We start from the raw sequence: 144,179 nt of genomic DNA on the forward strand, positions 1-144,179 counted from the left end.
AAATCGTCTCCTTCTTCTGAACAGCGGGCAATCCTTGGCTAGGTGCCCATGCTCATGACAGCGATGGCACCTAAAGGGCAAGTGCTCATAATCTAAGAGTTGCTCGAACACATATTCTTTGTACTGCAAATTAATCTTTTGGGCGAGACCACTGCTTGGATTAAGGCTCACCAGGATACAGGCCATTGCTCTGTTCTTCGTCTCCAAAAAAGACATGTCAGCCTCCAGGAAGGATCCCAGTCTGTTACCAATTGCTTTAAACACGGCTTCTGTCCATAAAAACGAGGGGAGGCTCGGTGCCCTCACCCATACCGGAAATTCATCAGTTTTCTCCTTGAGAGCATCAAAGAGGGGACTCCATTTTTTCATCAAAACCGGTATATTCCCTATGATCCAATTTCGTTCCAATACCCACTCTGCCGCCTCCTTACCCTCGAAACGGAACATGAACCAACCTTTGGCTAAGCATTGAGCCTCGAACCGAAGAGGTCTGTTAGAAACGAAACGTTGTTCTCCCCAAGCTTGAAGGAATTCTGACGAGAATTTCTTTCCTCTGGCCCTTCCGACAAGGGTGCATTCTGCAACTTCTAAAGTTTCTTCTATAGAAACTTCCATGCCTAGGACTAAATTCCCTTCAATCTCTTGAGATCCAATCGGCCTTTGGGGTTTTCGTTTCTCACCTTTCTTCCTTAAATCTTCAGCAGAAGCCCTAGTTTCCCCAAGACCACCAGTCCATTCTGGTTCCTCCTGGTTCGAGTCCGCGGGGGGATCTACCTCTGGCTATGTCTGAACAGGGGCGTAGAAGACGTGGGCGGGGCTCCCTGTAGAATGAAGACCAATAGACGCGCCATCGAAACCTCCCGACTCTCCCGTTGGGTTTACAAAATGACCTTCGATGCCTTCAGCTGGGGTTTCTTTAGAGAAAGGGGGGACCTTTGGCAACGAAACCCTGGAGAGCGGAAGAGATCCGCCAGAAACCCTAGCTTTACCAAGGCCAGAGGAAAGCCCCAAATTTGCAGTATCTTCAAAACCCTTTAAGGGAAAGTTCCGGGTTGACCCTAAATTACCCTTGTTCTCAGAGAAAAATGCGCCTATTGACGCCCCATCTGCCACAACCTCCCTGTCCGCCGACTTGAATGAAACCTGGTTTCGAAATCTGTTGGTTTCTTTGCCTGAATCACTACTCTAAAGTAAAAACGAGGGCTTTACCTCCTGAGAAAAAGCCTCCTGCCTCGACAGCTCGTATGCTCCAAAATACTACTCCACGTTTTGGACTGTGGGATCCTTTCCCCACATTGAAAGGATATCCTCCAGTTCCGGGTCCAAATCCACCAACTCATATGGGTTAACCATGGTTTAGAGGGTCGTTCCGAGGAAAGTGACAGCAAACATACAAGAATTCAAGCGCCCTTACCCTAGATTCTTGTAAACGGAAAAACGGAAAACTGCAGCTCCAACGATGATATTATCTCCTAACAATACCGCTAAGGCAGAGCGACACCAACCTCTAGCTACCAGTCAACCGGGAGGTGCCTTCCTGCGCCTGCACCTGTACGCAGATACCTGCCTACAGTTCCTTAGCCGTGGCCTGAACAAGGTTCCGCCCGAAACCCTCCAGCATTAGACACAGTTTCATATACACGCGAGTTCAATTAACTGAAGTAGCGTATATGTATCTAAGTATGGAAATGAAAATTTTTTATTGATCTGATAATACGGATTCACCCCCACCCTCTTAGTATTATTTCCAACAAAAAAAATCAGGTCCATTAAATATTAATAGGCCAAATGGAAGGGTTTCGAGGCTGGAGTTGAGTTTCATTTAACTGTGAGTCCAGCATAGTACTGGAGAATATAAATGTAGTTGATTGAAAACCATAAGTTAAATCAAATGCACGTGTAAACGATTTCGCCATAATCATGAATCCAATATATAGATATACATTAAAGTTGTGAATGTTATTTCATTTAAAGTTTTAATAATAGACCTTGTCATTATTTACATAATGTTAATCTTAGAATATGATAATAATTTTCAAGAGACAGTACTTTGGCAACATGGTAATGATTTTTTTTATATATGCTATTATTAATATATGGATGTGTTACATTTGTCCCAATGATGAAACATTGTAAGTCAACCATAGCAAGTGGCTCAAAAACTACTTTGTGATTTCTCAAGAAGATATTTTGTATATATTTTTTTTGTTTGATTTTTTTTTTGTCATTTTTTATCTTTTTTATGTTTTGATATATTTTTTTCTTTATTAGTTTTTTTTTAATTTGTTCTTGTGTTTTTGTTTTTGTTTTACTTTTTTTTTGTCAATCTTTTAATGTTTGTTGTGTTTCGTATTTTTCATTTTTATTTATTCATTATATTGTTTTATTTTTTATTTCTTTTGCAGGGTCTGTGTTCATACTCAACTAGAAACCTGACCCCATTATGTGTCGATTTGAGAGTTGATTTTAAAATTTTCGTTATAATGGATCAAGTCTTCCTCCACAGTGTGTCAATTTCATGGTTGATTTTTAAGATTTCATTGCAATAGGTTGAGTTCGCTTGCATTGTGTGTCAATTTGATGGTTCATTTTTAAATTTTTGTTGCAACGTGTCAAGTTTTCTTAGGCTAAGATTTTAAAATATATTTTTAAAATAATCCTCCACAGTAAAATACTTACTTGGGACAATCTTTGGAGAATAGGTTTCCTGGGACCTTCCAGATGTTATATGTGTGGAACTCAGGAAGAGTCCATTAATCACCTTTTGAATACCTATGATTATACTTCGAAGCTCTTAGAATTGGGGGGAGAAAAATTTAGGATAACTATCAGAACGGGGGGAAGAAATATTTAAGATAAATTTGAACATGCTAAAGTTTTTCCTTGTTCACTTTGGTCTTACTGATTCCACAGTTAGCCTCATCCAGAAATTTTCACTCTCGGACAACTTGACCTCACTCATCCTTCCTGAACTTTGCATTGTGCAGTCTTAACCCTCAAGCCCTAATCTTGCCTCTTTGAACTACTCATTTGTAAGATCCTTTGTTAAAAATCCATGTAAATATAAAAATATAAGACCACGGTCATGGGACACATATTCCAAACTGAATGGTGGGAAAAACATCCTAGTGGGGTGCCACTTCAGTTTATTATGGCTAAGGAAATTGGCAAAGGCTTTGGAAAGGCATGAGACATTTTTGGCACATTTATTTATGAAAATAATGGAAATTAGGGGAAAAGGAAGGTGAAAGATCACAGGTTGCATGTGAGGAGGAAATTGAAGGAAAATAATGGAAAATGAAAAAAATAGAGGCCTCATTGATAAAAAAGCTTTTGAGGATCAGTTGGTAAGCTTGGGACAAGTTTTTGGTGGAGCTCTCTTCAATTCTCTCTCTCTTTCTCTCATTGTTATTTACTTAGAGTTTCTTGGAAAATTCTTGGAGGAGTGTGTCATACTTGGGATTTGGAGCAATAAGGAAAATGGAAGAAAATATTAACCAAAGAAGAGCATGATCAATGACTACAACTAGATTTCTTTGCAGATATGGAGTTACATGTATGGTTTCGTAGTTATTTTTGGCATGCATGGCACATGCATGTGGTTTCTTGGTTTTGAGTTGTCATTGGCATGGAGGATTTCCTGGATTGACAATGGTTTTGCCTAGCCTTTCCATTTCCTAGAGAGTCGTGGTGTTGTGGGTTCATTTCTTTGTTTTTTTCTAGTTGGTTTTCATGTTTCCTTTAGCTTGGGTTGAGCTACTAATTCCTGGAAGCCCTAAATGGACAAACGCTCTAGAAGCCCTGTAAAAACATGGGTTGAGTTACTAGTCCTAGAAGCCTTGGTGGGTTGCATTACTAGTCCTAGAAGCCCTGGTTGGACAAATGCTCCAGAAGCCCAGAGAAAGTTGTGGGTTGAGTTACTACTCCTAGAATCCTTGGTGGGTTGTGTTACTAGTCCTGGAAGCCCTAGTTGGACAAACACTCTAGAAGCTGGAGAAAGTTGTGGGTTGAGTTACTAGTCCTGAAAGCCTGGGTTGGAATAAATGCTCTTGATCCCTAGAAGGCTTGGGTAGAGACCAATCTAGTGATGGTTTGTGATGTCTGGCCATGAGGTGGAATCATTGTTTGATGGGTTGAGGTGGTTTGGCCTCTGGAAACCCTCGATGATTTTGATTGATGTGTTTTATGAGATCCCACATTCATGCTTGGAATATGGCACAGGGGTGATTGGTCAAAGAAAGATTTGGCTCAACCATGTCTACGGTCAGCTAGAACGCGGTAGTACCATACCGGGTTGGATTTTGCATCATTAATATGGGGATATTTCTCCCTGTTAATTCATGAGTATTATATTGGTTTATATGTGTATTATATGGTTTTTGTTCCTTGGTATTTCTATTGTTATTATGTTGGTTATGCACATGTATTACGAAAGTGGATATGTATGGCTCTCATCATGTTTTTACTTGTGAATGAATGAATAATGTATCTTTAGCTTGATAGATGGTAATGCAACTAATGATATAAGGAAACAATGCTTCTTATCAATTCTAATATAAGTATGAGACCCCTATGCTAAGATCTGTTGTTTATAATTGTAGATTACATATTTGTGACATATTTGATGAAATGCATGTCATGGCTAGTAGGGATTCAGTCTAGACCTTGTCCTTGTTTTTGCAAATGCATCATTGTTATGTTGTGTAAATTCATTTTCGAAAGTGTCATTGAGTTGTAGGTAGCGACCTGGGCTTTGGGACTGAAACATGGCCCAAATTCTAGAGACACAAGCACAACACTGGGCAAAAAAGTCACTGGATACATGCATACCCATGTTGTGGGAGTTTCTAGAGCCTCCTGGATGCATGCATGCCCATATCAAGGGAGCATCCAAGGGTTAAATGGTCTAAAGCTTCAATTCATCTCAGGGTCTGGTTACTTGAGTGGTTGGGTTGGCTCCAAGGAGTTATGTTGCTTATGTGGAAGGTATGTATGGTGTGTTTCTATCGGTTCCACTTCCTTAACTAAAAAATAGGGAGTTGAATCATATAATAGTAACTTCTCATCACATGTTTACCCTAGTTGGCTAGTTACTTGGGTAGATGTGGGAGGAGGGTGTTACAAAGTGGTATCAGAACATGGTTCACCCCTTGGACTAGATGGGTGGTGTGTTGGTCATGCATTCATGTCGATTGCATATGTGTTCCTTATGTTTGTAGTCCATGTGCTTGTTGCATTTGCATGGTGTTGATCATGGTTGTAGTGATGTCGCCATGTGAAGGTTGATGATGTTGTTGTTGGGATGCTTTAGTCATGAATGCATGTCAGTTGTATATGTATTTTTTATGCATGTATTGTCATGGTTATGGTTATGCATGTATGATAGATCAGACATGAATTGTGAGGTCATTGTATGCATTTTAGGTCATCATGATGTTGTTGGTTGTTATGATGCTAATGTGTTGGCTGAGATAGAGTAGGAGCTGTAGATCACCAGAGCGAGATTGCAACACTAAAATTTGGGGTAAGAGTAGATCACCATACATGTTTATATGATGGAAATGCAGCTGTGTAGATTAAGTATTGTTATATGCATTATGGTTATGTGTATGCATTGCATTCTATTGATGTTATGGTTACATACATGATAGATGCTAGTTGATTAGTGTAGTCATATGCACATGTGTCAGATAGTCATGAATGATAGTAACTTGTTGTTATCTGCATTGTTGTTGTTGTTTTATGTTAGTTAACTTGATGATTATGTTATATGTCGTTGATGAATATGTTATATGTTAATTTGTAGTTAGCTCGATGATTATGTGATATGTTGTTGATCAGCATGTTATATGTTAACTTATTGTTGTTATATGTTATCTAGCTTGATGATTAGGGTTATAACATTAATATATTGATGTTATATGTATCATTCTAAATTGGATTGGCCTATGCAGATGGTTAGGGTTACGACATTTAGATATGAGTCAACTTATTTGTGACACTGTGTTGTACTAATATAGACTGATTGTGCAAATGTGATTATTATGTATGAATGATAATTGTTTAGGAGTTTATGATGTGAACATGTAGCTAGTGACTGTTATGGATATCACAACCTTATTTATGTTTGAGTTGATATGTTGTGAAGTTATATCGTTCTAATCTAGATTTTTTGTGCAGACAAGATAGCCTCCCCTAATATACATTAAGATATGAGTTTTCCTATGTCGTTTATTTGGTGTTTGAGTGTTTGGTGTCTATTATGTCTATTATGTTGTCTATATATTGTCTGAATGTTTGATTACATGAATGATATGAGTATGTGTCTAGAAGATTTATTTCCAAAATGATCTTGTTTTAAGACGGTTGTACTAATACATATGCGTTGACACGACTGATATATAATTGAGTGTAAGTAGGTGATAGTTGTAGCATTATGTATTATGACTGGTGAATGTGAGTTTATTGTTGAGTATGACATGCTTGTTAGACTTGGTAAAGGTTGATTTCAAATTAATATATATGATGTCTTGATCTTTGGAATGTGAGATTGACATGTGTGAGAAGTTGCAAGACAACATTCTTGGTATTAGATTTACAAGGTAATAGTTGAATTGTTCATATAACTAATAGCAGGGTGATGTGATAGTACATAGTAAGACTTGATTGCAACAAGGTAAAAAGGTAAAGAAGGGAATTGGGTGAGGATTCCTTTGGCTATGTTTGGAAACCACAAATCCAAACGAATGAATGCTTTGAATACAAGAACTCTTATTAACCTAAATTTTGTTTGATATTATGTGGATATATGTTATATTCCTAAACATGTATTTGACATATATATTAGCTAGTTTCTAGCTACAGTTGGGTTCGTCGAGAGAATTGGAATCCCTTAAGGAATGATATGTGTAGGTGTACAATGTGGAAATGTTCTTGGCAAAAAAAGGTAAGACAAATAGTATATTGTGATGTTTACTTATGCACCGATATTTGTGTGTTATGGAAATCTAATGCAGGGAATTGCATGGAAAAAGAGGCTTCCATGAAATATTAAAGAAGGATTAGGTTGAATTTCCCTTGGAGGCATTAGGGACCCATGGGGTTGAGTCATGGTCTTTGTTGGGAGTTTTGTGCCTTCGGTATTTTGTGATTTCTTGAGCTTGATTTGTGGGTTTTGATTACATTTGGTGTCAGGCCTTTCCACTTTGTCTGTGATGTCGTATTGCTATTGGTTTTCATGGTTTTCTCTTGTTTTCTTCCTGTTCTTGCCTTTTATGTTTTTATTCATGGGAATTGGTTGGGAAAAGAGGAAAGATAATGGAGCTTAGGAAGAGTTGAATGAAACCCAACATGTAATAAAGCTATGTGGATGTATAAGGGCAACTTAAGGCAAGAGTATGACAGTTAGTTGGATTGGTTGGGTCCATTGGGGTAAATGGACAATGGAAGGGCAATCATGAGAAAGGTAACAGGAAAGGTGAAGTAAATGGATCTGAGGCATCATATGCCTTAGCTATGTTGGGAATGATTATTCTCAATGTTGTGCATGGTGTGCATAGATAATGGGAGTTATCTTAACTTTGACCTTATGTTATCTGGTAAATATGTTATGATAATGATTATGCTAATGTTTACATATGTATACATGTATGTATGTATGTATTTTGTGTCTGATAGGGTCATCATGGATTATGGTTGTTTATGTTAATGTTTATATATGTGTGTGTGTGTGTGTGTGTGTCATTGTCTGGAAAGGTCATGCTTTTTTTATGCTAATGTTTATGTATATGTATCTATGTATCTATGTCACTGTCTAACAGGGTTTTCAGGGATCATTCTTGTGGAGGAATGATTTCTTACACACGTGAATGACATGAAAGAGGTTCCTGGCCTTATGGGAAATGAAGTGGGAAGAGTTAACCTCAACAAATTTATGAGGTTAGTATCATGTGGATATGAATTGATATTATATGCTTGTACTATGCCTATGTTTATTTTATAGATAGGTATTGATGAGGGATACATAAATAGAATGAAAGAAATTTGATCGGCGACAAGCTAGGATAAGCATGGATGGCGGAGAGACACTAGAAGCAAGGTTTCCTAGTAGAGACAGTGTGGTTTTGGATGTGTAGTACTATTGTTGTGTATATGCTGCGCATGTTGTATATTCAGTGATTGTACCTATGGTGATGTGTACATGTAATATATGTAGTATTGTGTACATATGATGTTTTATGTGTGTTGTATGTATGATGTTGTGTGTACATTGCATATGTAGTACTGGGTATAAATGGTGTTATGTAAATCATGGATATGTGGTGTTGTGTGCATATGGTTTTGTGTGCATGTTGTACATGTGGTATTATGTACATATGTTGTTGTGTTCGTGATTGTACAAGTGATGTTGGGAGAATCTGATGTTGTGTACATGTTGTGCATATGGTGTTGTGTGCAAGTGGTATTATTTACATGTCATGCATGTGGTGTTGTGTACTTGTGGTGTCGTGTACATGTGCATGTGGTGTTGTATACATCTGGTATTGTGTAAAAGTTATACAAGTGGTACGATGTACATGTGGCATTGTGTACACCTTGTGTAGGTGGTGTCATGTATATGTGATGTTGTGCACACGTTGTGCATGTGGTGCTTTGTACAGGTAGTATTTTGTACATGTTATACATATGGTACTACTGTATATGTGCTATTGTGTGCATGTCATACATCTTGTGTTGCGGGCATGTGGTACTATATATGTGCATTGTGTAGTTGTGGTATCGTCACATATGTATTCATTTTGTTGTACTTTGTGTACATAATTATGTTGTGTTATACACTGGGTGTAGGTGTATGTATTGCGTTGTGGTGTACACTGGATGTAGGAGTATGTATTGTGTTGTGTTGTACACCAGATGTAGGAGTATGTATTGTGTTTTTTTTTACACTAGGTGTAGGTGTATGTGTGGTATGTCAGGTGTAGGTGCATGTATTGCATGGTGTTGTATGTCATGTGTGGTTGTATGTGTGTGATTCACACTATGTGTATGTGCACATGGTTGAGGAGAAGGCACTGGGTGTTTTTCGAGTGTGGAAACTAATCTGGTGTGTGTACAAAATAAGGAAAAAGGATTGATTAAAGGATAAGTATCAGTATTTTATTTATGTTTTTATTATGAATGTAATTTATGATTCTAGTCTATGATGTTTACATGTGATCTATGATTCTAGTTTATGATGGTCACATGTGATTAGTGATGTTGATCTATGATGGTTGTGTTTTGAGCTAACTTGATGTAATATGTTTATACATGATGATTTGGTCAAATATTCTAGTTTGACTTCTTGTGACAGGAAGCAAACAAAATTGGAAGTGTACCTTGTTGATGGGCCACCAATGAGGTATGATGAAAATTTATTTCAAATTATTTTAAATCTAATGGAAGTTATGTGCTTGGTAAAGGAAGCACGAAAATTCCTGGTTGGATGGTTGAAATTGACTATAAGAATTAGCAGCGTCAGTGAAAGGAATTGGAACATGCAACAATATGCTAGTAAAGCACTTCAGGAGCAAGGTCATTATGGGACACTAGCACCCAGTAGTGTCCATTGATTTACATGAGCATGCTATGGCTAGTATATTGGTTTTAAGTCAGGGATATGCCTTGGTTTTTGGACCTTTCGATGCGAGAAAACCTTGTCGATGGATAGACTGCCTGAGATGGGGGTGCCAGTGGAACTTGGAATGTATGTGACTGCACAAAAGGGGGTTACCAGATTGCCCGAGGGAGTGTGTAGAATAGAAGGGAAGGGCAAAGATATATTTTTTTGGTCATTAGCATTTCCAGATGGAATCAAATTCACATTGGGAGTGTGCCTTGGAACAATGAGTCAGTAATTGTTCATTGAGAGGACAAGTGGCGTAGGATTATAGCATTGGATATTGGATGCAACTTTGAATTTGCAATGGATTTTGGACTTCTTGGGAAGGATGTGAACCTTGGTATTACTTTGAGGTTGGAGGTGTAAGCCTTTCGATTCGCTTGTTGTGGATGCAGGCATCGTATCATTTTATTTGATAGATGAGAAAATGTGCATATGTGTATATCATTGTAAATATTGTATCGAGTTGGATTTATAAATCTCCATAGAGAGTATGGTTATTTTCTTGTTGAAGCAAATGTGTATAAGTATATGTGGTTGTTATTGTAAATACAGTAATGAGTTGTTTTATAAAGCTCCAGTAAATGGTGTGTTTGTCATGTTTTAGGAGATGATCATTGTAAATACTGCAACGAGTTGTGTTATAAATCTCCATAGGCAGTATGATTTGTTTTTAGTAGTTTGCTAGTTTGTAGGTGTCATTGAACACCGAGGATGGTGTTACCCTAAGGGTGTGTGGGGGGATTCTGTATCAACCCTAGTTAAAAATCCATGTAAATTTAAAAATATAAGACCATGGTCATGGGACATGTATTCCAAGCTGAATGGTGGGAAAAACATCCTAGTGGGGTGTCACTTCGTTTTATTATGGCTAAGAAAATTGGCAAAGGCTTTGGAATGGCATGAGGTATTTTTGGCACATTTTATTTATGAAAATAATGGAAATTAGGAGAAAAGGAAGGTGAAAGATCACAAGTTTCATGTGAGGAGGAAATTTAAGGAAAATAATGGAAAATGAAGAAAATATAGGCCTCATTGATAAAAATACTTCTAACGATCAGTTGGTAAGCTTGGGACATGTTTTTGGTGGAGCTCTCTTCAATTCTCTCTCTCTCTTACTCACTCTTGGTCACTTAGAGTTTCTTGGATCACCCTTGGAGGAGTGTGGCATACTTGGGATTTGGAGAAAGAAGGCAAAGGGAAGCAAGGAGCAAGCAAGGAAGAGTAGGATCAACAGCTACAACTGGATTTCTTTGCAAGTATCGAGTTGCATGTATGGTTTCCTTGCTAGTTTTGGAATGCATGGCACATGCATGTGGTTTCTTGGTTATGAGTTGTCATTGGCATGGAGGATTTCCTAGATTGACAATGGTTTTTCCTAGCCTTTCCATTTCCTAGATAGCATGGTGTTGTGGGTTCATTTCTTTATTTATTATGGTTGGTTGTCATGTTTCCTTTATCTTGGGTTGAATTACTAGTTCCTGGAAGCCCTAGTTGGATAAACGCTCTGGAAGCCTAGTAACAGCTTGGGTTGAGTTACTAGTCTAGGAAGCCTTAGTTGGACAAATGCTTTGGAATCCCTTGGTGGATTGAGTTACTAGTCCTGGAAACCCTAGTTGGACAAATTGTCTAGAAGCCCGAAGAAAGTTGTGGGTTGAATTACTAGTCCTGGAAGCCTTGGTTGGAACAAATGCCTTGGAGCCCTAGAAGGCTTGGGTAGAGACCAATAGCCCTAGATGTTTTGATTGATGTATTTTATGAGATCCCACATTCATGCTTGGAATATGGCACGAGGGTGATTGGTTGAAGAGAGATTTGGCTCAACCATGTCTACAATTGGGTGTAACGTGGTAGTCCCATACTAGGTTGACCTTTGCATCATTAGTATGAGGTTATTTCTCCTTGTTAATTCATGAGTATTATATTGGTTAATATGTGGATTGTATGGTTGTTGTTCCTTGGCATTTTTGTTTTCATTATGTTGATTATGCATATGTATTACGAAAGTGGCTATGTATGGCTCTCATCATATTTTTACTTGTGAATGAATGAATAATGTATCTATGGCGTAAGAAATGATAATGTAGCTAATGATATAAGGGAACAATGCTTCTTAGTGATTCTCAGATAAGTATGAGACCCCTATGCTCAAATTTGTTGTTTACACCTGTAGATTACATATTTATGACATGTTTGACGAAATGTTTGTCATGGCTAATAGGGGTCTAGTCTAGACCTTATCCTTTTTTTGCAAATGCATCATTGTTATGTTCTGTAAATTCATTTACGAAAGTCTCATTGAGTTTTTGGTAGTGATTTGGGTTCTGGGCCTGAAAAGTGGCTTTAATCTCGTAGACGCAGGCACAACACTAGGCAAAAAAGTCCTTGGACACATGCATACCCATGTTGTGGGAGCATCCCGATCCTCCTAGATGCACGCATTCCCATATCAAGGGATATTCTGGGGGTTAAATGGTCTAAAACTTCAGTTTGTCTTAGGGGTTGGTTACCTGAGTGATTGAGTTAGCTCCTAGGAGTTTTGTTGTTGGTATGGAAGGTATGTATGGTGTGTTTCCATCAGTTCCACTTCCTTAACTGAAACATAGGGAGTCAAATCATATCATAGTAACTTCTTGTCACATGTTTACACCGGTCGGAAGATTACTTGGGTAGATGTGGGAGGAGGGTGTTACATCATTACGCAGTCACAATGCCCAATTTTAACCCTTGAGCTCCATAACTGCCCAAATTTGGCCTCCAATTCAGCCTTAATAACGCATTGCGCAGTGTCAAGCCTCAATCTTCTAGCATGAGACCTTGATCTATGCAACTACACAATCCTTGAGAATCTTCTCCCCCCAGGACTATGTGTTTAGAAACTTCAAGCCTCAAGCCTCAATATTGAGCCCTTGAGCCCCTCAACTATGCAATCTCCCAGCTTTTTCTCTTCTCTTAACTGCACATTGGGTAACTTTAAGCCTCAAGCTTGACCTCCTAAGTTCCCCAATTGCACATTCATTTATCCCATGCCCTCAGAACTATGCATTGCACAGTCTCAAGCCTCATGTCTACATCTTGAGCTATTGAGTCCCTCATTTGCACAGTCCCTCTTAGCAGGCCTCTAGAACTATACATTGCATAGTCTCAAGGCTCAAACCTCTAGCCTTAGTCCTTAAGTCCCTCAACGAAGCAATCCTTTGACCTTATCCATCCTGAACTACGCATTACATAGTCTCAAACCTCGATCCCAGACCTTGGACTTTGGAATTGTGCAATCCCTAAATCAGTCACTCAATCAATCACCAGTTCTATCCCTAACAAGTGATTTCATGAAACATCTTAGGCTAGGGGTGTATCAGATTAATGTCATCTTGTCATGAGTGGATTGCAGTCATATGTATTCTATTATGTCATGATAGGATGATGATGAAGGAGATGGAGAAGGAGACCACATTGGGCCTAAGAGGCAGCGCTAGGGAGATTATGTTGGGTAGACTGGGAGCAGATCGGTAGATCTTGAGCCGAGAGAGGGTGACGCAGTTCTAGAGTAGTGCTTGGAGCATCTTTCTTTGTCCAGCATAAGGAAAAGACAGAGTCATTGTGGGGTTTGATCATTTGGTTGATGATTTGACAGAATATATGTCTCTAAATAGAGGTACTACTACCGAGGATATTCTCTGGTGGGTGATCTATTTCTAGCACCCTAGTTGTATTCATGAAATCTTCTTAATAATAAAAACCCTTTATATGTTGCATTGGTGTTCCCGAATTGGGTTTTTCTGGGGACGATTGTCCAAAAATAACAGTGTCCCTTGTGCTATTGTCTCATTTTATTTCAATGCATGATTTGTATATTTGTGAAGGTTGCAATAATGTTTATGTTGGGAATAGGTTCCCCCAAGAGTAGTTTTGGGGCTAAAAGCCCATGTTTTGGGACAATTTTGTAATAAAGTAAAGTCTCCACATTTTGTGGTCACAGAACGCGAAGGTGTCAAGAGTCATAAAGGGTTGTTTTCCCTTATTTGTAAAGTGTCAAGTCAGCTGTAAAGATATACCCATGGTCTGCGGACCATGGGATTGTATAAAAAGGAGCTAAGTAAGTAAGCTCTAAGTAGTTAGTAGCGAAGTAGAGTTGAGATGGTTTCTATAGAGTGATCTATCTTGGAGAAGTCTAAGTGTCTTCGGGTCTTAGCATTGGTAGAGGCTCTACAACTGAGTGCGCAGAGGCCTAGGGTAGAAGTCCGCAGCTGAGTGCACGGACCCCTACAGCTGTGTGCACAGGGTGGATAGAGTCTTTATTAAACTGGTGATATCAATAAAGAGAAGTATTCTGCAATTTCTGTGTACTTAGTCTCTGTTAATGCATCTGCTTATATTGTGTTACAATCTGGATTTATATTATAATGTTTATTTGATGTGCGAATGTATGTGATTATGTATGTTAACTGAACACAAGTAAGAATATCAGTTTACCCAACAATAACAGTAATTGATTGGTAGAATAAGTAAAACACTTGAGATAACTTGGGAACTTATATAATACATTGTCATAGGAACGTGAAAGTACCTGAACCACTGGTTAGGGTTACACTAAGGCCAATCGTACACCTTTGCGAAGGTACCGAAGGGTGGGATAGAGGGTAGATCCATAAGCCCTAAAGCTTAACTACCTGCATGAAGGCAGGAGCAGGGGGTATAAACTGACATCACGACCATATCAAGGTGCAAAAACTTGGTTCCAACATCCCCCAATATTTCTTCAGGCGAGAATTTGGTCCATGCTCTGTGGGTTGATGCCGAAAGGGCTAGTAGTGTAGGGATTTGTTTGGCTAACTAACGTTGAACCTGGGTCGGGGCCCACAAAGCTAAAAAGTGGTTCCGTTGCCGGGACCAGAATCTACATGAGAAATGTGTGATGCCGTATCACTGGAATCCAACAAAGAAAGAGATTAAAGGCTGGTTGGATAGGAAGATCCACGAATTCGTGACACAGGAGAACATAAATCTGTGGCTGACAAAGGAACAGTGGCTAGACAGGTACTTGTATACAAAAATCCACGAGATCTTTTTCTGTTCCTTTCTAGTTGAGTTATACGAGTGGATCTCGAAGGTAGCGGATAACCAAGGAAGGTGAAGGCTTGGCGGTCCTATTGTCTGGACCTTGAAGTTAGTATAGAGATTGGAAGCCTCTGAGGATAAGATCGTTCGTGCTATCGATCATTGGCTCAATCGTATCATAGGAGGGTTTGTGACTAAATCCGCGATCGATACCTTAGTCAGTTACAGTGAGGTGGAGCGGTGCTTTTTCAAAGGTCTACAAGGTAAGTACTTGACGTCTTTAAATACTTGGATTAAGATGTTAATGTGCAAAAAGTGGGTTATGCAACTACCCCGATGTTCGGAGCTATGCGAAGTGGAAACACTTACAGGAACAAAGGAAGAAAGGGTCCTGAATATAGCCCACTTATTTCACCTCCTTTGAGTGACGACGAGAGAGTAGCACAGGCTTCTCTGCGAAGTTAAATTCAGTTGATAAAACAAGGGTTCCCGCGAATACTACATCCACCTACACCACCTCCACCTTCACCACCATCACCTGCGACTTCGCCCACACCACCACCACCTCTACCACAGTTCAACATGGCGAATTCAGTGAAGCTAGCATTATTTAAGGGCTTGGGAAATGAGGACCTGAACTAGTTCCGATTCGTTGTAAAATCTATATGGGAAGCTTAGGGCATCACAGAGGATCACATGAAGAAGGCGACGTTGGTTAGTGCTTTATAGGATCGTGCACTAACTTGGTACATCAAGTACTCTAATGATAACCCAAATGTTGCATTGGCAAAGATCTAGACCACCCTGAATAAAGTGTTCAGTAGGCCTAAATTCGAGGTGCAGTTGATTGTGGGGTTGAAGGAAATTGCGATGAAACCAGGTGAGACACCTTGCGAGTTGGATCATGTTAGGTTGTATTATATTCTTTCCACAACTATCCCACGTAATTAACTGGGGGGTTAGAGGGGGTGGGGGGGGGGGAGCCCCCGCCGCCCTTCGTTGCGCTGATTGCGTAGTGGGGGGTACATAGGGGGTTTGAGGGCTACAGGTAACCGCCCTCTATGGGGTCCAGGGTAGTGCCGTGTAGGAATTTACAGGGTAAGTTCCTCATACAGAACACCAAAGGACACCGCTCACAAACAGATCACAGATCAATACACTAGTATTTTTGACGTGGTTAAAACCCTCAAATAGGGAAACAGTCCACGGCCTGAGCCAACGTGGCCACTTCAAGCAATATATTAATAAAGGAATGAAAATTTACATAAGCTTCTCTCATGAACGGTTACCCTACAAATGACCCTCCATGCTCTTTAAATAGAGATCATGGACCAATTGGGTGTTAAGCCACAGATCAAGTGTCGGTAATACCGAGGAGATAATGAACTGTCAGATCACTACATATCATGACCGTCAAATTGTAAGTTACAAAAAATACATAGAAAGAAACACACTTTACCTAACTCTATACTAGACCAAGTTATACTTAACTACTTCCTACGTGTCGGAATATCCTAACATCCCCCCTTAAGAACAACTTGGGATAGGATTGAAGGATGTACAAATATGACACAATAGGAGAAGGAAGGAGGCACTAGTGCCTATCCCCCCTTAGTGACAACTCCCTGAACTCCAACCATAAATCGAAGTTTAGTAAACTTCGCCTCTGTGAGAGCCTTTGTAAAGATGTCTGCAACTTGATCATCTGTTGAACAATATTGCACTTCAAGAACATGGTCGTGAATGAGCTTTCTAATGAATTGCATGTGCAGTTCAATGTGTTTGTTGTACTGATGTTGGACTGGATCTTTGCATAGTTGAATGGCAATTTGATTATCACACCAAAGTGTAGTCGGATGCTGCTACTGAAAGCCAAACTCTGACAGGATTTGACGAAGCCACAAGGCTTCCTTACTAGCTTCTATGGCACCATGATACTCTGCTTCTGCTGAAGAAAGAGAAATGGCACCTTGTTTCTTACAAGCCCATGTAATAGGTCCTGAACCAAGAGTGAACACATAACCTGCAGTAGACTTCTGATCATCAGGGTCACCAGCCCAATCAGAATCAGTGAAACCAACCAATAGAGGAGATGCTTCAGCACTATAATGAATCCCAAACTGAACTGTACCTCAAACATAACGAAGTATTCTTTTCGCTGATTTCCAATGACTTTCATGTGGGTTTTGCATAAACCGAGCAACAAGGCCAACAGCAAAGGATAGGTCAGGACGAGTATGGGTTAGATATAAAAGTTTTCCTACAAGTTGACAGTATAAGGTAGCATCAACTTCAGGGGAAGCACAAGTGATTGAAAGTTTGGCTCCAGTTTGAAAGGGAGAAGGGACTGGCTTATAGTCTTCCATGTGAAAATGGTGTAGAAGATCATAGGCATACTTGGACTGGGAAAGGGAAATACCTTCCTTGGATTGTGAGACTTGAAGACCAAGAAAATAATGCAAGTGTCCTAAGTCTGTCATTTCAAACTTATTTTTAAGGCTTGACTTCACATGGTTGATAAGGTTGGGATCACTACTAGTGACGATAAGATCATCAACATAAAGAACAAGAATGATAAGAGACTTGCCCACTTTCTTTGTGTAGATAGTATTGTCGAAATGACACCTAAAAAAGCCAGATTCTAAAAGAAAGCTATCCATTTTGGCATACCAAGCCCGAGGAGCTTGCTTGAGACCATAAAGGGATTTCTTAAGCCAACATACAAGGCTAGATTCTGTTTGTATAAAGCCAATAGGTTGTTCCATATAGATTTCTTCATGCAAGTCCCCATGCAAGAAGGCAAATTTAACATCCATCTGATGGACTTCCCATTTGAAACAAGCAGCAAGGGAAAGAACAAGGCGGATAGAGTTCATTTTGGCAATAGGGGAGAAGGTTTCAATATAGTCAATGCCTTCAACTTGTGAAAAACCCTTAGCAACAAGACGAGCTTTATGTTTATCAACGTTCCCATCTGGTTCATACTTGGTTCTGTAAACCCATTTGCATCTAACAAGTTTTCGTCCCTTTGGTATAGGAACAAGATCCCATGTATCATTTGCCAATAATGAACAATTATTCTTCATTCATAGCTGCGTCCCAATCTGGATGGCCTGAAGCTTCTGCAAAGGTGTCAACATCATAATTCGCTGAAGCTTGAGCTAGTAAAGAAGAGGCTCTATCGAACTAAGAACGTGTACGTTGCTGATCTGTAGGATCACCGGCAAGATCACCTGCTGCATCTCGAGTAGCACAGACCCATTTTGGAAGCTGAGGAGTTGAAGGAGGATCCTTAGAAGGTGGGGGAGGATTTTCATCCTTGCTTTCATCATCTGAATAAGAAATATTTTCAAAAGTAGAAGAGATAGGGAGAGGTGGCACATCCACCAAACTAGGCTCGTAGGCCAATATATTTTCAACAAAATTTACATCTCTTCTAATGATAACATTCTTGGACTTAAGTGGAATAAGTCTATATCCTTTGACATCTTCAGAATATCCAACAAAATTACATTTTTCACTCTTAGGTTCTAAATCTTTATGTTTCTCATCTGGAATATGGGCCCATGCTTCACTTCCAAAAACATGAAAGTGACTTACATCTGGTTTAATTGAGCTCCATACTTCTTCTGGAGTGATATTCTTTAAAACCTTAGTAGGAGTGCGATTTACTATGTAATTTTCACAGTTAATTGCTTCTACCCAAAAATTAAGACCAAGTCCTTTAGATTGAAGCATACAATTAGCCATTTCCTTTAAGGTGCGATTCTTCCTTTCAGCTACACCATTTTTTTGTGGAGTATATGGAACAATATGTTGCATTTGAATTCCATTCTCAGTGCAAAAGTTGATGAATTTGTTGTTAACATATTCTCTGCCATTATCAGATCTTAGCTTAAGAATTTAATGTCCATATTGTTTTTCAACAAAGGCCTTAAAGGCCAAGAACATGTTAAATACTTCACTCTTGAGTTTTAAGAAGTATACCCAAGTGCGTCTGGGGAAATCATCAATGAAAGTTAAAAAATACTTGTAGCCAGAGAATGAAACAACTGGAAGTGGACCACATAAATCACTATGCACAAGCTGTAAAGGGGCTAAGGCATGCCAAGAGGCACGTTTTTCAAAACTATCCCGATGACGTTTTCCGAGTACACACCCGGAACAAACACCATCTCTGTAAGATACCATTGGAAGACCTGTCACCATATTTTCTTTACATAGATTCTGAAGGGAGCGATAGTTTAAGTGACCAAATCGCTCATGCCAAAGTTTGCTCACTTCATCATTATGAGCAACAAATACCGAGGGAAGATTTGATGACCCAAAGTTGTGAAACTTATACAACCTTGTAGAATCATCAGCAATGCCAGTAGCAAAAAACTGTCTAGGATCTCTTAGGTCCTTAATTACAACATTATGAGGTGAAAATTTAATGATTTTACCTTCACCTGAATGAGTTATCTGATATACAGATAGAAGGTTGCAAGATAAGGTTGGAACACATAATACATCATTAAATTGACCATTGTCTATATGAACAGTTCCAACCCCTACAACACAAAGAGATCTATCATCACCAACATATATATTTTTAGTGTTACAATCATTTAAAGAAGAAAACATGGCTTTTTTTTGGCCATGTGATAAGAAGCTCTAGAATCAATGAGCCACTCATGAGAATGAGAAGAATAAGATACATTTAGTGCATAGCCAGACCGAGATGCTTGACAACCACATGTAGAAAGTGCTATTCCTGAAGATGAAGTTGAAGTTGAAGAGTGCTCCAAATGGATGTTATGCTTCTTCATTGCTGCTTCCAAGGCTTCCATCTTCTTAAATCATTTGGATTCTAAGTGGCCATCTTGATTACAAAAGTTGCAATGTCTATTAGTCTTCTTCCCTTTGTTTCTATTTGTCTTATCATTTTGTTGAAATGATTTTTCATTTTGAGGCTGAAATTGCTTAGGACCCTTGTTTGGTTTAGGACCATTCCTTTTAGGATACAACTTCTTAGGATTCTTTGAATTTGGTTGCTGCTGGGCGGCTAACACTTTCTTAGAAGAGTTTCCAAGATTAAGAAGACCAAGGTGTAAGAGTTTTTCTTGTTCTCTTATTAAAGAATCACAAAACGAACCAAAGGAAGGGGACTTGTAGGCATTTCCTTGATAAATGAAGGCTTCTCTTGTAGAATGGAAGGTCGAAACAAACATAGAGTAGGCTGGTCCCAACTTAGTAAGAATGGAATAGATAAGGTTACTATATTCTTTCTTAACTTTAACACCTTCCAAGAGAAGTCTAAGGGTCTTGAACTTGGACAAAAAATCTTCAATGCAAGAAAAATTATTGGGGTCCAATGTAAGCAACTCATTTTCGAGTTAATGGGCTTTAAGTTCATTTTTAATTCCAAAAACTTTAGTAATTTGTTTCATTGCTTCATCAGGAGTATCAAGTTCTGCAATATGGAATATAAGATCTAGACAAATAAACATCCCTATCAACCCTCGTGCTTGATCTTGCCTATTTTCCCATTTAGTTGCCTTATCTTCATCTTTCGGTTTGGTTTCTTGGCCTGGGGATATTCTGTAGAGACATTTACTTCGAAGTAAATCCACAATGTAGGACCACCATTGGAAGTAGTTGGTGTTGTCAAGAATAACTTGGCATGGACTTTCCATTTTAATAGAAACTAAAGCTATAGATGCTGAAACTAAGTGTTCCAATGGAAAGATCTCAAAAAATTAGGCTGTTTAAAAAAAAAACGGCTCTGAAAACGACTTCCATATGAAGAAGTTATGGCTTTTTGAAGAAACGTTGATGAAGATGCCAATGAAGTGCGGGAATGTGCGGAAATGAATGATAATGTTAAAAAAAAATCCACCCGCTTTCCAAACTTAATCTAATTAGCTCAAAAAAAGAATACTTGAACTAAAGACCTCTACTCTCCTAAAGTAGCTTTAGAGCAGTCCTCTCCGCCCGAAAGTAATCAGAAACAGTAGATCTAGGAAATGACAGTCGGATGCAGTTCTACCGGCTTCAGATTTGGATCACCAATGGACGCAGCCCTAAAATAGCTCTGATACCATGTAGGAATTTACAGGGTAAGTTCCTCGGATATAACACCAAATGACATCACTCACAAACAGATCACAGATCAATACACCAGTATTTTTGACGTGGTTAAAACCCTCAAAGAGGGAAACAGTCCACGGCTTGAGCCAACGTGGCCACTTCAGGCAATATATTAATAAAGGAATGAAATTTTACATAAGCTTCTCTCAAGAATGGTTACCCTACAAATGACCCTCCATGCTCTTTAAATAGAGATCATGGACCAATCGGGTGTTAAGCCACGGATCAAGTGTCGGTAATACCGAGGAGAGAATGAAGCGTCAGATCACTACATATCGTGATCGTCGAATTGTATGTTACAAAAAGTACATAGTAAAGAAACACACTTTACCTAACTCTATACTAGACCAAGTTATACTTAACTACTTCCTACGTGTCGAAATATCCTAACACCGAAAACTTTTGGTTTTGGACCCTATGTTAGGTTGGGCGGACCTACCTATGGATTTGTGCATGATTTTCGCACATGGTTTTGGACACGATGATTTTCAGTCCATGGTTTTGGACATGACGGTTTTTGGTCCATGGTATTGGATGCTTCGGCATGTATAAATATGTATTATAATATTGAAAGGAAAATAATGAAAATCAAGCTAGTAGTCCCAATTTTGGGATCTAGGGGAAAATCTCTGTGTATATGTGTTTTATGTGTTATTTTCTCGCATTGTTTATTTTCTGTGTTCTAAAATTCGTATGCAAGTAATTTCTGTACGGGGTTAAAACCTACATTTGGTATCAGAGATGTTTTAGCTTCAAGAGGACGCCTTTGTTGCTGAGGGGTTTTGCTCGGGCCTATGGTAGACCTTGTTCAATGGGAGATCTACAAGATCGATTCTAGTGGTGAAAGAAGATGGCAAGTAGTGGAAAGATAGAGATCGAGAAATTTAATGGTCAAAGTTTTAGGTTGTGGAAACTAAAGAGGGAGGATCCGTTGGTGGACTGGATCATAGTAGATCTAAGTACTAAACCAACGGGAGTGTCTGATGAAGAATGGAAGAAGTTGGATTGGAAGGCAAATAGCACAATACAATTGTGTGTCAGATTCAGTATTGTTGAATGTATTAGGGGAAGCTACGGCAAAGACTTTGTGGGACAAGTTAGGGACTTTGTACCAATCTAAGTCTATGGTGAATAAATTTTCCTATGGAAAAAGATGTATAACTTGAGGATGAAAGATGGAGACTCAGTGACAGAGCATCTAAACGCATTTAATATTGTGGTAAGTTAGTTATTATCTGTTGATATTAAAATTTCAGATGAAGATAAGTGCATCAGTTTGTTGTGTTCTCTACCAAATTCATGGGATAGTCTAGTTATCACAATAGGTAGCAATGTAACTGCCTTGCAATTTGATGAAATAGTCTCATCCTTGTTCACAGAGGATATGAGATGGAAAAAAATGGAGAGCCAAAATGGTGATTCCTTTTCTGTACGAGGATGGTCCCAGAACAAAAACAAAAATAAGTCATCAAGTGGGAGATCTAAATCTTCAGGAAAACCTGTAAAGGTGGTGTGCTAGAAATGCGGAAAGGAAGGGCACTACAAAAGGGACTGTAAATCTAAATCTCCTCATAAAGGAAAAAGATTTGATGATTCTTCTTCTGGAGAGGTGAAAACCACCTCAGATGAAGGTGGGGATCTGTACTTGGCTTCTTCAAGTACACATGTATATCATGAGGCATGGTTGATTGACTTAGGTGCATCCTTTCACTTCGCTCCCCATAGAGAGTGGTTTTGCGAGTATGAGAAATACGATGGTGGTGATGCCTTCTTAGGAGATGATAGGAAGGCTAGAATCATTGGTTGCGGAAAGGTAAAGTTGAATTTGCAAGGTGGAAGGGTTAGAACACTTCCGGGTGTTCTGCATATTCCTTCATTGGCCAGAAATCTGATTTCTGTAAGCAAGTTGGATGATGCAGGTGTAAAAATAGTGTTCGAGAAGGATACCTACAAGATGGTTTAGGGAGCACTGGTATTGATGCGGGGAGTTCAGACTGGAACTCTGTACAAGCTGCAAGGTAGCACTGTTGATGATGGGTGCAACAGTTCTGTGGTTCCTGAAAGTGGAGCTAAAAATCTAGTGGTCTCTGGAGAGAAGACCATGCTGTGACATCAAAGGCTTGGACATATTGGATAGAAGGGCCTTCAAATACTTCATGGTAAAGGTATGGTAGAAGGTATCAGTAATAGCTCTCTGGATTTTGATTTGTATGAAAATTGTGTATATGGGAAGCAGAATCGGGTGAGTTTCCCCTTTGGTGGTAAGAGGGCGAAACAGATATTAAAGCTTGTGCACAGTGATGTGTTTGGACCTAAAAGGATCCCATCACTAGGTAAGTCTATGTACTATGTATCATTTATAGATGGCTTCTCAAGGAATACATGGATATATTTCCTTAAGAAGAAATCTGAAGTCTTTGATAGGTTTAAAGAATTTAAGGATTTGGTGGAAAACTAGACAGAGAAGAAGATAAAGGTGTTGAGGTCAAATAATGGTGGAGAGTTTTGCAACATGGAATTCAAATAATTCTGTAAGAAGTGTGGTATAGCATGGTATAAGACTACTCCATACACACCTGAGCAAAACGGAGTTGCAGAAATAATGAAGACGTTGATGGAAAGGGCAAGAAGCATGCTCAGTGGTGCTAGGTTAGGACAAAAATTCTGGGTAGAGTAACATTGGAGACAACATGTTACCTGGTCAACAGATCACCTTCATCAGTGTTGGAGGATAAGAATCCACAAGAGGTATGGACTAGTAAGAAACCCTCTCTTCACATCTGAGGGTATTTGGATGTGATGCATATGTACGTGTTCCAAAGGAGAAAAGAACCAAGATGGATAGTAAATATAAAAAGTGCATCTTTATTGGGTATAAGGATGGTTTAAAGGGTTATAAGCTTTGGAACCTCGTAACAAGGAAGGTTATGTACAACCAAGATGTGGTGTTCAGGGAGGTGAAAGATGTTATTAAACATGAAGTCCAACCAAAGGAACCTGAGAAGATAGAGTTTGAGCTTAAGGAGGAAGAATCAGACTCTATAGCAGAGGAGGAATCAGAAGACGAAAAGCCACAAACTCCGGGTGTGAGAAGATCTATTCGAGAAAAGGCAACCAGAAAGGTATAGTCCATCTGCTTTCTGTTCAAATTTTGCTTTATCTGTTACTGATGATGATCCCAGAACTATAAAGGAAGCAGTATATTCATAAGATGGTAAACTCTTGAAAGAGGTTATGGTTGATGAAATGGCATCTTTGCAAAAAATAAGGCTTGGGATCTGGTGGATTTGCCGACTGGAAGGAAACCCATTGGTAGCAAATGGGCGTTCAAGAAGAAGACAAATGCAGAAGGAAAGGTGGAGAAATAAAAAGCTCGGTTGGTAGCAAAAGTTTATTCCCAGCTTCCAGGAATTGATTTTGGTGATATTTTTTTCTCATGTTTCCAAGGTAGCTTCTATTAGATTACTTTTATCTATTTTTGCTGCTTTTGACTTTAAGCTAGAACAGATGGATGTGAAGACAATATTTCTTCACAGGGATCTGGAAGAGGAAATCTACATGAAGCAACCTGAAGGCTTTGCGGTGAAGGGTAAGAAAGAAATGGTATGCAAGTTAAAGAAGTCTCTGTATGGGTTAAAACAATCACCAAGTATGTGGTATCATAAATTTGACACATTTATACGGGGACTTGGCTTCACCAGAAGCAAAGAAGATCACTGCATGTATTTTAAATTAATTGGTGAGCGTGTTATTTATCTGGTCTTGTATATGGATGATATGTTGCTGGTTGGAAATGACAAAGAAATTATCTAGGATTTGAAGACCCAATTGTCCTCCAAATTCGACATGAAAGATCTTGGTGCTGTAAAATATACTTTGGACATGGAAATTAAAAGAGGCCGGGAAAAGAGGAAGCTCTAGTTAAATTAGAGGAAGTATCTCGAGACAATACTGTAGAGGTTTAATATGTAGGATAGTAAAACGATGAAGGTTCCTATTCCTGTAGGTGTGAGGTTATCTGTTGAACAGTGTCCCAAGACACAAGAAGAGGAAGAGGACATGTCCCATGTTCCATATGCAAGTGCAATAGGTAGCCTGATGTATGCAATGGTCTGTACTAGGCCAGACATTGCACATGCAGTGGGAGTATTTTGCAGGTTTATGTCAAAACTAGGGAAGGAGCACTAGACAATAGTGAAGCGGGTTTTAAGGTATTTGCATGGCACTAGTGATTATGGTTTGTGCTACCAAGGAAGACTAGGATTGGACAAAGCGTTGGATATTCATGGTTTTGTTGATGCAGACTGGGCTAGAGATCTGGATTAGAGAAGATCTACAAGTGGGTATGTGTTTAACCTATTTGGAGGTGTAGTCAGTTTGATGAGTAAGAAACAATCTGTAGTAGCACTATCAACTACAGAAGCAGAATACATGGCAGCCACTCATGCAAGCAAGGAAGAAGTTTGGTTGCAGATATTGTGTTCAAGTATGGGGTTAGTACAGGGAGATATAAGGATAGACTATGATAGCCAAAGTGCAATTTTCTTGGCAAAGAACCCTGCATATCATTCAAAGACAAAGCACATTGATGTTTAGTATCACTTTGTGAGGGCTATGATAGAAGAAAAAAAGGTGTTGCTGGTAAAGGTGGACACTTTGAAGAATATTGCAGATGCATTGAAAAATTTGTGAGCTCTAAGAAGTTCTCTTGGACCTGTAGAGAAACAACGGGCATTACAGGGCTTGAAAAATGACAAAGCTCTCTTATGGCCCCTTATGGAAAGAAAACAACAAGTGGGAGAATGTTGGGTTGTGTTATATTCTTTCCACGACTAGCCCACATAGTTAACCTGGGGGTTAGAGGGGGGGTGGAGCCCCCCCCCATCATTGCACCGATTGCATAGCGGGGGGGTCATAGGGGGTTTTAGGGATGCAGGTAACCCCCCTCCATGGGGTTTTGGACCCTATGTTAGGTTGGGTAGACCTACCTATAGTTTTATGCATGATTTTCGCACATGGTTTTGGACGCAATGGTTTTTGGTCCATGGTATTGGATGCTTCGGCATGTATAAATATGTATTGTAACATTGAAAGGAACATAATGAAAAATCAAGTTGGTAGTCCCGGTTTTGGGATCCAAGGGAAAATCTTTGTGTATATGTGTTTTATGTGTTATGCTCTCGCATTTTTTATTTTTGTGTTTTAGAATTCATATGCAGGTAATTTATGGATGGGGTTAAAACCTACAGATCAGAGGTTAAAGTGTACAATCTGCGAAGCTAACATGAATTTAACGAATGGGCAACACCGCGAATGGTTTGTGGCTTCACTCCTTCCTCGCCTAAGCGTTGCGCTGTAACAACAAAAAATTACAACTTAGGCAAAGGCCTTGGAGATTTCAATAAGGCTGCATGAAACACCGATTTAAGATCCAAGTCTAGGGGTTCAGCAGATCCATGGGCAGTTGCAAAATCTTTGCCTCAAAATGCAAAGTATGAAGCAGGAAAGAACAATTTGGCCAGAGGCATACGAAGAGATATGGTGTTTGAAATGTAAAGGTGAGGAGCATGATAAAGACCATTGCCCAATCTTTACGAATTATATTGCAAGAGGGGTACCGATGCCTTTGAGGTCGGAAGCCCAAGCAGGGCCGAGCGCGGGGCATACATTGTCGTGTGCTATATGTCAAGTAGCAGGGAAACATACGACTGATAATTGTCATTTGCTACAAAAGTTTGTACAAACACCGCAACAACTGACTTGCAACTTTTGTAAGTTGGTATGGCATGAGGAGTGCAATTTCCGCAGTTATGAATTGATGATGGATAGAACACCCACCTATAGAGTTCAAGAAGAAACGTGGCCACCTAACGAGGGCGATGGGATGGCATGAATAGGCTTTAGGGGCGCAGACAAGGCTAAGGCGGAGGAGGACCCAGCAGAGGTGGGGGACAACTGATCTATTACAATTATTTAGGACGAGGAGACTATGCCCATGAATGCACTAACCCAACGCGTCCATCATAAAAATATTGTACTCAGTTTGATCATGAGACTGAGGACTGTCCTACAATGATAACAAGGATACACGACAAAGGGGTGCTACCTCCGCAGCTGACTCAGAACCTACATATGATGAGGGCTGACCCTCGTGAAGAAGATCCGAATGTGAACATAGTGCTCCAAAGTGGAATTGCAAGGGGCGAAAATAAGGGGAAACAACATGAAGACAGCGTGTGGGTTCGCAAAGCTCTAGAGAAGGAGGCTAAATTTGATTTGGAGCACGCATGTGAAATGTTCATGGAAGCAAAGAAGAGCTTCATTGAGGCCTCTACCTCAAGGAGCCAGGATAAACCTATTCAGGAAATGGACCCTTCTATGATTACGACCTTTCTATAGACCTACATGAAGCTATCACGCGATAGCAAGGCTATGAATGGTTATAGGAACTTATAAATAGATGCGCCGGAAACACTTCGGGTGAACCACGCATGGTATGGATGATTGGTAAGCATAATGCAATGACAGGAGGTGAGATGAGACTCACCATGTAGATAGGAGAATATGAAATGGATCAAGTTATTCTGGATCTAGAGTCAGACGCAGACATTTTGCCAAAATAAACTTGGGAATGGATGGGGAGACCCGCGTTGTAGTGGTCTCTGATTTAGTTAAGGATGGAAAATCAATAGAGGAGCATCCCCATGGGATGGTTTCAGGGAGTAACTGTAGATCTTGAAGGCACGAGCGCATTGGCTGATTTTGAAGTAATAGAAATTGTGGATGACAACAACCCCTACCTTGCGCTCCTTGGAATTGATTGGGCTACTTACATGAACAAGTTAATCAACGTAAAGAAGCGAAAGATGATATTTGAAAAGAAATCGCTTCACGTAATAGTACCCCTAGATCCTGCAGAAGGATCGCGCTATACTGAACTAGTCTGTGATAATGAAAGTGATGACGATTTGGACTACATATATAAGATAACAATGCGAGACCAAGATTGGTTGAATTTTATAGTGGATGGACGAATTATAGGGGATTTCGAGAGTTCCTGCACCTCAGACTCGGATGAAGAATTATAGCACTAACATAATCGATTACATGAAGTAACTGCGCTGATTTGTAACATGATGACACGTTCACTGTGTTGTGTGTCATTAGAGGTAATAAATTTTCCCATTTTTGATGGCTTGAATGATGTGATGTGTTTTTGGATGCATTTTAGAGGGAAGTACCAGAGGAGCAATGCTTCCAGGCTTTGGACTGGGCATTTTGCGCTACGCCCGCGAGATGGTGGCGTACGCACAAGGGTCGTTTTGATGATTGGTGTGAGTAAAGGAGGATGATGAAAACACGCTTTGGGAAGCCGAAGATACGAATCACGGATAAGTATGACGGGAAGGATGATCCACCAAAACACTTGGCCAAATGGGCTAAGGCCTATAGAGCGGAGCTCCAACCTAAATGGGTGCACTTGTTCTGTCACACCGTGGATGTCATCCTGATGAACTGGTACTTGGAGACAGAGCTTCACCATGGCATAGAAGAATGGGATATTTTTCGTGAAGGGTTCATAATTATGTTCACCTTCGAAGATGGGTTTGACTGTATTGATGAAGCGTTACAAGAAGTTAAAGCAGCGATGTTTAGGATACCATAGGATCCTTTGGATCTGATTCAACCTAATTGGACTACTCAGCTAAGCCACGTGCTGGAATTCTATAACGTGACATTTGAAGAAGAATCTGAGGACCCCCAAAAGATTAATATCCCTAAAGCTGAGGATCACTACGAGGTCAAGGGACCGTAGATCGATAATCCTGATATAACCACACCACTGAAAACTAAACAGATAAATATTGGCACCAAGGCGAAGCCCAAATTCGAAAAGGTTGGAGATTATTGGGATGACACAATGGAAGATAAGGTCATTGAATTGCTCTAGGAATACCAGGATTTGTTCCCTACGAATTTTACGGAGTTAAAGGGGATAATAGGAGCCCTGGGCGTTATGAAGATCACATTAAAACCTGACGCGAAGTCGGTTAAGCAAAGACCGTACTGTCTCAATCCAAAGTATAAGGAGAAGGTATACTTAGAGTTAGATAAGATGTTCATGGTTCGCATCATTGAGCCTGTAGAAGAATCTGATTAGGTGAGTCCAATAATGGTATAGGAAAAGAAGTAGCAAGATGAAATAAGGATATGTGTAGATCTCAGGAAATTGAATGACACTTGCGTGCATGATCCTTTCCTAACTCCGTTCACTGATGAGGTATTGGATATTGTAGGTGGCTAAGAAGCGTACTCCTTCACTAATGGGTTCTCTGGGTACCATCAGATCAAAATCACGCCTGAAGATAGAATCAAGAAAACCTTCGCAACTGAATGGGAATGTTTTTAATACACCGTAATGCCTTTCAGATTAAAGAATGCATTTGTGATTTTTTCGCACGTAGTCATTGTTGCATTCAAAGACTTCATTCATAAGTTTTTGAAGGTGTACTTTGATGATTGGAATATGTTTGGGTTGGTAAAACGCCATGTGGCAAGTTTGCGCTTAATGCTAGATACTTGTCGAAGGTACCAGATTGCGCTCAATTTGAAGAAATGTTTGTTTTGTGTCCCTTTTGGGACTCTATTGGGTCATGTGGTATGCATATAGGGATTGATGGTAGACCCCATGAAGATCGCAATGATAATTAACCTGGAGGTGCAAAGGTGTGTGAAACAGCTACGCACATCATTGGGACATACTAGGTGCTATAGGAAGTTTATCAAGGGCTATGCCTTGATCACCGTGCCTATGGAGAAGTTGTTGAAAAAGGATGTCACGTTCTGTTAGAACGAAGACTGTCAGAAAAGCTTGGATGTGCTGAAAAGGAAAAATGGTCACTGCGCTGATTTTAGTCTTCTCGGATTGGGAAAAGGAGTTTCCTGTACATGTAGACGCGTCATGTATAGCACTAGGAGAATTACTGACACAAGTTGGCAAAGGATAATTGGACCATCCTATAGTGCTCACAAGAAAGAAGTTATCCAAGGTTGAAAAGAACTATTCTAGAAACGAGCATGAAGGACTAGCCATGGTATATGCGCTCCAAAAGTTTAAACACTATTTGTTGGGTGGACATTTTAAGATGTATACAGATCATTTTGCATTGAAATACCTAGTCAATAAGCCTGTGTTGGGGGGGGAGAATCTGCAGGTGGTTGTTATTGTTCCAGGAGTATGAGTTTGAAGTTATTGTGAACCCGGGACGACTGAACGCAAGACCAAACCATTTGTCACGCATCAAAACGAGAGAAGATCCCACTAATTTGGAGGAAGGATTGCCTGACATGCAACTCTTTGCAGTGTGCGTCGTAGATGGTCACTTTGAAGACATCATACACTTCCTAACAACAGGAATTTCCCTAGAAGGCTACACCACCCAGCAAAAAAAGGAGTTAGTGGTGTGCGCAGTAGACTTTTCTATCATTGTCAGACATCTATACAAAATGGGGTTTGATGAAGTATTGCAATGATATGTACCAGAATTTGAAAGAATCAGTGTCCTCGCAAATGCTCATGGGGGTGTCTTGGGAGGGCATTACGCAGGAAGGGCGACCACGTAGAGGATTCTACGCACCGAGTTGTTGTGGCCAACCCTCCATAAGGATTCAAAATCATACTGCAAGGCGTACGACATGTGTCAAAGGACTGGCGGACCATCACAAAGAGATGAGATGCCTCTAAACCATAGATGATGTTACAACCTTTCGAGAAATGGGCAACATATTTTGTGGGACCCATTCAGCCTCAAGGAAAGAAGACGGGTGCATGGTACATTATCACTGCAACTGAGTATTTGACTTGATGGGTGGAGGCACAGCTTGTGAAGGACTACACAGATGCGATCGCTGCGAAGTTTCTCTTTGAGTATTTATTGACGCGATTTGGGTGCCCAAAGATTTTAATGAGTGATCGTGGTACGCACTTTCTGAATGAAATGATCAGCACACTGATGGCAGAATTTCAGGTTATCACTAGAAAAGCATGCCTTATCACCCATAGGCTAATGGGATGGTGGAAGCATTTAATAAGGTACTGGAGAACGCATTGACCAAGGTTTGCAACACTCAACAAAATGATTGGGACCTACTTATGCCCGCAGTACTATGGGCTTATTGAATGACGTGCAAAAATTTGACTGGATAGACACCCTTTAGACTTGTATATGGTATTGAAGCAGTGATGCCAATGGAATACATTGTGCCTAGTTTTCCCATAGTGGCATTCACAGGTATGATGGATTGCAAAGAGTTGGAAGAGAGGCTCTCGCATCTTGCTGAGCTTGAGGAAGAAAGGTTTCTGGTTGGATTTCACCAATAGGTCCAGAAGCAATGCGAAAAAGCATGGCATGATCGGCACATTAAACTGCACACCTTTAAGGTAAATGATCTAGTTTTGTTATATAACAACAAGTTTGATACATTTCCAGCGAAATTCAAGATGCACTGGCTAGGGTCCTATGTTATTAAGGAGATTTCCAATGGTGGAGTAGTTCAATTAGTTAAATTGAATGGAGATCCCTTCCCATTGGAAAACTACCCGGGTTGGAAAACTGCGCGATCAGGGGATTGCGTGGAACGAGGAGATGTCACAGGGTTCACAATAATGTGGAGAGAGTTGTGCTACCCAAGGAAAAGCTGTGTAGGTCAGCCAGAAAGTGACTGTTAAAGTCACTATTCATGATTTGATGATGAGAATGTGGCCAAATGGAGCGAGGGTGGTGGGGCGGCATTTAAGACGAAATTTATGGGTAAGATCCTTGAAAATATGTCACCAATTTGGCATTAATGAACTGAATTTGGGGTGAACGATCAGATTTAAATTCAAAATGGCCTATAAATTACATGTGACTACCCAACAAAAAACACTTGGCATTTTGAGCATTGAGTTGGTGAGCTCTCAGACGTGCATGAACTCCGCATTCTTCGAATAATTTCTTGACTAGCCAGCGTTTGATCAATTTCCAGAATCTGACTGCAATATCATCCACAACATTATCCCAGGATTAGAAGCTATGGATGTCGAAGTAGTGACAGCTGAGGGGGTTTTGCTGGAAGTTGTTATGGAGGTAGAGGGAGCTACTCTAGAGGTTGCAAAGGTACTAGCTGAAATCCCCAAGTCACCACCGACACCTAGACCAAAGCCTACCCTGACCAAGGAGAGTGTGAAGGATAAGAAAGGCAAGCAAGATGTGACAACCATGTGCATGTCACCTAGATGAAACCCACAGAAGGACAAGCCCATCGCACAAGAAAAGGGCAAAACTATTAACATGAAACTGGAGGAGGAAGAGGTTGAGGACATCCTGATGCATGATGAGGATATGGGGGTGGAAGTGGAGGACATTGAATTCAAGTGTTCTGACCCATTACTAAGTTTCTCGAATGCATCCCTCCACACAAGGGCAAGACCAAGGTGTCGAAGGACATTAATAAAAGCAAGGTCACCTTGAACATACCTTTTCTTCTGGACGATATTGTCTTTGAAGGACCACACTTGTGGTGGGTTCTGATGTTGAAATTGAAAGATTGGGACTTAGTTGACACTGAGAAGTTCCCTCACTTGGTGACAGACCAGCTAATGCACTGCGTTGTTCATATAAGCACCAGGATGACTGCATTGGAACCACAGAAGTGGCTCAAGGGTGTAGACAAGGCAGGTATTCTCAACCTACTATGGGTGTCACACTACAATCACACACCCATTACACTATTGGTCATTACGTAGCTGCTATGTTTGGTGCATGATGGGTTTCTATGGCTAGAGGAGCCAATACCCATCGCTAACATGTTGATTCGTAGGATCACATGACTCCCATATACAAGGGAAAATTTAGCCATGATGTTTGGCAGAAAAGGTGGTGAGCATACCCTCGTGGAGGTCATGAAGGAGAAATTCAAGCTCGTGAAGAAGCTGCGAGGCTATGCCATCTCGAGTATCTGTGATCCTGCAGTCAAGGTGGCCACACAAATTTTGGCAGGAAAAGTTATGCAGAAGTGTCATGCAGATGAAGTGTCAACTCCCATCACCACTCTAGCAGCCCAATGCACAGAAGGAGTTCAACTTAATTGGGTGTGCTATCTCTATGGTGAGTTCCTCACGAATTGCCATGAGGCACAGGAGCTTAGCAAGACCTTCCATTATGTGTTGCTCTTCCTGTCCATTTTGTTGGTAGCCTGGGAGACAAAGGATGCTCAGTGCATCAAGGATGGCAAGATATTTTGGATCTTGATGGAAATGAATATACACATGGCTATCAACCGCGATTCACGATCATCACCCACTGTTTTTTCCAAACTGTAGGAGTACGTGGAGTTCAAGGTAGACTTTTACCGCGTATTGATCAGGGCACGGAAGGACCCTGAGCAGAAGTGGCATGACTTTCCTTACTTAGAAACTAATGACGCGATCGATGTAGTTCTTGATCTCTGGCTAGCAAAGTGGCACACTACCTCAGACTCGGCAGTGGGATCGAGCAAGTCCACCACACATCAAAAAAAGGAGGAGGCCAAGCTCAAGATGGTGTAGCTAGCCGAGAAGAGGAGGAAGGAGGCTGATGACAAGGCCTAGGAAGAGCACGATGCCGCACAACAGGTGGAGCAGAGTGCAGCTCTTACAAAGGTTTGAGGTCGCCCTTGCCCGAAACAGAGAAAGAAACAGACAAGCAGACAGAGCAGCATGGAGCAGATCCACAGACGACATCGTTCTGTATCAAGCGTCCAAGAGGATAGGAAAAAGTTGGGCCGCGGAAGAAATCCAAGGCAAGTAAGATGTCACTGGACCCAATCACCCTAACAGAGAGAGATTTGAATGAGATTGGAGATACAATGCAGGATTTCACCACGGAGATACTACAACAATTCGAGCAGCAATAGTAGCAAGCATTGGGGGCCATCCAGATGGGTCTGCATGAGCTACAGATCTCTGCATCACAGACCGGCACGGTGTCCACCAGCCTTGCCATCTGTACTTCACAAGCCGTCAAGATGTTGCACGTGAAGGACTCCCGAGAAATAGTGTTGTTGGAGGGAGAACTAACCATAGAGATCGAAGCTGATAGGCCTGCTCTCAGCGCTCTCAAGGGAGTAGGGCTGAACTTGGCAGCGCTTCTTGGCGAGGTGCTCCACCTACTACAGGATGGGATGATTGCAGAGTTGAGGGCCTGTGAACAGTGTGCTTTGCAGGTGATCAGTGAACAAAAGATCAATAATGTGCAGATGGACCTACAACGAGACTATTCCATTGCCACTGTTACACAATAATTTGTCACCATTGGTCACCGTCCCTGGTACCCCTTTTCCCGTACTTTGGAGGACTCATTCCGGGACCTGTGAGCAGTGACATAACTTGAAAACAATTGCATTATGTTCCCCTAAGTATGGACTTCATGTGCCCTGAAGACACCTCTTGCAAATATCCCTGAAAAGTGCCCTTTTCCATTAGCGCGGGTCCACAATGTACTACCCGCGCCAATGAATGAGATCCTCAAAAGAAGGTGCGACCATTAGCGCTCTGTCTTAGAGTAACACCTGCGCCAACCAAGTTTGGAAAAGATTTTTAACAAACGCGCGCCCAAATGTTTTTTCCCTTCAAGTCATGAAGTCTTTTGAGGATAAAGCTCATCTTCTAGATGTCGAGAGTCATCATCTATCCCTTACATCTATCCACAGTGGATTTTTGGAGATAATGCCAATCCATAATGGGTGTCTTGATTCATTGTATTTTCTTCCCCTTCTCCATCTAGAAAATTTTGTCCTCATGCATTTGACAACCTAGTTTTTGAGTAGTAGTGATAACGCTTGTCCTGAGTGATAGTAAGAGTCTTGGAGCATAGGGAGGTTATGCTGCCGGAAGTCTGAGAGAGAAAGGTCTATTGCAAGACATATATAGCTGCTCGCCCAGCCAGAGGAGAGATTCAACGTCAGAAATTTGGTTGTATCTTTCTCTGTTGATTATTCATTAATGAACGACTATCATTATGGTTCCGATCTTATTGTTCACTATGATAATGTTTGATCTATATCCTTTCTAACTGATATATAGTTGTATTTAGTGTATTTTATGCTTGTATTCGCTTCGTTCTTTGCATGTGAAGGTATCCATTCGCGGAGATCGTGAGGATCGTGACCTGTCGGAGCAAGGGAACGGGAGTATCAACTCTTCTATGACACTAGTGTTGGACTCCAGGTTGGTTCTCATAATCCACTTTCAGTTTGCAACTAGGAACTTGAATGGTAGCATTAATTGATTGTTGCTAGACCCATTTTGGGCTAGTGGGATCGCCTCTGTCCGCAGAGGGGATTTACCTCTCTAACAACCACTATGAATGATGTAACCGACCGAAATAAATGCATAGTTCAGGTCATAGAGGAAGCATGCCGAATGGTCCCAGAGTTAGCCATTCCTAAGTGATAACCGGTAGAGGTGCACACTCGCAAACTTGCTAAGGCAGTGCATGATGCTCGCACAAAGTTGGCCAAGGTTCAGTTGGAGTTGAACCTCTAGATTGCAGAGTTGTAGTTGAAGGCCCAGCGTTCAACTCTGCCAAAAATAAAGGAGCAGCGTGCAACCACTTTCACAAAGGCGATAGCGGCAGTAAACAATGCAGTAGCAGATTGCACAAGTTTGTTTGAGCAGTGGTTCAAAGTAATGACCAGTTTGCAAGAAGATCCTAATGTATAAAGATTGGAGACAGAGGCGCGAGAACTATAGCAGCTCTACAACTAGGTGAAAGGAACAACGCGCACTATCGCCCTCACACAGAGACTTGCGAAGCTGTAGGAGGCCAAAACATTGAAGGAATAGGTAGATGCAGCTTAGCACAAAGAGGCAGTGCTGAAGGTGTGCTTAAAGCCTTGATTTGACGAGACCTATTTGGTCACGACCTCCATTGAAGGCAGGCTTGCTAGTTTGCAGGTGACTCAACAAAAGCTTCAGGTTGACAGTTCAGGACCAGCAACAGAGCAATTGGTTGAAGAAGTGAAGTAGGTGACCACGCAATGCACTGCCGAGGTGGCAGTCATACAGGTCGAGCTAGGAGGTCTTCACACCAAGATATTTGTGCCTATAGAGTGACTCGAGGTCAAGTCACCATGTTTTTTTTGGGCACCTATTGGGAACAGGTTCCCGCAAGAGCAGTTTTGGGGCTAAAAGCCCATGTTTTGGGACAATTTTGTAATAAAGTCGTAAAGTCTCCGCACTTTGTGGTCACGGAGCACGAAGGTGTCAAGAGTCATAAAGGGTTTTTTGCCCTTATTTTGTAAAGTGTCAAGTCGCATATAAAGATCTACCCATGGTCCGCAAACCATGGGATTGTATAAAATGAGCTAAGTAAGTAAGCTCTAAGTAGTTAGTAATGAAGTAAGTTCATATGGTTTCTACAGAGTGTTCTAGCTTGGAGAAGTCTAAGTGTCTTCGGGTGTTAGCATAGGTAGAGGCTCTGTAGCTGAGTGCGAAGAGGCCTAGGGTAGAATTCCACAGCTAAGTTCACGGACCCCTGCAGTTGTGTGCGCAGGGTGGATAGAATCTATATTAAACTAGAGATATCAATAAAGAGAAGTATTATGAAATTACTATGTATTTAATCTCTGTTAATGCATCTGATTATATTGCATTACAATTTGGGTTTATATTACAATGTTTATTTGATGTGTGAATTTATGTGATTATATCTGTTAATTGAACGCAAGTAAGAATATCAGTTTACGTAAGGATAATTGTAATTGTTTGGTAGAATAATTAAAACACTTGAGATAGCTTGGGAACCTATACAATACATCGTCATAGGAGCACGAAAGTACTTGAACCACTGGTTAGGGATGCGTGAAGGTAAACCATACACCTTTGCGAAGGTATCGAATGGTGGGATAGAGGGTAGATCGATAAGCTCTAAGGCCTAGCGACCTGCGCGAAGGCAGGAGCAGGGGATATAAACTGACATCACAACCATCTTAGGGTGTGGAAACTTAGTTCCAGCATCCCCCCAGCCTGCTTCAGGTGAGACTTTGGTCCGCACTCCACAGGCTGATGCCAAAAGGGCCAGTAGTGTAGGGATTTTTTTGGCTGACTAACGTTGAACCTGGGTCAGGGCCCACAAAACCAACAATTTACTTTGATGTTTATGAAATTAAATAACTTTTTAATGTAACGAAAAAGTAGGAGATTGTAAATCAGTAATTGTATTTGGGGTTTCTAATGTGTTAGATTCAGGAATTTTCACATGGTATCAGAGCGATTGCACATCATAAGTGACTGAAGACACCAACTGAGAAAATATGAGAATTTGCAGTAGAGAAGAAGTTGTCTCGAGAGACAGTGTTGTTCCAAAGCTGAAGAGGCGAGAGGAGGAGTGACATAGTGAAGAGAGTGTGACACAGAGGCTCATGCAATTCTTGTGTCAGCATTCTGAGTCAGGATAGGAAGATGCAGTAGCTTGGAGGAGCCCATGCAGTAGCTATGTCAGCCATTAGGGCCAGTGCAAAGGTAGAAGAGGGTAGATCAGGCTCACACAAAGGCACGTCATCTTTTTGAGCCAGGAAGGATTGGTGTAGTTGATCGGGAGGAGTAGATTGAACCCACACAGAGATTGCGCAGAGCCTAAAGGGCTCAGATTCTTCGAGTTTCTGAGGTTAAGGGAGTTGTACAGATTTTGATTTGTGGAGTTGGTGGGATGTTGTTTCTGTGAGTACAAAACAATGTCTAAGAAGACTAAACCAAGGTATAGGGAAGCACTATCTCGATAGATTTCTAGCCAAGAAATCTATATTCGGTTGCAATAGCAAAGGAGGATTGGAGAGGAGTGATTCAATAGTTGGCTGGAGGATTTCCGAGAGGGAAATCCAGACTTAGAGGGATTCTAGAGAAGAGGAGAAGAGATGGCAGTGAACAGATTGAGGTATCAGGATAGGTTTGACGGGGCTTCCAATGTTGTCATCTGGAAGGCCAGGATCTTGGCAATCCTGGATAAACATCGCAACAAGGACTATGCCTTGAAAACAATAGTTTTCCCACTTGACCCTGATGCTAATGAGAAGTATGAGGAGGCCCAGGCAAAGGAAAAATGCATGATCCTAGATGGGGTCAAGGATCATTTATTACCACATATTGCTGAGAAGTCAATAATAAGGGAGATTTGAGAGACCCTGACCACCTTATACCATGGCTCTTCTATGCAACAGAAGATGTTGTTGGAGAATTAGCTGATGTCATACCGGATGTAGAAAGTGGAGGATATACATCCTGTCCTTCTCAGGTTGCAAGGGATTCACGACTAGCTTACTTCCATGGGGTCTACACTGGATCTAGAGATCATGGTCAGGACTGCCTTGAATGCAGTCTCTAAGGAGTGGGAGACATTTGTCCAAATAATTTTGGGCAAAGCGACTCTCTCCAATTGGGAGGAGACGTGGGTAAATCTTCGACAAGAAGAGCTCAGGAGATTGACCAAGGCAGGGAGTAGCGGTAAGGGAGTTCGAACCAAGAAGGAGGAGGAGGATGCAACTCTCATATCAGCGGGATAGTAGGGTCTACAAAAGAGGAAGAAGAAAGACATCTCCAACGTCAAGTGCTTCAACTATGGGGAGTTGGGACATTATGCATCTCAGTGCCCTAGGAGCCAAAGGCTGCTCCAGCAAATGCAGAGAATGATGTTGAGACTAATGATGATTGTACCATGAGTGCTCATGTGCCTCTAGAGAATAGGTGGGGAGACATGGAGTTGTAGTCGATAGGACTACAGAAGTAGGGGTAGGATCCTTGAGGTGCCAAAACTCTTGGATCACATACGACTATGGGAGCCCTTAAATATAGTAGCATGATGATAGGTGTCGGGTGGAGCAAGGTGTCATGGAGCAATAGTCGTAGAGCTAGAGTTTCGAAATCTAAGGCATCATAGTGGAGGTTGCAACAGTGCAAGAGCCATAAAGGTGTTTCCAGAAGCACCATGGCAAAAAAGGTAGCACAAGATAGTAGTTGAGGTAGCTTCAACATCATGAGGTTTCCAAACTAACCAGGATGTCAGTGTTTGGGCAAATTTAGTTACTTACTTCTCGGTAACTGAGTTGCAGTGCAACAGTTAGCAGTGTTAGTGCTATGGGCAGCATGAGGAAACATTTTTAGAGGGAGCTGCATTACAGATGTAGAAGTGGTAGTGGAAGTTTCATGGGCATAAGTATAGGAAGCAAAAGTGTAGTGGATGTGAGGTAGCAAGCCTAGCATCAACACAGAGGACCGATGTGGAGGATTAGTGTGATGCGTCTATGGTGAAGCATTACTAGAGCACATTCCTCTCTAAGAGGGAGTGTCGATTTTTGGTAACATCATATGTGCTCTAGACATGAAATTTGGTGGAGAGGCTAAGGTACATGAGATCTCCAAGACCTAGAAATAGTTTGGAGAAATTCCACCCAGATGAAAACATATTAAAATAACTAATATTTGTAATGGGTTCCTAAGTCTAAACTTAGGAAAATAAAAATATTAATGTGTATTAATATAATATGGGTGAGAAATTTCTAAATGATGAGGATCAAGCTAGTTCTAATATTAGTCGTTGATTAGGGACTTAATCCCAACCGTTGAAGACTCAACAGGAAAAGTATAAGAGGAGGCTTGAGGGTCAGTTCAAGATATACCAATTGAGATCAATCAGTTCGATTTTCTGGGGCAAGGTTTGTTGAGGAAATTGAACAAGTGATCAGTTGTAGTAAGGGGAAATTCAGCAAGGGATTTTCATCCAAGGCTGAAGAATACATAAAAGAGAGACAGCACAGGCCCTAGAAGGGTTGGCTCAGAGGTTGACGAGCTAATGCAGAGGACACAGAAGGCTGACGCAGGTGATGTAGAAGTCATAGAGGTTGACGTTGGGCCTCAGAGGCAGCATTGGGGAGATTACGTGGGCATACTGGGAGCAGATCAGCAACTCCTGAGTCAGGAGAGGTTTACGTAGCTCCTGAAGGAGCGACGTAGTTCTAGAGTAGTGCTTGGAACAACTTTTGGTGTCCATCAAAAGGAACAATCGAAGTCGCTATGGGGTTTGATCATCCAGTTGCTGATTTCCCAAAATATTTGTCTCTGGATAAAGGTACTACTGTCGAGGATATTCTCATTTGGGTGAGCCATTTCTGGCACCCTAGTTGTCTTCACAAAATTTGCTTAATAATACAAACCCTCTATATGTTGCATTGGTTTTCCCAAATTGGGTTTTTTTGGGGACAACTATCCAAAAATAGCATTGTTCCTTGTGTTATTGTCTCATTTTGTTTCAGTGTATGATCTATATATTTATGAAGGATGCAATAGTGTTTACTTCGATGTTTATGCAATTAAATAACTTGTTAATGTAAAGAACAAGTAGGATATTGTAAACTAGTAATTGCAGTAGGGGTTTTTGTTGTGTCAGATTCAGGATTTTTCACAGTAGAGTGGTGGATTTCATCCAGTGGTGGCTAGATAATAGTTCATTGTGGCCAACTAACTATATTTTTGGATCGGACCTCCTAGCTGGTGGTGGCCAACTAAATATGTTTAAGTTCGAGTCTCCTAGATGGTGGTGACCAACAATCTATGTAAAAGATATCATTTGGTTGACACATTATAGAAGATTCAGAGTATCACAACAATAAAAAGAGTGGTTTTTCTCCTAGATGGGCTTGCACCAAATATCTTTGTGTCTTCTTGTGATAATGATTTTTGTGGTTTCGCTTTGATGGTTTGTTATTTGTACATGTTGATTACATGTTCATCATAGATCTACTTATGGCTCATGTTTATGCATAGATCCTCTTATGTGTTAAGATGCTAATGCATGGTTGAACCAGTTAGGGGTTTGAAAATAAAAGTTAAAAATTATATAAGTTCCATCACTATTGATTCACCCCACACCCCCCCCCCCCCACTTTAGTAGTGATCTAGTTTCCAACATCTTCCTCCTCTATTGGTTTAGTGAGCCTGTGATTATGAATTCCAAAGACTATAGATGGGATCCAAGAGAGGAAATGTCTTTAATTCTCTACCTCAGTTTCTTTCTCTTCGGAATATAAAGCTTGAATATTCAAAATAGCTTCATGCTTGATCTCAGAGAAGGAGGAAAATTTTTACTTACCTTTAGGAATAAATTCTTTGACTTGATTTTGGACTTCTCTTGCCTTAGCGTAATTGTGGAAGAACGTAGTATTCTAGTCTCGAACCTTTAGCCATAGACTTTGAGACTTGGGCCTCCAAAATTCCTCTTCTTGCCTTCTCAATGTATAGATATTTTTGGTGATTTCCTTTTCCTTTTCTATATGCCACTCCTCCATAGGTTCATAGTCCATCTTTAATTTATGTTGTTTTAATCTCTCAATAATCTCTACCTTTTGATGTCCAGGAAGTCTATAATGTTTCCTTGCCCATAGTCTTAATTAATGTTGACTTTTTGTAGCTTGGTTCCCATACAAAAGTGGGGGAACCTGACATAGCGCTTTTACACACATGTGTTATCAAATATATTATGGCATCCTCTTGTATCAATCATGGATTAAATGGAAATGGGATTAGCCCAAAATAGGCTTGCGAATCTATCTCAAAAGTGATAGGTCGGTGGTCTGAGTCCCCCTGCACTATTATAGAGGATCAACACTCTATTCCCTTTAATAGCCAATTGTTGTGCAACAAGAATTGATCCAATCTCACTATGATATGTCCTTGTCACCCCTCCCGCGATTAGTCCAAGTATGTTTACCTATTTTGGGGACTATATCCACTGGATCCCATTCACTTACAAGATCCTTCATTCTTTAGCGAAAGGGATCTTGAAACAGACTACCCCCCCCCCCCTCCCCCATTTTTCATTTGAGAATAGAATTATGTTGAAATCACCCCTTACTACATTATCTATGTGCCACTGACTCTCCCTTGACTTGATTAATGAATCACATAATTATTATTTTTCTCCATAGTCAATCGGTGCATATACATTCACTATAGGAATACTTTCTTCAGTGTCATTATTCTCAAGCAGTGTTGTGATCCAATATCTCTATTTGATGTTATCCTTCACAGTGAAGTGAGAATTTGACCAAAAGGTGCCCAATCCTCCAAATGCTTCAGTTGAACTTTGTTCTACTACTAAGAATTCTCTCCAAAATATTCTTGAGAAAATCAAGAGCCTATTTTCTTCTAACTTCATTTTTTGCAAAGTAAGGACCTTCATTTTTTCTAGTTTTAATATGTCCTCTATAGATTGGGATTTTGCGGGGTTTCCCAATCCTCTCGCATTCCATGAAAGAAACTTCATTTTTTTGGGGGGGGGGGGTTTGGCTTACCCCCTCCTACTTTAGGTGATCCAGGTGGATATTGGTGACCACCCACCTATTCCACTTGGACCCCCACCATTGTCTCTTTCAGTGTCCTTAATTGTAGCACAATTTACTATTTTTGGCAATTTTTCGGGTCGTGAACTTCCAAAGTCGTTTCGAGGACCTCAACAAAGTTTTTTTTTTAAACGACAATATCAATGGCTTACAATAATGGTTTTCAATCTAAAGTTGTAGTCTTTGGATATATATTTCTAACAAGGTATCATATGCGTCAAACAATGATTGTTTTCCAAAGTTAAACCCGGGGAGTTGATGTACCAATTTACCCCAACATGGCCCACATACGTTTGGTGCTTCATCTCCTAGGGTTAGTTTTTGGATGTTTATGGTTTTCCATTATTTCTCAATAATAAATATCCCTTTGAGCCTCATTGTACCATATTTCAGAAGGCATGTAGACCCCACATCTCTTCCCAGAGATAAGCTACCGTCGCCCGAACTAGTTTATTTCTATTATGCATGTAATAGTTTTTTGTACTTTGTTATTAACGAATTAAAGTTTTGTTTTCACTGTAGCTTTGTGAATCTCTTTATTTTTGTATTTCATTTCATTCCTACATAAATCTAAATCAGGGTTATCATAACAGTCTTCTCTTTCTTTCTTTTTTTGTGCACGTCCCCAATGAGGTCAGGGTATAAGGAGTTGACACTTGAATTGGTTGAACCCTTGCAATATTTTCCCCACTAACACTGATGGAAACCCATGGGGGGAGGAAAATAAAGACAAGGGAGGAGGAGAACTTATAAAAATGTAATCAAAGAAGCCCTCCAACAAAAGAGGAATACGATGATGGATAATTTTTCCCATATCCTTCAGTAGATGACAACAGGTGATGCACCTTCATCCAGAAATCACTCTGGAGGTGCTGCCCCCTTAAAGGTACAAGGTAACTTTGGCACCCCTATATTTGAAGTTCAAATAGATGCAGACATTGTAGATAATTGGTTAAATCTACTAGAAGGATATTTTTTAGTTCATGATTTTTTTGATAGGGAGAAGAGTACTTTTGCACTCCTCAAAACTGCACCTCGTGTAAAGGACTAGTGGGAAACCTACTGTGAGAAGAAGGATGAGAGAGAACCCTCAATTTTTTCAGTCACACCCACTTTGAATTCCTTATGAGATGTCGTCAAGGAATAGTATTACCTTTTTTGGAGCTACGAAGATAAGTACATAAAATGGGTCACACTACGACTGGGAATGGACCAAGACATGTCAAAGTTCACAAATATTTTTCATACCCTTTGAATGAATTTAGGTATCAAGGATTTTGAGCAACATCTAGTACTCATGTATCGCAACTATCTACACAAATACATTTAGGATGAGATGGAGTTGTTGGATATCTCCTCGCTCCACGTCGCACACTGATACACTATTAAGATCAAGCAGAAATTCAAACAGAAGAAGCAATATTTTGGATTTGCAAATTCAAAGCAAGGAAAAGGTGCCCCAAAATTGTAGAAAAAATGGCAAAGCCAAGGAGGGGTGACTCAGGACATCCCATCGAAGCTACAGGTAAGTAATAACACCATGAAGATGAATAAGGACACAAGGTGTTGGATTGTGTTATATTCTTTCCACGTAGTTAACAGGGGGTTTGAGGGGCACCCGTAACCCCACTTTATGGGGTCTGGGGCAGCGCCCCGGAAAATTTTGGTTTCGGACCCTTGTTAGGTTGGGTGGACCCACCTATGGTTTTGTGCATGATTTTCGCACATGTTTTTTGGACGCAATGGTTTTCGGTCCATGGTATTGGACGCGATGGTTTTTTGGTCCATGGTATTGGATGCTTTGGCATGTATAAATATGTATTATAACATTGAAAGGAACATAATGAGAAATCAAGCTGGTAGTCCCGATTTTGGGATCTAGGGGAAATCTTTGTGTATATGTGTTTTATGTGTTATGCTCTCACATTGTTTATTTTTTATGTTTTAGAATTCGTATGCAGGTAATTATTGTACGGGGTTAAAACCTACATTTGGTATCAGAGAAGATTTGGCTTCAAGGGGATGCCTTTGTTGCTGAGGAGTTTCGCTCGAGCCTATGGTAGACCCTGTTCAGTGGGAGATCTGCGAGATCAATTCTGGTGGTGAAAGAAGATGGCGAGCAGTGGAAAGATAGAGATCGAGAAATTTAATGGTCAGAGTTTTGACTTTAGGAAACTCAATATGGAAGATCTGTTGGTGGATAAAGATTAGTAGATTGCGGTAGATCTGGGTACTAAACCAACAGGAGTGTCCGATGAAGAATGGAAGAAGTTGGATCGGAAGGCAAAGAGCACAATACGATTGTGTGTCTCAGATTTAGTATTGTTGAATGTATTAGGGGAAGCTATGGCAAAGGCTTTGTGGGACAAGCTAGGGACTTTGTACCAATCTAAGTCTCTGGTGAATAAACTATTCCTACGGAAAAATCTGTATAACCTAAGGATGAAAGATGCAGACTCGGTGACAGAGCATCTGAACGCATTTAAGACTGTGGTAAGTCAATTATCATCTGTTGATATTAAAATTTCAGATGAAGATAAGTGCATCAGTTTGTTGTGTTTTCTACCAGATTCGTGGGATAGTCTGGTTATTGCAATAGGTAGCAATGCAACTGCCTTGCAGTTTAATGAAATAGTTTGAGCCTTGCTGACAGAGGAGATGAGACGGAAAAATATGGAGAGCCAAAATGGTGATGCCTTGTCTGTACGAGGACGGTCCCAGAACAAAAACAAAATAATTCATCGAGTGGGAGATCTAAATCTAGAGGGAGATATAAATCTCCAGGAAAACCTGTAAAGGTGGTGTGATGGAAATGCAGAAAGGAAGGCCACTTAAAAAGGGACTATAAATCTAAAGCTCTTTACAAAGGAAAGGGATCTGATGAGGCTCCTTCTGTAGAGGCAAAAACCACCTCAGATGAAGGTGGGGATGTGTACTTGGCTTCTTCAAGTACACATGTAGATCATGAGGCATGGTTGATTAACTCAGGTGCATCCTTTCACTTCACTCCCCATAGAGAGTGGTTCTGTGAGTATGAGAAATATGATGGTGGTGATGTCTTTTTGGGGGATGACAAGAAGGCTAGAATCATTGGTCGTGGAAAAGTAAAGTTGAAGCTGCAAGTTGGAAGGGTTAGAAAGCTCCCGAGTGTTCTACATATTCCTGCATTAGCCAGAAATCTGATTTCTGTTAGTAAGCTGGATGATGCAGATGTAAAAACATTGTTCGAGAAGGATACCTGTAAGATGGTTTGGGGAGCATTGGTATTGATGTGGGGAGTTCGGATTGGAACTCTGTACAAGCTGCAAGGTAGCACTATTATTGATGGGTGCAATAGTTTTGTGGTTCCTGAAAGTGGAGCAGAAAATCTAGTGGTCTCTATAGAAAAGACCATGTTGTGGCATCAAAGGCTTAGACATATTGGAGAGAAGGGCCTTCGAATACTTCATGATAAAGGTATGGTAGAAGGTATGAGTAATAGCTCTCTGGATTTTGATTTCTGTGAAAAGTGTGTATACGGGAAGTAGAATCGAGTGAGTTTCCCCTCTAGTGGTAAGAGGGAAAAATAGATATTAGAGCTTGTGCACAGTGATGTGTTTGGACCTGTGAAGGTTCCATCACTAGGTAAGTCTATGTACTATGTATCATTTATAGATGACTTCTCAAGGAATAAATGGATATATTTCCTTAAGAAGAAATCTGAAGTCTTTGATAGGTTTAAAGAATTTAAGGCTCTCGTGGAAAATCAGACAGAGAAGAAAATAAAGGTGTTGAGGACAAATAATGGTGGAGAGTTTTGTAGCAAGGAATTTGAAGAATTCTATAAGAAATGTGGTATAACATGGCAGAAGGCTACTCCATATACACCTTAGCAAAATGGAGTTGTAGAAAGAATGAACAAGACATTGATGGAAAGGGAAAGAAGCATGCTTAGTGGTGCCGGGTTAGGACAGGAATTATGGGCAGAGGCAGTGGATACTGCATGTTACCTGGTCAACAGGTCACCTTCATCGGCGTTGGAGGGTAAGACTCCACATGAGGTATGGACTAGTAAGAAACCCTCTCTTTCACATCTAAGGGTATTTGGATGTGATGCATATGTACATGTTCCAAAGGAGAAACGAACCAAGTTGGATAGTAAATCTGAAAAGTGCATCTTTATTGGGTATAAGGATGGTTTAAAGGGTTATAAACTTTGGAACCCAGTAACAAGGAAGGTTGTGTACAGTTGAGATGTGGTATTCAGAGAGGTGAAATATGTTATTAAACATGAAGTCCAACCAAAGGAACCTGAGAAGATAGAGTTTGAGCTAAAGGAGGAAGAACCAGACTCTACAACAGAGGAGGAATTAGAAGATGAAGAGCCACAAACTCCAACTGTGAGAAGATCAGTTCGAGAAAGAAGGCAGCCAAAAAGGTATAGTCCATCTGCTTTCTATTCAAATTTTTCTTTGTCTGTTACTGATGATGATCCTAGAACTGTGAAGGAAGCAGTGGATTCAGAGGATGGAAAACTCTGGAAAGAGGCCATGGTTGATGAAATGGCATCTTTGCACAAAAATGAGGCTTGGGATCTAGTGGAGTTGCTGATTGGAAGGAAACCCATTGGTAGCAAATGGGTGTTCAAAAAGAATACAAATGCAAAAGGAAAAGTGGAGAAATACAAAGCTCGGTTGGTAGCAAAAGGTTATTCCTATGTGTCAAGAATTGATTTTGGTGATATTTTTTCTCCTGTTTCCAAGGTAACTTCTATTAGATTACTTTTATCTGTTGCTGCTGCTTTTGATTTTGAGGTAGAACAGATGGATGTGAAGACAACATTTCTTCATGGGGATCTGGAAGAGGAGATCTACATGAAGCAACTTGAAGGCTTTGCAGTGAAGGGTAAGAAAGAACTGTTATGTAAGTTAAAGAAGTCTCTGTATGGGTTAAAACAGTCACCAAGGATGTGGTACCAGAAATTTGATACATTTATATGGGGACTTGGCTTCACCAGAAGCAAAGCAGATCACTGTGTGTATTTTAAATTAATTGTTGACCGTGTTATTTATATGGTCTTGTATGTGGATGATATGTTGCTGGTTGGAAATGACAAAGAAATTATCCAATATTTGAAGACCCAATTGTCCTCCAAATTCGACATGAAAGACCTTGGTGTTGCAAACTATATTTTGGGCATGGAAATTAAAAGAGATCGGGAAAAGAGGAAGCTCTGGTTAAACCAGAGGAAGTATGTCGTGACAATATTGCAGAGGTTTAATATGCAGGATAGTAGATCGGTGAAGGTTCCTATTCATGTAGGTGTGAGGCTTCCTGCTGAATAGTGTCCCAAGGCGCAAGAAGGGGAAGAGTACATATCCCATGTTCCATATGCAAGTGTAGTCGGTAGCCTAATGTATGCAATGGTCTGTACTAGACCAGACATTGCACATGCAGTGGGAGTATTGAGCAGGTTTATATTAAAACCAAGGAAGGAGCACTGGACAGTAGTGAAGGAGGTTTTCAAGTATTTGCGTGGCACTAGTGATTATGGTTTGTGATACCAAGGAAGACCGATATTGGACAGAGTGTTGGATATTCATGGCTTTGTTGATGCAGACTGGGCTGGAGATCTGGATTAGAAAATATCTACAAGTGGGTATGTGTTTAACCTATTTTGAGGTGCAGTCAGTTGGATGAGTAAGAAACAGTCTGTAGTGGCACTATCAACTACAAAGGTAAAATACATGGAAGCCACTCATGCAAGCAAGGAAGCCGTTTGGTTGCAGATATTGTGTTCAATTATGGGGTTAGTATAGGAAGCTATAATGATAGACTGTGACAGCCAAAGTGAAATTTTATTGGCAAAGAACCGTGAATATCATTCAAATATAAAGCACATTGATGTGAGTATCACTTTGTGAGGGATATGATAGAAGAAAAAAAGGTGTTTCTAGTAAAGGTGGACACTTTGAAGAATACTGCAGATGCATTGACAAAATCTATGAGCTCTGAGAAGTTCTCTTGGTGTAGAGAGACAATGGGCATTTCAGGGCTGGAAAAATGACTAAGCTCTCTTGTGGCCCCCTGTGGAAAGAAAACAACAAGTGGGAGAATGTTGGGTTGTGTTATATTCTTACCACGTATTTAATAGGGGGTTTGAGGGACACTTGTAACCCCACTTTATGGGGTCTGGGGCAACGCTCTAGAAAATTTTGGTTTTGGACCCTATGTTAGGTTGGGCGGACCTACCTATGGTTTTGTGCATGATTTTCGCACATGTTTTTTAGACGTGATGGTTTTCGGTCCATGGTATTGGACGCGATGGTTTTTCGGTCCATGGTACTGGATGCTTCGGCATGTATAAATATGTATTATAACATTGAAAGAAACATAATGAGAAATCAAGCTGGTAGTCCCATTTTTGGGATCCAGGGGAAAATCTCTGTGTATATGTGTTTTAAGTGTTATGCTCTCGCATTGCTTATTTTCTATGTTTTAGAATTCATATGCAGGTAATTACTGTATGAGGTTAAAACCTACACAGGGAAGTGGTGTGAGTTCCAAAAAATCCCCACTCACAACACAAGTGACTGTCATGCCAAATAGTCACTAGTGGTCAAGTTTAAGACTTCAATGTCAAATGCATGTTCAAACTCTTAGTTAGACCCCAACAAGGGGAATCACAAAGGAAAGTAGATATTAATGTAGAGCTCAATGCCATTGTTGCCATAAATAAGGTCCCAAATATTGAGCCCGAAGATCCAAAGTAAGGGGAACATCTCTTCCACTCACAAATGTGGGTGAAGTGGTCATCATTGCAATTAATTGTCGAGATCAAGAGTCAAACTAACCTCATCTTAGTAGAATTCATTAAGTGGTTGGGCCTACTGACCACACCACACCCGCAAACATACACCATCAGATGGGTCTACCAAGGACGATATCTCTGCGTCAACCAGCAATGTTGCCTTCCCTACAACATCAAACCATTCACGGATGAGGTATTGTGTGATGTTGCTCCTCTTGAAATTTATGATGTATTACTAGGCCAAACATACTTGTGGAAGCGTCATGTTGTGTGTGAGTCTAGGCCTCAGACTGTTATTATTACTTTTGCTAATAAACTATACAGGATACCAAAGGCATCCCCACCTACCGACATCTCTTTGACCTCCTCTAAGAAATGCAATAAGATCATCTCCTAAACTGGGAAATATGTTTTCTTTTTTATTCACTCTCAAAAAAAGAGAAGATCGTGGCCACATCCATGGCCCCAAAAGAGGGTTCCTCGAGGTATAAAAAGCAGGTGGATAAGGTTGTGGAAGAATAGAAGGACATCTTATCCTCACCCACAGGGGTACCTTTTCACTACTAGGTCAAACATTTGATCGATCTGACTCCCGAATCACCTCTTCCCAATGGGTTGATATACTTTTTCTCTAATCTGAAAATGAAGAGATTAAGTAGAAGATCCAAGAGTTGCTGGAACAAGGGCACATCTGACCAAGTTCCTCACCTTTTGGGAGCTCGATTGTACCTGTACAGTAGAACAAGAATGGGACTTGGAGGCTCTACATTGATTATCGGGCATTGAACGAAATAACCATCAAGAACAGGCATCTAATCCCATAGATTGATGACCTTTTGGACCAGATCAAAGGGGCCAAGTCTTTCAGTAAGATCAATTTGAATTCTAGCTACTACCAAGCACCAATAGAGCCCACAGATGTATGGAAGGCCATATTAAAATCCAAGGAAGGCCTTTCTAAATGGTTGATCATGCCTTTTGGGTTGACAAATTTCCCTACAACTTTTATGAGGTTGATGGATAACATCTTGTGGCCCTTCACCAACTTGTTCATGGTTTTTTATTTGGATGACATAGTCATCTTCAACAAGAGTTGGGAAGAGCACTTGAAACACATTCAACAAGTCCTTCAGACCTTGTGGTAGCACAAAATGTGTACCAACTTTGAGAAATGAACCTTTGGCATGATCCAAGTCCAATATTTGGGATACATCATAGATGAGCAAGGAATGCATATGGATCTGGCTAAGATCCAATTCATTGGGGATTGGCCAACCCCAACCACTTTAACAAAGGTTCACAAATTTTTGGTCCTTGCCAAATTTTATCTGAGTTTTATGTTGGGATTCTCCCATATTGTTGACTTTTGATTTAGATTACCAAGGGTGGGGAGAAAGAGAAAATTTCTTGGTCTAAGTCCCAACAAAAGGTGTTCATTGACCTGAATCATTACCTATTCTCTACACTTATACTCATGTTTTCATACCTGTAATATCCATTTGAAATTTAGACATACACCTTTAATTATGCTATTGGTGCATTGCTCACCCAACAAAGGCATTTGGTGGCCTATCATAGTGAGAAACTTTCTGATACAATTCTGAAGTACCCCACCTATTATAGAGAGATGTATTATATATTTCAGGCTTACCAACAATGGAAACATTACATTCTAGGGAAGGAGACAGTCATCCACACTAATCACCAACCTCTTCAGTTTATACAAACACAAGGGAAGTTGCAGAAAGATCACCATCAGAAGTGGTCTACATATCTACAAAAATTACACTTGAACATTAAATACAAAAAGGGAAGTACCAATCATCTTGCAGATGACCTCAGTAGGCCCCCAGTTGTAGCACTAACTACTATTCTCAACTCTTGTGGCCACGAGACCTCTGGATGGCAGAAACTGTACAAAACTTATTCAGAGTGTGCCACCACATACCAGATGGTAGTGGATGGCACAAAAGTTCCATATTTCCACCTCCATGATGCATTATTATGCTACCTAGGCCACCTTTGTGTTCCTTCAAGTGAGTGTGCCAAGTTGATTTGGGAGGCACACTACATTCGGGTCACAGGACACTTTGTTGTGGAGAAAATTGTGGTCGTATTATAGAAGTATTTTTATTGGCCCAAAGTCCAATAGGATGTTGGAAAATATATCATATCTTGCACTAGTTGTGCCATCACCAACCCAACCATCAAGAATAAATTGATGTACACTCCTATGCCTACTCCCATCCAACCTTGGGAATCTATCTCCATGGACTATTTTTCTGGCCTCCCTTCTACCAAGCATGGTAATGATAGTGTATTTGTGGTCATGGACAAATTCTCTAAGATGGCTATATTGGAGGTATGCAAGAAGAGTATCACTGTAGAGGACACTACCAAACTCTTATTTGAATGAGTGTGGGTACATTTTTGGATCCCGCACACCATTATATCAAATTGGAATAACAGGTTCCTGAGCACATTCTGGTCGAGCCTCTAGACACTATTGGACACCAAGCTTACCAATTCAACTACATTCCATCCCCTAACTGATGGATAGAAAAAGGTTGTCAATAAGATGATAGTGCACATACTCTACATTTACAACTCCAAGAATTCACGAACTTGGGATGAGAGCCTTCCGTATGTGCAACACAGTTATAATAAAGCTCTTCATAGATTGATTGGTCACATTCCCTTTCAAGTATGTTTGTGATTTCAACCATTGTGTCTAATTGATGTTGTCATGCCTCATGCAACTACACAAACAAAATCCACACATGTATAGTCTGAGGTTGATAAAGAAACCAAGTTTATTGAATGCATCCACCAACAACTTCATGATATCTTGGAGAAGTTCAATGCCAAGTACAAGAAGTGGCGTGATCAACATTGGGTGCCACATAAGTTTCAGGTGGGCAACAAAGTTTGGTTGCATTTGCAGAAAGAACACCTTGACGGAGCCCATCTGATGAGCCCCAAATTTTGGTAACAATTTGGGCTCATTTGGCCTACTTACCTTGCTCAACCCTTCATTTTTTATCACTTATGCATCATTTCTGAGTATATTCGTGTTATTTGTAGGAAGAAGGGCAGTCATTATGCCTATGTGGCTAATACATGATGATTTCAGGTTTTTTGACATTAAATGGAGCAAAGACCACGCAAATGAAGACAAGGAGACAGCCAAGGTGGCATTGCGGGTTTATAGGGAGATTGTCCACAGCCTTGAATGACCTTCCTTGTGATCTCCACCCCAACTCCGAGCTCCAACAGCTATCACCACCGAGCTAGAAGGCAGCCAACGGATTCTACAGGAACAACAGTTTACTTTTAGTTGGAAAGCCAAGATCCACTAATTGAGGAGGCCAGCTTGGCCCTCATCATGTATAAATATTAAGGTTGTAGCCTTCGATGAGACTCTTGAACTTTTGTTGTAGATTTTGGATTACGAGCTGTAGCTCTGTTTTTGCTCTTTGTAAGCCAATTTTGGCATGTTGTTAGACTCATGATTATGATCTTTTAATAAAAGGCAGGCAGATTTGGATTCGATTCTGAGTTCTTAGGGGAGCTATAGCTCTCAGGTTAGGGCCCAACCTGAGAGCAATAGACCTCCTTTTCCTTGTATTGTTACTTGTCTTTCTTCTATCATTGCATTTCTTTCCTTTACATGCACTTGAAAAATACAGTTTGCTGAGTTGACTGTTTTGGTTTGGTTATGTAGGTTAGTTTCATGAATGCAGTTGTTTCAGTAGTTCAGAATTAGCGTAGGGAGATTGAAGTTACGTTGAGTTCAAAAAAGGTTGAATGCATGCTCACTTGCACCTTTGTTTGGGGACCGGAAGTGTAGACCGTGCCAACTGCCAAAAACACTGTTTTAACATATGCATGCAAGTATTGATGTAATTTTTTCGATTGGAGAATTGTTCATACGATTATATCTTGAGTAATGACTCTTTGGTTCAGCATCATGCACGAATTCCCTTCAACTTACATTGCTGTTCTTTGATTCCTAATAAAACAGTTAGAATAGGTTGGTGAACTTTCGTTTACATGCAAGATAAGGGTGATTTGTTTCATTTGCACTGCGCAGCACCACTTCATCGTGTTCTTATCCTTCTGAACCGTGCCTAAGCCACCTATTCATCCTCTGTTCAACCCATTTTCCTTCCAACCCTTCTACTGCCCACGTTGCTCAATCTTTTTGACCTTCCATTGCCTCTACCCTTCTATAGACCAACCAGCTTTATCATCTCTCTCTCCATCTCATCTCTCTATCCATAGGCCATCTCAAGCTCCTCTTTCATCTCACCCATCCATCCATACAGCTCCTTCACTCCTCCATCACCCAAAACTCCGACTGTAGAACATCTTGTAGAAGTTAGTAGACTTCCTGTAGAAATCCTGAGTTTCCTGTAGGATCCCCTGCAGACATCCTGTAGAAGCCTGCAAACACGGTTTCAAAGCACCTGAACATTGTGGACTTCTGTGGAATGATGTGAGGGATCCCCTGGAACCTCTCAGAGTCCTCCTGACCATTCCCAAGCCTTCCTCCCCTTCGAACTACTCCTGCACAGTCAAGACCCAGTAAGAAGCACAATCACAATAACTCCACCCACTTGAGCAAAAATAAAAAAATGTGTTCTCTTCAATAGAAGTAGTTTAAATTCATGCATTTCATCTCACTAGAAGTAATGGCATCATTTCTAGAAGTTGCATTCCCACCATTGCATCATAAGGGTTAAGCTAGTCAGATTAGGGTTTACTAGGGTTTCCATGTTTGGTTGGCTTTCAGTTCATTCTTGCAAAGTAGGTTAATTTCCTTTGAGATAGCCTTTGTTCATCATTTAGAAAGCTTCTTCTGAGAACATATAGAAGTTGGCATGAGCCCTAGCGGACTTGTGCCAGCTGACCAAGTGACAGCTGCGACAAGAGCTAGTACTTGTGCATACAGCACCGTCGCTTCCAAGTTTGTTACGAACTACCGGGTTGATAAAATTAGATAAGGAAGCTCCAGGAGTTGTAGCATTATTTCTACAATACTGGAGCCCACCATCTTTTTGGCGCCGTTGCCGGGGAAGTGTCAGAGTATTAGTAATTGTTGCTTTTCTTCCATTTTATCACTCTTGCCTTCTTCCAAGTAGTTTATTTCATTTCCATTCTGCAAAAGTAGCATAGACATTTCCTGGTTTCATAGATTAGCATTTCAATTCCAAAATTTAAATTTTGCAAGCATAGATTAGCCTTTCAATTCTACAAGCGTAGACTAGCATTTCCATTCCTGCAATTCCATTTGAGCAAAGTAGATTAGTCCTTTCCTGCTTTCATTTCAATTCTGCATTTTTATTTCAGCAAGATAGTTAGTTGTAGATCAATCCGTTTCAGTTTTGCAGGTACCAAAGAAAAAAGCAAAAGCAATCAAAAAGTCTTTCCATTTCATGCCTCGTAGGAATCGAGATAAAACAGGCAAATTCCTACCCAACACCCCCACCACATCACTGAATCACCCTTCTCTCTTCTTCGGTGACAGTGATCCAGAAGAGCCTATAGGTGAATCTCCTGAGATATACGAAGATCCTATAGCAGAAGAATAATTAGAGACCATCCCATCTGAAGCTATGGCTGAAAATAGAAGAGAAGATGAGAGAATAGAAGGTGCCTTCCCCATCCGAGAAACCAATGGAGATATGAAAATGAAAAACATTAGTCCCTCCGCTCTACCTCACTTCCATGGACTGACTACTGAAGATCCCGATACCTTCCTGTTTGAGTTTGTTGTCCTTTGTAGAACCTATGACTATACTGAAGATGAGCAGAAGCTGAAACTCTTCCCTTCAACTCTTAAGGATGCAACATTACGCTGGTTCATGGGCTTACCTGGGAATAGTATCACCACTTGGGCTCAGATGCAGCAAGCTTTCAATACCAAGTACCGGGACTACTGTAGGTCCAAGGAAACCAAGGGAGAAATCTTTCGAATGACCATGGGAAATGATGAGTCCTTATAGGATTATGAGGAGAGGTTCCAACTTAGCTATAAGCGGGCCAGGTGCACACTTGACCCTGAATCCCTCAAGTTGGTCCTGCTCCGAGGAGTCCCTGAAGACCTTTTAGATACCCTTCGCATGTTAGCTGGGGGGGATATTTACCAGCTGCCTTATGAGGACATCAAGACTGTGTTCAGAAACCACTCTAGGGCAGCCTGGAAACGAGGTAGAGGAAACCTTCTCTCAGCTGGTATTCCTTTCTCCAAGCATGAGTTTGCAAATCAATTAGAAGATCTTAAGAGTGAGGTGAGACAGACCATTGCCATGCAACTGGACACATTCAGGATCCAGCAGAAGAAGGAAGAAGCTGAGAGGGCCTTGGCTATCTTCTGCCCTAGATGTACAAGGAGACACCCTAAGAACGAATGCCCATTGCATTCGGTTGAAGTGTGCTTCGTTTGTGAGGAGGACCATCCCACAAATCAATGCCCAACCTTACCTGGACTTAAAGCTATGTACCAAGGGACAGAAGCTCTCACTGAACCTCTCTATTTCCTCAACCAAAGGAGGCCACAAGGACCTAGACCTTACCAGCAGGGGATGCAAGGGGCACCCCAAGCTTATTACAGCCCCAACCAATCGACTCCTATGCCTTCCTGGGGCCCCCCTGCTCATCCTTCCTGGTCTATGCCTCCTCCATGGTCTTATCCACCTCAGTACCCTACTCAGCCCACTCCTCATTCATATCATTCACATGCCCAGCCACAGCCTCAGTGGAATGCACCTCAGTCGGGGTGGAGGCCCCAGTACAACACTCCTCCCGCCATTTTTCCTCCACCACCAGTTCAACCTCAACCATTACCTCTTGCTCCTCCAAGGCAACCTAAAATGCCTGCTCAACTGAACCTGAACCCCAACAATAGACAGGCCCAGCAGGTATACACTGGGGAAACCTCATGCCCTACCTATGCTGTGGAGATCCAAGAGATCAATCTTCGATCTGGAAAGACTCTTCCAGATCGCCAACCTCCTCCCCCAGAGGACGAGGAGGACAAACAGGAAAGTGAACCAAAGGCTATTCCACCCTTTCCTGAGAGACTAACAGCCACCACACAACCCAACCCAAAGGAGGATGAGCTTCTGGGAGAACTCAAGCAGTTGTGTGTGAAAATACCACTTCTCCAAGCCATCAAGGATGTGCCAATATACAAAAAACTGGTTAAGGAAAAGTGTTTTAAACACCCAGGCAGGTGAAAGAGAGATGCTTCAACCATCAATGTCTTAGGACAACTGTCTGACCTTATGTTAGGACAAGTCATCTGCCCAAAGTACCTAGATCCTGGGAGTCATGTAGTAGATGTCCACATCAATGGCACCATCATACCTCACACCTTGATTGATCTGGGGGCCGCCATTAATGTGATGACCAGGGATACCATGCTCAAACTCAATCTTCAGGGTTCCTTGAGGAAGACCTCGACAGTACTGCAACTAGCAGATCGCTCCACTGTGACTCCCGAAGGGATTGTGGAGGATGTCTTGGTCTCTGTCGACTCTTGGTAATACCCTGCAGATTTCTTGGTTCTGCAACCCAAGGCAAAGCTTACTGGATATCCTCTTATTTTGGGAAGGCCTTGGTTAGCCACTGCAGATGCTTACATCAGTTGTCGTGCAGGAAACATGACCATCAAAAATGGTCCTAGGTCCAAGCAGCTAGTCCTGTACCCTCCTGCCCAACCCTCCTTAGAGCATGACTTACCACTGTGGTTGGAGGAAGGAGAAGAGGATGAGGTGTACTCAACACCTTTGTGCACCCTAGATACCACTAGAAGAGACCCCCCAACCGAGGATGACTTGATTGAGACTTTGATCCAGAATCCACCTTCCAGTGCACTATCCTTAGAGAAATTGGTGGAGGACGCCCAAGCCAGCACCTTAGTGGACCTTTGTGCCACCAACCCTGTCATTCCCAGAGTCAAGAATGTGGAGTTCGGCCCTGAGAGAACGTTAAAGATCAACTCCTCCCTATCTCCTTCCTAGGAAAAGGAGCTGTGTAGCCTGTTGGCCAGTCACCTAGATGCTTTTGCTTGGAGCTATAAGGAGATGAAAGGAGTCCATCCCTCGGTCTGTACCCATCACATATACATCAAAGAGGGTTGTAAACCGGTTAGGCAACCTCAGAGGAGAATGAATCCAGCCCTTAAGGACATTGTCAAGGAAGAATTGCAAAAACTGTTGGATGCCGGGTTCATTTACCCCATCTCAGATAGTGAATGGGTGTCCCCTCTGGTGTTGGTTCCCAAGAAAAATGGGAAATGGAGAATCTGTGTGGACTACCGAGAACTGAACGAAGCTACCAAGAAAGACCATTTCCCTCTACCTTTCATAGATCAAGTGTTGGATGGACTGGCAGGAAAGAAGTTTTTCTCTTTCCTGGATGGGTTTAGCGGGTACAACCAAATCCAAATCAACCTAGAAGACCAAGATAAGACCACCTTCACTTGTCCTTGGGGTACCTTTGCCTACCGAGTCCTTCCCTTTGGGCTATGCAACGCTCCTGCTACCTTCCAAAGAGCTGTCTTGAGCATATTCTTGGAGCTGGTCCATGATGCGGTGGAAATCTCTATGGATGACTTCACTCCTTATGGGTCCAACTTCCAGGAAGCATTGTCCAATCTGGGAAAGGTCCTAACCAAATGCATTGAGATGAACCTGTCCCTTAGTCCTGAAAAATGTGAATTCCTGATGACTGAAGGGACTGTGCTAGGCCATACCATTTCTTGCCAAGGGTTACAAGTGGATCCTAACAAAATTGCTCTCATCAAGAAGGTTCCACCTCCCCAAAAGGTAAGGGATGTCCCGAGTTTCTTAGGATTAGCAGGATATTACCGGAGATTCATTAAAGACTTCATCAAGCTATCCTCGCCATTGTTTGTCCTGTTGGCAAAAGATGTGGAGTTTAAATGGACTGACGATTGTGAGAGGGCTTTGAATGAATTAAAGGACAAGTTGGTGTCAGCCCCAATCCTGAGAGGTCCAAACTGGGCCCTACCTTTCCACATCCACACTGATTCCTCGAACAAATCCATAGGGGCAGCTTTAGGACAAGTTGAACAAAAACTTCCATATGCCATTTACTTTGTTAGCAAAAACTTGTCCAAAGCCGAACTGAATTACACTGTAACCGAGAAAGAATTCTTGGCTGTGGTCCATGCACTGAACAAGTTCCGACATTATATCACTGGCTATCAAACCTTTGTACATACGGATCATGCTGCAATTAGATATTTAATGAATAAACCAGATTTGAATGCTCGTATTATTAGATGGTTACTTTTGTTGCAGCAGTTTGATTTGACCATTGTTGACAAACCAGGTAAAGAAAATGTTGTTGCTGACTTTTTATCTAGATTGGATTTGTCTGCAGATGAGGATGGAACAGTGGATGACCAGATGCCCGATGAACATCTGTTTGCTATCTCAGTACTCTCTCCATGGTTTGCTGATATAGAAAACTACCTTGTTTCAGCCCAGTTCCCTCCGCACCTATCTTCAAGAGAGAAGAGCAGAATCATCAGAAAAAGTGCCTCATTTACTTGGATCGGGGGCAATCTGTTCAAGCTTGGCCCTGATCAGATCTTAAGGCATTGTGTAAGGGAGGAGGAAGTCTTTGATATCCTCCTCACCTGTCATGATGGGCCTTGTGGAGGACATTTTGCAGCAAAGAGGACTGTCTTCAAAATCCTGCAGGTAGGCTACTATTGGCCCACACTTCATCAAGATGTCAGAAGATATATCGGCCAATGTGACCGATGCCAAAGAATGGGGAAACCGACTCCAAGGGATGAGATGCCTCTCCAACCTCAAGTGACTCTTGAGCCATTTGAGAAGTGGGGTATGGATTTTGTGGGTCCAATCAACCCTCCTTTGAGGCAAAGGTCTTACACCATTGTGTGCACTGACTACCTGACAAAGTGGGCAGAGACTAAAGCAATCAAGGCAGCAACAGAAGAAAAGGTGGCTGAGTTCTTAAGAGAAAACATCTTCTACAAATTTGGCTACCCAAGAGAACTGGTCACCGATCAAGGGAGCCAGTTCACATCCAACTTGATTGAAGACCTACTAGCTCACCACAAGATCAAGCACAGGAATTCCACCCCCTATCATCCACAGGCAAATGGGCAAGTGGAAGTCACCAACAGAGCATTGGAAGGGATTTTGACTAAGGTGGTGAGCAGCAGTAGGAAAGATTAGGCAGATCGCCTGGTTGAGGCCACATGGGCTTACAACACCACCTGGAAGACCACCACCGGCTTCACACCTTATGAGCTGGTCTATGGGAAGAAAGCTTTGCTGTCCATTGAGTTTGAATACAACACTTTGAGGATGGCAGCTCAGCTAGATCTAGATCTCAGTCATGCACAACAAGAAAGGTTATTGCAGCTAAATGGACTGGACGAGCACCGGATGCAGGCCCTCCTTCACTCAGAAGTGGTTCAACTTCAGAGAAAGGTGTGGCATGACCAACACCTCCATGACAAGCAATTCCAGCCGGGAGATTGGGCCTTGTTGTATGACTCCAGATACAAAGATTTCAAGGGGAAGCTGAGAACCAGATGGCTAGGACCATATGCAGTGGAAAAATGCCATGGCAATGGATCTGTTCTTATTCGAACCATTGTTGAGGAATCCATCCCCATGCTTGTCAATGGGCATCGATTGAAGATCTACAGGAAACCTCTCTCAAGACAAGAGTTCATCAAAACTATGGAGAAATCAGTATTGTTCATAGAGAAGGGTTCTGCCTCTGCTTTGGGCATACCCTGAAAGATTAAAAATATATATATATATATATATATATATATATAATAAAGATCCTTGGGTGAAAACCTTTCTGAGGCTCCCAAGGTAGGTGGTAGGGGTGAAAACCTCATTGAGGCGCCCCTATTATCTTTCAAAAAAAAAGAGATTTGAAAAGGATCCTTGAGTAAAAACCTCTCTGAGGCACTTAAGGCAGATGGCAAGGGTAAAAACCTCATTCAGGCGCCCCTGCTATTTTTCAAAAAAAAAAAAAAAAGAGAAAAAAAGAGAAAAAAGAAAAGAGAAAAGAAAAAAGAAGACAATAAGCAAAAAGATAGGGACAGCAAGTTTATGCATGCAGGTTGCAGGTGTTCTATGAAGGAGAGGAGGTTTTTTAACGCAAAGCCAAAGATCCTTATCATGCTGCCAGGAGACCTCACCAGCACCTCCTCCAAGAATACTCATTTTCTCCAAGGTATGTGCACAATTTCATCATGGCTTGAGTCTTCTACAGGAAGATGCAGACTTTCTACAGGAAGATGCAGACTTTCTACAGAAAGGTGCAGACTTTCTACAGGAAACGCAAACTTTCGACAAGAAGTTCTGTATTTCTACAGGAAGCTTCCTGTAGAGGTTCGGGACGGCCCAGAATTCATTTTATGAGGAGATCTAACGACCAAGGATCGGTTTGGACGCATGCAAGCCACTGCTGGCACCCTTATACACTGCTGTCACCTCTTTCTACCATCTCTGTCGCCATGCAACGAAGTTACCTGCACCATCAAAGCAGATCATTGAGTTATCAAGAGGAAGCAATTTTTAAGATGAAAAAATGCTGAGATGTCTTACCATATCCATCCCAGCCATCCATGAGCTCTGTGAGCGTGATCGTGGGGCCATTGCCTTCGTCGTGCAGCATGCACCCGAGGAGGAAGAAACTGTTACAGGACATCCTGTAGGAGTCCCGTAACAGTTAAGCCCGCTAGAGTGCACACCATATACAAGGAAAATGCGGGCGCATGCAGCTGAAGCCTCAAAATCCATCATCAGCGACCTGTGAATACGAACCTTCGGGCCTGTGCAAATCCACCAGCAGCAAATAAATCCACTCATCGTCGTCCAAGAGCCTGAACAATCGTGTTGCGACCGCACAGGTAAGTGTCTCGACCCTTTCTTCCGACGAATTGCATGAATTTTACTTTGAAAATGTTTGAAAAGTGTGAAATGGATGGGTTGAGCGGTTGTATGGTCAATCGATTGGCCACGTCGACCAGTCAGCTGGTCAAGCCGGATGTGTGAATGGTGGCTGTGGAAAAAACGGGCAGTGGACACGTGAGAACCGTCCACTCGGGGAGAAACGAGTTCTAACGAGAATGGTGGCGGCGGATCTGCGGGGAATGATGCGGCAGTAAGGGAACTTGCAGAAGAATGATGGTGTGACGTTGCCCAACGGTCCGGTAGGGACAGCTCACCCCCGCGCCACGGATTCCGCCGATTCAAATCTAATCGGCTAGATTGCCACCCCATGCATTTATCATTCACCGTTTGTGACTCGAGTGATCATCCGGATCCCTCTGCAATTCGATACTCCGAGTCTTTGGCCATCAGAACGCCTGTGAAACAACACCAAGAGCGCAAACCCACCGCAGTATCCCCTGGAAATCGCGCACTGCTCCTACAGGAAAGTTGTTTCTATAGGAAGTCGGGTTCCTCACGTCAAAAGGTGGCGGATTAAAAAGGTAAGCCTGAACTCTCCATGCAATTGGTTTTTGAAGGTGGCAGAATCGTCGTCTACAATCTGGTCGTAGAAAGTTGTTGCAATTGTTGTCTGTCGTGCATGAACTGTCGTCCTACAAGATGTCAGTGTAGTTGGCTGTGTTAAAGGTTCTCAAGGGATAAGATTTGTGAATTATGTGCATGACAGAGGCGTAATCCTACGCTTTGTCCCAGTAGACCGAATTTCTTCCCCATTTGCCACCTCCAGCTAACGCAGCAGTTTTTCACCATGCCGGGTGGGTTCATCAGAAGGGAGCCCACTGATTCAGTGAAGTTAAGAGAAAATCCTGAGGTGGTGGAGCTCTTCACACGAGCGCAATGGATATCTTTCTGTGACAAATTGCAGGGCTATGACGACGAAGTGGCAGAAGAGTTTTTGCAAGCTCTGAGGCCGAAATCTAAAACGTTGGCCACCGTTACCTTCAGGGGTCTGAGCCTCAAACTCACCCCACAATTCATCAGGCGAGTTACGGAGCTCCCAATGGGATTACCATGGGATAAAGAAGAAAGAAAATTGAGCCAGCAAGCTAAGAAAGAGTTCTTTCCACCAGAGGAGGAATTCTCAGAAGACAAAAATGGGGTTCGTAGAACCAGTTTACTGCCACCATGGAATGAAGTGAGCCTGCAAATTATGAAGTACATCACCTGCGAAGGCCGTTTTAGCATTGTATACGGGTACCACTTTCGGTTACTCACTGAATTGCGGCACCAGATGGATCTACCTATAGAAAACAAGCTTAGTCTCCCTTACTTTCTACTACAGTCTCTGATTGAGTGTGCAACCAAGTTGAAAGAAGGCATACCAGACCAGGTAGCCCACCATGGACTGATCAAACTCCTTGTGGAGGATGCGCTCCACACATACAAGGTTCCTCTCTCATGGGAAGCCTTCAGAAATTTGACAAAGGACGGGGACATAAAGATGCTAACCAAAGAGCTCGGTTCTTCTAGCAGTGAGGAGAAAGAGTCAGTGGCCGCAGTAAAGAAAGAAAAAGGCCAAAAGACCCCGACCACAGAGCAGAAGAAAACGCAAGAAAAGAAACAAGAGAAAAAGGATGACAAGGAGAAAGATGACACACCCATCTTGACAGCAAGAGAGCAAAGGTTGCAAGGCAGAGTGGACAAGGCTGAGAAGGTCCACATCAGCAAGAGTGCCTCGACAGCGACCGCAACCAAGTCAAAAAGCAAAACTCATGCAACAAAGCAAACCAAGGCGGCGACACCTGTTTCTACAGGAAAGCCGAAACCGGCTTCTACAGGAAAGCCGAAACCGGCTTCTACAGGAAGCCCGAAAATTGCTGAAAAAGGGTCTTCTACAGGAAGCCCGAAATTAACTGAAAAAGGGTCTTCTACAGGAAGCCCGAAATTGACTAAAACAGGGTCTTCTACAGGAAGCCCCGAAAAAGTGAAACCCAAGGAGAAGAAAGCTGACATTCGTGAAAGGGAGGCAGCAGCTGTGCTGGCCGCCCTCAGCACACCTCCTAAGATAAAGGAGAAGAGAAAGAGGGAGACCCCTCTATACTTTAAAGCTCAAAGAAGTGTGAGAATAAAGATGGGCAAGCCTCAGCCTCCGTCCAGCAGCCCGATCATCATTGAAGATGCCCCTACTTCACCCAGTGAGAGGTCCCCCTCGAAGATATCGGTCACCTACGAGAGGGGGAGCCCAAAAACAACTACTTGGAAAGGAAGGTTAGACCAATCGGCTTCAAAAGCCTAGCTCAAGGTCAAGGAAACAGAGAAGAGGGAAGGAGCGGCACCCTCATCACCACCAAGGGCAGAACAGGCAGAGCCACCAAGAGTAGGAAAGAAAGAGCGTATTCTGGAGCCTAGTTCTCGACCAAGGACAAGGAGCTGGAGCAAAATTGCTCAAGGATGAGCAAATATTTTAGCTGGGGGGTGATGATGAGCCCCAAATTTTGGTAACAATTTGGGCTCATTTGGCCTACTTACCTTGCTCAACCCTTCATTTTTTATCACTTATGCATCATTTCTGAGTATATTCGTGTTATTTGTAGGAAGAAGGGCAGTCATTATGCCTATGTGGCTAATACATGATGATTTCAGGTTTTTTGACATTAAATGGAGCAAAGACCATGCAAATGAAGACAAGGAGACAGCCAAGGTGGCATTGCGGGTTTATAGGGAGGTTGTCCACAGCCTTGAATGACCTTCCTCGTGATCTCCACCCCAACTCCGAGCTCCAACAGCTATCACCACCGAGCTAGAAGGCAACCAACGGATTCTACAGGAACATCAATTTACTTTTAGTTGGACAGCCAAGCTCCACTAATTGAGGAGGCCAACTTGGCCCTCATCATGTATAAATATTAAGGCTGTAGCCTTCGATGAGACTCTTGAACTTTTGTTGTAGATTTTGGATTACAAGCTGTAGCTCTGTTTTTGCTCTTTGTAAGCCAATTTTGGCATGTTGTTAGACTCATGATTATGATCTTTTAATAAAAGGCAGGCAGATTTGGATTCGATTCTGAGTTCTTAGGGGAGCTATAGCTCTCAGGTTAGGCCCCAACCTGAGAGCAATAGACCTCCTTTTCCTTGTATTGTTACTTGTCTTTCTTCTATCATTGCATTTCTTTCCTTTACATGCACTTGAAAAATACAGTTTGCTGAGTTGACTGTTTCGGTTTGGTTATGTATGTTAGTTTCATGAATGCAGTTGTTTCAGTAGTTCAGAATTAGTGTAGGGAGATTGAAGTTACGTTGAGTTCAAAAAAGGTTGAATGCATGCTCACTTGCACCTCTGTTTGGGGACCGGAAGTGTAGACCGTGCCAACTGCCAAAAACACTGTTTTAACATATGCATGCAAGTATTGATGTAATGTTTTTGATTGGAGAATTTTTCATACGATTATATCTTGAGTAATGACTCTTTGGTTCAGCATCATGCACGAATTCCCTTCAACTTACATTGCTGTTCTTTGATTCCTAATAAAACAGTTAGAATAGGTTGGTGAACTTTCGTTTACATGCAAGATAAGGGTGATTTGTTTCATTTGCACTGCGCAACACCACTTCATCGTGTTCTTATCCTTCTGAAATGTGCCTAAGCCACCTATTCATCCTCTGTTCAGCCCATTTGCCTTCCAACCCTTCTACTGCCCACGTTGCTCAATCTTTTTGACCTTCCATTGCCTCTACCCTTCTATCGACCAACCAGCTCTATCATCTCTCTCTCCATCTCATCTCTCTGTCCATAGGCCATCTCAAGCTCCTCTTTCATCTCACCCATCCATCCATACATCTCCTTCACTCCTCCATCAACCAAAACTCTGATTGTAGAACATCTTGTAGAAGTTAGCAGACTTCCTGTAGAAATCCCGAGTTTCTTGTAGGATCCCCTGCAGACATCTTGTAGAAACCTGCAAACACGGTTGCCAAGCACCTGAACGTTGTGGACTTCTGTGGAATGATGTGAGGGATCCCCTGGAACCTCTCAGAGTCCTCCTGACCGTTCCCAAGCCTTCCTCCCCTTCGAACTACTCCTGCACAGTCAAGACCCAGTAAGAAGCACAATCACAATAACTCCACCCACTTGAGCAAAAATACAAAAACGTGTTCTCTTCAATAGAAGTAGTTTAAATTCATGCATTTCATCTCACTAGAAGTAATGTCATCATTTCTAGAAGTTTCATTCCCACCATTGCATCATAAGGGTTAAGCTAGTCAGATTAGGGTTTACTAGGGTTTCCATGTTTGGTTGGCTTTCAGTTCATTCTTGCAAAGTAGGTTAATTTCCTTTGAGATAGCCTTTGTTCATCATTTAGAAAGCTTCTTCTGAGAACATATAGAAGTTGGCTTGAGCCCTAGCGGACTTGTGCCAGCTTACCAAGTGACAGCTGCGACAAGAGCTAGTACTTGTGCATACAGCACCGTCGCTTCCAAGTTTGTTACGAACTACCGGGTTGATAAAATTAGAGAAGGAAGCTCCAGGAGTTGTAGCATTATTGCTACAATACTGGAGCCCACCACCATCTAAAGACTCGACCACTCTAATACATTCCTTACACCATCACCAGGGCTATGGGTGATAATGATTTTAATCCCAGCATTCCCCCATTCTTGGTTTGCACCCAATGTTCAATGTGGACCTCCTTTGGCCATACTTTCCACCATTACTAGACACATCAGACATTACAGAACAAATAAGACCAAAAGAGATAAATCTAGATTGCATGGAACATGCCATAATCGATCATATCATGGACACACTAATCAAGAAAACTCACCAGTAGAAGATCCAATTGTATCAAGTTGTCAAAGCTGGTCAACTCCTGTACCAAGGCAAGTGGCTCACTGGGGATCAAGTACAACAAAAGTTTCCCCATCTCATGAATGCACTCAATGCAATGGAAACCATTGCCTCCTAAGGGGTGAGGACTTATCTAGGTGGATATTAGTGGCTACCTGCCTATTCCACTTGGGCCCCCACCGTTGTCTCTTTCAGTTTCCTTAATTGTAGCATAGTTTACTATTTTTAGCTATTTTTCAGGTCCTGAACTTCTAGAGTCGTTTTGAGGTCTTAAGCAACGTTTTTTTTGGAAATGGGGAAACCAGTAGTCAATGCCATATATTTATAGTTGAAATTTGTAGTCCTCAGATATATATTTCTAACGTGGTATCGTACACGTCAAACAAAAATTGTATGTTAAAGTTATGACCCCGGGAATTTTATGTACCAATTTACCTCAACGGGGCCAATAAACTTTTGGCACTTCATCTCCTAGGGTTATCTTTTTGGAAGTTTAGGGTTTCTCATTATTTCTCAATAATAAATATGCCTTTGACCCTCATTGTAACACAGTTCAACAGGCATGTAGCCACCACATCTCTTCCCAGAGATAAGATACCATTGCTTGAACTAATTTATTTCCATTATGCATGTAACAATTTTCAGTACTTTGTTATTAATGAATTAAAGTTTTGTTTTCACTATAGATTTTTCTTTTTCTTTTTGTTTGTATTTCATTTCATTCCTACATAAATACGGATCATTATGGCTTCCTTGTTCCTGATTTGTTGCATTTCTTGAAACATCAGTGATTTGACGTTGAGTTCCTAATTTGAATTTATTTTGCCTTTGTCTCTCTTTCTTTGGTTGTTGAGGGTCTTCCTTCCCCCCTTGGAGTACTCTTGTTTCATGACGAGTTAAATCACCCCCTAAAATCATTTTCTTTCTAGCATTTTTGGCCATTACCTTATTTGGACAAACCTCTAAATCCTTTCATGTTGAAGGCATATTCTCTATCACTTGCCCCTTATTTTCCAGTACTATTATGATTAGCTCATTATTTTGACCTGATGGGTGTTCCAGATCTGTTGGATTTGCATTTTCCTTGGGATACGAGTATCAAATCCCCCCTTATTCCCCTTTTATAATCACCTCCTAAACCACTCTATTATCAGCTCCTTGTTGCGTCACTTTTGTCTTTGTATCTTCTAGGGTTTGGAGGGTTTCAAAAGGATTTGTTGAAGGCATGGCTTCATTACTATTTTGATATGTTGTGTTTTTATTTTGGGTCACATTTCCTCTATTTCTCCTCTTCCTTTGAGTCCATAATTTCTCTTTCTATGAAGGGGGTACTCTTTCTCCTTTGTTAGGTTGATATTTCTTGCAATCCCTAGCAAAGTGTCCATATTCGCAAAATATTCTACACTTGAAGGGCACATGTTCGTAGTCCAGAACATGATGATGACTCCATTCTTCTTGGGTTAGGTTAATATTTGAAAGATAATATTTCTCCAAATCGTCCTACACATAATTTTTCAAACAAAAACTAGTTTCCCTTATGTTCTACACACTCCAAGTATCTCCCACTCCATTACTTATCGTCATCAAGCAGTCTTCACTCCAGCAAGAAAGCCATAGTCTCGGGACTTTTACCTAGACTAACACTGCAATGGGAATATCAACATCTGGATCAAGATATAGCAACCAAGAGTTTAGATACATTATTCTAGCCCCAAAAAAGTATGGTTTGTTCTTGAATATTACATCTTTGTCTTCTTTGAGTTTGAAAAAGAAGGGAAAGAAACCATTTTTGAAAGCATAGATTATGATGTTACCCTTCATCATGGCCCTCCAGGTTTTATCAATCCATAGATCCATCGATTTTGAATATGAATACATTCCTATAAACTTTCCCATCTATGTGCTAGATATGTTCAATGAAACCTAGTTGGAAATGCAACGGACGGGATATTATCAACCTTTTTGACGAATTGAGAGTGTTCTTCCTTCATTTTTGGATTCTTCTTAAGGGAGGCTACAAGTGCCTAAAAGGAATCTATGTCATCTCGTGGAGGGGATTGAACCCCCTCTGGGCCAACAACTATGGGGGCTCAACAATATTTTTGTCGATGAACACAAACTAGGGTTTTGCAGAGTGAAGATTAATGCATAGTTTTTTTATATTATTAATATTCTTTATAATTAATAATAATAATCATTTAAAATAAATTATATATATTTTTTAATTTGAAATATATTATGATGTAATTGTCTTCATATTATTATAAATTAATATTTATAAATTGTTCAACATATATAATTGTAACTATTAAAATAATAATAATAATTAAAACTTTCATCAAAACATTGTTTGAAGTTGACATATCTATTTTTTTATCCATGGTGAATTAGTAGCTCACTGGACTAATCTATGTGAGGGCCAAAAAATTATAATTTCACTTGTGGACTAATCTAGGTGAGGACATGATCAATGGTTTTAGATCTGTATGTAGGTTTTATTTAGAGGAAGCGCGTATATACGTGGTTATGCGTCAGAACAGTCGCATATAAGTTATGAAGTAAATTTTCTCAGGGTTTGTTGTTATGGCCTAAATCTACCTAAGGCTGAGAAAGGAAAGATCTAGGGTAACATCAAACCACGCTTAGCCTGGTAGCTAGTCCTACCATGTCAGGAGAGGGATCTCTCCTTGTTAATCTCAAAAGAATATGGTAAATAAAGCTTGAGATGACTAATATAAATACTAATTTTAGGCTAGGTATATGCTCAGAGAAGTTTGATTGAATTTAATGTTGGTTTGCTAGCTCAAATGGGAAAGGCAAATTTGGGTTCGGGGAATGGACTTAGTCTTGCAGAGGTTTCTGTGGGGCAAGCTAGGAAAATGGTTTAGTAATTTGAAATAAGTGAGATGGAGAGTCTTAAGACTGGTGAGGAGTTGGAGAGGGCATGGGAGTCTCAAGAATCCTCTTCAAATAGTTGAAAACATGAAAAACTAAACAAAACCTAGGTAGAGCACTGCAACATCAATGATTTCTACCTTTATCCTTGATTCATTTAGTTCAGCTGAAAAGAGAAAGATGATGGCATACATAAACACATGTAAACTTGAATTATAGAAGTAAAAACAATACCAAATCAACTTGCCACAAGAATCCCATAAAATGCTGCAAACCCTGGTTTATTCCTTTGCCAAACTGCAAAGATGAATGTACAATAATGCTCAAAGCATTCACAAGAGTCCAACCTTTACAAATCACTGAAAAAGTAATAGATGTAGGCAACAAAAAAATCATGCTAGGCTTTAGGGGTCGAATTCATGAGTTTATAAGCTGTTTCAACAAGATCTAAAATAAGAACTAAAAAGTAGGTAGTGGAACAATTTGCCTCTAAAACCTAGGAAACATATTCATTCAGTCCAAAACCACCTATTACATGATGTATCTACCTCCACAAGTGAATTTTCAACATTTTTACATAAAATTCCATCCATTTACATCAAATTACAACATGAGCTTGACCATGAGAGAGAGAAAAGACAAACTGAGAAAAAATAGGCGAAAAACAGAGTTTTTTTGGCAAAAATAGCAATTTTCCATCCTGTGCACTGCGCCACTGTCCCTATGCGTAACGCCTTTTTGTAGCTGGTTTTGGAGGCCTTCCAATGCACAAAATTTGATCCAAGTGGGCTTGCGGGAAAGGTATGTCTGTCAAATTTCCAGAACAAGTGGAATTTTTGAATTTGGTGTCCATTTGCCCCTCCAAAAGTGAGTTCTCCCAACACTGCTTCTTGTGTGGCCAAAAAGGGGCAGAAAGGGCATTTTTGAGGTGTTTTTGACCCTTTTGGAAGCCCAAAAATTGACAAAAATTTCTAGTAATTTTTGGATATTCATAATTTTGCATGAGGAAAAAAAAATGTAGATTTTTCCTCTAAAGGAGGTCCCTAGCAAAAGCGAGCGCCGGGTGGCGCTATGCACCAGGTAGAAAAATCTGTTTTTTACTTCAAAAATTCAAAATTGTCAAAAATTGTGCCAAATTTCTTGAAATTTGGGCTGAGTGACTGCATCAAGTACTATGTTGGGCTAAGGAAGCTTCAACCAAAATCTTCAGCTTATCTTTCTCTTTCTTCCTCCTCAAAGTTTTCCTCAACATGGCCTTCAAGGTCCTTATCCTCGCTTTGCAAATATTGTTTCTTGTCAAATAGTGATAGGCCATGTGCCTCAACATATTTTTCTCTTTGTTGGCCTTTTCCAGTAGCTTCTCCAAGTGCATGTTTTCCCTTTCAAGCCAAGATTCTTGATCAGCTTCAATCTCTTGCTCTAATGGTGTCAACTTGATTTTCCTCCTCCATGTTTCTTGCTGGTTTTCTCTTATGTCTTGCAGCTCCATGATAGTTTGTTGGTCTTCCAACTATTTGTTCCTTTGCTCAAGGTAGTTTATAATCCACTTAGTTCTTTCCAAGTTAAGAGATAAGTCATGAATGCCATCTTCTTGTTCCTTAATGATTTCCTTGAGCTTTAAGCTTTGGGAGCCCAAATCAGAGTGATCATCCTGAATCAAAATGAGCTCCCTCTCTTGACCTTTAGAAGGTCCCTCATCATGCATTGGTTGTTTACCTTTTTCCTTACCTGCTTTGTTGTTGAAGGAAATGAGACCCCTTCCACACCAGATGGAGATAGTACTCATTTGGCTGCTACAAATAACCTCCTTGTGCCATTCTGATAAGTGACAAATACTGGCACACTGTTGGTTTGAGTCTCATGCACCTCTTGCTGATGTGAAGGTCCTCCTGCCTCATGAAAAATGATGGGAACACTTGAGGACTTGTGAAAACCTCATGTGAAATAAAATCATCCCCTGAAATATTGAGCAAACTCAGCTAATGCAAAACCACAATTTTGACCAATGAAAAATGATAGATGTTGTTATACTACTGATGAGGAGGTTTTCTTTGCACCAATGTGGTCATTTTCTCAATATTCTGGCATATGAAATAGGGGATGTTCATCATCCTCACTCTAGTGAAATGCATCAATAATCTGCATAATAGGTGTATAAGCGAGAAAATCTCCCTTCACAGCTAAAGTATTTGATTATGAGCTTCATAAGTGGGTCATATGTATCTTGTAGGTATTTGAAAGGGAAGACCCTACTGATCTGCTTTTGATAGCTAGCCTTGATATAAGGCTCATAATTTTCTTTATCCACCAGCTGTCCCTTGTTCCACTGTTCACCCACATTCGGAGTACCTGTTGCTTCAGCTATAGTTTCAGGTGTCAAAGTGAATGTAACACTTGCCAAATTGACCTGGCCATTGTGAAGATGGAGGACAAATAATCTAGCAAGCTTATGGTGGTATTTGACTCTTTCCACCATCTCACAAAACTAGTAGCAAGACTGATGTTTGAAACAAGCTACTGCAAGGGGACAAGCCAATAGCTCTGTAAGTGTAGTGGGCTCCTCCCGAATGTGTTTTCCTCCCTTGTGTGGTTTTCTTGGTGCATGAATTTCTTAGGAGAAATCACTCACTATTTCCTGATCCCTGTCATAAGGTGAATCTGTTTCCATATTTGCCACCGTTTGGTTTTCAATGATGAGTATGAAGAGATTTTAAAAGAAAAATAGTTGTTTGTTGTTAAATGAATGGGATTGATGATGGGTACAGTGAATGAGGGATTTTGTTAGTGACAGTAGGGTTTTTTGGGAGTGTTAGGGTTTGGGGAATGAGGATTAGGGTTTAGGGTAATAATGGGAATTTGTTGTTAGGGTTTTGGGGATAAGGGGGTAGGATGATTATAGGTGAGAGAGGGGTAAGGGAAATGAAATTAGGGGAGTGTAGTGAAGAGGAAAATGAAAATGGTGTAGGGGACAACAACAAAAATTAAAACTTTGCAAACCCTAGGTAGTTTTTCAATGAAACTGTGCAACAAACTAGGGTTGTCCTTTTCACCTATTTTCACACCATCAAAGATGACTAAAACCCTTGCAATGGAACTATGGAATGCTTCACTTGTTGAATGAAGATTGCACAAATTTAGAGCTTGGAAAAGTCGATTTGGTGAAATCCAGGCTTGAAAGGCGGGTGTGCCGCGCCCACTAATAGGTGCGTCGTGCCCATTTAAATTTCAGTGTTAAACCTGCACTCTGTTTGCCATGCTGCCCACGTGCACTGTGCCTTGACCCAGGTGTGCCGCACCAGGAACTTTGCACAGTTTTACCACAAGTTTCTCCTCTTGCGCTTCAAATCACGATCTGGCTTTGTTCTCTTTCACTCTTTGGGCACAAATGAATTCTTAAACATAAAAAACACTTTATATACCCATGACTTTTAATTTTTCACTTACAAAAACCCACTTTTCTAATGTTTGGATTTCACTTTGTCTTTTAAAACTCTGTTTTGGCAATTTGACTTGCTTTTTGCCTTTTTATGGACTAATGCTTTGAATTTTTTACTCTTTTGCAGGAGCTAGAGTGCAGGAGTTTGGCAAGGTGACCAGGGCTGCATTCCAGATTTATTACATATAGGAAAGAATGAAATTACATTAAATTTTTATACATAGAAGAAAAAAAAATCAATCACTGAGCATGTGATTATTGAAATTTTTTATGTTGAGACTTTATTTGACCTCCTCATGTGCCTGTTGACCATTATTGAGCTTTTACAAGATTTTGATGACAAAACCCTAGACCTAATGAGACATAATAACCTAAAAATGGCTTTTGCAAATGTAATGGCAGAAAATGATTGTAAATGAACTCAATGTATGAAAATGGACCAACAGGTAAAGACCATAAGGGAAAATTTATAATATGCCACTGCCATCAGATGATCCATGACCCTAATGGAATGCAGCTGGTTGGATGAGACACCTAAAATGTAATGCAACAAGAGAATTTTGATCACTGATGGAGGGATGAAGATACAAACACTAACATTTGTAATGATTGAAAATTACTTATGTGTTGATGACATTGTAGTTATGATCTTGTTTTCTGACTGATTACTCTGTGGATTGATTTATGCTTGATATAATGATGGTTCATTGTGCATTGGTATGATATGGTTATGGATATTTAGTATTCAATGTTTCAATTTCTTCTATGATTTAGTTGGTATTCAGTGGTGATTCAGTGATTATAGATTTTGTGATTTAACTTTCAGATTTCTATATTGGTTTGGGCTTATTGTTGATGTGGGTCTGGTGTGAAAATTTGATGTAAGGTGGCCTACAGGTTATTTGATTTTTTTTTGATAGGTGGATCGAGTGTGAAACATTTTGAAACGTGGTCCACAAGTTGCTAAGGGTTGCAGCCTTCAGTGAGGGGATAGGTGATCCATTCTAATAGGTTCTGGTAAACGAGATCATGGGTTTGTAGCTGCCTTCTAGTGGGTGTTGGAGAACGAGTGGAGGTTGTAACCTCCTGCAAGTGGGTGACTATGTGCTAGCAATATTTTGCACCCATACACGGTCCAATGAAGATTTTATTTATATAATAAGAAAGAAGAAACAGACGATGATAATGGTGGTTTTCTCCCACATTGGGTTTCCACAAAAAATCCCGGCATTCTATGTGTGTTGCTTACGTGTTATGATTTATCTATTCTTTATTTCATTCTTGATGGTTAATGAATAAATAATGCATTGGTTAAAGTTAACTCACTAATGAAAGATATGAAAAATTAAGTGAATATACATAGTTTGAACTATTGCATTAAGAATAGTAGTGTACATAATTCTAAATGTGAAATTGAAAGTTAAAGTGAATTAAAAATATTGTTTCACCCACCCCCCTCATTATTTTTCCTAACAATATTAATTATAATTTACGAAAGTAACTAATTATCACTTTTATTTCTTCTTCCAAAAAATAAATGATATTATTAAATAATGAATCCATACAGGTGAGGACAATTTTTATGATAAAGGAATGAACTGTTATAGAATTTTTAGAACCCTATAACAGGTCATTCCTCCTCTATCATAACATGTCATTCCTCCTCTATCATAAAAATAAGTGAGATGTCAAACCCATTGTCCTATGAAGCTCTAATTACACTCAAATCCATCTCTAATTGCTCCTTAGGTGTCAATGTAAAATCTCTTTTTATTTATGGTCCTTGAAGATCTTCAATTTTAATTGCTTTAAGGTATGGATTACTTCTCTTGTCATTAATATTTTTACAACTGGTAATTGAGTCTCATACCATTTGTATCTCTTCGACCATCCTACTTTTACTTGTCTTATTCCATGACTTGAACGTAAACCTTGTTGATTTCTATGGAAATTATTTAAACTTGACATCCATGCAACAAAAGAAATTAAATCATTTTCATAAAAAATTCATCATGTTCCAAATCCTTTTGCAAATATTATGTAAAGCCGGAGATTCATTTTGGCAGTTTCTTCAAATTTGAACTTACCTCACAAGCTTTTAAAGTCTAGTACTTAGTCACTTATTAATGTTTTCTATAACATATAATCTCACTTCACTAAGGAATCTGGTGGCATTCTTTACATGTGATAATTTCCTTAGTGTACTATGAGGCACGTGGTTCCGAGAAATAATAGCTAATGGTTCTCTAAACAAAGGTTTAGGACTCAATAGATCATCCATTTCACTTATTCTTCTTTTCAATCTAATATTTTCTAGCTCCCACTATAAAACAAAGCAAATAAGAGCATATCTAGTAGTCCTATATAATTTGAGAAGTCTTGAGGGTCTAACTCTCAAAACATCCATTTCTAAAGTCCATATTCAAGTTATTTTATTATTCTTAATATGGATCTTCTCTATCTATAACTTTATCTCTTCCTTATTATACTAGGAATTATGCATAATTGAATACTACTCTTCAAAAAAAATAGGTCTTGAAAATGTAACTAGTGTCATTCTTCATAATGTAATTTTTATCATTGATTTATTTATTTATTTATTATTATTATTATTTTGGTCAAAGCATGTTCTTCATGCTCATACAGCCAAAAATAAATTATTTTGAGTCAAAGAAAATGTACTTGATTCATGTCCCATTTGGACATTTGTAGTAACAAAAAAAGGATTTTTGAATTTTATATTGAGTCAAAGTCTACCAAATATGTCAAGTTGGCCCTCCTTGGGAACAAGTTGGCCTGGGCCTCCAAGGGCCACCTATGCAACATCTTGGACAACTCTATATTATAGGCAAGTTCAACCCTATTGAAGATTATCATTTGACCATCAAGAATACATCTGAAACCAACAAGAAGAGGTGAAAAATAAATTCAAAAGTGAAATAAGGATGAAGTCAAAAGGAAAGAATAATATTCTAAGTTTGACTGAATATTTATGGACTGTATTTGTTGTGACTATTGCAAGGACAAAATTTCAAGGGTCGAAATTTCAGGAAGATGACATATTTGAATAGTTTGGCCATCGTTTACCTTGACTAGAGTTGACCAGATTTTGAGGTGACTTGGAGAAGGGTTGGACTTGACATTTTGGGGGCAGTTTTGGGTCATCAATTTTGGTCGTGGATATCTCATTTTTATTTGATTCTATAAGAGAAGGATTGGTTTGGTTTTCCCATTTATGGTGTTTTTCCCTGGTTTGGAACCTAATTTCTAGTGTTCTTTGCCTCTTTCCGATCTTTATGCTTTGAAGTTTTGTATAATTGCTTAATGAAGAGAACATAAAATTAATAAGAATACTTCTAACATTCACAAGTATTTCCATTTGAAATGTGTATCAAGGTTGAAGCTATATATAGACCTGAGGGATGTAACTCTATGTGAAGTATTTACAACATTGTGACATAAAAAATCTCTAAGGCATTGTCTCTAAGGTTCATGCAAGCAACCTATGGCACTTAGTCTACAGGGAAATATGCAAACATGAACCAATTCAAAATATCCAAGACCAAATATTTGTGAATTGTATGAGTTATGGAATTAATTTGAGCATAAGTATGTATTTATAATACCTTTGTGATAAATTCAAAAAATAAGTGTATCTCTATGAAATCCTATGAAGAAGTTCGAGTTGTCTACCATCCAAATTCTATAATTTGTTTGATTCATATTTGCAATCTACAAAGACTATAAGGAAGAATGAAGATTGAAGAATAAATAGATAAGAAGAGATACATATACCCTAACTCAAGCAAGAAAAGAAGACTATAATATGAGTTCAAACCCTTGTGAAAATTCTCTATTACATCTTAACCTACTATGGCAACATTTATCTGAGACACCCAAGTTCATTGTGAATCCAAGTTTTGTGGCATCTTGTGTGTAGCATTGTCTTCTACAATTATTACCAATGTTTTGAGGCACATCATTATGTAGGCAATAAGTAATAAAATATAAGGCTCATAATATTTTTTATAGTTCCAAGGCAAGAATCATAAACCTTTTAACAAAGAAACTACTAAAACAAGCTCTATCTCTTTGGAATTATGTGTAAAAACATTCATTCAGTTATAGTGAAGCATCTATTGACTCGCATCCCTCAATTAGAGCTCATAAAAATTTATAATTTTGTTATGAAATAAAATACAAGGCTACTTTCTATTAGAGACTAAACAAGTTACTCGCTCAAGAATATTTGGGAAGCTAATCTAAAGTAAAAAGTCAATAAACAAGACTTACTTGTAGGTCGATATCCTCTATGTCTCTACATAATTTATTTGTGGAACCAAAAGCTTGAGAACTTTGTGATCATCTACAAGACAAAAAATATATGGAAGGAACCAAAACTTTGTGGTAAAGCATCAAATAACTAGCATCTATAAGGATTGTATCTCCGAAGACATTTCTTTTATGGGAAAGGAGAACTGAAATATCAAGATCTGAATAATACCAAGTTTGAACAATGACAATTTACATTTATGAGTGGAGAAAGGTTTGGGCAAAGACATCTGAAACTTACTCCTATATGACATTCATACAAACTTTTATAAGGATTCCAAGTCATATCATCTCTCTAAAATCAAGTTAGTAGAAGTAATTTCTTATATTCATAAATCATGTATTAGTTATGGGCAAGCAAATTTCAGATACTACATGTCAATACATTATGAATGCATCTAATATGAAGTCCAAAGTATGAAAAATAAGTGAAGTTGAAGATTGATGTGCGAATATCATAGTTACAATATCTCTTATGCCATAACATATTGAATAATTGACTTAAGCTATTGTGATGAGAAGCCAAGCCTGTTATGAACATATTTCTTTTAAGAAACACAAAGAAATCTCTATGATTAGCATCCTAGTTTGATAATTGAAGATCTAAGGTACCTTTATTGAAGGAAGTCAGCACATGTCAATTGAAGAAACTAGACTAGATATTTTCAAGGCTAGATAGGTAATATTAAAAAAGGTATATATAAACTTTGTTAATTACCTATATTAATTGTAGTGCATAAAATGCTAATATAATGATATAATTCTCTCTTAGAAGATAGTAATGCATCATAAAAAGGGTTTTTGTAGATATATTTTAGAGATCATTGATATTTTAGGATTTGAAGTCTTTCCTTGCATACAAAAGCTAGGTTTTTGAAATCAAGGAATGAAATGAATTTCATCTCACATATAGAGAGCTTGCAAACGACATTTATAGGGTTTGCAACTAACTCATTACTATGTTTATATATTTTGTAATTCTTAAATGACATATCTTGAATAATTTGGAGAATCTAGGGTTTGTAAATCCTAGAAAATGTTTGAGCTAGAAAACCCTAGGAACAAAACCCTAACTAATAATTTTTTTTGTAAAAAGAAAACCTAGCTCTTGATAATGACACGAATGGCATCATACTAATGTGAGAATAACACTGGAGAACAGGTCCAAGATCAAGATGGAGCTAACCTTCTTCAGAAAGATAAGTACTATATATCTCCTTGATTAATACTATTGCTATTATCTTTTTAATTTTACTATATTTGTTCTTTTATACTCTTCTAATAAAGTTTGTAGGTCAAGGAAATATATATCTAAGCTTGAATAACTATTAAAGGAATTGGAAGAACATAGAAAAGCATGGAGATTTCTCTAAATATTAATAGACAAGGAGAAAGCAGTTTGAAGTATGCATCAAATAAGTCAATTAAATGGCAGCATAAAAAGGGAAGAAGTTCACACACCTCAGCTTGAAAGAGGGTTTTTGTATGGATGAAATACTACGTGAAGTTGAATGGTTCCTTGATATGAATTCGATTCAAGAACATGTTGATTAGGTTAATGCTAATAAAGAGACTACCAATGGTTGGGAGATTATATGATTTCTTGGAAACTCATGAAGAAAAATTCTATTACAATGTGAAGGAAGAAGATGTGAAGTTGTGAAGAAGTTTGGCTCCATAAAGTGTTTGATGAATTACCTGATGACATGTTGGATTTGATTATGATTTTGATCAAAGTTGCATGAAGATTGTAGAGAACCGAGAAGGTCGAAGTGCTTACAATTCGAGAGTATGATGAAAATAGGAGTTGAGAAGCTACAACAAATCTTCACAGAAGAATAGATAGTTAATGAATAAATGAAGTTCCTTTTTGTAAAAGTATGAGTATTTTTTAGAAAATATGAGGCTTGTGGTTATCTCCTCCCTAATTGAGAGGTGGTGAGGAAATCCTCCCTCGTTGAGAGGGAGTGAGGGTGGACACTATGTTATCCATGTGTCATGTATTATGGAAAGGAATAACAGTCGTAAGCCTGGTGCATGAAAACTGATAGGGAGAATGGTGGATTAAATAAGCATCTAAGACTGATATTCTTTGAAGATCTATATTGTGACTAGGACTAACTGTCATAATTCAAGTACATTAACATAAGAAAATAATAATCACGAGGACTGACATTTCCCAGTGTCAAGTATTGTGACAAAGAATTAGGAAATCGTCTTGTGAGGACATACTTGGAGAACTCTCGGGTGGGGTATGTGCCTTGAGAGGAAGTGGTGTCCAAATTTATGCCTCCCAGCATTATGCTCTGATCTAGTGGAGAGATATAGTGTAATTTCCTAGGACTTGATGTTTTGAAAATGTTTTCTATGACGATACAAATCATCATTGATGCTTATCAATCTAGATCCTTTCTTATATAAATATTTCGACTTGATATTGTTTGGTTGAGTCATAATGGATACTTCCCTAGTTAAGAGGGAGTGTTGAAAATGTAACTAGTGTCGGCCTTCATAATGTTTTTTTTTTATCATTGATGTATTTATTATATTCATTATCATTATTATTTTGGTTAAATCATGTTCTTCATGCTCATAAAGTTAAAAATAAAATATTTTGAGTCAAATAAAATGTAATTGAGTCATGTCCCAATTCGACATTTGTAAAAATAATATGAGTTTTATATTGAGTCAAATTCCACCAAATATGTCAAGTCATCCCTCGTTTGTAATAAGTCAATCTGAGCCTCCAAGAGCCACTTATTTGACCTCTTGGACAATTATATTTTAGAGGCAAATTCGACCCTATTAAAGATTATCATTCAACCATCAAGAATACATTTTAAACCGACAAAGAAGAGGATAAAAATCAATTCAAAAGAGAAAGAAGGACCAAGTCAAAAGGCAAGAAGAATATTCTAGGTTTGACTAAATATTTGTGGATTGTATTTTTTATGACTATTGCAAGGCCAAAATTTCAGGAAAATATCAAAATTTCAAGAAGATGGCAAATTTAAACAGTTTGACCATTGTTGACTTTGACTAGAGTTGACCAAATTTGGAGGTGACTTGGAGGAGGGTTGGACTTGACATTTTGTTGGAAGTTTTGGGTATTGGTCTTGGTCTTGAATAGCTCATTTTGATTTGATTCTATAAGAGAAGGATTGGTTGGGTTTTTCCATTTATGGGGTTTTGCCCTGGCTTGGAGCCTAATTTCTAGTGTTCTTTATATCTTTTTTATATTTATGATTTGAAATTTTATATGATTGCTTTATCAAGATAACATAAAGTTAATAAGAAGACTACTAAAATTCACAAGTAATTATCAAGAAAGATGAATCAAGCATTAAACTATCTACCACTTGGTTTCTCAATAATAGGTTCCTCTCAAGCCAAATAGTTTTCTATATATTAACTTTCAGCAATTAATAATGCCATCCAATTAGGTACAGTGGCACTGTAGTTGAAAAGCTAAAGAAGTTTTTAAGTGGATTCCAAAATAATAAGATCCTGAGGCTAGATGGGTTGACTGTTGAATTCTTTTGGGCTTTCTATGAGATATTTGATGATGACCTCCTAAGAGTCATTGAGGAATCTAGTTCTACTGATCAGATCCCTACCTCCTTCAATTCTACTTTCCTTGATCTTATTCTCAATTCATATCACCCATCCTCTTTTGAATATTTCTTCCCTACCTTGCTTTGTAATTGTATTTACAAAATTATAGACAAAACTATGGCTCTTTAGTTCAAACCCATCCTGTCCAAATCTATCTCTAAGGAATAGTTCACCTTTTTGTAAGGAATACAAACTCATCAGGCTATAGGTTTGACCAAGGAAGGCCTCCATAGTCTCAAACATCGGTGGCTTGAAGGAGCCATCCTAAAAATTGATATCTCCAAATATTTTTACCAGGTCAATTGGCTATACATTTGTCTTATTCTCACCTGCATTTGTTTTTTAATATACTTCATAGATTGGATTATGAGTTGCATCTCCACGACATCCTTTGCAGTCCTCATAAATGGATATTCTTCTCCTTTATTTAGATTTAAATGTGGATTAAGAAAAAAATTCCCTCTATCTCCCCTCCTCTTTATACTACTGAATAATGCCTCGGCAGAGCCCTTAAGGAAGTTTGCAGTAAGCACAATCTAATGGGTCTAAGGGTGGCAACTACTCTCTCCATCACCCACCTCCTATTTGTTGGTGATGTCCTCATCTTTGGTGATGGTTCCTGAAATGATGCACACTTAATCAAGGAAGCTCTATCGCTTTTTGAAGCAGAAAAAGGTATGGAAATCAACATTCAAAAGTCAACCATCACTCCCATTGGTCTCTCTGATTATGAGCTCAAATTATATATTCATTTGTTTCCATACAATCAAGTGAATTTGGAGAATGGTTTTAAATATATTGGGTTCCTCCTCAAGCTTAATTCATATACCAACGCAGACTCGAAATGGTTCTCAGAAAAAATGGAAAAGAGACACAAATCATGGTGCACTCAATGGTTATTAAGGGCAGGAAGATTAGTCCTAATAAAATCAGGGCTTGAGGTCATCCTTGTTTACTAGATTTCATGTTCTTGGATCCCTAAAGACACCCTCACCAAAATTTGGAAACTTTTCTACAATTTTTGAGCTAGCACCTTAGAAAAATTCTCCTTCCCTTGGGTCAAATGGTCCAAAATTGCAATGCCTAAGCCATGGGGGGGTGGGGAAATCTGACTTACCTCTCACAAGCATTGGTAGCCAAAGCATGTTGGAGTATTATCTCTTCGAAAATATTATGGACCATTGTGATCTATAGAAAATATATTTCTCCTCTACCCATTGAGGACTGGATCTGAAGCCCCAGCAAAAATACACCAAATGCCTCCATGATGTTAAGGTCCATTGTCATTCCTTTCTCCCTCATTGAAAATGGTATTGCATGGAAATTTGGAGATGGCTCCAGCCTCAGAGTAGGTATCGACCCATGGGTGGGAATTAATGGAGGTCATCACCTTCTGAAAGATCTGATAGCTATTCTCCACATAAAAATGGATTTACACTCTCACAAAGGCAGAAGCACCTAATCTCGACCTTCTTAGGGATTAAAATTAAAAAATCAAATCTACATACAAAAAGCACTCATAAATGTTAGAAATTCCTTAAAATCTTCTTTAAAAAGATAAAGTATCGCATCACAGCATCGTTGTTATAAAACATTCCTCTTAAGAGGTGGCCCTTAAGGATTGCGATTTATGAAATGTGATCCAACCCAGACCCACCTCTTAATCTTTCCAATAACACATGTGGAGGCCATTATTCATTAAAAGAAGCCCGACAAGTGATGACGCTTGTTTCTCGCATATCGCATTTTGCAGAAACTTAAAAAAATGGTAAGTTAAACAGAAATGAACTATGAAATATAGCGATCTACGATGTTGCTTCACAAATCGCAAAATCGCTATTATCGAAGTTTAAAGGCTCACCACCATAGGAGATTGTGTCCCAGTTTACAATGAAAATACTTACGGTGTGAATATTTATGGATATTTAAGTTAAAAGATAACGGATCATTAGTGGGCATTTATGAAGAAGTAATTGTATTTATGTGTGAAAGGGCAGTTAGCATGATTTGATATCTTCTTATGTGATTTCAAATAAAACACTTTTATCACCTTTACTGGTTCATTCCTATGTTCAATATCATTGTTATTCGTTAAACTGTTCCTCTTGAAACTTTCAGGGACAAGTCGCAGAACAGGACAACGAAATCAATGGTGAAGAAAGGGAAAGTAGTCGCCCTTGAGAAGGTAGAGATAACTCCCCTATTCATAGATACCACATGTAATAAGGGACCAGGAACATCCACCTGGGAGGCTATGTACCAGTTACTGGAGGAAGAACAACCAAGAATCCTTGAGACAACGATTACAGTTGATGGGTGTTATTCCTCTGATGCTTCCATAACTGAGCTTACATGCTCTTTTCTACACCAAATAGTTGCAAGACCAAAAATAATTGCCTATACCAGCATGGTTAAGTGGATCATTCATGATGTTGATATATTGGAGAGAGAATTCAAAGCAGGAGGCCAAAAAGTTATGGGATCGTTCACTCCAGATAACCTTCGGCTTATGTACCATCTATCGAAACCACATGTTACCTACAACAAGAAATTTTTTGAGAAATTCGTTAAAGAAAATGCAAACCCGGCATACTACACAAAGAATTGGTCAAATAACGATGAAAGAATCAAGATAGATAAAAATGGTATGTAGGCCACCACATCTATTTGTTCCCCTTTCTATTTTGTTGTGGCTATGCTATGTAGATTATTTGGCAAACCCGACAGTAACAAGTTCTCTTTAGAATGGTTATACTTAAAAGATGCAGTCGTTAATGCTATAGTAGTAGATTGGGCACAAGTCCTATCTGATAATTTAGCCAAAGAAATTATAGAGTATAGGAGGAAAAGAAGTATTGCTTCCAGTTTTTACCCTCCCTTCTTCATGAGTTCTTATGTAATGGACGCCATTTTTTTTTGTTCTAAATTCCCTCATATGGGATGGAAGTGTACTATTCAAGATCCACTTCCTATTCATATCCACCACAAAGATATGTGGGAATCCAATTTTGAACCACATTTTTTCAAGATATGTCATGGGGTTATGCTTCCTATCCATAAAATAATTTATAACCGAGATGCCCTTAGATTCTCCCAAGAAGCCGAGGTAGATATCCTCCCAGTAGCCCAATGGTTTGAGGAAGAAATGCTTACATATATTAGAGTATTTAGCAACATCACCTCTCCTCATGTTCTCCCTTTCTATGTCTTGGATAAATTAATGGCTAGAGAGATAGTCTATCAGACATGTAGTGAGGGAGGAATGAGCAAAACATTGAAAGATTCAAAGAAGGCCATTTGGCCTCAATTTCCTATGGTATGTGGAGTATTCACATTACACGACCTTGGACATGCATTCAAGGAAGTATATAATATGTTGTCTCTACAGTTACCTAAGTTCCCCGAAAGACAATACGACCCATTCGGTATTGTCAAGGATTTTACCACTATGGTCAAAATAAAAGTATTTAGCAATGAGAAGGACCCATTTGCTGATGTTTTCTTACAAAAGAATACTTTCGGGGAAGTAAAACATATGGCACAGATACTTTTTGATAGAGAAGGTCCTAAATAATTTTATAGCTACAGGGAAAAGAGACTATCAAAGGTCCCAATGGACCAATTGTTAATTGAACCATTAAGGGAGCCCACTCCTAGTGTAAGTATAGAAGGTGACTCTAAGGAAAAATCTAAAACCACTTCTGGAGGGCAATCCATAGAAAAATCTGCTAAAGGATCCAAGAATTCATCAGAAAATGCAAAAAGGAGGCACTGGGAATCAATTAAAGATACAACACAATCTACAACAGAGGCAGATGAACAGGCTTCGATCATCAAGCAGACTGATACCCATACTCCCTCTATACAGCCACTAGTAATTAATTTGGAAGAGGAATGGGATAATTTCAACAAAGAACTTAACACAGAGGAACAAGTACCAGAGATCCAAATGACACATCAACAAATAACTTCGGAAAATATAACCGAGGGAACTGTGAATACTCAAGGAATAGAACACATTCCTATTACCCCCACCTCTGAGATTGTTTCAAGAATAGAAAAAATCCCCCCTATTGAGATATTTTATAGCCCACAAGACAAGAAAAGGAAATTGGAATCCATAACCACTACCACTCCAAATAATGAGCTGATGGATGTCCTCTGGAAAGACTCATCCATCGACCCATCAACCAACCTCACTAGTCTCTCGCAATTCATAGGTGCATATGCTACGGAAACCATTGACAAAGAAATAGAGGTACAACTTTTGCTTAAAGGAAAAGAAGAAAGAATTTTGTCACTTTAACAGCGGTTACAGCAAGCCAAAACCCACCAACAAGTAGAAATACAATTGGCTAATCTACAGCAGGAGTTCCAACAAATGAAAATAGAACATCAAAACAGCTTGGTAGGTAAGGAGGAATAGATACAGAGCATAACAGATCTACATAAGGATGACCCAAAGATTTACCAATTTGTCAAAGAAGCACTCGGCCTCAACTCCCAGCTCACACACCAAAAAGAATTGCTATGCCAAAAAATCTCATAGTGGAGCTCTCACTGCAAAACAAGCGACAAATTAATAAGCCAAGTTGTAGAAATGCAACTTGAATACAATGAATCCTTAGAAAGGTTTCAGATTTCATAACTTGGAAAAATTCTGAAAATGGGAGAAGAGTCTACCTACCCAAACTAGATGAATCACATAAGGAGATCTTATTTGCAACTTGGGATTCTCGGCTCAAAGAAGCAGAACAAGCGACAGAGGATGCGACAGCAGCAACAAACAGTGTCATTGAAAGTATAAATGAAAACATGCATAGTGCTAATCTAGTAGTAGAGACCACCCCTGGTTTCCTACCAGATGCAAAACAACTTGAAATACAATGGAAACAGACAACATGAGAAAGAGCAAAAGCATTTAAGAAATTGACCAGGTTATAATGGGAGGCATATTGGCAATATCTGGTAAAACATCATAGCTAATGGATGACCCTAAAATTCTTGATTGTTTCTACCGAGAAAATAGTGTCAGCACTCATCAATGCCATGTTTACAGGACAACTGAAATTCGAAGTCCTCCAACCTACACTCCTCAAGACCATGCTAGATATTTGCGATCTGAAATATCGAATGTAGGATTAGTCATTATGCACATTTCTATTTTTTGTTTTATTTTTCCTAAATTGAGGCAGGTCATTTAAACCTCCTCTATTTTTTTGTAATAATCTATTTTTAGTTTCATAAGTTAGTATTTAAACCCCTCTCATGAATTTAGAGCGGGGTCCAAAAGTTTTATTAGAAACATTCTTTAGAACATGCATTTTTGTCCCTCTGAGGAAGTTCTGGTGAAATTTAATGGAACAGGATTTATTTTCTACTTGAATTTGACATCTTCTACTGAAATTGTACTTTTGTACTCTTATATGATGATGGATGATTTCAAAGTAGATCAATATTGTTGGAGTACATGAGTAGAATGTATTATGAATGGTACTTTTATCTCTTAGTTCTTTTTACTTATGCATCAAGCAATAAATTATCTTCAAGTTATTTATGTATGAAAGTTTGAATTTTTTATTACCATTATTGCACTATTGTATGATGATAATTTACAATTTATGACTGAATACATGAATGATTTCTTTTATGTGATATATCTCTCATATTGTTTTGGCTAACTTTTTATACAAAATGATCATTGTGTTGGCATTATGATACAGGTGTTGTCCTTGATGGCAACTCACTCAGATGAAAGACCACAATGCAGCATGTCAATAGCAAAGAATTACAGATCAAACTATAGAGAATAAAGAAAGAGAGGTATATGGGTTCACCTTGACCAAGCTACGTATACACGCAGGTTCACTAAACACAAGTACCATATATGTACACATGCACTTTCATAGAAGGAAAAGCGTGTATATGTTGGAAAACTAAGTTTTTGGTCCGAGGTATTTTGATCCATGGTATTGGTCCAAGGTATTTGGTCTGAGGTATTAACCCTAGATATTTGGTCCAATGTATTGGTCTTAAGTGGTTTTGATTCATGGTATTGAGAAAGGCCTAAAAATATATAAGGAGGAGAAGACCATTAGGCCATTGTGTGCAAGTATCAAATATCTGATGAAGTGTGAGATCTAGTATGCAGGTTATTGGCTTATGGTGCTTTGCTTGATCTGAACCAAGGATGAACCTTAGTGGTTGATGAGGGATAAGATCTAATGATGGATCTGGATCTTAAGACTTGAAATGAATTATCCTTATGTGGTTTGACCATGTATAGTCTAGATCTAAATACTGACGCATGTGTTATTCTATAAATGTTATGATCTGGGTATAACTGAAGTTTGGAATAGCTGCAAAATTATGAATTAATATTTACAAATGTTTACGTTGGTTGGCTTTGATAAAAGCGTGTATACACACTGGTTTGAAACATGGAAGTAGTGTATACCTTATGAAGTATGTTTCAGTTGTTTCTGTTTGGTGTTGCAGAGTTATGGGTTTTATCTTGGGTTCTGTTGACTGTATTCTGGTGACAGTGTTCTAAATGATCAGATTCAGGTTATGGTGATTGAGTTTCAGTGATTGGTTGATGAAGATGTACTTGATGATTGTATTGCAGTTATGATGTTGTTAATGGGTCCAGTATGAAAATTGAATGAAACGTGGCCTTAATATTTTGGTGTTGTGTTCTAGGAGTATCCAGTCTGAAAATTCATGAAACGTGGTCCTTGGTAAAAGAGTGGAGTTTTCTGTAGGTTAGCACCTACATACTAGTAAACATAATGGCTAGTACAAGAGCTAGGGGGTGGTAGCTCCATTCCAGTAGTAGCTGGAGAACGAGAGAAGGTTGTAGCCTTCTGCAGGTGGGTGCCTATATACTGCTATGAGTCTACACGAGTACAAGATTGTAAACAAATTTTCTTATTATTAAAAGAAGGCAGAGACGACAACATCAGGTTGTTTTTACGCACATTGGGTTTCCACCTTATATCTTGGTGTTCATGTGTGTTGCTTATGTGTGATGCTTTATTCTGATTTTACTGCATTGTCTAATAAATCTCTGATATACTGGTTAAAGCTCAATACATGATAAATTGTCTAAATCAAAAGTTCTATGCATATACGCTAGTTGTTGTAAGTACGGTCGTGTGTACACGCTAGTTCACTTAGCTGAAGTAGCGTATATAAATCTGTTTGGGAAATTAAAATATTGATCTGATAATACTGATTCACCCCCCTCTCAATATTTTTTCCAACAATTGGTATCAAAGCAGGTCCTTCAAAAGAATATTGATCGCTTGAAGAGAGATCTGTCATCATGAGTAATCAAGAAAGCGTGGGATCCATCAAACCGCCAATATTTGATGGGAGCAACTTTGTTTATTGGAAAATAAGAACCACTGCATATCTACAATCACTTCGAACGGATGTATGGGAAATTGTGGAAGGAGGATATACATTTCCAATAGCAATTCCTACAGATACGGAAGGTAAAAGCAATATGAAACCAATGCCAGAGCTGTCAATACCTTATTGGGAAGTTTGTCACAATCAAAGTTTGTCAAAGTCATGTAGCTCAAATCAGCCAAAGAAATATGGGACAAAATCATTCTGAGCTAAGAAGGAGACTCTCAGGTAAAATGTGCTAAACTTCAAACTCTCATAATTCAGTATGAAACTCTTAAGATGGACAGTGATGAGAGTATAGCTAGTTACTTCTTACATATAGATAAGGTTGTTAATTGTATGAAGAATCTGGGTGAAGATATAAAGGAATTTACCTTAGTTGAGAAATTTTTGAGATCCTTATCTACTAAATTTGAATCAAAAGTGTCTGCCGTAGAAGAAAAATAGGATCTGCAAACTATCCCTATGACACAGCTTCACGAAATCTTAACTGCCTTTAAGATGCGAAAATGAGGTCCATTAGATATGAGAGAAGTTGCATTTAAAGCTTCAACAAAAGGAAAGGAAGAACACAATGAATCAGGACATATTTCAGAAGAAGAAGATGAGGTAAACTTTGTCAAGAAGCTTCAATGGGGTTCCAGAAGATTTAGAGGTAAGCTACCCTTCAAATGCTTTGCCTGTGGCAGGGTCGATCATTATGCTGCAAAATTTCCTCATAAAGATAAATGTAAAAAAGGGAAGGAACATGCAAAATGGAATAAAACAAGTTGTAAATAAAAGAAGTTACTATACTCATGAAGATAGTGATGGTTTATCAAATAATGATGAAGATGAAAAAAGTAATGACTATAGACTTCTAATGGCTTATGACGATGATATTTTTTGGGATTCTTTAGAATAAGATGACCTTCATGAAGAAATTTCTAAACTCAAAATCTGTTTAGAAGAAAATAATATGATTATAGATACCTTGACATACCAACTTGATAAAAAAGAAAAACACAATGAAAAACTAGAATGTGAAATTGTGAGTATAAGAAAGGATCTTGAGAAAACGAAATCTCTCAGTCTTAGATTTGATAAAGGATCATAAACCTTAGATGAAATTATCAAAGTACAACATTCTCCTCTGATAAAGACAGGTCTTGGATATACAGAAGAAGCATCTCAATCACAGAAGCCATCAACTTCCACTAAAAGCTATCTTGATGCAGCAAAGACTAGTGAACAGTATGACAATCATCAACAAAGGCATAAAGCAGATCACCAGGTAAATCAGAATCAATTTATTCCAAGGATGAATAGAAGCCACAACCAATCTTAGGTAAATCATACTCAATTTGGTCCAAAGATGAATATCAATAGAAACTACAATCATCAGGTCAATAGATTCAATCGTCACAGGAACTTCTTTAATGGACAATGTTTTTCATGTCATAATTTTGGACACGAAGCTGCTCAATGTGTTGCTTACAAAACCATCATGACTAGAGAAGAATGAATTCAAAGGAATGAGATAGGGGTCAAGAAAATTTCCTATAATAACTTTTCTCTTCTTAAAAATGAAATAGAATTCTCAATCTGTAACAACTTTGGTCATGAAGAATCTGAATGCAGGAGAAAAATTCGGCAATCATCTCAAAAGGAGAAAAATCCATTAAATCCCAAGATATGGAGAAGGAAAGAATCTCAAACAGAAATATGTCGTATAGCCTTGTATGCAGAAGGACAAGAAAATCAGTGGTACATCGACAGTGGATGCTCAAAACACATGACAATGACAAAGAAACAATTCATTCATATAATGCCTTAGAAGAGGAAAAGAATGTCTCATTTGGAAATGACACTCGTGTTGTCATAAAATGTAAAGGATATGTTTTCTTGAAAGAAAAGGTTAAAGCTAGAAATGTTATGTATGTAAACGGTTTAAAGCATAACCTGTTGAGTGTCAGTGAAATGTGTGATCAAGGAAATGAAGTGGTGTTTCGATCAAATGAATGTGTTGTTCATGAACTTGATACAAGGGAGACCGTGATAAAAGGTACAAGAACTCCTAACAACTTATACATACTCAAGGGAGGACAACAATAGTGTTATCTAAGCAAAAATGATGAAAACTGGTTGTGGCATAGAAGATTGGGACATCTAAGCTTTTCTCAAATAAGAAAAGCATGCAGATTCAAGGTTGTTTGTGATCTTCCAGATATCAACATCCCTAAAAATACAATATGAAAACCATGTCAATTCGGTAAGCAAACCACATCTCACTTCATTGAAAAAGAAGTGTTAGCTAGTAAGCCTCTTGAACTTGTTCATACTGATTTATGTGGACCATCAAGGAAAAAGTCACCTTGTGGAGAAGAATACTTTATTTTGTTCATTGATGATTCTTCCAGAATGTGTTGGATAGGTCTGCTAAAGCATAAACATGAAGCATTTGAAAAGTTCCAAGCCTTCAAAGCTTTGGTTGAAAATGAATCAGATCGAAAAATCAAATGTCTCAGATTTGATCAAGAAGTGGAATTTACCTCGAATGAATTCTTTAACTTTTGTGAACAACATGGAATAAAAGGCAATTCTCCACGGCAAGGACTCCTCAGCAAAATGGAGTGGTAGAAAGAATGAAAAAAAAAATTCAAAAAATGGCTTGAGCTATGTTAGATGAATCTGGAACTCCTGCAACCTTCTGGGGTGAAGCTACATTCACCGTCGTAACTATTCTCAACTAAGAAAATGTTTGGGTAAATAGCACTCAAACTCCACATGAACTTTGGTATGGTAAGACTCCTATTGTAAAATACTTTAAAGTTTTTGGAAGCAAATGTTAAGTCAAAAGGACTCATGAAAAACTTGGTAACTTTGAGCCCAGAGTAAATGAAGGTATTCTTCTTGGTTACTCTTCCAGAAGTAAAGGATATAAATGTTATAATAAAATACTTGGGAAAATTGTTGAAAGTATTGATGTTGTAGTTGATGAAGTATGCAAAAATCCAAAACAAACAAAAACAGAAGATTATTATAATGAAGAAGATAGGGAGTATTTTCCCACATCAAATCAAGACGATATTGAAGAAGAAACCTGGTGGGCTCCAGTATTGCAGCAATGATGCTGCAACTCTTGGGACTCCCTTCTTTACTTTTATCAACCCGGTAGTTCGTAACAAACTTGGAAACGATGGTGCTATATGCACAAGTACTAGCTCTTGCCGCAACTATCGCTTGATCAGCTGGCACAAGTCTGCTAGGAGCTTAAGCCAACTTCTATGAGCTCTTAGAAGAATCTTTTAACTGTGATGGATGAAAGATAACTAGAAGGAGGCTAATCTATTTGCAGAAAGAAGTTGAAAGCTGAAAGGAAATGCAAACCATAGCAAACCCTAGTTTTATCGACTAACCCTACTGGTGCAAGAAAAGAGATGAAAGCTGCTAAAATGGATGCCATTATCTCTTGGAAAGGTAAAATGCATGTGACTAAGCTACTTCTGAAGGAAAATATGGAAAAAACATCTTTTTGTATTTTTGAGTAATTTTGCAGAATTATTATGCATGTGCTTTAACTATTTTTGACTATGCAGAGGTTGATTAGTGCAAGGGAATGGAGTGGATGCTTGCAAGAGGTTGGGAAGGTGAGAAGAGGGCCTAAGGGGTCCCTAACATCCTTCCAAAGAGTTTCACAGTGATCAGATCTCGAAAAATTGCTCACTGCATAAACTTCTATAGAAGTCTGCAAGGGTTCTACAAGTTGTTCTATAGGATGTTCTACAAGAAGGGCCGAAAGAGGATTTTTGAGGGTTCATGGAGGAAAAACAGTGGGAAATTGGAAATGAAGGATGGATAAGGTTCTTAAAAGGTGTGGGACCTGGTAAATGAAGCTCAAGAGTGACAAAGATAGTTGGATTTTCTCAAGGATGGACAAAGCAATGTTGCACAAAAAAATAGAAATTAGGGAAAATCGGGAAAGTGTAGCGAATGGAGGGTAGGAATCTTGGATTAGGGGCTGGAACAGGTTGGATGATGGAGGAAGGCCAAGTAGGAATGTATTACAGGTGCTCTGCATACTACTTTCCAAAACTAATCGAACAAAGACTAGAAAAACCAAAGATCTATCTACTTTGACCTAATCTGACCTAACAAATAGAAACATGATGAACAGAATTTTATAGACAGGAAATCATGCAAGATATCTATGGAAACCAAGTAAGAACAGGTCTAAACATGCAAGTACAACTGGTATCAACTTTTCCAACTAAAAATCTAACACTAGCAATTGCATAGAAAGGCAAGAACAGTGTTTTTGTGGCAGTAAGTATGCCTTGGTCTCAGCTCATGGTCCCAAGGAGGGAGAGATGAGATCAAGGATTGCTTGATGGTCCTTTTTGTAGATCTTTTCTGTTACCAAACTGTCAAATCAACCTAAGGCATTAAATTCTATCTTAATCATCAAAAGCAACCTAAGTAACAAAGCAAGATCTTAACCTAAATAGAAGAAATCATTCTATGAATGCAAGAAAAACACATAAAAGTACACAAAAAGGAGGTACTGGCACTTGGGTTGGGCCCAACCCCAAGAGCTATAGCCTCTTAAGAAAGCTCAGAGCTAGTGCAAAGTGAAACTTATCTCCATTACTCAAAAAATAATCATGTCATAAAACTGTTTACAGTAAGAGCTCGAAAATGAGCTCAAAGCAGAGCTGCACTAAAGTGCAAAAAACAATTGTTCAGTAGATAAACTACCAAGGCTTGAAGCTTTCCTACTTATGCACCACGAGGACTCCCAACTGTCCTCCTTAACTTTAGGGGCTTGGCTGTTCAAGACTGCAGTTAATCAGCCACTTCACAAAACCTTCTCGGCTGCCCCTTGAAATCAACTTTGGTGGGTTGTTGAACTCAGAGCTGACGGTGGAGAACTCGAGGAAGGGGTCATTTAGTGGAGGAGACACCCTTCCTACAAATCCTCAGCCTGTTCCTTCGTATTTGACTGTCAACTTGGTCATAAATGCTTGACCTTGGTCCAAAAGATGTCTAAAAATCTGCAATAAGCACATATTAAACTTTTGTGGTCAAGTAACTATTCTCATTCATCAATTAACATAAATATATTCAAAAGCATGCATAAAACTATGAAGAATGGTGGATTAATCAAGAATAATAGAAAAAATGAGCCCATAAAATTACCCATTTTTGGGGCTCATCATCACCCCCCTGTTGAATGTGTTGCTCATCCTATGAGCAACTAATCCAACTCATCATATTTGATTGCTTTGACTACCTCTTTGACATCCCAGGCTTCCGAGGTGATGTCCTCTTCTCGGTCATGAGACCCTGCCTTTCTCTCTACCTCCTCCCATTGCCTGTGTTCTTCTTCTTCTTTGACCCCTTCCAGTAGTCCTAAAAGCAATGGAGGACTAAACTTGAGGCCAATCCAGTTGGCCTTCAGAATTTGCATCGACTGTTTATAAAGTGGCACTCTCGCCAAAGCCTCCCTCATCCTTGTTGGGGAGTGGTACTATCTTATTCTCAGACTGTGGGACAAGGTGTTCCATCTCCTTGTGCAAACATGGATGTAGTTATCACCCAACAGTCTTTCCATGTCCTCAAAGCGAGCGATGGCTTGAGCTTGCCTTTTGATGTAGTCTAGAAGAGCCTAAGGGTTGTTGGCAAGGTGCTAATGGGCATATACTAAAGCTGAGGCATCTTCTGGTTCTACCCTGATCATGAGTGCCTCACTTAGCTCCATGTCCATAACTTTCCGAATTTTTGCTGCCCTCTTTTCCTCATGGCTTAACCAAGAAGCCATGGCCATGAGTTTCACATCTCCTAATGCAGTATTAGGGTCGCATAGATTCATGTTTGGAAGTTCCAAGTTGTGTAAATAGAATTTTGCTATCTTGGCCTTATCTTCGGCTGAGCTCTGTCACACAAATACATGAATTGATTGTAATTCTGAAATGGAGTAGTGCCCCTTTGGGCCAGTGTGTTAATTTTGAATTGCAACCATTGGTATTTAAGGTATAATGCATAATATTTGGCAGGTTTCCTACATTGTAAGGTTTCTATTGCCCAACTGGCCATGCAGGCTAATTGGGCCTCTTTCTCTTGCAACTGCTGTTTCAAACCCTGTATTTCCTTTGCTGCCTGAGATTCTTGTTCTTGCAGCAGTTTTGTTAGCATTTCCACATTAGCTTGTAGCTCTTCTTCTTTCTGTTGTGTCTCAGCTGTGTCCTTGTCTGCTAGAGGTCTTCCCTGCTGCTGTTGCCCTCCCAAAATGGACAGCCTATCTTCCTTCTGGACTTCCTGTAGCTGCAACTGTTTTTTCAGCAACTCATTCTCCTCCTGCAGCTTGGCTCTTTTGCATCTTTCTACATGTCTTACCATGGCCAATTCTCCTCTTAATTCTTTTAACTTCTCCTCCATGTGGCCTATGTCCTCAATTCCCTTAGATTTGGCGATTTTCATCCATGTGTGTGTTCTGATCCTCTCTTTCTCTAATTCAAAAAATAATGGTACAACAAATTTTCGTGGGATGATTTTCCCACCCTCTAACAAATTGTAATATGAGCCAAAATCAGGTTGAGGGGTAGGTTCAGGTATTTCTTCAGTTTTTCTCTCCCCTTGTGATTTTTTAGCTACTTTCTCCTCCAATTTCTCAGTCTCTTTTAACTTGGCTAGAGTTTCCTATAGAGACATTTCAGCTTCCTGTAGAACTGCCTTTGAGTCCATCGACTTAATTTTCTCTTTCCATGTAGAGGTTTTTGGGCTTCCTCTTGCATAGGTGATGGATATCTTGGAAGGAGACTCTTCCTTCTGTTTAGTGGGTGAGTCTGTTGGAGACGTAAATCCCCTCTGCGGACAGAGGCGATCCCACTAGCCCAAAATGGGTCTAGCAACAATCAAATCACGCTACTATGCAAGTTCCTAGTTGCATACTGAAAGTGGATTACGAGAACCAACCTGGAGTCCAACGCTAATGTCGAAGAAGAGTTGATACTCCCGTTCCCTTGCTCCGACAGGTCACAATCCTTGCGATCCCCGCATATGGATACCTGCACATGCAAAGAACGAAGCGAATACAAGCATAAAATCCACTAAAATACAACTATATTTCAGTCAGAAAGGAAATAAACCAAACATTATCATGATGAACAATGAGATTGGAACCATAACAGTAGTCGTTTATTAATGAATAATCAACAGAGAAAGATACAACCAAGGTTCTGACGTTGAACCTCTCCTCTGGCTGGGCGAGCAGCTATGTATATCTTGCAATAGACTTTCTCTCTCTCAGACTTCCGGCAGCATAACCTCCCTATGCTTCAAGACTCTTACTATCACTCAAGACAAGCATAATCACAACTAGCATTACTCAAAAACTAGCTTGTCTAATGCATGAGGACAGACTTTTATAGATGGAGAAGGGAGGAAGATACAATGTATCAGGACACCCATTGTGGATTGGCATTATCTCCGAAAAGCCGTTGTGGATAGATGTCAAGGATAGATGATGACTCTCGATCTCTATCAGATAAAATTTATCCTCAAAAGACTTTGTGATCTGAAGGGAAAAAACATTTGGGCGCGCGTTTGTCAAAAATCATTACCAAACTTGGTTGGCGCGGGTGTTGTTCTAAGACAGAGCGCCAATGGTCGCACCCTCCTTTGAGGATCTCAGTGATTGGCGCGGGTAAGACATGGTGGACCCGCGCTAATGGAAAAAGGGTACTTTTCAGGGATAATTTGCAGAAGGTGTCTTCAGGGAACATGAAGTACATACTCAGGGGAACATAATGCAAGTGTTTTCAGGTTATGTCACTGCTCACAGGTCCCAAAATGCGTCCTCCAATGTACGGGAACAGGGGTAACAGGGACGGTGACCAATGGTGACAAATTACTGTGTAACAGATGCCCCCTAAAGCATGAGGCCCGAGAGAGAGAGAGGGATGAAATGCTTTACAAGAATACATGTAGCTGCCGCCGAGTATCTGCATACAACTGATAGCTCAAGTACATGATGTATGTGGTATGGTCGGTGCAATCCATAAGAGAGTACATAATAATCTAGATCCATAGTATGGACGCAGCCATCTGGATAGGATCAAGGAATCGACTCAGGTATGGTCGCAACCATCCAGTGAATGAGTCATTATTAAGAATCACGCCTGGATTACAACAGACACAATCCAGGGTCTTGCGCTCCATCTCGACCCGAACAAAAGTACAAGTTCAAGCATGCGAATATATGAGTTGAAGTCGAACATGCATGAACATCGTCTGATTACCACTCAATGTTGGAAACTATTAACAGACGCGAGAGGTACCACCAATAATGACAATGACCCTCAAGGTACTATAGGTACAATCTACGGCGTGTGAATTAGTGATCTGACGTCGAACACCCGTAGAATCATTCGATCGGAGGCCATTGATGAAAACCTCACGTCGAACACGAAGAACCTGCCATTGAGGCATGCAGGCTCCAAGGCACCGGAAGGGAGTCTCTAGATCAACTTCCTGGATAATGAGCTGGAGTCGACAGGAAGTGACCTTGATCGAAGGTGGGCCATAATGTTTCCCACATCATCGACACGAGACAGAGAGATAATGTTGTGAATCAAGATTGTGCGAGCTATCAGAGGGAGGTTGTTTCTTTGCAGAGGTCAACTTCTCTTGAACATATCGGCGGCACGACAGTGGAATTGGTAGTATTTGACATCAATGTATAAGAGGTCATGGTGACGAGGCAACGAGCAGATGAGCGGTCAAACAGGATTACCCAAATCCACGGAGGCAAGTGAAAAATGAGATGAGATATCCCCACCCAGACACGAAAGCAGAGAAGTGCCACGTTCAAGAGCGACATACTGCCGACATGACGGTAATTATGGTTCCTATTTTTCCCTCGCCATTTCTGGCGAATACCCCAATTATTTTTAACAAGCTTGATGGGGATAGCATATGCTTGTTGTGCGTCATCTTGATTAAATCCGATGTCATCAGGTTTTAACAAGTCTGACAAAGGAAGAACTCGGCGTCTTTTCATGTTTAGAGAGTTTGAAAAGACAGCAGAAAAGGAAACTCCAGGGGTGCCCTTTTTCGTAAAGTTGTGTCTCTCGAGCCCGAAAAAGTATAAAACAATGCTCGAAAGAACCGCCCGACCATTAAGATCGAGGAGTACTTTTCATAAATAGTGATTTCGACATGAAAAAGTAAAAAAGCGATCAAAACCACGTCGTTTCGTAACCATTAACGAGTTTGAAATGACAAAAACCCGGTAATCTTTTTATGTTTTAACGGTTGACAAAAAGAACTTAAAACGACCGCCCCTTATTAACGTTTAACGAGTCAAGAGGAGTAACTCAGCAATCTTTTCCTCTTTAAATTGTCAGAAAAGAGCTAAAAGCAGACCTTAAAATAACCTTTTCACATGTTTTACTGAGCCTGAAAAAGTAGAAAAAGGAGTTCATTTCGTTGCTTGAGTTGCACCAATCCCTGTCATCATACAAAAACAGCGTAAAACCCACTTTGACATAAATATGTTCCAAAAATACTCAAAAAATATCATTTTTAATGTATTTTTAGGTCAAAAAATGCTATGAGGACTGTGAAATGGTAAAAAATAGATTTACTTTTCACTTTTTACCTTGTGAGTTTACCATTGGAGGGTTTTGGGTGCAAACTTCAACTGCTGATTGCGATCAATCCAGGAGATCATTCGAGCCGCCATCTGAAGCAGGTAAGAGGCCTCATCCTTAGCTTTTTTTTCATTCCATTCTTTCAGTTTTTCATCCATAGATTAGTCCCCTGCCAGAGGATTTGCAAATTCATAGGGTTGTGCCATTGGCGCGAGTTTCCCGCACGAGATCGTGCCAATGGGATTTTTTGCCCAAAGGGGGCGCGACCTTGGCGTGACCGTTTTGAAAACAGTCGCGCCAACCGCGTGACCTAACTTTGCCTCTAATTTGTCCGATGAAATTGCAAATTTTCCTCAATTTTGATTTCACCAATGATCTAATGATGAAAATTTCGGCTTTTTGGTTGCAGGGATTGGTCAGAATGGCTGTAGAATGGAGAGAAAGAGAACATGATGCCATAGATGCCATGGAAATGGAGGATGATGCATGCATGGATGCTTTGAGAGACTGTGGCTTGAAGAAATTCTTCCTCACCTCTTACTTACGTGCCCAACCTGAGTTGCTACGATTTATCGTGGATGCTTGGGATACAGAGGATCAGGTATTTCGCCTGAAAGACCAGACATTGGAGTTAGATGTTTCCGATGTCTACTTTATCACTGGTCTATCGCGGCGAGGTGCACGGCCCATCTTGACTGGTAGTAGGCCTTCCGGGGAGAAGATGGGAGAGGTGATGGAACGAGTTTGTCCTGGGGCACGGTTTGGATCAAACAGTGCCAAAGTAGATATTATCACGGTTCCCGACCTGGTGCTACGAGTGGTATTATTCACTATCACACGGACGGCTGGGGTACAGGCACCCCACGAGGCCAGCAAGAATCATTTGCTGCTGGCCACCGAGTGTCTCCAACCTACACTGTTTGATTGGGCCACGGCAGTGACGACAAATATCAAGAGGCAGCTTACCAAATGTAAGCGTGGCAACAAACAGTTCGGATACAGATCTATCATAGTATCTTTCTTCCTGGAGCGACTGCCGATATTTCGGATTCAGGGAGGTATAGTGGGCGATCCAGTGCCACGGGAGCCGAGGTTGGCTCGATGGGCAGCACTCATGCCCAGAGGAGGAGGGGGCCAACAGATGGTCTAGAGGCCCGAGTTCTTCATTTGGCTCCGTCACCAGATGATCGTCATAGAGGACTGGCCCTATGCGGGCACGGATTTTACTGGAGATCCAGATCTCCCATTGCCTCCGGGAGAAGACTGAGACGAGGAGCTAGGTAAGAACTCTTTGTGTTTTTGATGTTTTTATGTATTAAATTTTTTTTTTTAATACATGCCAGTCTCTGACAACAGATATATATATATATATATATATATATATATATATATATATATATATGCAGATGTTGGTGTAGAGTGGCCAGCTGACTTGTCTCACATTGCACGGAGGGCACAACCTGCAGCCGACCCTCAGGTAGGGGGTGATGCGGACGATGATCTAGTACAGAACCTGGAGGCACTTACTCGAGGGATTCCAGATTATGGCAGATTGGCAGACGTGCCCAGAGCGTATCAGAGGCACACGGTGGGAGTATCTACTCGTGTCCATCGTCTGTTGAGACGTTTGGTGCGAGCGGTGACATGCTATCATGAGCATCACCGTGATTAGACGCCTAGGTTTCATTTTTGCATGCTTTTGAGAGACATGTTGTCAGCGGCCATATGAGTTTTGGACATGTATTATTTTTTGGATTATGTAATGCGCGTGGCGCAAACATTATGACTCACACGTATATATATACATATGCCTATGGTCTATTATTGTGTTTTCATGTGCTTGCTTGAATACTGTTTTGGTTACAAATTACACAAATGTCTATCTAATACATGATTGGCCAATGCATCAGATAATGTGTTTAATTGTCGTGGAATATGTTGATATGTAATAAAATCAAATTTCCTTTCTAACAATCTCACACGTAAATACAACCTTAGAATGTGATGGTCTCTGACGGAATATTGCCTGTTGAGCTGGTGGACGACAAGTTGAGAGTCCAGGTTCACTACCAATGCACGAATGCCGAGATTAATTGCTTCAGCAAGTAGCTCGATTACAGCACAGTATTCGGCGATATTATTAGTAGTACGACCCAAACACACACCCTGGCAATCTATCAGCTCGCCATGAGGATCGTAGATCACCCATGCCGCAGAGGACAAGTTGGCAGTACTGCGGCAGGCACCATCAGCGAAACCAACATAAGCTGCATCAGACATCTGCACAAGAAGCGAAAAAACACAATAAGTGGCAGTTACGCCTTTGAAAACTGACACACACACACACACACAACACACTTGCTAGAATACATGTATGTACAAAATAAAATGTACCAGCATCACGCATAGTACTTTTTCAGATATAGCCCGTTTCGGGGCTTCCCAAGAGGGTTCCCTTCATAATCAATCAGCTCGTAGGCCCCTTTCTACAGAAATTTCTTGACAATGTAAGGGCCTAGCCGCATAAACGCGAGCTTTCCTGCTCCTAGCTTATCTTTTGCCTGATCGTAGAGCAGGACTAAATCTCCCTCAACAAAAGAACGTGGACGTACGGTCTGATCGAAGTGAGTCTTGACTCGCTTCTTTTGTGTTTCGATGGCCAAAGAGGCCAGGCGACGAGTCTCATCTAGCCGCTCTAAGTAAAGAAGGCGTTCTTCTAACGGAGTGGTGTTGGGAAGTAGCTCGACAACTAATTTTAATGAAGGGATTTCACATTCAATTGGAAGGGTAGCCTCTAGTCCATAAACTAGTTGAAATGGAGTGAAACCAGTGGCATCCTTAAGTGAGGTTCGGTAGGCCCACAAGGCAGGGAACAACATCAAATGTCGGTTAGACTTATGTATGCTAACGGTACGTTGAAGCATCATAACCAAGATCTTATTGATAGGTTCAACTTGGCCATTGGACTAAGGGTAGTATGGAGTTGAACTATCATGCTGCAAGCCTAGCTGGGTTGTTAATTCCGACATCATATGATTACGGAAATGCTTCCCGTGATCAGTGACGATGGCTTGAGGGACGCTGAATCGCGAAATAACATGATTAAATAAAAATTGCGCTGCTGTGTGACCGTCTTCAGTTAATGTAGGCATCGCCTCGGCCCATTTAGTAAAGTAATCGACGACAACGATAATAAACCCATGCCCCCCGGCCGAGCGGGGGTTACAGGTGATATAATCAATGCCCCATTTGGCAAAAGGGCCGACGGAAATAACAGGGTGCAATGGAGCAGGAGGCGCTCGCATTTTGCGCTGGTATATCTGGCACTCATGACAAGAGCGGACGGCAAGGATGCAATCCTTGAAGATAGAGGGCCAAAAGTAGCCAGAACGAAGGATTTTTTGGGCAGTAGCATATCCGAACATGTGACTGCCACAGGCACCGGAGTGGCAGTCATTCAAGACTCGCTTTGCCTCCTCGAGAGTAAGACAACGACGGAGAACAGAGTCAGCGCCGAGACGATATAATGTATCCCCAATGATACGGTATGGTTGAGATTGATGACGAATCCTTCGCAGAGCGTCTTTGGACACGCCCGGGCGAAAGGAGGACATCTACAGATATATAATTATATCTCTGTACCATGGATCGAGGGTGCTAATGAGGAATAAGGACTCATCCGGAATTTGATCCTCGACGTGAGAGGTCGGGGAAGAAGATGGCAAAGAGAAAATTAACTCAGCAAACACAAGGGATTTCTTGGACTTAGCAGTGGTAAATTCCAAGTCAAATTCTTGGAGGATAACAATCCACTTTGAGTATTTGCCCCCCAGCAACTGACGTGACAATATATATGTCATGGGGTTGCAGTCAGAAATCACAGTAGTGGTACGCAACAGAATATAATGACGGAAACGTTGGACGGCACAAACGACGGCCAAAGCCAACTTCTCGACATAGGCATATCGAATTTCCGTGTCTAAAAGGTTGCGGTTGAGATAATAGATAACATGTTCAGTGCCATCATCGTCAGCTTGAACGAGAACCATGCCGATGGTGGTGTCGGCGGCGGCCAAATATAAAGTGTAGTCGCGATAATAATTCGAAGGACGGAGCAATGGAGCAGAAACAAGGAGGCCCTTGAGACGCTCAAAAGATTCCTGAGCAGTGGTATCCCAATGAAAAGGGACATCGCGCTTTAGTAATCGTGTAAAACCTTTGGCCACCTCGGCATAGTTTGGAATGAAACGACGTAAAAAATTTGCTTTACCCTGCAAGCTTTGCAATTGCTGTAAAGAAGCAGGGGGAGGAAGATTCACTATAGCCTCGACTTTAAGGGGATCCAAATGGATGCCCTCTCGGGAAACAACAAACCCGAGAAGTCGGCCAGATTCAACGCAGAAGACACATTTGTGAGGATTAAGCCTAATTCAGTAGTATCGACAGTGAAGAAAGATTTCGCGAAGGTGCTTAGGGTGGTCCTGACGTTTAGCCGAATGAGCAGGGAGATCATCCAGGCAAGGCTGTACAATTTGTCGAATGTCATGGAACGCATAAGACATTGCAAGCTGGAAGGTAGCACCGGCATTTTTAAGACCGAAAGGGAGCTTCTTATAGGCAAAAGTGCCCCATGGACAGATAAAGGTAGTTTTGTGTTGATCACCGGGAGCAATATTGATCTGGTTATAGCCAGAAAAACCGTCCATAAAAGAATACATTTCACTTCTGGCACATTCGTCAATAATTTGATCAATGAATGGTGTGGGAAAATTATCTTTAGGACAGGCCCGATTTATATCACGATAATCGACACAAACACGGATTGTACCCTGTTTTTTAGTGACAGAGACGATATTTGAAACCCAATCTGTGAGCGGAATAGGATAAATAAAACCGGCTTTAAGAAGCTTCTCGACTTCGGCTTTGATAGCTGCCACAGAGATGTCGATGGGTTGGGTTTGCGTAATGTTTGCCATATTCCCTTCGGAAGACACATGATAAATCTGAATAGGTGTTTGAAGGATCTGAGATGGGAGACAAGGAGCAAACCGCTCGAGACAAGTGAGAAAATTCTGCGGGGCAGGTAGAAACGAGGAACGATGGTGAAAATCATGCCAAGGAGGTTCCTCTAGAGACATAGTCTCAATAATAGCTTCATCGGAAGAGAATGTTTCTTGTAAAGGATCCGAAGAAGTTTTATCTACAAGCCCTGAGGATGGATCGAATGAATGGGGAATCGTGCTCGAAGGAGCAAGTTCAGAAGAGGAAGCCGATGCAGCAATAATTTCAACATAGTTGAGTTCAGCAGGACTCAACGGCATCTGGTCGCCCCAAGAATCTACTTGGTCGGTGGGAGGAATGATCCACGGATCAGAACCAGTAGTAATCATATTAACAGAGGCGACGTTAGGAGGTGGGAGCGGAAAAACACCCATAAGAGCGGGATCTTTGAAAATTCCGGCTCCCAGACTCTCAAATAATTGCGAGGTATGCTCCACAAAAGGGATGTTACCTTCAGAACAGGAAGCGAAGAATGATAGCTGGTCTATGGTAACAATCTTCCCTTGATGAGGGAATCGAATGATACGCAACAGAGATGAAGCAACAGCTTTCATCGCGTAGATCCAGCTACGTCCGAGAAGGAGGTTGTAGGTAAGAGTAGCGTCAACAACTTCAACTTCCATTCCGACCGTATTCCCTTCCAAAGTGATGGGAAAACGTTGGAGTATACCATAAGGACGGGATGCTCTTCCATCAAAGGCTTCCAAGGTTGTGGGAGACTGGCTCAGTGTCAAGGATCCGATGGCTTTCCAATAGGCAACAGACATGATGCAAGTAGAAGCACCTTCATCAATGATTGTTCGATGAATTGTTTTGGAATCAATGATAACCTGTATAAGGAAAGCAATCTGGGGAGGCAGTCTCTGTGTATGGCGTTCTAAGTCAAAAGTAATTAAATCCAAATCAGCCGGGTCTATGCCACCAATAGCGGATAGCAAGGACTTCCTCTGAGAAGGGCAGCTCTGGAGAACTTCTAAAGCGGACATAGCCGACGGAGTCTGTGCTAAGTCCTCAACGATATTGTAGTGTTGTGCAGCACGAGCATTTGGGTTGTAAGAAGATTTCTGGAGTACTCCTTTTGGAGGGGGTTGAAGAGGCGTCTCAGTAGTTGGTCTCTCAATGTGGAGTGGGCCCAAACTAAACGGAGGAGCACTAGAGGGTATCTCAGGCTCCTTCCCGGCAGATGGCGGATAATCTTTTGTTCGAGTACTGATATTAACAGGTATCGTTCCAGCCATAAACACTTGAGAACCGAAGGAAGAGGGAGGCTGAGAAGGGTCAGCCACCATCTGAGTTTTTTGAGTTTGTTGTGAGGGAAAGGGTTCTTTAAGCACCGCAGGAGTCCCGGGGGCGCCTTTCAACAAACGACTAACTTCGGACCGCCTCGGGCAGTCCTTGGTATAGTGATCCTCATTGCAAATAAGACAAGGATACTTGGGTTTGCGTTTAGCACCGTCCTCAGGCGGAGTTTTAGGGGCTTCTTGTTTAGGTGGATCTGATTTATTTTTCGCTTTCCCTTTCTTTTTCCCTTTCGAGGCTTTATCTGCCGTGGTGGATTGAACGACATTAACCTCGAAAGTAACATTTGAAATGGGTGCTACCTGGGAAGGTTGGTCATTCGAAGCAGTCGATTTTTGCTTCCCAGGGTTCGCGGGATTCTTTTTTGAGGATGAACTAACCGAACCAATAATACCGTCAACAGTCAGTGTTGGCGGGGCTTTATAGGTTCCTGGTCTTGGGGCATCAGGCAGATAATCATACAATGTACCTGACTGAGAGTAAACCAAGTCAAGGTACTGAGCGCGCGCGATAGCTTGCTCTTCAGTGACACACGCCCCCATGGAAATGTCCCGAGCTATTGGAGGAACGAACGAAGTCGTAAACCAATCGGTAAGAAGCTGGTCGAGAATCCAAAATTTAATCATACGTCTACGCCGTCTCCATTCATGGATATGATCAGAGATATGCGTAGCCGTCGTTTGTCTTAAAAATGTGAGGAGGTGTGTACCCGTTTCATATCGAATGGGTAACTGGAAATGCGTGAGAAATGCCATAGCCAAGGAGTTAAAATCCTGAAAGGACCTGCGATTGAGCTCAATATACCACTTAGCTGCAGAGCCAGTAAGAGTCCGCTGAAAAAGGCGAAGCCGAATTGAATCGTCAAGCCACGAATTGGATGAGCACCAAAGGTGATAAGTCATGACATGGGCTTGTGGATCTTCATTAGCTTTACCATCGAATTTTAGACAGTCACCAGGAATTTTTGTTGGAACCGGAGCCCAATATGGGTTATGAAGAATAGGATCATTGGTCAATTTAGACACATCCGGTAATTCTAAAGTTGCTAAGAAAGGTAATTGTGTTATGTACCTAGGGGGGATAATATGGGGTACCAAGGGAGGTACCCAAGGTAATAATGTAATAATGGGATGGGCCATAGTAATAAATAAGGTGGTTAACCCATGTCATGTAAGGGACCACAAGTAGTTAATAATAATGTAAGGGGCCCATGGTATTAGTTGATGGTATGAGGAAACCATGGTAATGATACATGGTATTGTATGTATGAGGCCTATATAAAGGCTAGAGACTCCACATGGAGGATATGAAGATGAAGATAAGTATTATTGTATGAACAAGAATATGGCTTGTGGAGTGCTCTCCTTCCTTAAGGAGTGAATGTATGGTGTTGCCCTACCATAAGGGTTTTGATAATAAAGAAGAATTTCTATCTATTTTGATCTTGTTATTCTTGAGTTATCTCTATTCTCATATATCTTTTGGATCAGATCTACAAAAATTGGTATCTGAGCACTTTCTTGGGCACAAAAGTGGAGATTTTTTTTTTTAACCCACGATGGCTTTTTCTTTACTTCACCTTGCTGTGGCGCCTATTGTGGTGTCTTATTTTTCAATATGACATCAACCACTGAGCCCTCCTCTGATGTATCATCACCTGTAACCTTTTCTTCTACAACTTCTGTTTGTGTTTGATTGTCGATCATCAAAGGCTCATCATCTGACGTGTCAGTCCCTTGAACATCTTCTGCTTCAGCCTCCTTGGACTCTACCTACTTATTAATGGAAATATCTTGTAATGTAATTTTCTTCTTTTTATACCAGAGCTTAAGGAATTTCTTCTACACATTAATATTGATAGTACCCACGGATTCCATCCAAGGATTCCCAAAACAACGTCCATATTATCCATCTCTGAAGCATAAAAATCACCATGCAACACATATTTATCCAAAGAAAGCTTCAAATCCTTATAGATTTGAACATCCTTATCATCAACCTGTGTATGTTCAATTTGTTTTGCTGGGACTTGCAATTTCTTTGCCAAGTTTACATTTATAAGATTTTGTTTGCAACTCGGATTGATAGACACAATGATTTTCTCCTTCTGAATCAATCCATGAACCTGCAATACAGAGATACCAGCCAAAAATAACCCTTTTAGTTCCTTGGTTTCCTTTTTCCTGTAAAATTAAAATCTTTGCTAGGCAATGTGACCTTACGAGCTAACTGGCAAGCCTCCGTCCACGTGGAAGGGTGGTGAAGTAGAACTTGAGCTTTGATGGCTTCTTTAAGACCATTGATAAAACATTCCTTGAAGAATGCATCTGTGAGACCCCTAGTGCGGAAGGCTAAGGCTTCAAAAGCGGTAATATATTCCTCCACTGTACCAGTCTGTTGGAGCTTAACGAGACGACGCAAAAAATATTCTTCCTGTTCAAAGCGATCTAGGCCCGCCATCACAAAAATATTGGCGAAAAAATTGAAATTGTCACAGTTTCGTCAATATTGCTTAGAATCGCTATTATAACCTATTTTTGGAAATGGAACAATCATTCTGCATCTGCCCATGTGATAGAAATTTTGATCCAGGCACTAGAATTCCAGATCTGTATTGCAACTTTCCCGCCGTCACCCAAAATTTCTGAAAAAAGAGCTGATTTTAAATCAGCGATATCTTCCTCATCCGGAATCCGATTCGCGTGATTTCTTTTTTGAAATCAGGTGGTTTGTCACAAGGATTCCAGATCTACAGTTAGATCTTACAGATCTGGCACCAGGACGTCCAGATCGGTGCCGAAAATTCGCTGGCCCTAAAAATTCTCTGCAACCCCACTGATTTTTAGATCAGCGATATCTCCTTCATCCGGACTCCGATTCAACCGATTTTTTTTTTGAAATCGGCTATTTTTTCACAAGGAATACAGATATGCAATTAGATTCTACAAATATTGCACCAAAATGTACAGATCTGATCTGCAAATTCGCCACCCGAGAAACCTTGCAAAAATGAAAAAAAATCTCCAATTTTGTGCCCAAGAAAGTGCTTTGATACCAATTGTTGTAGATCTAACCCAAAAATATTATAGATCTGATATGAAATAGCTCTGATACCACTTGTTGTAGATCTGATCCAAAAGATATATGATAACAGAAATAACCCAGGAATAACAAGATCAAAATAGATAGAAATTCTTCTTTATTATCAAAACCCTTATGGTAGGGCAACACCATACATTCACTCCTTAAGGAAGGAGAGCACTCCACAAGCCATATGCCTGTTCATACAATAATACTTCTCTTCATCTTCATATCCTCCATGTAGAGTCTCTAGCCTTTATATAGGCTTCATACATACAATACCATGTATCATTACCATGGTTTCCTCATACCATCAACTAATACCATGGGCCCCTTACATTATTATTAACTACTTGTGGTCCCTTACATAACATGGGTTAACCACCTTATTTATTACTATGGCCCATCCCATTAGTACATTATTACCTTGGGTACCTCCCTTGGTACCCCATATTATCCCCCCTAGGTACATAACATTCCACCCCCCTAAACATGTTTCGTCCCCGAAACATGGGAAGAACATAAATAATAAGATCTACTCAAGAGAGTAGTCCACTGATACCATGCACATGCATCTAGCCATCCAAGAGAAAGATGAACCCTCGATCTCGCTGGTGCCTCGCTCGCTTGAGATGGAAGTTGAATGCGGTAGCTCTTCTGTGTGGATGTGTAGTAGGTGGATCTTTGTGCCTCTCGATCTGTCCTGCGGGGTTTGTTGTCCATGTGGCTAATTGGTTGCCATCTTAATTGTTGTCTTGCTGGGTGATGATATGTTGAAGTTTTAACCCACGATGGCTTTTTCTTTACTTCACCTTGCTGTGGTGCCTGTTGTGGTGTCTTCTTTTTCAATATGACTTCAACCACTGAGCCCTCCTCTGATGTATCATCACCTGTAACCTTTTCTTCTGCAGCTTCTGTTTGTGTTTGATTGTCGATCATCAAAGGCTCATCATCTGACGTGTCAGTCCCTTGAACATCTTCTGCTTCAGCCTCCTTAGACTCTACCTACTTATTAATGGAAATATCCTGTAATGTAATTTTCTTCTTTTTATACCAGAGCTTCAGGAATTTCTTCTGCACATTAATATTGATAGTACCCACGGATTCCATCCAAGGATATCCCAAAACAACATCCATATTATCCATCTCTGAAGCATAAAAATCACCATGCAACACATATTTATCCAAAGAAAGCTTCAAATCCTTATAGATTTGAACATCCTTATCATCAACCTGTGTATGTTCAATTTGTTTTGCTGGGACTTGCAATTTCTTTGCCAAGTTGACATTTATAAGATTTTGTTTGCAACTCGGATTGATAGACACAATGATTTTCTCCTTCTGAATCAATCCATGAACCTGCAATACAGAGATACCAGCCAAAAATAACCCTTTTGGTTCCTTGGTTTCCTTCTTTCCTGTAAAATTAAAATCTTTGCTAGGCAATGTGACCTGACGAGCTAACTGGCAAGCCTCCGTCCACGTGGAAGGGTGGTGAAGTAGAACTTGAGCTTTGATGGCTTCTTTAAGACCATTGATAAAACATTCCTTGAAGAATGCATCTGTGAGACCCCTAGTGCGGAAGGCTAAGGCTTCAAAAGCGGTAATATATTCCTCCACTGTACCAGTCTGTTGGAGCTTAACGAGATGACGCAAAAGAGATTCTTCCTGTTCAAAGCGATCTAGGCCCGCCATCACAAAAATATTGGCGAAAAATTGAAATTGTCACAGTTTCGTCAATATTTCTCAGAATCTCTGTTATAACCTATTTTTGGAAATGGAACAATCATTCTGCATCTGCCCATGTGATAGAAATTTTGATCCAGGCACTAGAATTCCAGATCTGCGCTGCAACTTTCCTGCCGTCACCCAAAATTTCTGAAAAAAGAGCTGATTTTAAATCAGCGATATCTTCCTCATCCGGACTCCGATTCGCCTGATTTTTTTTTGAAATCAGGTGTTTTGTCACAAGGATTCCAGATCTACAGTTAGATATTATAGATCTGGCACCAGGACGTCCATATCTGCGCCGCAAATTCGCTGGCCTTAAAAATTCTCTGCAACCCCACTGATTTTTAGATCAGCGATATCTCCTTCATCCGAACTCCGATTCAACCGATTTTTTTTTTTGAAATCGGCTATTTTTTCACAAGGAATACAGATCTGCAATTAGATTCTGCAAATCTTGCACCAAAACGTACAGATCTGATCTGCAAATTTGCCACCCGAGAAACCCTGCAAAAATGAAAAAAAATCTCCACTTTTGTGCCCAAGAAAGTGCTCTGATACCACTTGATGTAGATCTGATCCAAAAGATATATGAGAATAGAGATAACCCAAGAATAACAAGATCAAAATAGATAGAAATTCTTTTTTATTATCAAAACCCTTATGGTAGGGCAACACCATACATTCACTCCTTAAGGAAGGAGAGCACTCCACAAGCCATATGCATGTTCATACAATAATACTTCTCTTCATCTTCATATCCTCCATGTGGAGTCTCTAGCCTTTATATAGGCCTCATACATACAATATCATGTATCATTACCATGGTTTCCTCATACCATGAACTAATACCATGGGCCCCTTACATTATTATTAACTACGTGTGGTCCCTTACATGACATGGGTTAACCACCTTATTTATTACTATGGCCCATCCCATTATTTGTTATAGAAATTTTTGTGCCTTACAGCATTGAGCATGAAATGTCCATAATCTAAGGGATCCAAAGTCCCTAAACATGTTGTTCCTACCCCTAGAGGAACAAGGCTAACAAACCACAGCAATTCACAAAAGTTCTCCACCTGAAACTGCTCAGAAACAAGTCAATTCAGGATCATTTCAGTGGCTACACTAGCTGTCTGCGCTGAATGTCAAAGCCAACACTGGCTACCTGCGTTGAATGTCAACTGGAACAAAGGCTACCTGCGCTGAACGAGAGTGGACAAGTGGCAGGCTCATTTCCCAAGGTGTCAAAACCTAGGAAGCTTCCAAAATGACACTTGCCTCAGGGAATTCGACTGGTGATGAGTAAGAGGTTCCAAATCTCCAAGTGGAAGCAAGAACCTCCAAGTGGACTCAAGAACTGACAGAGGGAGAGGACACTAGTCAGATCTCAAGCTGACTCATCCTCTCTCCAAACATCTATATATGGATCTCTCCTCCATGAGATCCAGGAGGCTGGAATTTTGTGATTGCAAAGAATTGTTGTTGGTTTGAGACTGGAATCATTGGGTGCTTAATGCTTTGAAGGGGCTGAAGATAGGAATTCCATTTGCTGGGAAGGATATGCTGGATTGGAGCCCTCTGGGTTGTATCTCTTCCTGAACCTTGTTATTCATCAATAAAGCTATCTTGGTTTCTCCTATATGCTGATGTATTTTGATGTATGAACGTATTAGTGTATTTGGTTTATTTCTAATCCTAAACTAGTTATGAATGTGAACATCTGTCTTTGTGTAGTGTTCTTCTCTTGTCTCAAGTAGCTGTTCTCTTGTCGCAAGCAGATGTTCTCTTGTGATCTTGCAGGAAGTTGTAGCTGGATAAGCAAGAAGGCAAGTAGCTGTGAACACCCAAAGAGAAGGGAGATTGGATCGAGGGGCAAACAGAAGACACCGGTAAGTCTATTGATCTCTCTTCTTTCGCATTTCATAAAGGAAGAAATCAGTATAGCTGTACTCGTTTGTTGCTAAGGCACTGTCACACCTTAGGTGGATAGGATCGTCCTGCATAGGCATTTTTCCCCACAACAAATTGGCGACTCCACTGGGGAGATCTGTTTAAGTCATTTTATTTGTGTTTCTATCATTTGTTTGTTTCATAGACTTGACAGCAACAATCGAACTGCATCTTTCCCGGATGCAAAGTAGAAAGTTGCTGCTTTGATCCAATTGCTGGACTTGTCTATAATCCAAGCAATGGATTCACAAATGATTTGATGATCCTTGTGATAGATCTTAGTAGCCTTCAAAGCATCCCTTTGATTACACCTTGCTTGTTGTTTTTATTTGGCCTGAAACAGTTGATTAAGTAGCAAACTGTGACCCAGAACCTGAGAGAAACGAGAGTTTCTCCTTCAGCGCAGACCCAGTGAAGGGATTCTGCATTTCAACGTAGGTCCCGTGAAGGTTACCTGCGCTGAATGTCAAAACCCCTGTGTTGAGGTTGCGCTGAACCAGTCTTGCCTTGTGCAGCTGGGGTTCTCTGCTCTGTTTTGCCTTGTTTTGATCTCTGATTTTTGTGGCCTGTAACCAGCATAGGTACCAGTCTGAAAACTCCTTTTCTCTGCTTACATTCCGCCTCCTTTTGTACAAAAAGACTGTGAGTGTTTTTATGTGTTTGTGGCGTCATTTACATTTTTCCTTTGCATAAGTGAAATAGTCATCCTGTAGCCCTTGATTCAGATCTGATTGTGATCTTAGAAGAGAGTTCATTGGCTGTTTGCAGATTGATTATATATTTACTTTTGCTTATTGGTTTGAATTTGTCTCTTTTAAGTGTCGAAACAAGTCTTTATTTCGAAAATCGTTAAGTGTTGTAATCTCTTCTATCTTCTCTGATTTCGAAAAAGTAAACTTGTTTGTATTGATCATTTAAAAGCAAATTCAAAGTTGTACAAAAATCTTTCTTTGTAGGCATCAATACTAAGAAAGCGGAAAACAAACACCTGCATTGTGCATTTGCATTTGATAGTTTGCATGTTGGATTTAGGAAAAGTGCATTAGAGTGTGCTGATTGCTCTTTGAGAAAAGATGGTGTCTTTCTTTTCCCTTAGTAGCTAGGATTTTCAAAGTTGAAAAGATATAAAGCTTGCTTATCATCTTTAGACTGCATTTAGGAATTTGTATCATACATCTCATGGTGAACCTTGAAAGGCAAACTTTAAAAAGATCAACCTAAAATAAATTGAATGAACTTAACAACGCTTTGTAACATAACGCACAACATAGAGGTCTAGGCTAGAGACGTGTTCCGGCATCGTTAAGCCTGGTGACTGTCGATCTCGTAGAAGGTGGGTGATTCCTCCTGAGGGACGATAGCGCCAGTACGGATTGTGCTTCCACGTACCATCGCGTATATATTGGGAGACCCTATAGGCATAAAACCTTTATCCTTAGGAAGTCGTGTCAGCCACCCTACTGATCGCAATGCACTGAACACAGCATTCAGGAAGATCGACCGCCCGTACCCTAAAAAGTATTCTGCGGTTTTGCGAAAAGTTTGGCACACCCTCTACCTAGAACTCCAGAGCAGTTCCTTTTGGCCTTTTTTAGACTCTATAACAGAAAAAGTCCATCCGAGCATTTGTCACTTCGGGCTCGTTAAAACGTCGAAGGAGACTAGAGTCATCTTTAGCTTTTTCTCGACTCTTTAAAACTGAAAAAACAAGTTGTGTCTAAAGCGTCGTTAAAATTTATTTTAAACGGAACAATCACCCTTTATTCCTGCGTTGATCTTTAGGTTGAAAAATGGAGCACACCAACCAAGGAATTCCCCTTGGTGGGAATCCTAGTCCCTTCTCCTCTTGGGGAGATGTTGGTGCGCCCCACATGGCCACATTGTCACTTCCAGGACTGACAATTGGCCTGCCAGTTTGGCTCTTTTCAACCAATGTCGTTCAGAACACCACCATTCCTGAACAGTCGAGTCAACAGTTAGACCAGAATAGAGTTGCCCACCAGCCTTTTACTTCATCTTCCTCTCCTCCTTCTTCTTCGCTTGACGGAACTGGTAAAACAAAAAACCAGGTTCCTAAGGAGAAGAAGGAAAAGAAGAAGAAAGAGAAGAAGAAGAAGGAGCCAAAGGCGACTGGGGGCAAACAAGTGTCGTCTGACAAAAATCCACACACAGCACTAACAAGGCCTAAATCGCCATGTGTCATATGCAAGGGAGACCACTTCCATAGGAATTGTCCCTATATCCCTCGAATACTAAGGGACTGGTCTCCCCGTTTGCACAATTCGGTAGCATCAACCTCTGATAGCCATGTTGACTGCTCACCGTCAACTAGTGAAAGTGAAGCCACAGGACAGAGAGGGAAATCTAGATTTCCGTGCAAACTGTGTGAAGGCGATCACGCCATCCACCGTTGTCCCTTCTTAGACGAGGCTAAAAGTGTTCTGGAAGATCGCCCGATTTTACGAGCGCAACTTCCTCCTGGGTATCAAAAACTCCTGCCAAGTCCTTCACTAGTTGAGAACCCAGCTGACCCGCCCAGGTGGTCAGCCGAAGCACCTATCATTGAAGATGAACCGTTTGGATCCATGCCTGACGAAAGTCAAAAGGTTGATATGGAAGTCAACCCGGTTTTGCCTTCAGAGGCTCTATCTTCGAATGATACCGTCACAGAGGAGAATAAAGACGACACCGTCCAAATTCTCTTCATCAACACTGACTCTGATGAACAAGGGGGCAATGCCCCCATTCCTTTATCGCAGGAAGGAAGTTCGTTAGACCGATATCTGGCCGTTTATTCAGTCCCACCACCAAGCAACCTGGTTGTGTCCTTTGACAGGAACCAACTAGGCAGACCCCGGTTGCCAGCAATCATACCATTCAGAATTATCGTTCAAATATATAGAATGGTAATGGTTGGCACTATCATTGATGAGGGGGCATCTGTGAGTATCCTTTCCTCTATTGCTTGGAAAGCGCTTGGTTCGCCAGCGCTTTTACCTTAAATGAGAAATATATCAGGTTTTGATAAAGGAACCAGTCGACCTTTAGGGATCCTCCCCAATGTGCCTATAACATTGAAAGGGAAGACCGTTCAAATGAACGTGATGGTCGTTCAAGGACCCTTGGATTATAACCTACTCCTTGGACGAGACTATATATATTGCATGGGAGCTATAGTCTCCTCACTCTTTAGAGTAATGTGTTTTCCGCATGAAGGAAGAGTGGTCAAGCTCGTGGACCAACTTTCATTTCCCGGATCACGCATCGCAAATAGTCATGTACCATCCCTAAATGGTCTATTCACGCAAGAAGTGTCTCAACCCATGGTCCGTCCTCCTGATGAGCGCGAGTAATCCGGGAGGATATGACCGGAACCCAGGGGGCATGCATCCTGGCCTGCTTCGGCAGGAAAACTTTGGGTATAGGGTAGGTTTCCGTGGGAGAATATGACTAGTCCGTACCCCGTCCGTGGTTGGAAGAGGGGTTGTTCTGGAATAATATTCTCTTTTCAAAGTTATGTGAGAGGGCGGGTATCGTCACTCACCTTTGTTTATCTCGGTAGACATCGCCGAAGAAGTGTTTTGTTGAAAGAATAACAGAACAATCTTTGGGTAGCCTGAAAGAGGTAGGCCTCTCCCGGTAAAACAAATGTTTTATCTGCAAATTGAGGGGTAACCTTGAAATCATACTTTATACCTGGGGGCATGCAAACCTTTTGGAGTGCAAGCAAAGAGCGGTTATTTATCTGTTTTTTGGGTTAGCCGTTTCCTAACTTACATAAAGAAAGGATGCGGAGCAAAGCTTAGGGAGATGAAGCTCCATAAAAAATAGAATCTTGATGAGACACTCTTATCATATGACTGGGTAATCGAGCAGTTTTAGCATAAAGTTCATGCTCGTTAAAAAATAAACGCAAGATCCGAGCAGTTTTAGCGCATAGTTCATGCTCGTTAAAAAATAAACATAAGATCGAGCAAGTGTTTCAATCCGCGTTTAAGCTCGTTAAAAAATGAACTATCCCGGTAAATAACCACTGTGAATGTAATATAATCAGCCGTTAAAGCCTTGGTCGTGTTTGCACCATCACCTCCACTTTTCATTTGGCCGATCGTTCACCTCCATATGATTGTTTACCCATTTTGAGGAATAGCTGCGAAGAGTGATTTCACCTAGCCATCCTTGTGACACTGCCGTGATTGGAAAATTCCAACCTGTACCTGGAATCAGCTGCTAACCCTGTTTATCACTCGTTCCTCAAAAGACGAGTCTTCTTTAAGCTCTTTTCAATTGACTCGTAAAATATGAAAAGATTGTCGAGTTTTGGCCTTCCAGCTCGTTAAAGAGACCGGAAGAGCTATCCCTCCTCTAGATTTTAATCTTTTTGGACCTCAGGGATTATTGCACAAAAACATCGAGCGCTTGTTTTGTTCGGCTCGTTAAAACTATCGAAAACTCATCCCTTCTGTATTGTTTTATACTTTTTCGGACTTAAGGGATTAGATGACGAAAAAGGACTTTTGGAGTTAACTTTATGTACCTTTTCAGACTCTCTAAAAATGAAAAGGACCGAGTTATCCTTGTCGTTAGACTCGTTAAAATTATTAAATAGCGACAAACTTGTCTTTAGACGAGAACGAGTTTCACTATCGCTAGGCTCGTTAAAACATAGCGATGGGCTTGCCCGAAGGGCAGGTTATAGAACAAGCATATGTTATCCTCCTCAAGCTTGACAAAAATAAAGAGGTACTGGTCAGCAATGACTGGGGAAAAATTGGGATAAACTAAAGAAAACTTTGATGGTAGCAAGTCGCTCTTGAACATGACACTTTTCCTCCGTACCACAATCGGGTTGGGTTGTTTCATTCACCAGTCACATCCATGGTCTCGCCATACCATCCATATTTGGGGTAATGCTACCGATCCATCGTATCAGTGTCGCCATATGTTCAAGAGAAGTCGTTCAGAAAGAGTCAACCGTGTCCCATCCACTACCATACATTATCCTTCATCCATTCATGACCGCCACCCTGAATCATATGTCACAGGTCGTTTTCACCTCCATTAAAATCATTAGCTCTGTTCCGTGTCACTGATGTGGGATTCATTAAGGCCCTCCTGTGACGGATCGCTTCTTGTCGACAGCAGCTCATTATCGTGGAAGTTGATCTAGGAACAACCCCTTCAGTAGTTTGAAGCTTGCATGACACAATGGCAAGTTTCTCACTTCCGGCGACAGGTATACATCAATGACCTTCGACCGAAAGATTTTGCGTGGTGTTCGACACCAAGTCCTTTATTCACACCACGTGAATTGTACTGCAGTACCTTGAGGGTCATTATCATTATCGGTGATTCTTCTCGCGCTTGTTAACGGTTTACATCATTGACCGGTAATCAAGCGATGTCTTTCCATGTTCGACTTCAGAACAATTCTCACATGGATCGACTTGTACTTAGAGTGAAGATCGAACGAGTTTGAAGACCCCGGATCTAGTTTCATCCATCCGGGCTGCGATATATATTCAAGAAAGATAAAGACATTGACATGTACATCATTGCAACAGATAATCATCCTACTCAAAGGATGATAATTTCATCAAAATTATCAGTCTACCATCAGACGGTTGTCTGTTCTATGTACAGAAAAATGTATTTATAAAGCTGAGCATGGGAATGCCCGCCTCAGCTAGATCATGAAAGCAGAATGAAAAATAATGTATTGTATTGTATCTTATTATAGGTCTCCTCCCAGCATTGGATGAACTTCGGATCCCCCTGATAAAGCATTTCGCCCGATAAACAGCCTCATACTTTAGGGGGCAACTGTTATAGACATTTTTGTGCCTTACAGCATTGAGCATGAAATGTCCATAATCTAAGGGATCCAAAGTCCCTAAACATGTTGTCCCTACCCCTAGAGGAACAAGGCTAACAAACCACAGCAATTCACAAAAGTTCTCCACCTGAAACTGCTCAGAAACAAGTCAATTCAGGATCATTTCAGTGGCTACACTAGCTGTCTGCGCTGAATGTCAAAGCCAACACTGGCTACCTGCGTTGAATGTCAACTAGAAAAAAGGCTACCTGCGCTGAACGAGAGTGGACAAGTGGCAGGCTCATTTCTCAAGGTGTCAAAACCTAGGAAGCTTCCAAAATGACACTTGCCTCAGGGAATTCGACTGGTGATGAGTAAGAGGTTCCAAATCTCCAAGTGGAAGCAAGAACCTCCAAGTGGACTCAAGAACTGACAGAGGGAGAGGACACTAGTCAGATCTCAAGCTGACTCATCCTCTCTCCAAACATCTATATATGGATCTCTCCTCCATGAGATCCAGGAGGCTGGAATTTTGTGATTGCAAAGAATTGTTGTTGGTTTGAGACTGGAATCATTGGGTGCTTAATGCTTTGAAGGGGCTGAAGATAGGAATTCCATTTGCTGGGAAGGATATGCTGGATTGGAGCCCTCTGGGTTGTATCTCTTCCTGAACCTTGTTATTCATCAATAAAGCTATCTTGGTTTCTCCTATATGCTGATGTATTTTGATGTATGAATGTATTAGTGTATTTGGCTTATTTCTAATCCTAAACTAGTTATGAATGTGAACATTTGTCTTTGTGTAGTGTTCTTCTCTTGTCTCAAGTAGCTGTTCTCTTGTCGCAAGTAGATGTTCTCTTGTGATCTTGCAGGAAGTTGTAGCTGGATAAGCAAGAAGGCAAGTAGCTGTGAACACCCAAAGAGAAGGGAGATTGGATCGAGGGACAAACGGAAGACACCGGTAAGTCTATTGATCTCTCTTATTTCGCATTTCATAAAGGAAGAAATCAGTATAGCTGTACTCGTTTGGTGCTAAGGCACTGTCACACCTTAGGTGGATAGGATCGTCCTGCATAGGCATTTTTCCCCACAACATTATTACATTATTACCTTGGGTACCTCCCTTGGTACCCCATATTATCCCCCCTAGGTACATAACAAATTGATGATTAAAGGACATCTGGGGCTGCTGTTGAGATGGAGCACCAGGGTTCCAACCAGGTGGCGGTTGCCCCCAAGGGCTTGGTCCGGACAAATTTGGCCCCATAAGATTTGTTCCATAGGGACTTGGGTTCTGCCCCCCAGCGTTCCATGGATTACCAAACGGTCCTGCAGAAGCACCATATGGTTGCGAGTAAGTCTGATAAGGATTTGTCTACAGTTGTTGGTAATTTTGATATGGGGCAAACAACGGTTGCCCTTGAGGTTTCTGGTGACCATAAGGTGGCTGGACTCCAAACTGAGTTTGAGAAACAGGCTGAGTTTGATAGGTCTGTTGAGATTGAACTCCAGCTTGCACTTGAAAACCGGATGGGGTCTGGGGTCCAGCCTGGGGGAAAAAACTAGGTTGAGCAGTGCCAGGAGGATGTCCTGTTGGTTGGGCTATCTGGCCGGAAGGATAACCTTGTTGATATTGAGGTTGACCTCCCTGCCCAGAAGGTTGTACCTGCTGGGAAAGGAGTTGTTGTTGCCCAACTGAAGGTTGTCCCAACGGACCAGATGGCTGAGTGGGCTGGGCAGTTGGTTGGCCTGATTGGATTTGAGGCTGACCGACTTGCCCAGAAGGTTGACTATACTGGATGGTAGGCTGACCATGTGGTTGAACAGCTTGTCCATATATTGGACCATACTGGACATTGGGTTGGTTTGGGTTAACAGATGATTGACCAATTTGTCTAGTAGGGTAACCTTGCTGGATACCAGGTTGGACTTGTTGAATAGAAGATTGACCTGAGTTACCAGAAGGTTGCACATAAGAAGAGAAAAACGGACCACCAGAAGCAAAAGGGTTTCCATGGAAGGACTGCCCTGGTTGGTCTTGAGGAGGTTGTCTGGGAGATTGGGCAGACGACACTTGGCCACCATGAAAAGAGGTGGAACCCCAGTTAATTGGCAATGGAACTGATACCTCAACAATCGGTTGAGACGACAAATAGTGCTCGTATGGCCCCTCTGTTGGGACATTGACGTAGGATCAAAGACTCCGAATAAAGAAGCCGAAGGATGACTAAAAATAGGAGTCGAAGAGGCTGCACATACTGTTGGAGTGGTTATGATTGAGGTAACAGACACACTGCGATTTTGCGGAGTAAAAGGCTCCGTGGTGGGAAGAGTGTGTGGTGACCAGATAGAACCTGTGAAAGGAGTTCCTGAGGGCATAGTATCCCTTAATGCTTTATACCCTGGTGGTATATCGCCAGTAGTAGGAGTACTACTGATAGGTGTAAGGCCCTGTTGCGGTAGGAATTTCACCGCTCGTCGCAACGGACTCGTCGGTTGTAGTAGGGGACAAGTCTTCCATGTCAGAGGAAGAAGTTGGGACTGACACACGAGGAGAATTAGAGTCCCAAAAAGGGACACTGTCCTCAAAAGGTTCCCAAACAGGGTTCCAATGAAACTCGTAAGTCTCGTCGTCGGGGGCACGAGAACTAATTGGTTGTATACTTGGAACCAGAGAAAGAGTTGCACTCACAACCAGTATCTCGGAAGACTAAATTGGTAATTCCGCCAGGATGAAACTTCACAAAACCTAGGGAATCTACCGAGACAAAATCCATACTCAAAGTAACGCAAACAAAATCTAATCGAGTAAATGTTATCGTGGCCGAATAAATTTTAGGACGCAAAGACACAAATTGACCTTTTCATGTTTTAAGAGTCGAGAAAAGGACAAAAAGATGACTCTAGTCTCCTTCGAATGTTTAATGAGCACGAAGTGACAAGACGCTCATTGGCACCTTTTCTTTTAAGGAGTCCGAAAAGGATCAAAAGTGACTACTCTGGAGACTCTAGGCAAAGGGTTTACCAAACAATCCGTAAAACTGCTTATACACCTTAACAATCAGATGAAAACCAAGGACTTCCCGTACTGCAGTCAATCTTCCCGAATGTTGTGATCAGTGCATTACGGCTCGTAACGCGGCAGAATCGACTTCCTGTGGATAAAGGATAATAACCTAGTGGGGTCTCCCTTTTATACGCGACGGTACATGGGAGCTCAGTCTGTACTGGTACTTGTTGTCTCTCAGGAGGAATCACCCAACCATCAGTGAGGCAATAGTTACCAGGTTTTACAACGCCGGAACACGTCTCTAGCCTAGACCTCTAGAATATGTGCATTAGGTTCCAATGCATTGTTAGATTCATTCAGTTTATTTTACAGTTGATCTTCAATTAAGTTTCAGTTTTTGGTCCTACCGTATGTGATCTCTCAAAACTTCCTAAATGCAAACTGTATGCCAAGATTATATCATTTCGTTCAATGAATTCTAACTACAGAAAGGTTGAGATTTTCAAACAAACAAAATGAACAATAAACAAGCAACAAAGATCCTAATGCAAATAATAACAAGAAATGAAACTTTTTCTTTTCTTTTCTTTTTAAAAGCAACAAATAACACTAAATGCTAACTAATATAATGCAAAAATATCTTTTGTTTTTTCTTCTTTTAAAATGGCATAATGCATTTAAACAAATCTCAAGAGATATTAACAAGCATGAACAAATAAAATTCACTCAATGCAAAGAGAACCAAATCTGAAACATCAAGATGAACTGTTAAAACAAGGAAAAGGACACAGACCTTCAATGAACCATGTGATCTAAGTTCAAATGAAGTCAAGCAAAATCCAAACAAGCTAGAAGTGAATTGCCCGAAGCACAGAATAACAAGCTTAAACAACTACTAGACGGGTGCGGAAAACAACCAAACAGTTGACTAGATAATCAAAAACCAAAACTTCCCACATAAGGCTCGACATGCAAAGCCACTAGGTACTATAGGGCTAGGATACAAAATCGATAGAAATAAGCAAACAACTGAAGGATAAAAGTAACAACCAGTCAAACAGAAGTCCAACACACTCTCAGAAGTTGTAAAAGATATACAAAGACAAAAATCTGAGTTTAACGAGCTTCCAACAAAGACACCGGCAAAATTCACAGGACTGGCGCGACTGTCAGCCTGCAACTTGCGCTATCAAGGAATTGGCGCGAGTTGTTGTGGTGCAACATGCACCAACTGGCGCGACTGTCAGAGATAAAAATGCGCCAAGACAGTTTGCTGGCCCAAAAAATAAATAAAAGAACCCAGGGTCTGGTCAACAGTACTGAGACAGATCGAACAGCAGAAAACAACTTCAAAGTTGACCTAGAAAGCTCATTTATACAAGCAGGCAAGAGAAAACTAACATGCAAGACAAATTCAAAGTCGTTTGCTTCATAAACCAAACCGGAGATCGACTGAAGTGGCGTTGATCTACTCCGCTAATGCAAAGCAATAGCGTTTCAAAGGCTGCCTGGCCGTGCTTCAGACTTCGTCCAAGGTTTATGAATCAAACAACAAATAGCTCCTCCCCAGCTGAGTCGCCAAGTTGTTGGAGAGGTAAATCCCCTCTGCAGACAGAGGCGATCCCACTAGCCCAAAATGGGTCTAGCAACAATCAAATCACGCTATTATGCAAGTTCCTAGTTGCATACTGAAAGTGGATTACGAGAACCAACCTGGAGTCCAACACTAATGTCGAAGAAGAGTTGATACTCCCGTTCCCTTGCTCCGACAGGTCACAATCCTTGCGATCCCTGCGTATGGATACCTGCACATGCAAAGAACGAAGCGAATACAAGCATAAAATCCACTAAAATACAACTATATTTCAGTTAGAAAGGAAATAAACCAAACATTATCATGATGAACAATGAGATTGGAACCATAACAGTAGTCATTTATTAATGAATAATCAACAGAGAAAGATACAACCAAGGTTCTGACGTTGAACCTCTCCTCTGGCTGGGCGAGCAGCTATGTATATCTTGCAATAGACTTTCTCTCTCTCAGACTTCCGGCAGCATAACCTCCCTATGCTTCAAGACTCTTACTATCACTCAAGACAAGCATAATCACAACTAGCATTACTCAAAAACTAGCTTGTCTAATGCATGAGGACAGACTTGTATAGATGTATAAGGGAGGAAGATACAATGTATCAGGACACCCATTATGGATTGGCATTATCTCCGAAAAGCCGTTGTGGATAGATGTCAAGGATAGATGATGTATCTCGACCTCTATCAGATAAACTTTATCCTCAAAAGACTTCGTGATCTGAAGGGAAAAAACATCTGGGCGCGCGTTTGTCAAAAATCATTACCAACCTTGGTTGGCGCGGGTGTTGTTCTAAGACAGAGCGCCAATGGTCGCACCCTCCTTTGAGGATCTCAGTGATTGGCATGGGTAAGACATGGTGGACCCGCGCTAATGGAAAAAGGGTACTTTTCAGGGATAATTTGCAGAAGGTGTCTTCAGGGAACATGAAGTACATACTCAGGGGAACATAATGCAAGTGTTTTCAGGTTATGTCACTGCTCACATGTACCAAAATGCATCCTCCAATGTACGGGAACAGGGGTAACAGGGACGGTGACCAATGGTGACAAATTACTGTGTAACAGAGTCCTCAATGACAATCGATTCCCTCGATGGTGGCTGAGGTTTGCCTACTTTGATCCGTGTGCTTTTTCTAGCTTTGAAGTACATGGAGGTCTTTTTTCTCTTTCCTTTTTTCTTTATAGGTGTGCTTAATGTAGCCAACACAACTACTGCCTCCCTTGCCAGCGTCTCAAGGGATTTCTTTTCTTGTTGTTCTTTTTCTTTGCTTCCTGTAGAAATCTCTGTGTCCACTATTTCTGTCTGTATTGTTGATATCTCAGGGTGTGTCTGTCCCTTTTCTTTCTAGGTGCCTACTTTGGCTGTGGCAGCCTTCATTTGGGCTTTCTTGGCCTTTTCCTTTCTACTCTACATCCTCTTTTCCCTTGGTGTTTTTGCTATTTTTTCTTCCTCTGTTTTAGGCTTAGCAGTTTTTCCAATTTCCTTTTGTTCTTCCTATGATTCCTCTGTTTTTCCCTTTGCCTGAACGTCCTGTGCTCCCTCCCCCTCCTCACTGCTAGATGGGGTGATGTTCTCAACCAAATTTCTAATGTTATCCTCCCTGGACATATTTCTAAAGGTTTCCCAAGATATGGGGACAGTATAGGTGTGTAAAGCATCCTCCACTAACAATTTGATAAGCCCATGATGGGCTAACTGATCTAGGATGATCCCTTCATTTAGCTTTGTACCACATTCAATTAAGGACTGAAGAAGGAAATATGGGATGCTCAGTTTCTTGGTTGGAGGCAAGTCAATCCCATGCCTTAATTCACACAACAACCTGAAATGATATCCATAGATGATGCTAAACCTCCCTTCACATGTGATGTAATTCATAATTTGATAACTAACTTCACTCCAGAGAGGAGGCAAGCTAGTTCTTCTAACCCCGTTTTTGTCTTCTACAGGATGCTCCTCGGGCAAAAAGAATGTTTTCTTAGAAATTTGGCCCAATGACCTCTCCTCTTTGCTCCAAGGGAGCCCCAATGGTAGACTAGTAATTCTACTGATGAGCTCAGGGGTAAGTTCCAGGGTCAAACCCCTAAAACTAACTGTGGCATGTGTCTTTGAATGTGGTCTCAGGGACATTAAAAACTCTTTAGTTATTTCCTTGTCATAACTCTGAATTTTGTCAAAGAAGGAGATCCAATTTTCCTGAGTGAAAAGGTCCACCACCTCAGGGTGCTCGTGCAACTTGTTGGAGTCTGAGGGTTCTTTCCTTATGAATCCTCCTGGCATGGTGTTGAGTGCTCTTTTATGTTTCAACCAGAAAAGAAAATGCTCAGGAAAACAACAGTCAATCACTGAAACATGGGATAGCTGAATTTGGATTCTTCTGAACCCAAGAAGGAATTTCTCATGTTTTCAATATCAACTAGAAATAATTCCCTTGTTTTAAGACTGCTGACACCCAGAATTTGACTGTCTGTTTATGAAAAGAAGAATTTTGTTTTTACAGAACAAAGCATAAGGACACATGTTCTCTTTCCAGCACATAGATAGGTATGTAAATTCCATTTTTTTTCACACACGGCTGGTCCCTACTGCTACATATATCTTCCTTATAGGATAATTTAAAAATGATGAGGATGTTTTGAAATGCAGAGGAAGAAATGAGTAAACTTGGTGAAATGTGCAGGCAAATTTTTACGTTCTTTTTCAATGCACAGGCAGACTTTTACTCTCATTTCTCAAACTGATACCATTCAATTGACCACCTTTTACAACCAAATCATGCACAGAGAAGTTTTTTTCTGAGCCTACCTGATTTGGAGCTCAAAATTCTGACGAAAATCCCGAATGTCCCCCCCGCAAAGCTCTTCTCTACTTTTCTTGTAGAACCCTTCCTGTAGAATGCTCCTGGTTCCTGTAGAATGAAACTACGCATCCAACAGAGCTCGATAGGTGGGAGATTTTCAAAAACAGGCAAAAAAACTGATGGAGGACGACTGGTTAATTATTCTGGAAGCGGTGGATGCTTACTCCAATCGAGGACGTCGTGAGTGCAGAATGAACAGAGGGTGGTGCATGTTTCAACTGAGCGTCTTTTAACTACGGTGTGATTCGTGGTGAGGGGATGAGGTGGCTGGACTGGACCGTTGATCCAACGTCACAGCCATAATGTTTTTGTGTGTTTCTGATAGCCATCACCTCCTCTCTCCCATTATCCGCCACCACCACTACCAATCCCGACGATTTCTCCCTGAATGGACACTCCACACGTGCTGACTGCACATCTAATCAACAATTTTGAATGTAACGAGGCTCGTTTAGATTCCACGAGGATATGTAACTGGCCGAGGGTGGCCAATTGACTGGCCACCGATTCCACTCAATCCAAACCATTCCATATTCATGCAGCTTTAAAATATAATTTATGCAAATGAAGAATGAGTTTAGGCACTTACCTGCGTGGTTGCAGCCGTGTTATGTAGATTTCGGGTTTTGGAACCCATTCCTTCGTTTGTTGTTGCTACATGCATACTGCATGCTTGGCCTCGACTATTGGTGATGTTCATACGTTCAGGTAGAGCTCCATGCATGCTTCTTCTACCATACTTTTTTGTCCCTGTCTCTGAAGTATGTCTTTCAGAGGGATCAGCTGCTACAGGATTCCTGTAGGAAGTCCTGTAGCTGCTTCTGCTCCTGGAATCCAAGCTAGAATGAGTAGGGATATACTGCTAACGAGGGTCTCGGTTAATGAGGAGTCTAGCTGAAGGGTATGGTAAGTGAAAAACTGTTGCTTGATTGTTCATTAAAAAAAATTTGCTGGTTGTATGAAGAAAACAGGATTTCTGTATGTGACTGTGCAGGAATAAAAAAAATGAGTGCAATGGAGGTGTACAGAAATGGAAAAAGGGTGACATATGGCGATCGGTGGAAACAGGGATGTTGACAGGCCACAAAAGAAGATTCCCAACCTTTGGATTCTCTTCGGAGATCAATCTTGGCTCACCTGTAGGTTCTACAGGATCTTCCTGTAGAAGACACAGAACTTCCTATAGAAGGTGAAATCTTAGCCCGAATGAGATCAAATCTTAGGAAAGGGTAGTGGTCATGGAGGAATGGATTGTGAGGGATGCTTGCAGCCTGGTGCTGACCTCTGTCTTTGTCTTGTGTGATCCTCCTAACCTGCAATGTCCTTCCTGCAACCTGCAATGATTCAACAGAAATTAGGTTTTTTTTTTTTTTTTTTTTTTTTTTTAGTCTGAGACAGTTGGGGTGCCTCTAGGAGGTTTTCACCCTCACTATCTACCTTGGGCACCTCCAAGAGGTTTTCACCCAAGGATCTTTTATTCTTTTTTTTTTTCAAGGTGTGAGTGGAGTGGAGACAGGGACCTGCTCCACTACCAACACTGATTTATTCAGAGTTTCAATGAACTCCTACTTAGAAAGAGGCTCCCTGTAGATTTTCAATCGATGCCCATTGACAATTTGGGGGATGGCTTCTTCATCAATGGTCCTGATAAGGACTGAACCATTGTCATTGCATTTCTCCATTGTATATGGTCCCAGCCACCTTGTCCTCAGCTTCCCTTTGAAATCCTTGTATCTTGAATCATATAACAGCACCCAATCTCCTGGCTGAAATTTCTCTTCTTTAAGGTGTCGGTCATGTCATATCTTCCTTTGAAGTTGGACCACCTCTGAGTGGAGAAGGGCCTGCATTCTCTGTTCATCTAGTCCATTCAGCTAAAGTAATATTTCTTGTTGTGCATGGCTAAGATCTAGGCCCAGTTGAGCTGCCAACCTCAATGTGTTATATTCAAATTCTATGGATAGTAAAGCCTTCTTCCCGTAGACCAGCTCATAAGGTGTGAAACTTGTTGTAGTTTTCCAAGTAGTGTTGTAGGTCCAAGTGGCCTCAACCAAGCAATCTGCCCAATCTTTTCTGTTGTTTCTCACCACTTTAGTCAAAATCTCTTCCAAAGCTCGGTTAATGACTTCCACCTATCCATTTGCTTGCAGATGATAAGAGGTGGAAGTTCTATGCTTAATCCGGTGATGAGCGAGCAGGTCTTCAATCAGGTTAGAGGTAAACTGACTTCCTTGATCAATGACTAACTCTCTTGGGTAGCCAAACTTGTAGAAGATATTTTCCCTTAAAAACTCAACCACTTTTTCTTCTGTTGTTGCCTTGATTGCCTTTGTTTCTGCCCACTTTGTCAGGTATTCCTTGCACACAATGATGTAAGACTTTTGTTTTGAAGGAGGGTTGATAGGACCCACAAATTCCATGCCCCACTTCTCAAATGGCTCAAAAGTCACTTTAGGTTGGAGGGGCATTTCATCCCTTGGAGTCAGTTTCCCCATCCTTTAACATAGGTCACATTGGCTGATGTATCTCCTGACATCTTGATGAAGAGTGGGCCAATAGTAGCCTACCTATAGAATTTTGAATGTTGTTCTTTTTGCTGCAAAGTGGCCTCCACAGGGCCCATCATGACAAGTTAGGAGGATGTCAAAAACTTCCTCCTCCCTGACACAATGCCTCAAAATCTGATCCAGGCCAAGTTTAAATAGGTTGCCCCCAATCCAAGTGAATGGGGCGCTTTTCCTCACAATATTGCTCTTCTCTTTTGAGGATAGGTGTGGCAGGAACTATGCTGAAACCAAGTAATTTTCTATATCAACAAACCATGGAGAAAGTACCGAAATAGCAAACAGGTGTTCATCTGGCATTTGATCGTCCACCATCCCTTCTTCACCTACAGAGAAATCTAGCCTAGACAGAAAATCAGAAACAATATTTTCCTTACCTAGCTTATCAATAATGGTAAAATCAAATTGCTACAATAAAAGTAATCATCTAATAATACAAACATTTACATCAGGTTTATTCATTAGATACCTCATTGCAGCATGATCAATGTGCACGAATGTTTGATAACCAGTGATGTAGTGTCTGAACTTATTTAGGGAATGGACTACAACTAGGAGCTCTTTCTCGGTTACAGTATAGTTTAACTCTGCCTTGGACAAGTTTTTACTGACAAAATATATGGCATATGGTAGTTTTTCTTCAAATTGTCCTAAGGCTACTCCTATGGCTTTATTCGAGGCATCTGTGTGAATGTGGAAAGGTAGGGCCTAGTTTGGACCTCTCAAGATTGGGGCAGTTACCAGCTTATCTTTCAACACATCCAAAGCCTCTTGACAGTCGTCAGTCCATATCAACTCAACATCTTTCCCCAAAAGACCAAACAATGGAGAGGCTAGCTTACTTAAATCTTTAATGAATCTTCTATAATATCTTGCTAAGCCTAGAAAACTCTGAACATCTCTTTCCTTTTGAGGAGGTGGAAACCTTTGGATGATAGCAATCTTGTTGGGATCCACCTGTAATTCTTGCTGAGAAATTGTATGACCTAGCACGGTCCCTTCAGTCATCAGGAATTCACATTTCTCAAGACTGAGGGACAATTTCATTTCAATACACTTGGTTAAAACTTTTCCCAGGTTATTCAACGCTTCTTGGAAGCTGGACCCATGAGTAAAGTCATCCATATAGATTTCCACCGAATCATGAACCAGCTCAGCAAAGATGATCAGTACTGCTCTCTGGAAAGTGGCAGGAGCATTGCATAACCCAAAGGGAAGGACCCGGTAGGCAAAGGTACCCATGGACAATTGAAAGTGGTCTTATCTTGGTCTTCCGGGCTTATTTGGATCTGATTATGCCCGCTAAACCCATCTAGGAAAGAAATGAACTTCTTCCCTACCAGTCCATCTAACACTTGATTTATGAAAGGCAAAGGGAAATAGTCCTTCTTGGTGGCTTTGTTAAGTTCTCGATAATCTACACAGATCCTCCACTTCCTTTTTTTCTTGGGCACAAGCACCAGAGGAGAAACCCACTCGCTGTCAGAGATGGGGTAGATGAATCCTGCATCCAGCAACTTTTGCAATTCTTCCTTGACAATGTCTTTGAAGGCGGGATTCATCCTCCTCTGAGTCTACCTCACTGGTTTACAATCCTCTTTAATGTAAATGTGATGGGTACAGACTGAAGGATGGACTCCTTTCATCTCCTTATAGCTCCAAGCAAATGCACCCAAATGGTTGTTCAATAAAGTCATCCTCGGTTTGAGGACCTCCCATGGTGGCTTCCATTCTGCACAACGGTGTAGAGTAGACTTCATCCTCATCTTCCTCATCCAACCAGAGATGTAAGTCATGTTCTAGCAGAGGTTGGGCAGGAGGATATAGGACTAGCTGTTTGGACATAGGCCCATTCTTAATGGTCATGCTCCCAGCTCGACAACTGATGTAAGCATCTGTAGTAGCTAACCAAGGCCTTCCCAAAATGAGGGGGTACCCAGTGAGTTTTTCCTTTGGCTGAAGGACCAAGAAGTCCGCAGGGTACTCCCAAGAATCAATGGAGACCATGACATCTTCCACAATCCCTTCGGGGGTCCCGGTCAAGCAGTCTGCTAACTATAGTACTGTCGAGGTCTTTCTTAGGGAACTCTGAAGGTTGAGTTTGAGCATGGTGTCCCTGGTCATTACATTAATGGCAGCCCCTAGATCGATCAAGGTGTGGGGAATTATGGTGCCATTGATGTGGACATCGACTACAGGACTCCTAGGGTCCAGATATTCTTGACAGATTATTTGTCCCAATATCAAGTCTGACAGTTGTCTTATAACATTGATAGTCGGGGCATCTCTCTTGCGCCTGCGTGGGTGGCTGAAACACTTCTCTTTGATCAATTTTTTGTAGATTGGTACATCTTTTATGGCTTGGAGAAGTGGTATTTTTACACACAACTGTTTAAGCTCGCCTAGAAGTTCAGTCTCTTCTGGGTTTGGTTGCGTGGTTCTAGTTAGTCTCTCAGGAAAGGGTGGAATGGCTTTGGGTTCACTTTCCTGGTTCTCTTCCTCATCCTCCTTAGGAGGAGGTTGTCTATCTAGGAAGACCTTCCCAGATCGTAGGTTGATCTCCTGAATCTCCACAGCATAAGTAGGGCATGTCGTCTCTCCAGTATATACCTGCTGGGCTTGTCTGTTATTAGGGTTCGGGTTCGGTTGAGCAAGCATCTAGGGTTGTCTCGAAAGAGCAGGAGATAATGGTTGTGGTTGAGTAGGTGTTGGAGACAAAATGGTGGGAGGAGAGTTGTATTGGAGCCTCCACCCCTGCTAAGGTGCATTCCACTGAGGTTGTGGCTGAACATGAGAATGAAACGAATGAGCAGCAGGTTGAGTATGGTATTGAGATGGATATGACCAAGGAGGGGGTGCGAACCAGGAAGGATGAGCAGGGGGGCCCAAGAAAGTATGTCAGTGGATTGGTTGGGGTTGTAATAAGCTTGGGATGTCCCTTGCATCCCCTGCTGGTAAGGTTTGGATCCATGTGGCCTCCTTTGGTTTAGGAAGTAGAGAGTTTCAGTGGCTCCTTCAGCCCCTTGGTACATGGCTTTAATTCCGGGTAAGGTTGGGCACTGGTTTGTAGGGTGGTCTTCCTCACAAATGAAACATACCTATACTGAGTGCAACGGACACTCGTTCCGAGGATGCTTCCTTGTACATCTAGGACAAAAGATGGCCAAAGCCTTCTCAACTTCCTCTTTCTTCTGTTGGATTCAGAAAGTATCCAGTTGCATGGCAATGGTCTATCTCATCTCACTCTTAAGGTCTTCCATCTGATGTGTAAACTCATGTTTGGAGAAGGTAGCACTGGCTAAAAGTTGATTCCCCCTACCTCTTTTCCGGGCTGCCCTAGAATGGTTTCTAAAGACAGTCTTTATGTCATCATAAGGTAGTTGGTAGATGTCTCCTCCAGCTAGCAAATGGAGGGTATCTAGAAGGTCTTCAAGGATTCCTTGGAGCAGAATCAGCTTCAAAGATTCGGGGTCAAGCGTGCACCTGGCCCTTTTATAACTGAGTTGGAACCTTTCTTCATAGTCTTCTAAGGATTCATCACTTCCCATGGTCATTCGAAAGATTTCTCCCTTCATTTCCTTTGACCTACAGTAATCCTGGTATTTGTTGTTAAAGGCTTGCTGCATCTGAGCCCAAGTTGTGATATTGTTTCCAGGTAATCCCATGAACCAGCATAGTGTTGCATCCTTGAGGGTAGAGGGAAAAAGTTTCAACTTTTGCTCATCTTCCACATAGTCATAAGTTCGACAAAGTACAACAAACTCAAACAAGAAGGTATCAGGGTCTTCAGTGGTCAATGCGTGGAAGTGAGCTAAGGCTGAGGGACTGATGTTTTCATCTTTGTGTCCCCATTGGTCTCTCGGATGGGAAAGGCAACTTCTATTCTCTCATTTCCTATATTGTTTCTATGTTCCGCCATGGTCTCAGGAGGAATGTTTTCTTGCTCTTCTTCTGTTATAGGATCTTCATATATCTCTGGAGGTTCACCTATAGGTTCTTTTGGATCACTGCCACCAAAGAAGAGAGAAGGGTGACTCAGTGATGTGGTGGGGGTGTTGGGTAAGAATTTTCTTGAGTTGTCTCTGTTCCTACGAGGCATGAAAGGAAATCTTTTTGGTTGTTTTCTTCTTTTCTGCTTGTACCTGCAAAAACTAAAATAGATTGAACTGCAACTAACTAAGGTCTATCTTGTTGAAGTGAAAATGTAGAATTGAAATGAAAGCAGGAAAGGACTAATCTATGTTGCTGAAATGAAATGCTAGGATACACTTGCAGAATTGAAATTGCAGAAATGAAATGCTACTCTACGCTTGCTGAATTGAAATTGCAGAAATGATATGCTAGGCTACGCTTGTAGAATTGCAATTAGAGAATAGAAATGCTAATCTATGAAAGAAGGAAATATCTAATCTACTTTTGTGGAAATAAAATTGCAGAATGGAAATGAAACACCTACTCTACTCTTGTTGAAATAAACTACTAAGCAGAAGGTTGCAGTAGAAAATAGAAGAAAAGCAACAATCACAAATACTCTGACGCTTCCCTGGTAACGGCGCCAAAAATATGGTGGGCTCCAGTATTGCAGCAATGATGCTGGAACTCCTGGGACTCCCTTCTTTACTTTTATCAACCCGGTAGTTCATAACAAACTTGGAAGTGACAGTGCTATATGCACAAGTACTGGCTCTTGCCACGGCTGTCACTTGATCAGCTGGCACAAGTCCGCTAGGAGCTTAATCCAGCTTCTATGAGCTCTTAGAAGAAGCTTTTAACTTTGATGGATGAAATCTAACTCGAAGGAGGCTAATCTACTTGCAGAAAGAAGCTGAAAGCTGAAAGGAAATGCAAACCCTAGCAAACCCTACCTTTACCGACTAACCCTACTGGTGCAAAAAAAGAGATGAAAGCTGCTGAAATGGATGCCATTATCTCTTGGAAAGGTAAAACGCATGTGACTAAGCTACTTTTGAAGGAAAATATTGAAAAAACATCTTTTTGAATTTTTTGAGTAATTTTGCAGAATTATTATGCATGTGCTTTAACTATTTTTTACTATGCAGAGGTTGATTAGCGCAAGGGAATGGAGTGGATGCTTGCAAGAGGTTGGGAACGTGAGAAGAGAGCCTAAGGGGTCGGTAACATCCTTCCAAAGAATTTCACAGTGATAAGATCTCGAAAAACTGCTCACATAAACTTCTACAGGAAGTTTACAGGGGTTCTACAGGTTGTTCTACAGTAAGGGTCGAAAGAGGATTTTTGAGGGCTGATGGAGGAAAAACGGTGGGAAATTGGAAATGAAGGATAGATAAGGTTTTTAAAAGGTGTGGGACCTATTAAATGAACCTCAAGAGTGACGAAGATAGTTGGATTTTCTCAAGGATGGAGAAAGCAATGTTGCACAAAAATATAGAAATTAGGGCAAATCAGGAAAGTGTAGCGAATGGAGGGTAGGAATATTGGATTAGGGGTTGGAAAGGGTTGGATGATGGAGGAAGGGCAAGTAGGAATGTATTACAAGTGCTTTGCACACTATTTTCCAAAACTGATCGAACAATGACTAAAAAAACCAAAGATCTATCTACTTTGACCTAATTTGACCTAACAACCAGAAACATGATGAACAGAAGTTTATAGACAGGAAATCATGCAAGATAGCTATGGAAACCAAGAAAGAACAGATCTAAACATGCAAGTACAACTAGTATCAACTTTTCCAACTAAAAATCTAACACTAGCAATTGCATAGAAAGGCAAGAACAATTTTTTTGTGGCAGCAAGTATGCCTTGGTCTCAGCTCATGGTCCCAAGGAGGGAGAGATGAGATCAAGGATTTCTTGATGGCCTTTTTTGCAGATATTTTATGTTACCAAACTATCAAATCAACCTGAGGCATGAAAAACTATCTTAATCATCAAAAGAAACCTAAGTAACAAAGTAAGATCTTAACCTAAATAGCAGAAATCATTCTATGAATGCAAGAAAAACACATAAAATTACACAAAAAGGAGGTACTTGAACTTGGGTTGGGCCCAACCCCAAGAGCTATAGCCTCTTAAGAAAGCTCAGAGCTGGTGCAAATTGAAACTTATCTCCCTTACTCAAAAAATAATCATGTCAAAAAATGTTTACAGCAAGAGCTCAAAAATGAGCTGAAAGTGCGAAAAACAATTGTTCAATAGCTAAACTACCAAGGCTTGAAGTCTTCCTACTTATGCACCACAAAGACTCCCAACAGTCCTCCTTAACTTTAGGGGCTTGGGTGTTCAAGATTGCAGTTAATCAGCCACTTCACAAAACCTGCTTGGCTGCCCCTTGAAATCAACTTTGGTGGGCTGTTGAACTCCGAGCTGATGGTGGAGAACTCGAGGAAGGTGTCATTTAGTGCAGGAGACACCCTTCCTACAAATCCTCAGCTTGGTCATTCGTATTTGGCTGTCAACTTGTTCATAAATGCTTGACCTTGGTCCAAAAGATGTCCAAAAATCTGCAATAAGCACGTATTAGACTTTTGTGGTCAAATGACTATTCTCATTCATCAATTAACATAAATATATTCAAAAGCATGCATAAAAATATGAAGAATGGTGGATTAGTCAATAGTAATAGGAAAAATGAGCCCATAAAGTTACCCATTTTTGTGGCTCATCAAAACCAATGAAGCATCAGAAGAATAGATAACGGTAGAAGAAAAGGCTCCATCCAGTTATGTTCAGAAAAATCATCCAGAAACTCAAATTTTAGGGGAAAAAGAGGCAGGTGTACAGACAAGAATAACTATTACCGAAACCTAAAGCTATCTAGCATTAGTATCCTCCAGTGAACCTCAAAACGTAAATGAAGCATGCAAATATGAATGTTGGGTTAAGGCCATGAATGAAGAACTTGAGAAATTTGAAAAGAATAATACTTGGGAATTAGTTCCTAGACCTCATGATAAATATATTATAGGAACTAAATGTATATTAAAAAACAAGCTAAATGAGAATGGAGAAGTCATTAGAAACAAGGTCAGACTTGTTTGTAAAGGGTATGCTCAACAAGAAGGTATATATTTTGAAGAAACTTTTGCACCTGTTGCTAGACTTGAAGCCATAAGGATGTTTTTTGCTCTTTCTAGCTTTTAGAAATTCAAAGTATACCAAATGGATGTAAAAACTACCTTCCTTGATGGAGATTTAGAAGAAGAAGTTTATATTGAACAACCAGAATGATTCATTCTTGGAAATGATGCAAAACTTGTATGCATACTCAAAAAGGCTCTCTATGGTCTAAAACAAGCTACAAGGGCTTGGTATTACCGTCTTGACAAATATCTACACCAATAAGGTTTTTCAAAAGGTTCAACAGATAGCAATCTATATACAAAGATTGACACTGATAAATTGCTATTTATTGTTGTTTATGTTGATGATATCATTTTTGGTAGCAATGAAGAATCCATGGGTCAAAATTTTGCTTCAGTAATGCAACAATAATTTTAAATGTCCTTGCTTGGTGAACTTACCTATTTTCTTGGTCTACAAGTTCAACAAAAGAAAGATGGTATTTTTCTTTCACAAACCTAATATCTAAAACAAATATTGAAAAGGTATGGCATGGAAGATTCTAAACATGTATGTACCCCAATGGTAATAGGATGCAGTCTCAGCTCAAATGATGAATTAGCAGTAGTACATCGACCAACTTATAGATCCATGATTGCAATCTGCTTTATCTAACAGGTACCTGACCTAACATCATGCATGCAATAGGAATAGTTGGAAGATTCCAAGCAAATCCAAAGGAATCACACCTTCAGGAAATCAAAAGAATTTTAAAATATCTTCAAGGAACACAAAACTTTGGTTTATGGTATCCTAGAGATACATATCTCACTCTTTATGTATATAGAGATGCAGACTAGGCAGGAGGTGTTGATGATAGAAAAAGCACTAGTGGTGGTGCATTCTATATGGGTTCCAAGTTAGTGTCTTGGTTCAACAAGTAACAAAGTTCAATAGTGCTATCTATAGCTGAAGTAGAATATGTGGTTGTTGCATCTTGTTGCACACAACTTCTTTGGATGATGCAAACCTTGCAAAACATTCAAATCACATGAACTCCACCCATATCCATTCGTGATAATACAAGTGCCATCAGTATTTCAAAGAATCTAGTCATGCACTCCAAGACCAAGAACATACCATCAAATACCATTTTCTGTGAACAAGTGCTTGAACAAAAGGTCAAATTGGAGTATGTTCCCTCCAAAGAACAGGTTGCTGATATATTCACTAAACCACTGCCCAGAGAGACATTTGAATATCTTAGACAAAAGCTGGGAGTAGTTGTTGCATCATCCTGCTATTAAATCCAACTTTTTCAGAAAAAAAAGGCTATTATACACGTGTTTCATGAAGTATAGTTGCATACACACACAGGTTTCTATGGGTAAAGGAGTGTATATGTGTTTCAGACAAGAAAACAGTGGGGCAGGATCTGATATGGGTGCTATGACTGATATTGATGATTAATATCTATATGCTCTATTCATTAACTTTATCTGACTAACAAAGATGCCTTGATCATTAACCTGTTAACAATGCATAGGTAGCATACGTTCAGGGGGAGCATTAGCCTTCATGTACATTCAGCATTGTTGGCAGTATGGTTGCTAAGTCTAGCTATGGCTTCAGATATTTAAAACATTTGTTACTCAAGTCATGTAAAAGTCTAGGAAGTGATATGAGTCCTCTTCGACAAATGATGTAATTTGTATCCCCACTTTACATGGGATGGATGATGTAATATTTCTTATTTCTGTCATGTATAAATAATTAGTATATCCCCACTTGGTTGGGTGGATGAGTCAAATTCGGTATATCCCCACTCAGTTGGGAGATGGATGTATGTATGAGTCATTGGTGATAGGAAGGTCATCCTCACATTGTTGAGTTATAGAGTCATGTTATTCTTTTAGAAAAAAAAATTGTAGACTCTACTTGTACTCAGGAAGAGCATGGACGGTTTCAGTACATCTTAGCATGTACAAAATGGAAGCTCAATCAGAGAGTTCAACATGTACTCAAGGGGAGCATGACCAACATAATGTATGTCAAAGGGAGAAATTATCTTGGTCCACCCTTTGCCCTTGATGTTAAATGGGGAGAGTGACTTGGTGTTGTCATTGCCATCAATTCCAAAGGGGCAGATTGTTGGCATTATGATATAGGTGTTGTCCTTGATGGAAACTCACTCAGATGAAAGATCACGGTGCATCATTTCAACAACAAATAATTAAATATTAGACTACAGAGAATGAAGAAAGACAGGTATATGCAGCTTCACCTTGACCAAGTTGCGTATACACACTGGTTCACTGAACACAAGTAGCGTATACATACAAATGCACTTTCACAGAAGGAAAGGCGCGTATATGTTGGAAAACTAAGTTCTTGGTCCGAATTATTTGGTCTGAGGTATTTTGATCCATGGTATTGGGCCAAGGTATTTGGTCCAAGGTATTAACCCTAGGTATTTGGTCCAAGGTATTGTTCCTAAGTGGTTTTGATCCACGGTATTGAGAAAGGCCTAAAACTATATAAGGAGGAGAATATCATTAGGTTGTTCTATGCAAGTATCGAATATATGATGAAGTGTGAGATCTAGTATGCATGTTATGGGCTTATGGTGTTTTGCTTGATCTGAACCAAGGATGAAACTTAGTGGTTGATGAGGGATAATATCTAATGATGGATTGGGATCTTAAGACTTGAAATGAATTATCATTATGTGGTTTGATCATGTATAGTCTAGATCTGAATACTGACGCATGTGTTATTTTGTAAATGTTATGATCTGGGTATAATTGAACTCTGGAATAGTTGCAAAATTATAAATTAATATTTACAGATGTGTACGCTGGTTGGCTTTGATAAAAGCGCATATACACGCTGGTTCAACACATGGAAGTAGCGTATACCTTATGAAATATGTTTCAGTTGTTTTTGTTTGGTGTTGCAGAGTTATGGGTTCTATTTTAGGTTCTATTGACTATATTCTGGTGACAGTGTTCTGAATGATCAGATTTAGGTTATGGTGATTGAGTTTCAGTGATTGGTTGATGCAGATGTACTTGATGATTGTATTGCAGTTATGATGTTGTTAATGGATCCAGTATGAAAATTGAATGAAATGTGGCCTTCAGATTGTGGTGTTGTGTTCCAAGAGTATCTAGTCTGAAAATTCATGAAACGTGGTCCCTGGTAGAAGAGTGGAGTTTTCTATAGGCTGGCACCTACATACTAGTAAACATAATGGCTAGTACAAGAGCTAGGGGGTGGTAGCTCCCTTCCAGTAGTAGCTGGAGAACAAGAGAAGGTTGTAGCCTTTTGCAGGTCGGTGCCTGCGTACTACTATGAGTCTACACCAGTACAAGATTGTAAACAGATTTTCTTATTATTAAAAGAAGATAGAGATGACAGTAGCAGGTGCTTTTTACCCACATTGGTTTTCCACATTATATCTTGGTGTTCATGTGTGTTGCTTATGTGTGATGATATATTCTGGTTTTACTGCATTGTCTAATAAATCTCTGATATACTGGTTCAATACTAAAATCAATTACTTATTAAAAAAATATCTTATATACAAGTTGGTTATACTAGCAATTTCATTCCTTATTTTAAGAAGATTTCCCAAAATACTTTGAAAAATACAATACATGAATTTAAAATCGGTTTCAAAATTTTAATAATGTTAATGTTTTAGTTCTACTCTCAACCAGTAATGTAAGTGATTTGTTTTAACATTTGCAAATCACAAATTTCTCCACTTTTCATTTACCATGTACAACGTTGTAATTTACTTTTTATTTAAAAAAAAAATGTGTTGCCAATAATCTATTGAACCTATTGAGCTTTAAGTATGAACGCGTTCTACACTTACTATATTAATATGAATGGTTTGGTTTTGGTTTTGTTCTTCTAATATCAAATGTACTGGTACAGGATGGTCAACGTGGTTATTGCCTTCGTCACTACTTAACTTTATATATGCTTGACTATCTATAGAACTGTCTAAATCAAAATTTCTCTGGATATATGCTGGTTGCTTTAAGCACAGTCGCGTGTACAATCTAGCTCACTTAGCTGAAGTAACATATATAAATCTATTTGGGAAATTAAAATATTGATCTACTAATACTGATTCATCCCCTTCTCAGTGTTATTTCAAACACATTGTTAAATGGATTCATCTCTTATCGTGATTGAATGATCTTCATTATCAATTTCTTTCGGACATCTTTTTATATCGCATATATCATGTTATTCCCAGGATAGTTATGGTCAGATAAATGTTTTGATTAGAATAAACTGCACATGATTATAAGTTAAAATTAGCTTAGTTTGAGGATAGGTGTTATTCCAAAATCTCAAAACAATATTCCATTAGCACAAGCATAGCAATAGATTGGGAAACTGGTCCCATCATCCCCAGTTAGAGTCACTATTCCAAACAAAAAAGGAGTTGTCCTAAGGTCCGGATTGGGTGGTTATCCCCCTTGTTGAGGCAATGATTTCCAAGCCTTCAACGTTTTTGGCGCTAGAAGGAGGGCCTGAACTATGAATGGCAAGTAAATCTAAATCTACAGGCCATCTAAGACTAAAACTCCCTCACCATCAACTCAAACTTCTCATGTGCATTCCAAATCTCCTATTCCCAAGCGAGAAGTTGAAAAGAAAAATACAAAACCCACTGCTGAAATCCTAAACAAGTCAGACAACTCTTCTTCTAATCCCCCTGAAGTACAATCTTTGATCCACAAATTGCAGAAGATTTCAATATCTCAAGAAGAATATGAGTTATCCCAAGGCAGTGTCACTTCTCAATTTACCCCATCACGACCATTAACTAGAAAATAGAGTGAAAAACTTGGAATTCCGCCAGTTGAATTCCCTCTACCAAGTCATAAAAGGGCTAAGAAAACACCATTAGAATCTCATGGCAAGGTTCTTTCATCATCATCATCATCCATCTCATCCATATCATTGCAAGGTCACACATCCACTTCCCAACTCCAGATCGTGATTCACACAGGTACAGGAGTTACATGATCCACTACCCAATCACCTTCAATTACTGCTTCACCCTCTTCTACTAATATCCCAACAATGGCACAAAATCCACCAAGCCCATGGACCAACCTAGGAGCTGTTAGAATGAATGGATCTTTGTCTCAATTACCAGCACATCCAGAAAAATGGTTGCCTAAATTTAACCCTGACAATGGCCTGTTAGCTGAAGAACATTTAAATAATTTCATGTTGTCCATTAATTTGAATGGATTTGTAGAAGAAGACGCAGTTGTAAGATTATTCCCATATACTCTACAAGGAGCAGTAGGATCATGGTACTTTTCGTTACCATCAGACTCTATTAATAGCTGGGATGTTTTTCAAGAGCAATTTTTGACTAAATTTGGAGATGATAGGTCTATAGCAACTTTGATAAATGACCTCTCCAATTTGAAAGTCGAACCAAAAGAACCCATTAAGGACTTCAATGCTCATTTCAATAAGTTATTGAATAAGATACCTACAGTCTCCAAGCCTAGCAATGAGGTCCAAAATGAATGGCACATTTATGCTCTACCTTCAAACACAGCCATCTTCGTTGATAGAGCTGCTAAACCAATGTTGGAAGAAATATGAAAGAAGCAATAGCTGTTGAAAAACGAATCTTGGCCGTAGAAAATAAAAAAGCATTAGAGGAAAGAAAATCTAAGAAAGTAACCTTTAGAGACAATTCTAGGAAAAAACCACCAAAGGATCCTTTTGATCTGGAAGGGTACAAAAAGTCCTCAAGACCATGTCAACGAAATGGTTAACATAAAGAAACAAGTAGCAGAATCTTCCTCCAAGAAACCTTTTAAACCATTTAAGAGGAATACCCCAACCGATCCTCCAAATTCTATATCGAATGTTGAATCGTATGGATATGAGGAAGAAGTCTCAACTGAAGAACAAACAAATGATGAAGAAATAGTGGAGTTACAAGGAATGTGGGATTTTATTCTTCCAAATGAGGAAGACCAAGAAGCACTACCGGTTGCCACCAGAAGAAAAAATCAGCTTGATCCTCCTCAATCAAGTTCAAAACAAAAAACTTCAATGCCACCTTCCAGAGATAAAGTCGTAGGCAAGAAATCTTCACCAAAATCTACTCAAACCAACCCTACCCAATCAGATTCTTCATCTTCATCCAAAACTCTGATAATTCTAGATGAAATGGAATATAATATTATTGAGGATATGAAGAAAACTAGGGCAAACATCACCTTTCATGAGCTTAGTAAATTAAAACACCAGCATAAGCTACTTTTGAAAGAACTCAAAGCAGTTCCTACTACCCCACTTCTTGCCCCAGTAATATCATAGGCCGCTCAGGAAATGGGAAAACCCCTAGTATTTCTGCAAACAAAATTGAACCAACTGACATCGCTCTAATTGGCAAAAGATATAAATCTCATACTCTGCCATTTCTCCTTATTTTTGAAGTCTTTAATAAAAACTTGCACAACTGTTTAGTCGACTCTGGTGCCTCATTTAACATTCTACCTAGAACAGTCTACGCTACGTTAAATGTCTAGCCTCAGAAATCTGCAGTACGAATAATACAATTAGATTGATCTCAAGTCGAAGTTGTTGGAGAACTAAATCAAGTAACCACTAGACTTTCATCAAACCCAAAATTTTGTCAAGTCATTGATATACTTGTAACTGATACTCCTGAATTCTACGGTTTAATTCTAAGTAGGGACTGGTCAAAAAAGCTCCATGGTTACTTCGCAACCGAATGGTCTCACATGTGGCTTCCCTATAATGGTAAGCCAGATCAGACGGGTTGATTGAGAAAAACATCAAAAATATATAGTGACAGAACTAGAAGGAGAAAATGAGTCGGTACCATATAGCAATAATATAATCAGAAACTATTATGTTGAGTCATTCCTAGGAAACTTCAACACTCATACTTCACCTTTCTTAGAAAACTCTCTTGTATCTCAAATTGAAAATTATTCCAAAACAAATACCTCTAAATGTGTGAATTTTGTAGATAAACCTGTACATAAATATTTATTTTGGAAATTATTTTTTAATGGATCTAGATCCAATGATGGAGCAAGGGGAAGATGCATATTAGTTAGCCTGGGAAGGGAAATACTATGCTAGCACGTATACTTGAATTTGATTACACAAACAACATTGTTGAATATGAAGCGTTAGTTCAAGGTTTGTACAAAGCAATTGGTCTTAATATCAAATACCTCCAAGTGTTTGGAGATTTCGAAATTATCGTTAGACAAGTAAGGAATACTACACACTGTCTATCGAGACATTTGAAACACTATCAATCATTAGTCCAACACATGACCTCACATTTTACAATGTTTAATATTTCCTCTATTCCAAGACTCCAAAATGCTAGTTCCGATCTCCTAGATAATGTATCTTCCAAGCTTATTCCACCAGAAGATTACAGCCCAGATTGATTCTCCATTGAATTAATTTTTAGGTTGTATATTCCTGATAATATCACCAACTAGAGAGTCTTTAACAACAATCCTGATATCATAAGCTTCCTCACTTTAGAAGGTTCTTATGATGACCAAATAGTTGATGAAGATCAACATGACAATCAACTAAAACAAGAGACCAACAACAATGCTATACCAAAATCTGTAGTTAAATTGGAAGATTTATACGACCTCAAAGTTAGATTCAAATGATATACTAATTCAAAACTTCAGAGTTCAACTCTGAGGTATGAATTGATCAATCTCGGAACTAACACGAAACAACAAAACATCAATCTAGATCTCAGACTCACGCCAGAAGAAAAATCAGCTTTTATACATCTGTTGAACCAATATAAGAATTTCTTCACTTGGAATTACGACAATCTTAAAACCTATGACACTTCTATTATTCAACATACTATTCCTATGACCTCTAATGAAAAGCCTGTTCAAAAAAAGTTGAGGAAGATTCATCCAAATTTAGAAAGCCAGATTAAATCTAAGTTAAATAAATTACTAAAAGCCAAAATTATTTTTCCTGTCGGACATTATAGGTTGGTGTCCAATCGCGTCCCAGTCAGAAAGAAAAATGGTGATATTCGGATTTGTATAGACTTTCACAATCTCAATAAAGCTTGCCAAAAGGACATTTTCCCGTTGCCTCCTATGGAACAGATATTGCAATCACTTGTGGGCTCGGAACTAATGTCCTTTCTAAATGGTTTCTTAGGATATAATCAAATATTAGTCCATCCAGACGATCAAATAAAAACGACATTCAGAACAAAATGGGGCACCTACGCCTATCAAAAGATTCCATTTGGACTAATTAATGCCAGCGCCACCTTCCAAAGAGCCATGGACATTGCCTTCAAGGGTTTTGTAAACAAGTCAGTGGTAGTCTACTTAGATGATAGAACTATATATTCCAAAAAACATAGTAATCATCTAAAAGACCTAAAACAAATCTTTGAATGTTGTCGAAAGTATTGGATTTCCCTAAACCACAAGAAGTATTTTTCCGTGTTAAATGAAGGAAAGCTCCTTGGATTTATTGTGTCAAAAACAAGGATTCATATTGACCCAGACATAATTAAAGAAATTTCTTAAATATCTTTACCCCATAACAAAAAATTGATGCAATCTTTCCTTGGCCAAATAAATTTTGTCAAACGATTTTTCCTCGACTTCTTAAGAATTGTATTACCCCTTCAAGCCATGATAAAGAAAAATTATCTATTTAAATGGGGTCATCTAGAATATGAAGCTTTTAACTTGATAAAACAAGCAATCATAAATGCCCCATCTCTAGAAACTCCAAATTTTTCCAATCATTTTACTTTATATACTTTCTCCTCCGAGAAATCATATGTAGCCATATTGACACAAGCAAATCAAGACAAAGTTGAAGCCCATATTTATTTCTTTACCTCAAATTTACAGAGAGCTGAATTGAAATATTCTAATGTTGAAAAACAAGCTTACACTATTTTCAAATCAATAAAACACTTCAGACCTTTTCTTCTTAAAACCCACACTAAGGTGATAACACCATTCCCAGCAATAAGAAATCTTCTAATACAAAGAGATGTGGGTGAAAGGAGAGCAAATTGGGTCACAGCTCTACAAGAATATGACATTGAAATCAAACCAGCAAACGTTGTGAAGGTCAAGGTTTTTGCAGGATGTTGGCAGGAGAATCGAATATGTCAAAATCACAACATTCAGGTGACGAGGTACAAATCTATGAGGTAAGCCCTATCGACACTGAATCAACTTATGCTAATCTAATATTCTATTTAAAGAATGGATATGCACCTCCACATTTGGATTACACAAAGAAAAGAGCTTTGAGGTTGAAAGCTAAACATTATCAATTTATCAACAATGTGTTGTTTAGAATGAATTATGATTCTATTTTGCTGATGTCTCGAGAAATCTGAAGCAGAGAAAGTGTTGCAGGAACTTCACGATGGACCAGCGGGCGGACACTTTGCAGGAGATGCTACAGCACACAAAATACTACGTGCTAGCTATTATTGGCCAACTCTATTCAAAGATGCACACAGTTACGTAAGGAAATGTAAGATATGTCAGACAGTTGCCAGAAGACATAAGAAACCAGTATTACCTCTACAACTAGTCAACATTGATCAGCCATTTTAACAATGGGGATTGGATATAATAGGTGAGATCTTTCCTCATTCTTTTAAGCAGCATAAATATATCCTTACAGCCACTAATTACTTCACCAAATGGGTAGAAGCAATTCCACTCAAGGTAGTCAACTATGAGAATGTTATTGAATTTATAGATCAATTTGTCATCACCAGGTTTGATTTACCTTCTGCCTTAATGTTCGATAATGCATCTTACTTTTCAGGAAATGCTATGACAGAGTTTGCTCTTAAAAGAGGCTTTAAACTCAAATATTCTACTAATTATTATCCATAAGGAAATAGGTTAGCCGAATCCACAAATGAGAACCTTATCAAGATTATTAAACGAACTGTTAATCAAAGTCAAAAGAACTGGCATAGGTCTTTAGTGTTTGCTCTATGGGCAGATCTAATAACTTAGAAAACTTCCATCAGCACTTCCCCTTTTAATCTAGTTTATGGGAAAGTTGTCCTACCAACAAACATAGCTATTCCCTCATTTTCTTTAGTTCAATTCATTGAAGAAACTCCTTCCTCATCTATGTAACTTAGACAATTACAAATCCTTAAACTTAAAGAGGAACGAGAAAAGGCTAGAATTACCCATGCTCATCATCAGCAGTTAGTCAAAGCATCCTTTGATTCAAATTCTGTGTCTTCAAAAAATTTCCAACTCAGAGACTTAGTGTTAAAATGGGATAAAGCTCATGAAGAGAAAGGCAAGCATACTAAGTTCCAACAAAAATGGCTTGGCCCATTCCAGATTGTCGAGCGGATAGGTCCATCAACTTTTTTGTTACAATATTTAGCAAGTAAGAGAGAACTCCTACCTATTAATGGGCAGGTCCTAAAGAAATATTTTCCATAGAAGATGATCTCTTCTTATCACTGTATAGTATGCTCTTTAGTTAATTTTCTTTTGAAATAATAATACAAGTTGAAAGCATTTACGTTTGGTTTTACTAAAGAGTAGTTTCTCCTTTTAATTTTGTTTTTTTGCTTGTATAAGTAGAAATGCTATGAAAATTAATCTTCATTCATGAAATAAATATTTGATTGCTACAGCTCCAAAACTTCCTATTTTTCTACTAAAATATCCGACCTTTGATAAAAAATAGCTTCAAAAAGAAATTCTCTTTACATTAGTTAGGAAATGTATTACTAACAAAGCAAAGTTTATCTATGGAAAAGCATTTAAAAAAAAACACTACAATTGTCATCCAGAAACTCTTAAGGAGCTAATGATTCCCCCCACTTAAGTATCCTTCAATTTTAGAGTG

This window comes from Pinus tabuliformis, chromosome 7 (genome assembly GCF_031772625.1).
Source record: "Pinus tabuliformis cultivar Carrire ecotype Pingquan chromosome 7, CPIR1, whole genome shotgun sequence".
In the NCBI taxonomy this organism is placed as follows: Eukaryota; Viridiplantae; Streptophyta; class Pinopsida; order Pinales; family Pinaceae; genus Pinus; species Pinus tabuliformis.